Source organism: Saimiri boliviensis, chromosome 11 (assembly GCF_048565385.1).
Source record: "Saimiri boliviensis isolate mSaiBol1 chromosome 11, mSaiBol1.pri, whole genome shotgun sequence".
In the NCBI taxonomy this organism is placed as follows: Eukaryota; Metazoa; Chordata; class Mammalia; order Primates; family Cebidae; genus Saimiri; species Saimiri boliviensis.
The window spans coordinates 86,678,246-86,785,661 of record NC_133459.1 but is presented as its reverse complement, the minus strand read 5'-3'; the positions used below and the strand labels follow the sequence as shown (position 1 = coordinate 86,785,661).

Below are 107,416 nucleotides of genomic sequence, written 5' to 3'. Positions count from 1 at the left end.
CTCTCTTGCCTGCCACCATGTAAGATGTGCCTTTTTTCCTCCTTCACCTTCTGCCATGATTGTGAGGCCTCCCCACAATCAATTTTAATTATTTTAAAATAATTAAAATCAAAAGCATGGCTTCAAAACAATGTATAAGAATTCAGCACAAAGTAAATATGTAAAGAAATTTCCAAAATGAAGTAGAGAAAATGTGGTAATGACTCTAGTGCATAAAGATTACCAACAGATTGAGAGGCCCAGGCAGGCAGATCACCTGAGTTTGGGAGTTCGAGATCAGCCTGACCAACATGGAGAAACCCCATCTGTACTAAAAATACAAAAGTAGCTGGGCATGGTAGCACATTCCTGTAATCCCAGCTACTTGAGAGGCTGGAACAGGAGAATTGCTTGAACCCCGGAGGCAGAGGTTGCAGTGAGCTGAGATCGCACCATTGCACTGCAACCTGGGCAACAAGAGCAAAACTCTGTCTCAAAAAAAAAAAAAAAAAAATCACCAACAGAATAGAAAGTCCAAAAAATAGACTTTATAGGAATAAAACATGGTAAAGATAGACTTCTTAGTAGGTTGGGACTACTGGATGGCCATTTAAGAAAAGACCAAGTTGTCACCAGACCTCACACACAATACACTAAGATAAGAAAAAAGAACCATACCCAAATTGGAAAAAGATAAAATGTAAAAATATCAAAATGCATTTGAAGAAATCAAGGTTATGTTCTTCATAAACCTATAGAGGAGAGGGCCTTTCTAAATGTGACTCAAAACTCACTCGAAATATCTCCTGAGCCCCCTCGAGTCAGTTTCAGCACAATCTTTTGTTCCCTTTCAAAGTAATATTTTAGTAAGTTACACCCCATTCTCTCTGTTTTTTAAAAGTATTAAATGTGACACATACTGAAGAGTACAAAAAACATAAAATGTGTCATATTTAATATAAATAAATTACAAAATGAACACACAAGTAACAACCCAGGTACACACATTCAGCATTACTGAAACCCTAAAGGTGTATATGACAACTTCTGACAACCCTGCTAGAGCCAACTAATATCACAACTTACACAACTATTTTCTAGGATTTTATTATAAACGTGTTAGTTCCTAAGGTAATTTTGTTTGACCTGTTTTCAAACTTTATTTAAATGGAATTACATTGTATTCTTTTATGTCTTGCTTCATTTGTTAATAAAATCTTTATAAGATTCATCTAGTTCATTGTAGGTGGTTGTAAGCTATGTACAGGCTACTGTTTAAAGATAACAATTCATTCTACTATTAATACATATCTGGATTTTCAGGTTTACCTTATGAAATGTTATTAAGGACATTCTTTTTTTTTTTTTTTTTTTTTTTTGAGATGAAGTCTCACTCTGTTGCTCAAACTTTAAGAACAGAAGGATCAATTTCTATGTTTCTCAAAAAGAAAAAAAAAAAAAGCCTGTCTATGGGACTATTAGGTCAGTTTTAGTCCCCGCTTTCTATTGATCAATTCCTCAATCATGGGGAATCTGGTCACTGATCTTTCTGGCTGCTTCCTGCTGAGGAAGGGCATCATGGACAGCTCCCTCCTCAGGGTGACTACATGGCCACCCAAGAATCAAAGGTTAACTCAATACTATAATTTTCTTCTAAAACACATTTTTTCTCTCTCCAGTCCCCTACTTCCACCAAAGACAAATCACAGCAGGACCAACCTACTTGCAAAATAAATTTCAGACTCATATAGTTGGTCTGATTACCCACACAAAGTGCAGCAAGAATCATTGTCCACATAAGCTCTCCTAGATTGGCTTTGCTAAAACCTCTCACAAGGCCATTTCAGTCAAAGCCCTGGGAAAATAACCAGTTCCTCCAACTGTGTCCCATTATAAAACAGGTTCTTATTAAACATATATAATCAAACACATTGCCACAAATTAAGAAAATTCACAAACAGTTCAATACACATAAAGTATGTTTGAAGGCTATAAATAGTGGAAAAGAAAAAAGTTCTCCAGACTGAAAAACAGAAGACAAAGAATTAGCAATATTTCAAACAAAAAAGTCATAAGAATTACTTCAGTCCTTCAGTTATTCCATCCATGCAATCAACTCGCTCTGCTTCATATGGGGTTAGCAATTTGTTTGAACATATTAGCCTTTTAATTTGAGTCCAGCAAGTTTTCTCTCTAATCCAGTGGCACCATCTCGAAAGCTATCAGAAACTTGCATGAAGAGTCATTTTCATGAACTTCAAAGAAGTAAGCCCCAGACTGCAGCTGATTATAAGTCACTTTTTGAGAAGAATCAAAGCAAAACAAGTGTGGATTACAAAAGCCTTAGGACAACCATAGTGAAACACACAGTTGACAAGGAACTTTAGTTATTTCTGCGGTATATAATATCTAACATAATAATCAAAATTATTACTGACAATGTATGTTAATACATCAGAATTTCAGTAATGCCATATAATCTTGGAACACATATGTACAATACGTATACATCAGTATAACCCAAGTTAAATACCACTTCAAATTTGACAATGCTTCCTGTATAATTCTAACATAAAAAAAAAAAAAAAGAAACCTAATATGTCTCTCCTGGACTTCAGGAAACCTAATATCAAAAAAAAAAAAAAAAGTTAGTTTAAGGTAAAAAAGACAGATTTTGAACTTGAAATTTTGCTGTTGGAAAGTCTATCAAATATCAAACATTTAAGACCCTTGATATCACAAAATAGGATCACAAGCTAGCATAAACCAGTCATTCATTTTGCCAAAATACATGTGGTATTTGTTTTTCTATTCTTGCATCAGTTTGCTGAGAATGATGGTTTCCAGATTCATCCATGTCCCTACAAAGAACATGAACTCATTTTTTATGGCTGTACAGTAGTCCATGGTGTATATGTGCCATGTTTTCTTTGCCCAATCTATCATTGATGAGTATTTGGGTTGGTTTCTGTTAAAGAACAGATCAATGCTCCAGGAAAACCTTGTTATTTTGACACAAGGCCTAGATGCTGGCCTTGCATCAGTGTGCTTTTGATATTAATGTTTAACTTACAGAAAAACTCTGAACTCGTCTTATCCCTCAAAATCAGCCCTTACAATCTCATATGCCTACCTCTTCGGCAATAGTCCCTGAGCCTAGAGGGATTCAGTAGTTTTAATTTCTGGTCCTATGTCTCACGAAAGCAGTTCATTTTAATTGTCACCTTCTCCCAAGTCTGAAAATGAAGCTTCAACTGAGGTCAACACTCAAAATTTAACAGGAGTCAGTGCCTTTTTCAGACCCAGGAGTCAAAGCCCTATAACCTAACAGCACAAGAATTCGTTAATAGAATATTTATACTAAAGAAAGTTCTATCATTCTCTCTAACATATTACAAATTAAAACACTGTAATTTGGTGTCTAAGAGTTACTGCCTGTAGCACTTCAAACCACTGTGTTAAAGTAGTTAGGTCACTCACTTCATATGTCTAATTGCTAGCATTCTAGGAACATAACTATGACCCAAAAGCATCAGAAATGTGATAATGTCTATACCCAACTTATCAAAGAAAGACAACTAACTTTTCTCTCCATCATTTAAAAGAATGGTAATTTTAAAAAATCAGTTTTGGAAATTCAATATGAGGATGAATAAACAACTCTTTATATTTAAATATTATACAACAAAACAATAACAAAGTAAGGACAAGCATACAGTAATATCTCCTTCAGCTCTTTTAAAAGAGCCTCATCACATATTTCCATGATTGGTTTCTAGATACAGTACTGACAACTAATTAGGTAACTTTGACCACTAAAATCTTCAAATCAGTGGAACACTTGTATGTATTTTGTTTTCAAGTACACACATCAAAACCCATGATAAATGGCTTGAGATCAAAGATCACTAGAAAGTCTCACATTTTTTTTTTACTACTTCATCCAAGTGAATGTCACTTCATTTTGATAATGATAAACACAACTGAATTACTTTGAGAGAAATCCCAATCAATATAATTTCCTGCAGGACAAGGCAATCTTTCCTAACACTAACAATTTGCACCCATGTCACAGTTTTTCTTCATAACCTAAAGGAAAAGGTCTGAAACCAACTCAAATTATTGATTGAATTGAATTACCTTGAAAATAAATGCCATTTAAACATTTTTATTCTCAGCTACTTTTTCAAATAACAAATTTAATAAGGCACAATTACTGCTCAGAACTTATAAAATTAAGTATTTTATTCTTTTGCCAGGAGCATTAAAGCTCCTGCAGCTCTCTCGATCATTAGAGGTAAGCAAAACCTACCAAATTTTAAATGGCTGGTGTGCTTCATCAATTTCTGCGGGCTTGACAAAGGTGGCTTAGGAATTCTACATAGATAGAACAAATGATGACTTGTTAGAAATGTATAGGAAACAAAATGAATAGTCATAGAACCAAATAAAAAGCCTTCCATTAGAAGCCAAAAACATCAATGGTTTTATATATGTGTGTACATAAGTATATCAAACAGACACAATCACCAAAACACAATCCAACTGCTGCAATAGCAAACAAGGCCCGAGTGTCCCTAATGAAACAGTCAAGAGTGCATCCCTCTCCCAGGCAGTTGGACTTGTTCAACCTGCAAAAGGAAATCCCTTTAAAATTTTCCCAAAGTGAGAGGAGGAGATCCTGCCATCTGGGCCCTCAAAAGACACTCATCTATCTGGATGCAGGTGTCAAATTTCAGAGGAAGCTCCTTCTAGACATTTCTATGTGGTTGGGGATGGCTGTGGCAGGACCAGACAGAAACCAAAACTCACTTTCAGCCAGAATTGGGCAGGCAGATGCTTAGCAGGGTTTCTGAGACTCATAGCCTTCAGCAGTGGAGCCACGGGCAAGGTGTTTCTGTTACGGAAGCACCAGGTGTTCTATCTGTGCTCACCACACAGAAAGCCAATCACTGACACAACAAGGAACACTCTTCAAAAAAATAAAAATAAAAAAATAAAAAAAGATGTGATATAATACAGTCCTACTACAAAAAAAAAAAAAAGAAATAATCATCTGAGTGATTGGCTTTCTGTGCAGCAAGCAGCAAGACCTAGACCAAATCCCTGGTGTTTTGGTAACACTCCCAGGACAGTTCTGGGTTCCTCTTTCCTGACTCATCCTCCATATGTGCCCTCCCTATCAACCCTTCCCACTGGGTCAGCTCTTGCCTATTTGTCCTCTTCATGGGATATTATGCCCTGCACTTGCTTGTATCCATGAGAGCAGTGTCACTGTTTCTTTCCAAAGTCAGTCTTTAATCTTCATTTGGAATTCCACCCTCGCTGTCATCTTCGACAGCTGATTTCCAAAAAATCAAATAAAAATCATATAGTCATCTATCACTTAGTGTGTAAAAGTATATGTATTAGATGTTGGTAAGGGTTATGGAGAAAAATAAGCAGGAGACGGGGACATAGAGTGTTGGGGTTGCATTTGCATATAGGATGGTCAGGGAAGGTGTCTTTGAGAGATGCAATGGAGGGGTCAGTGACCTTGATGAGAATAGATTTCACGTATTCTTGGGAGCAGGAACCAATGGAGGCGTGACAGTGAGAGAATCAAGAGAGATAAAGAATGTAGTGCTCTCTCAATATAGAACAGAACCTGTCTTTACAGCACCTAGAGCAGGCATCCCCAAACTACGGCCGGCCTGTGGGCCGCATACAGCCCCCTGAGGCCATTTATCCAGCCCCCTGCCGCACTTCAGGAAGGGGCACCTCTTTTATTGGTTGTCAGTGAGAGGAGCACAGTATGTGGTGGCTGTCCAGAGGTCTGAGGGACAGTGAACTGGCCCCCTGTGTAAAAAGTTTGGGGACACCTGGCCTAGAGAGATATTTTTGTTCAGGAATTAATGTATCTAATGGGAAGAAATGTATATTGTGTTTAGGCTGGCAGAGAACAGAGCCAGTAGTGAGGGAGTATGATGGTCTATCCAGATGGCATGGAGTCCTACATCTGGGAAGCTCTACTTTGATTGTTTTCATCCCAATAGGTAGAGTGTTTCTTGATACCAAGAGACAGGTAACCTTCAAAAAGGTTTGCCTCTTCCTTTATTCTCTCTAAGATATGGTAAGCAACTTTCATGTGTTCTCAAACTGTTTCCAGCCTTCTGCCTAAGGTGGGTTGCTTTGTACAGTCATTCAGGCAGTCCTGGTGCCTGAATGGGAAGAGATCTCAGTAGGATCTTCCTACAAGTCAAAGCTGAGGTCTCTGGGAACATCTGGGCTTCTTCTACTTCACCAGAGGGAGGTGTGCTCACTACAGAGGGAGGTGTCATTGTTGTGAGTCTGTGTAATGCCTAAGTATAGCTCTGTATCACCTGGTGCAAGAGAATGGTAGTATGCATACCAACCCTTTTATCTCATTTGAAAAACTGAATAAAATATTTAACAGTCCCCAAGCATAACTTTTGGATAAAGAATGGCTCCCTACATAATTTTTCAGCATTATATTTTCTCTCCACATTTTGTTAGAATAGACAATATTGTCCATTTGTTTCTTATGAGAAACTAATTTTTTCATTACGTGCTTAATATTTCAGATAATTTTGTGCCTGTATATCTTATTTTTTGACATATACTCAGCTACCTACCCAAGGTGAAATACTAGACATTGCTCTTAATATGTCTTTCTCACTTTAATAATAAGAATAATTGTATATTACATTTTTCTCACTTTAAATACTCTCCTTGAAACATTTTTGCTTAGCTTCCTTCTGCTTATTTCTCTGTGCCACTTTAGGAACTTCTGTTGACTCATTCTTCCTTCAATCTGTATTAGTTCCTTAATCTTTTTATTTTGACACCATATTATGCATTTATCTATCATGGCACTTTTCCTTTTTATAATGCAATCAATGATTTATTGTCTTTTTTTGTCCAATACATTGTAAGTTTGCTACTGTGGAAAAAGCTGATATTGACCTTCCAATATCCATCTTTTTATTGTTCTATTGTGATGGAAAACCTGATTTTTACATTGGTATATGGCAATCCATTAGAGAAAAAAAAATGCTTCGGACTTCTTTGCATTAGGGCAGCCATCAGATGTAATTCTATGATCAGTATTCAGGAGATGCCCTTTTAAGGGAACTAGCCTCTTCCTTCCATTCTTCTGCTGGATGGAAGGTTCATGTGATGGCAAGCCATCTTGGACCATGAGGAGGCACGTTAAAGGACGGCTGAAGCAGGAAATAGAGGGAAATAGTATTCTAATAACTTTGTGAAACAGAACCCAGGACTCTTTATCTTAGTACTTATACAAGAAAGGGCAATAACTTTTAGCTTTTAAACCACCATTTGCTTAAGTTTTTCTATTACTCATAGATGAACTAAATCCAGCTGATACAGATTCTAAGGCATTTTGAAGGTCATAACTCTCTGTTATTAGTTCATATTGCCAACAGTGGGCATGGCATTGGGCTCATAAAATATATAATGATCTCTAGGGCAAGGGCAAAATAGCACCAGTCTCTTTTTAAAGCATACCAAGAGTGACCTTTAGCTTAGTTCCCAATAAGTTCCTCATCTCCATCCGAGACCATACAGCCTGGACTTTATTGTTGATATCATTATCAGTATTTTGGTCAAAACCATTCAGTAAAGCTCTAGGAAGTTCCAGACTTTCCCACATCTTCCTGTCTTCCTCGTCACCCTCCAAACTGTTCCATTCTCTGCCTGTTACCCAGTTGCAAAGTCACTTCCACATTTTCAGGTATAGCCATACCCCTGTCGGTACCAATTTTCTCTATCAGTCCATTCTCACACTGCTATAAAGAATTACTTGAGAATAGGTAATTTATGAAGAAAAGAGATTTAATGGACTCATAGTTCCACAGGCTTAACAGGAAGCATGGCTGGGAGGTCTCAGGAAACTTAAAATCACAGTGGAAGGCAAAGAAGAAGCAAGCGCCTTTTTCACATGGTGGCAGGAGAGAGGGCGAGAGGAAAGGGGGAAGTGCCACACACTTTTAAACCTTCAGATGTCATAATGACTCACTCACTGTCATGAGACAATGACTCACTGTCACGAGAATAGCAAGGGGAAATCTGTCCCATGATCCAACCACCCTCCGCCAGGCCCCTCCTCCAATTTGACATGAGATTTGGATGAGGACACAAATCCAAACCATATCACTTATTATATATGTAAAAGTGTTAATTTTAGGAAGTTGATTCTGACAGGTTGGTTTTTAGCAAGTAATACAGTGAGAAAAATAGATCACTATTCAATTCTTGCTTCAACCACTGACTATGAAATATGTAACCAATCATTTTGCCTATATCTTTACTGCCTTCATTTCATCTACTAGAACAGATGAAATACTTTATGTTTCTTTTAAGGATTAATGCATAATGTACATAAAGCCTCTGCACCAGGCATAGATAAATATTCATTAGCTAGAATATTATTTTGGAAAGAATGAGACTTTAAACATCAATTATACCCTATTATCATCATAAATTTTACCAACAGTAATGCACATAATGGAGAAAGAGCTTTGTAATCTGCCAGTGCAAGTCTACATACTTTTCCCTTGGAGGTTCATGCAGACTTCACAAGCAGGAAGCTGATATGCTCATGTCTTGACAAACATTAGAAATGACTTTGGACTCTTATATTCATTCCACTGAGATACTCTTCTGGATTTGCAGCTTACCATGGCACCTGAACTCATCACGATAACCCTTATTTGTTTAGTGGAAAACCAGAAAGAGCAGCTGATAGTGAATCTGAAACAGTAAAGATTATTTACAAGATATCTCAGCCTGTGGTGATGGTGATTATTGCAGGGCTACAATGCATAGGGAAATCCTACATGATGAATCATCTTGCAAGACAGAACTACGGTGAGTATGGTCTTGACCCAGAGACCATTAGTTTGGAATCATAATAATGCGCCTGATTACACCAACTCTATGGTCATCATAAGAAAGAGACAAACTCTTCCCTATAAAAAAATTTCGAATTCCTACAACTAGATTTACACCTGGGGCTGCCTGTCTTATCTGCTGTCACTGTTTTGTTGCTTTGTCCTCTTCCTTAGCAGGCTTCTGTGTGGGTTCTGCTATGAGGTCTGAAACCCAGGGTTCTGGATGTGGGGCTCTCTTCAAGCAGAACAACACTGGGGGTCTGGGTTATGCAGGACGGTTAAGGCAGAGTCATAAAGATCTTTAGTCTTTGATTCTCAACATTTAATTAACTACCTTGATTCAACTTATCTGATGTATTTCTGCAAAAACGAAAATATGGATCATGAAGAATGAGTTTAAGTTCTGTCTCCCTGAACTTTTCTCCTTGGTATGATCAAATACTTTGGAATATTAAAGGTAAGATCTTATTCTAACATTGGGGTGAACAATAGAATTGATAAATACTTATGGGCAGCTGAATTTCAAGGCTTTGTGCTAAGTACTACAGAAGGGCAGTAAACAAGGTAAAAGCCTAAAGCCTAGTTAGGGAGACCGCACATACACAATGTGATCAGTGCAGGGTGCCACAGATGCACAGAAGTAGGGATCTAGCTCAGCTGTACAGACCAAATAAACTTCTTGGAGGAAATAACATCTAGACCATAACTAGGGGAATCACTGGTAGCTATCAGTTAAAGGACATGGGAATGACTGATTTGGAAACATCAGCGTTGGAAATAGGGTTTCAGTAAAGTTATCCTTTAAATAACCTCCATAAAAGCTTCAGCTACATCAGGAACATCATAAAGGTCTTACTCCAAGTCTAAGGGCTTTGGAAATTAACTCTTCACTGACTTCTCTACATGAACTTAGCCTATGTAAAATAGTGTGAGATAATTTTAGATATTCTGTCTTCATAGTATTAAGGGCAATCTATGATTTTTCCTAATTTTACATTACTCTGAGTCTAAATCAAAATTAGCAAGAGATCTTTGACATCTATTGCAAACGAAAGAAGGAAAAAGAGGAAGAGAGAAAGGGAAAGACAGAAAAAAGAGAAAAGTGTTTTTCAGAAAAAAAAAACTTATGTTTAAGCCTATCTGTGTGGATAAGCAAATAATGCAGCCATGTAGTGCCATAGCCTCAGAAACATCAATACTTGATTTGAAATTATTGTACTGAATTTCTTGATGATTTTTAAAAATGATGAGCCTCACATTTTCATTTGAATGTTTTAGTTCACCTTTCTAGTATACTCTTTTATTTAATTTCAATGAAAACATGGTGTTCCTGGGCACTACTGAGTATATTGGCTTTGATCAGTAATTAAATAGTAATTTGAAGTGTTACAGAATCATTTTTAAAAGTGTGAACTGCCCCTTGTGGTTAGAACTCAGAGAAGTCGTTAAGTCCCCATCCTCCAAAACTTGATACCAGGTTTTTCAGTTACATGACACTAAAAAAGGCCTGGATTAAATCGTGTCAAGCATGTAGTAGCAAGTAGCTGCAAATAGTCATATAATGTGTTTTTAGCCTGTGGAGGCTGCTCCTTTAAAGCCAGAGTTCATTCCAAGTTGAATGTGGTGAGGCTCTATGGTCTTGAAGTTAGAACAAGTGGCGAAATTCTCTGTGGAGGGTGAAAGGCAGGGTTATTCAACTGGAACATTGCACAGATGGCATAGGCCTGGAGGCTTGTCTGATTTTACGTATTCTTACTGTGGTCTGAATGTTTGCACCTCCCCACCATCCCAAAGTATATGTTGACACCTAATCACCAATGTAGTAGTATTAGAAAGTGGGTCATTTAGGAGGTAAAAATAAACTTAGGTCATGAGAATGGAACTGGTGATACTAGTGCCCTTATAAAAGAGGTTCCAGGCGGCCGGGCGCGGTGGCTCAAGCCTGTAATCCCAGCACTTTGGGAGGCCGAGGCGGGTGGATCACGAGGTCGAGAGATCGAGACCATCCTGGTCAACATGGTGAAACCCCGTCTCTACTAAAAATACAAAAAATTAGCTGGGCATGGTGGCGCGTGCCTGTAATCCCAGCTACTCAGGAGGCTGAGGCAGGAGAATCGCCTGAACCCAGGAGGCGGAGGTTGCGGTGAGCCGAGATCGCGCCATTGCACTCCAGCCTGGGTAACAAGAGCGAAACTCCGTCTCAAAAAAAAAAAAAAAAAAAAAAAAAAAAAGAGGTTCCAGAAAGATGCCTTGCCCTTCACTGTGTGAGTACACATCAAAAGGCCACCAACTATGAACCAGAAATCATACCCTTATCAGACGCCCAGTCTGCCCATGCTTGTGTTTCTCAGCCTCCAGAAATGTGAGAAGTAAATTTCTGTAGTGTATAACTTATCCAGTTTGTTGTATGTTTTTGTAGAAGACCAAAGACACTTCTTCATGCTTTTCTAACCAATCACCTCTGTTAAACAACATTGATGTTATTACTTTTACCATCCTTTATACCGGTTGACAAGAATTTGGTGTTGACACAGAATAGAGTACCTCTTCTTAAGGAGATCATTCCAGATTAGGCCATTCATATGCTTATCACTATCTTCAGAATGTATATTGAAGTCAATTTGTGTACACACACACACACACACACACACACGACATTGACTATTCTGAACTGTATTGAAGTAAGTACACAAAGATAACATAATCACTTGCCCTGTATGACCAACTAATGTCATAACTTCCTGTCTCCTTGACTGAATCACTGGGATTAAAAGCATCTGCAACTCTATTATTTCCTCCAGTTTCCTTCCAAAATCAATGAGCCAGTAAAACACCCTCATTTCAAAAAACTTTTATTTGATATGTCTTGTAAATGAGTTAAAAGTTAAAACCACAAAATACAAAAACATATAGACATTGCACTTTACTTTTTCAAAAAATGTATAAATAAGAAGCTCAAAATCTGATATGGAAAATATTCAAAAAATCTTCAACTAAGATTCTTTTTATCAAAATAAAAGTTATTTCCTTCTTAACAGTATGTGTGTGCATATCTGTTATTATAAAAAAAGTCTTTGAAAATTCATATAATTCAGAAAGACATTTTTTAAAACTACCTGAGCTAGAATTCCTAATTTTAGGGAGGTAGTGGTTGGTGAATACTTCCAGACTTTTATCTGTGTAACATAGACATATTGCTATGTACATTTTCTATGTGCATGGACATATTGCTATGTGCAATCATTGCTATGTACACTTGTGAAGTAATAACTTTTTTTTGGTGGGGGGACAGTGTCTCACTCTGTTGCCCAGGTTGGAGTGCAGTGGCATCACCAGGGCTCATTGCAGCCTTGATCTCCTGGGCTCAGACTCCCATCTCAGACTCCCGGCTAACTAGGACTATTGTAACAGGCACATGCCTTCACACCCAGCTAATTTATTATTATTACTAATTGTAGAGACGTGGTTTCCCCATGTTTCCCGGGCTGGTTTCCAATTCCTGGACTCAAATGATCTGCCCGCCTTGACCTCTCAAAATGCTTGGATTGCAGGAGTGAGCTACCACACCCAGCCTAAATTTCTTCTTGATTAACATTTCCATAATTATCTGAAGTTAGTAACGTTGGATTATCTGGAAAGCGGTGCCACCGGTGAAATTCAGGGGTTTCAAACACATTTACCAGGATTCAATCATCCCTGTACTTTTTCTTTTCTTTTTTTTTTTAAGAGGCTTCCTAATATTAAAAAATAATTATAATAAATGGTCAGAGAAAAAAATCAGCTGATTTCGTATTACTGGTCCTATTTAAAACTAGATTTAGCTTTATTTTCACTTTCAATATTGCTTATAGGAAATAAATTTCAAATTTTGAATCAAAATCATCACCAGTAATTTTACCTGATTAAGTACCTAAAATTTTGGACTTAATAATTTGCAAATGTTTAATCAGATGGTATTAAACAAATAGGAAGATCTACGGGATAGGCACAAGTGGGGAATCATTATCCATTTATTCCAGATAGAAGATTTCCCAAATTCTGTTGACAAACTGCCTAGTCATTTCAGGAACCGAGTCCATTTTTCTACTAGCCTGGGTAAGACTCTTAATTATAAATTATGCTTTGTATGGTCCAATCATCCTGCTGTCCTTCACAAAAAGTCCAGTTTTGATTAAATGTTTGTGATTTGAAAGAGAAGTATTAGCTTGCCACCACTGCATCCGGGCAATAATATTAGGCGATACACAAATATCCATAGACACACACACACACACACACGCACTCATTTTATGGTTAACAAAAAAATAACTTTAAAAAGGGATGAGAAACAAAACCAGATGAGCATGTTAAAAAAAAAAATTAAAAGCAAACAAATAGTCAAACTTCTTCCCTGAGAAAATTATCCCTGAAAGACAGGGAGTAGATGAAACAGCATTCATGTCTGCCACTCTATATTCATTTTGGAGGCGAAAGGTACCCAAGCCAAGGGTGGAAGAGGGTCAAACCTGGGTTTTAGGAGCCTGGTATGGAGGTACCAGCACTTTCAAGCTCCTTTCATGTCTCGACAAAACAAGTAATAACTCAACGGATTAACTCCCCGCCAAACTCAAGTGCTTTCGATTTCGGTTCTCCTAAACCCTTATTTGGATGTCTGTAATCCCGGATATATATACTTTCGGCTTATAAAAACAGTCCGTTTCCCGAGGAGCCAGACGCAGGAGGACAGAGCAATGGACGAGCAAGGGCAACTCCACATTGCAGCGTCCGCGCCGCGTAAGTTCGCTCCTAAGCTTTACCTTCCAAGTATATTGGGTTAAAGAACAACCAACAACGAATTCCCAAGCGCAGACTCCACACGGGGAGGGTAGAGACTTCACACTGGCGGGCGACGAAGGCAGCGGGGGGACCTCTGGGGAAATCGGTTGCTGCTTGAACCCCTGAGTGCTTTGCTCGGGGTGGCGGGGTGGGGGGTGCTCAGCGTCTCCACGTGGTCCTCAGGCGTCTCCAGGATGCGCTGCTCCTCCTCGGGCTTCCTCCCAGAGCTGCGGCGAAGATCCCTGCTTGGGTCACGGAGGAATGGGGCATGAAGTCTTTGCTCCCCAAATCATGGGGTCGCTTCCTCCCTCTTCCGTTCTCCGGTGTTTCCCGGCTGCCCCCTGCGGGGACACTGGGGAAACACAAGATCCTTGCCACTGTCTATTTAAATCCTTAATAGTTAGGACTCTATTTTTGTATCAGCCACATTTAGCATTCCAGCGATGCTACAGAGCTGCATTGTGTGGAATTTCAGACTCACTCTCACTCATCAACTGTTTAAAATAAGTTTAAGGTTTAATCATGTTTGATTATTATGCTGTTTTTAACACGTAGCTCGTGCAAGAAGTACATCAGAATAACATGAGGTACTGCTTGAAACAGGGTCCCAGGCATTTTTAATCATCACTCCAGATAACTGTCCTGTATTTTGAGAGAGAGCTACATTCTTTATCTCTTGTTCCTTCTTTCATGATTGTTCCCCTATCCAATTTTACCAATTCACTAAATCTATCTTCATCAATATCTATCAATGATCAGTTTCATTGTGTCTTTTCGCAGGCCTTCCCCGGCTACCCTTAATATACATTCAAATCCCAAAACACCATATCCCTATTCCCTGCTCATTTTCTCCCGAGAAATACCATCATCTGGTATACATATACACATTTTTTTTGCTTGTTTGTTTTATTAATTTTCTGTCCCCCACTTCAATAGAGCTCAAAGAGGCAGGATGTTGTATCAATTGTTCCTTGCTTGATACTGAGAACTTAAAATGGTGTTTATTAGCACATGGTAGGTACTCAATACTATTTATTAAATTAATGAGAGAGCAAATTCTTGTGGAATGCCTGGAACCCTTTCTAACCACTCATCTCCTTTATGTAGCATCCTGCCCCTACTTATTCCAAGAGTTTACTTTTTACTTGGGGCTCTGTCATCAGTGCCTTGATTTTCCTATTCTATTTTACGCATCACCTTGACAGGACATTTTTAGCATTCTTGTAAGAATCATAATGTACATAAAGCATCTGTACTAGTCCTTGACATGCTAAACTAAATATTTTTCCATTAGAAACATACAAAATGTAGAAATTTGATATACCATCCCACAAGCAGAAAACTGATCTGTATGTGCCTTGGGTAGCCCTTACAGATGACTTCAAGATCTTGTATTTTACTGTTTTTTTTTGGGCTACAGGTTACCCAGAATCTGAATCCATCATGATGGCCCCCATTTGTCTAGTAGAAAACCAGAATGAGCAGCTGACAGTAAATTCAGAGGCATTACAGATTCTTGACAAGATTTCTCAGCCCGTGGTGGTGGTGGCCATCGTAGGGATGTACCGTACAGGAAAATCCTATCTCATGAATCGTCTTGCAGGAAAGAACCATGGTGAGTGTGGCCCTGGGACAGGAGCCATTTACTTGGAACCAGTGATAACATAGCTGATCACCTCCTCTAGGGTCATTCTAAAGAAGAGCATGACTTCTCTCAGTGAAGAAAACTTCTAATTCTCTCACCAGTAAATTTACAATCTCAACCATATGTGTGTGTGTGTGTGTGTGTGTGTGTGTGTGTGTGTGTGTGTATATATATATATATATATATATATATATATATATATATATCTCACTCTTTTGCTCAATAGTAAAGAACCATCTCAACCGTATCAAAAGATCTATTCTATGGGTCTTCTTGATCCCATCTATGCTCACCTCTTCGGGGGCTCAGCTCCAGCAATTATTCCCTTTCTTTCTTATTCATCACTTTTGTGTAGAGTACCTGGTCACTTTAAATAGCACACAAACATAGTTTAATAGACCTTGTTTTAAAAATAAATAAGAAGGACAGGCAGTATAATTCTTGCGTATCCTCTATTTAAATTGGGCTACCATCCAATTTCTTGCTTCATTTTGTAGCAAAACTTTGATAAATTATACTCCCTTCTATTTAGTCTTTCTAATATGTGAACTATGACACATAGAGAAAAGTATGTACAGCATACTTGTACAGTGAATTTAATAAAGTTAATACATGGGTAATCACTATTCAGATCAAGAAATAAAATATTCCTAAACATCCAAAAATCATACACTGTTATACCTTCTCTGGAGCTCACCAATATTTTTGTTTTCAGGGCACATTTATTTGACTCTTGGTTTTTAAAAATGTTTTTGCGTAATATGTATACATTCTGAAAAATAGTTTAGTTTGGTCTGCTTTTAAACTTTACAAAAAGGAATTTATATTGTGTGTATTCTTGGATGTCTTGTTCCTTTGCTCAATAAGAAGTACATAAGGTTTCTCCAGTGTACCCATTTTTATACCCTCAGACAGTATGACACTACCTAAGGACAATATATTTGTTTGTTGTTGAACATTGATATTTTTCCAGTTTTTATCTTTAAGACTGTCAGTAATACTCTATTATTTATATCCATTAATACTCTGTTACTTATGTTTATATACTGTTGAACATTGGCATTTTTCCAGTTTTTATCTTTAATGAATAAGGTTGTCCTTAATACTCTATTATTTATTTCCTCTATTGTTAATAATAATATATAATATATAGTATATATATTATTCTCTATTATTATATTATATATTATATATTATATATTAATAATATAAAATATATAGTATATATTATCTTTATTATTAATAATAGAGGATATAAAAATAGAGTTTTGATAACCTTATCATTGTCATTAATGATATTGATAGAATATTAATGAATATTAATTGTCATTAATGAATATATAAATAAGAGTATTATCAATACTCTATTATTTATATATTTATAAATTTATATTTATATATTAAAACTTCCCTTGTGTAATATGCTCAGAAGTGGAATTTCTGAATCAGAGAGTAGGTAAAATTTCTAGATAAAGTCAAATAGCTTTTCAAAAAAAAATTTTTTTTGGAGACAGAGTCTCACTGTGCCTGGCCAGGTTTTCAAAATTTAAATGCAATTTAGATGTTTATTGGCAGTGATTGAGAATTTTACATCCTGCAAGAAATTCAATAACATAAAGCCTTTTAACTTGTACTGACATGTTGAATGTATTGTTACATGTTGTTTATTTCGCATGTTATTTATTTCACTGTGAGTAAGTTTAAGCACCTTTTCACATATTCGTTGCAATTTTCATTTCTAATTTTTTGAAGGCTTTTAAAAAATTTTTTTGATACCAGATTTCTGTTTTGGTTCTTATTGACTTTTAACACAATCTGCCTATGATTCTGTTTTTAAAGACCAAGCAGCCATTTCTTCTCCCTAAAGACCTACTTCCTCTTTGGCTCAGCAGCTCAGCACCATTAGGTACTGAACCTCTGTCTACTAAACAAGTTTAAGAAAGAAAACAAGTTTGAGAAAATTCTTAATACATGTAAAGATTGGATTAGTTGTCCTGGCTGAGATGAAAACAGCCCTTTTCCCCTGCCAGCCACATAAACATTCCTACAAGTTTAACTAATGTAAGCTTGGGACATCCTGGTCTATCCACTGTTACTGTTTCTTATTTTTCCCCTTCCCTGCAGGCTTCCCTCTGGGCTCCACCGTGCAGTCTGAAACCAAGGGCATCTGGATGTGGTGTGTGCCCCACCCTTCCAAACCAAACCACACCCTGGTCCTTCTGGACACTGAGGGCCTGGGCGATGTAGAAAAGGTAAGGCAGAGAATCTTCACTGCTCATGGTTGTCCTCTCATCTTTTAATTTTTCAGCTCCATTCAACTTCTGTACATATTTCTGTAAACTCGAATCTAATTATGAATAATGAAGCTAAATTCTGTTTTCTAAAACTTCCTTATTAATTTCGAATACTGAGGCATATATAAGAATAGATCTTATTTAACACTGGGTTGAATGATATAATTTAAGAAATATGTATTGAAGAGATGAATTCTAGGGCTCTGTACTGAGTTCTAGAGACATGACAGTAAACAAGGTAAGGGCTAAGAGCCTAGTTGTGAAGACGAGAAATATGAGGTGTCATCAGTACAGAGTTTCAGATGCAAAAAGTGAGAAACTAGTTCAGTCATTCAACTAAGAGAAAGCTTTTTGGAGAAAGCTATAACCCATGGGACTGATGGGACCTACTATTTAAGACATGTGGGGTTGGAGGAGGGGACCATGTAAAAATAGGGTTTTACTGAAGGAGTCTATTTCAGTAATTTTCAGAAAAGCATTAATTTTATCATTAACATTTTGGTCCAACTCCCTGAACTTTGGAGATGAATTCTGCACGAACTTCTCTAATAGTTTGAATTAGACCCACAAAGAATATTGTAAGTGAGATAATTTTAGTTATTTTGTCTTAAAGTGTTAGGTGCAGTCTGTCAATTCTCCTTATTTGAATTAGTCTCAGTCTGAATTGAAAGTAGCAGCAGTAGATCTTTGGCTTCCATTATTTAAAAAAAGCATGGAAGTCAGGGGAAGGAAGCACAGACTTAGCAATATGAACTTTAAATTTCAATATTAAAAGTCTGAATTATTCTCTTAGTATAATACCAAAGTGAAACATTTATTCTTAATATACTGTAGTCTTCATAAACTTCTTTTCATCTAATTGCATTTTTCAAGAGATCAGAACATATCAAAATGTAAACTGATGGCAGCAGCAGAACTACTCGCTGACCTTAGAACTTGTGATGTGATTTGGGTACCATCGAACTGGTGGGAGTGTAAACCAGTTCAACCTTTGTGGAAGACGGTGTGGCGATTCCTTAAGGACCTAGAAATAGAAATACCATTTGACCCAACAATCCCATTACTGGGTATACAGCCAAAAGATTATAAATCGTTCTATTATAAAAACACATACACACGTATCTTTATTGTGGCACTGTTCACAATAGCAAAGACTTGGAACCAACCCAAATGCCCATCAATGATAGACTGGATAAAGAAAATGTGGCATATATACACCATGAAATACTATGCAGCCATAAAAAAGGACGAGTTCATGTCCTTTGCAAGGACATGATCATTCTCAGCAAACTGACACAAGAACAGAAAACCAAACACCACATGTTTGAGAACACATGGACACAGGGATGTGAACATCATATACTGGGGTCTGTTGGGGGGTGGGGAGCTAGGGGAGGAACAGCAGGGGGTGGGGATATAGGGGAGGGATAACATTAGGAGAAATACCTAATCTAGATGAGGGGGTGATGGGTTCAGCAAATCACCATGGCACCTGTATACCTATGCAACAAACTTGCACATTCTGCACATGTACCCCAGAACTTAAAAGTGTAATACAAAAAAGAAGTTCACACACACACACAAAACCCTTTCAGGTCTTACCACGAATCTTGTTTCCAGCCTTCTCTTCCACTCCAGCATGTATACTTACTGCTTTAAGCAAGAGAAATAACCATGTAATACCTTTTTATAACCATTCTCTGACAATTCTGACTTGGCTTCTATTGATCTTTCCATCTGCGTTATTCCTTCTTCTTCACAAGTCCACACTCTATCAACTCTTGAAGTGCAGCTATTTCCAAACTGCTGCAAGCATGTGCCTGTCACACATAATCACTTCTTGCTCCTGAATCCACAGAGTAACTATTCACATTTATGTGCCTCCTCCTCCTTTCTTTCTTCTTCTTTTTTTTTAATTGCGTTTTAGGTTTTGGGGTACATGTGAAGAACATGCAAGATTGTTGCATAGGTACACACATGGCAGTGTGGTTTGCTGCCTTCCGTCCCCTCATCTGTATCTGTCATTTCTCCCCTTTTCTTATACTTTATAAGTTTGGGGTTTACTCCCCCAGCAGCAATTATTATTCTGATTGAATTTGTATATTGACACGTTTATCTGTTGCTCCAGAAAGTCATCTTCTTGAGGGCAGGGACTGTCATGAACTTTATATCCACAAAACCAAATGCAGGGTCTGCATTTTGTCAGAAGCACGATGAATAGTTTTTTAACTTAACTGAATAGCATTTGAGACCTTACTATGCCACGAGTGAGAACAAAATTGCAATGGAATAATTGCATGCTGATTACTTGACACCTATTATATTCTAGGCACTTTATTGAATATTTTAATCACAATGTAATTCATTTCTGTTAGTAGCTAAATGAACTTACAGCCTGAGAAGGATTAATGTAAAATCTAAATATGAAGTTTGAATTTAACATTGCCTTCAAAATTTATTTATCCTAGTTTTCAACTATCATACAGCTGAAATAGCTAATGAACAACCAAATGAATGAATGGATGAACGATGAAGAGAATACTCCAAGTCCTTTGCTCTATATTCTTTCTAGGGTAATCCTAAGAATGACTCGTGGATCTTTGCCCTGGCTGTGCTTCTAAGCAGCTGCTTTGTCTACAACAGCATGAGCACCATCAACCACCAGGCTCTGGAGCAGCTGCAGTATCCTTCCGGGAAGTGAAGAGCCAGGTTTCATGGAGTGTAGGGTAATGGAAACTGATACTTTGTCTTCTTTGCTGTGACCCAGTTGTCCTGGTTGAGTAAGAAGAGAAACAGTGCAAAAGGGAATGCTTATAAAACTTGTTTCTAAGTGAGATGTTGAAATAATGGTGTAGGGTACTACTCCTTAGCTAAGATCCCAGCTACGTGACTGAACTAACAGAGCTAATCAGGGCAAAATCCTGTCCCAGGACTGATGAAGTTGAGGACTCCAGCGAGTTTGTGAGTTTCTTTCCAGACTTTATTTGGACTGTTCGAGATTTTACCCTGGAGCTGAAGTTAGATGGACACCCCATCACAGAAGATGAGTACCTGGAGAATGCCTTGAAGCTGATTCCAGGTATCAGAGCACGGCCTGGATGGGGGAAGGTTCAGCAGTGGGTGGGATCAACTAAGACCTGCCATTCAGCACCTGACACAAATGTTTATATTAGACTAGATTGAGGCCCATGCTCATGGTGGTTGGTGACTGACAAGTGATTATGATTCTTGTGGTTATTTTTACTTGAAATTTCCCAGAGGCTGAAGTTTCAATTCATTGAAGAAGTTTAAAGCTCAAAATTCTATCAAACAATTTTAGACCAATAAGTACCATGAAAAATATATTGAGGATTACAATTAATATTATCACATCCTAAGACTTATGTATTACTTATTCACTTCAAGTGTTCCTTCTATTCTATTTGGAGAAAATTAATAAATCGGAATTTGGTAAACACAGAATCACAAGAGGTCAAATGATCTAATTTTGGAAATACATTTCACGCTGTCTGTTTTATTAGCCTGGGTAGTTATATCCTTTAGAGAAAAAGGAGATTTATACAGTAAATGATTCCAAAAATTTAAAAAATACACTGACATATGCTTCCAGTAAGACTGTCAAATCCTTCATTTCACTGTTTTCATAACATCACCTACTTCATTCTACAGCCTCATACAATATATTGTCAATCTATTATAAATTTGTTAAACAGATGGTATTTAGCAGAGTGAACGCCAGTTGGCACCTACAATCAATATCCATCTTCGTTCACTTATTCATCCTTTCAACAAAAGTTTATTTTGAATAATCTATATATGCCCCAGAATCCCTCTGCAAGACAATGTCAGACCTAATATAATCTGACATTGAAAAGTGGCAAGGTCTCCAAGTTACATCTGGATTAACTTCAGATTTTTCAGATAAAGAAGTGTCTAAACATATCTATGGTGTTTATAATTTGGGGTTCTGCTTTTGAACTATTTTTTACTTTTATTACTGTCTTGGTGATCATTCACCTTCTTCATGATATTTTTCTTAGCAACACCTTATCCTTATTTCTTCAATTTAGGGCCCATGTTTTACTTCTGACATGGGAATATAATATCAATAAAATATTTCTGACAAATTTTTTATTTAGTTAATCATTCAAAAACATTTAATGAATAGTCTACCAGCTACCATACAAAGGCCAAGGAAACCAGTCATAAATGTCTTCATCTTGTGATAGATGTCTTCCCTTCCTCTCCAGTTCTTTCCTGACTCTCGGTCCTGTACAAAAATGGATTTTCCATGCCTTGGTTGGATTAGCACAAGGCTGTTTTGTATGATTGCATACTACAAAATTTACAAGGCAGAGGAGCTGCAGGGATGCAAAGATCCCTGGAAAAGTCCTAAGCTCCCTTGACTGCAGGCTGTCTCTTCAATGAGCATTCTTTTTCATAATTCCACAGGCAAGAATCCCGTGCTTCAAAAGTCTAACATGCCTAGAGAGTGTATCAGGCATTTCTTTCCAAAACGGAAGTGCTTTGTCTTTGACCGGCCTACAAATGACAAACAATATTTAATTCATATGGACGAACTGCCAGAAGAAAATCTAGAAAAGCTTTTCCTGAGGCAATCAGAAAACTTCTGTTCTTATGTCTTCACCGATGCAAAGCCCAAGACCCTGAGAGAGGGAATCATTGTCACTGGAAACCGTGAGTCTTCTTTGTTGCAAAGCATCTCTGTGGTCCAGGGTGTGTTGAAACTGTTGTGACTCTGCAAGTTTGTCAATAATATTGTTTACTTCTGTATAGGAATGCAGGCAGACCATGCCACACATAGAAATAAATGTTTCTTAATTAAAGTTTACTCAAATGAGAATTTCTTGAGGCCAAATATATCTCACAAAATTAATACACTAATGGCTAAACACAAACTTCTGAGGAGAGAAATCTACATGATGAGGAGAAGTCCTATAGGGTTAGTGTTTCTCAGTGAGGATATATAATATATTTTATAAATTTACATAGTCAAGAAATCAACATCAGGCCATGAGTTCCATGCAAGCTCATTGAGAGTTAGAGAAATAAATTTAAATGTTATATTAAGTATGGGGCTGGCTTCATGGCATGAAACCTGTGGAGTCATCCATTCCTCATGGTGAGATGGGTCCATGCTTGTTTCAATAGTCTATGTTGCTGTCTCCAAATAAAAATGCAAGTTCCCTTGCAAAGAATATCTGATGAAATGAGGGGACTTGCATTTTTATTTGGAAGTAGGACTCACAAATTATATAACTTAGTTTTCCTGCATAACAAACTCATTTATATGGCATTCAAATGGAAATGTACTTTTCCATAAAACACGAAGACATGTTGGTTGCAGTGAGTTATTTAATGTTGTAATGTGATATAAAACAGAAAATAGGAAAAATAGGGATATTATTATAAATTCCTCAAGGAACTCATAAAGATGAAAAAGGAGAGAAAGTATAAAGAATAAAGAAGAGGAGGAGGGAAGAAACGTCAAGATGATTAGAATTTTTGTAATTTTTATAATGCTTATACCTAAAACTTGTATAAATAATGAGTGAGAACTATAAATTTTCCTCAAATATATGTGATTCAGGTCTGGGGACTCTGGCAGTGACTTATGTAGATGCCATCAACAGTGGAGCAGTGCCTTGTCTGGAGAATGCAGTGACAACTCTGGCCCAGCGTGAGAACTCAGCAGCTGTGCAGAGGGCAGCCGACCACTACAGCCAGCAGATGGCCCAGCGAGTGAGGTTCCCCACAGACACGCTCCAGGAGCTGCTGGATGTGCACATGGCCTGTGAGAGGGAAGCCATTGCAGTCTTCATGGAGCACTCCTTCAAGGATGAAAACCAGAAATTCCAGCAGCAGCTCGTGGTACTTTTAGTATTTATCCTTCCTGATTTCAGCTCTTCCGAAATAATGCATAAAGTTCACCTTTTCCATCTCCTTACCATTGTGGAAAGAATATGGTTTCTTGTGAATAATAGGGCTCTATGGGCTAGAGGCCACACTTCTTCTAGAGGATGGTCACCTTTTTTTCTATTCCTGCAAAATAAATTATCATGAGTTTGGCAGCTTAAAACAACACACATTATTAGATCATAGTTCTGTAGGTCAGAAGTCCATGTCAGGGTGTCTGGGTACTCTGTTCAGTGTGCCACAGGCTGAACACAGTGTTAAATGGGCTTAGATTTCATATAGCGGCTCTGGGTAAGCTCATTCATCTTCAAGTCAGCAATGATGCATCAAATCCTTCTGTTTCTAATTTCCTGAATTCCTCTTCTCACACCAGCTAGAGAAAAACACTTTTAAGGGGATCATATGATTAAGTCATGCCCAACAGGGCATACTCCATTTCTTAAAGTCATCTTGTCCTACATAACATAATCAAATCACAGGGTTGGTATCTATCACATTCATAGGCCCAGGAACTATGCAGGTGTGGATACCAAGGAGTGAGAAATCTTATGGGACATCTTAAATCTATTTACCACAGGCATGTTTACTGAAAGTTTGTCTTTTGGTCTGTCTCAGACTAACCTAAAAGTAACAATAATCTCTTAATTCATAATGATAAAATCCAACTGGACTATAACTTACAAATACAAACAAAAGAAAATTCTGTTCCTGTATCCTCACATATTCAAACTCTTATTGAAGGGATACACAGATAGTTCATTGTTCTCATCAGAATATACTTAATTCATTACTGGGGAGTTGATTTTCCATGCCTATATTTTTATACATAGCAACCTATGTTTTCTGGGGAAATTTTACTTCCAGCCAAAATTCAACTTTTTACTGCTCATGGTTGAGAAGTTTGGTTCCTGTTAATCATACTATAACTAAAAGAACTGTAGAGTTTATGACTTTTAACTACACAAATTTGCAGATAGTGTGCCTGACCCCTGGGGAGTTAAAGGGCTTTCCTCAGGTCACACAGATAAATGATCAGATAGTTGGGAACAAAACAAATCTTCTGACTCTTGGTCTACACCATATTCCAGTTCACTCTGAGGCCTTCAGCCTACTCCTTCCAAGAGGATCACAGTTGGACCTTCCCTTCTAACACCTTCTTTCTACTGTTTTTCCCTACCTTTCTCTGGCAGGACTCCATAGAGAAAAAGAAGGAAGACTTTGTGCTGCAGAATGAAGAGGCATCTGTCAAATATTGCCAGGCTGAGCTTAAGCAGCTTTCAGAGCACCTGATGGAAAGCATTTTGAAAGGAATTTTCTCTGCTCCTGGAGGGCACAGTCTCTACTTAGAAGAAAAGAAACAGGTTGAGCAGAACTATAAGCTAGTGCCCTGCAAAGGAGTTAAGGTGAGGAATAACGGGAGTGGGGGTTGAATAACAGAGGATAGTCAGAGGGTCTTTGTTACCCCTTCTGAAAATCTAAGAACATAGCTCTGCATGTGGAGAGGAAGCAGAACATGATGCTATCTTGGCATTTTTAGTATTTAAATCCACAATTAGTTAGATACTTCTTCTCCAAGAGGATTTAACATCAGGAATCCAGATGAAACAACTCACTTATTATATTTATTAATTAGTGGGATAGGTTTTGTGCTAAGTACAGAGGATACCTTATGAAGCAAACAACTTTGTTTTCCAAAGCATATTGTCTTACCTGAGATGAACAAATTAATATTTGACTGGCTATGGTACCATTATGGTTATCATACTGGTATGTACTAATATGATGATGATGATGATGATGATGATCAATAGAATGGTTCACACACACTGAGCATTCACTTCCTATGTCAGAGGAAGTGATTTTGTTAGATTATCGGTTTGATTCTCAGAATAATGTAAATTAGGTACCACTGTCTTCCACAGAGCCAGTTGAGAAATGTAATGCACAGAGAGGTTAATCAGGTGCCTAAGACAATGCAGCCAGCAAGTGATGGAGCTGATAGGGCTGACCTATGTACTTGACAGCCATTGGAAATTTTGAGGAAATTTTTGTCCTGTGTTCCATGAGTACTATACCAACTTACGTTCCTACCAACAGTTTCTAAGAATTCCCTTTTCTCCATATCTTTGCCAACATTTGATATCTTTTGACTTTTGGATAATGATCATTCTAAAATGTGTGAGATAAAATGTCACTGTGGTTTTGATTTGCATTTCCCTAATGATTAGTGATGCTGACTATGCTTTCACATACTTATTGTCCAGGTCTTCTTTTCACAAATGTCTATTTAGGTTCCTTGCTCATTTTTAATAGGTTTATTGGTTTATTTTGCTATTTAGTTATATGACTTTTGTATTTTAGATATTAACCCTTATCAGATTTGCAAGTGTTTTCTTCCATTCTGTGTGGAAGAAAATTATTTTACATTTTATTGTTTTCTTTGCTCTGCAGAAATTTTTAGTTTGATGTAGTCCTACTTATTTTTGCACTTGTTGCCTGTGTTTTTGATGTCAAATTCAAAAAACTGCTGCCAAGGCCAATATCAAGAAGTATTTTCCCTCTGTTTTCTTCTTGGAGTTTTATGGTATCTGGTCTTATGGTCAAATCTTTAATCTATTTTTAGTTGATTTTTCTGTATAGTGTAAAATAAGGGTCCAGTTTTATTATTTTGAATATCCAGTTTTCCCTGCACCATTTGTCAAAGAGACTATCCTTTCTTTATGTGTACTCTTGTCACATTTGTTGAAAATTATTTGAACGTATATATGTAAATTTCCTCCCTGGCTGTCTATTCTGTTCTGTTGGTTTGTTTATCTGTTTTTATGCCAATGCTATGCTACTTGATTACTGTAGCTTTGTAGTAGATCATGAAATAAGGTAATTCAATAGCTCTAACTTTGTTTTTGTCACTCAAGATGGCTGTGACTATTCAGGATCTTTTTTATTTCTATATAAATTTTAGAATTGGTTTTCTTATTTCTTTGAAAAATTCACTGGAAATTTGATAGAGGTTGCATTAAATCTGTAGATAATTTGGGGTAGTATGGATGTCTTAACAATATTATTTCTTCCAATTAATGAACATGGGATATCTATTTACTTTATATTTTCTTTAACTTCTTCAACATTTTATAGTTTTCAATATACACATCTTTCACCTCCTTGGTTAAATTTATTTATAAGTATTTTATTTCTTATGCTGTTATAAATGTAATTTTCTATTTTTCATGTAATATTTCATTACTATATAGAAATGCAACTGATTTTGTATCTTAAATTTGTATCCTGCAACTTTAGTCAACTTAGTTTTAACAGCTTTTGGTGGACTTCTGGTATATTTTCAAAAGAAATAGAATCACAATCCTGAAGAGAGATTTGTATTCCTATTCATTCCAGGATTATTCATAGTAGCAAGATATAAAAACAACTTAATATATATATACATACATGTATGTGTGTGTGTATATATATATATATGTATGTGTGTATATATATATATATATATATATATATATAATTGCACTTTAGGTTCTGGGGTACACGTGCAGAACATGCAGGATTGTTACATAGGTACATTCAAGGCAATGTGGTTTGCTGCCTCCATCCCTCCGTCATCTATATCTGGCATTTCTCCCTGTGTTATCCCTCCCCAACTTCCCTACCCCTCATTTTCCCTCCCCTATTCCTCCATAAAAACAACTTTTGTTTATTCACAGATAAATACATGTAAAAATGTGACGTACACAAACATACATATGTATGTGTATACATACATATATAATAAAATGTTATTCAGCCTTAAAAAGAAGAAAATCCTGACACTTGTGGGAACATCAATGAACCTGCAGGAATTTAGATTTAGTGAAATAAGCCAGACTCAGAAAGACAAATATGGAGTGACTCATGTTTATGTGAATGAGAAAAAATGCTGAACTCATGTTAACAGAGAGCTGAATGGTGGTTATCAAGGTCAGAGAGGTGGGGGAAAAGAGGAAATAATGATTAAAAGTAACTAATATTCACTTATAATAAACACTTTCTGGATAACTAAGTACAGCATAGTGACTATAGCTAAAAAAAAGAATTATACTTGGAATTTGCTAAGAGAGTAGATCTCAAGTGTTCTCAACAAAAGAAAACTCTATGAGATGATAGATATGTTAGTTGGCTTGGCTGCAGTAATCATTTCACATATATCAAAACATCATGCTGTACAACTTAAATATACACAATTTCCATTCGTAAATCATTCCTCAATAAAATAAGAAACAAAACTCAGAATGCACCCTGAAAAAGCTTCCAGGAAGAGTGACTGGGAATGCTAGTTGATGTATCCATAAAGGTTATCCTAGTCATGAAAATGTAGCACAGCTTCCAAACAGAAGAAAAAGATCGTGCAATATTGCAAACATCTGAGAATGTGTGTTTGCAGAACTGCCCATTTATGGTGTCAGGTTGTCTGTATCCTGGGGTGGGTGGTGAGCAGCATCCCTGGGAAAGGAAGCTGGACAGGTAGGAGGGAGGCTGCTGCACATGGTTTTTATGTCTTGAGAAAGAGCTTGGACTTTTTGTTGTGGCTGTGGAAGAAAAGAAATAACTGCGGGATCTTAAGAATTATGCAAAGTTTACAAGGTTAGTTTTGTGACTTTATTGAACAATAATTTTGTCATCATAAGTTGAGATCTTTGTTGCCTGAACAGGTCTTTGTTCTTTCTTGGCTCCTCAGGCAGACGAGGTCCTCTGGGATTTCCTGCAGTCACAGGTGGTTGTGGAGGAATCCATCCTGCAGTCAGACATAGCCCTCACTGCTAAAGAGAAGGACATAGCAGGTACAGGGGCAGGGCTCTCAGGGGGGTTGGTAGTTTACTGTAGTGCCTTCTTGCTGATCACACCGAAAGATATTCCGGATACAAGGAGCTTCAAAAGTCGTAAACATTCAGTTAAAATATTAATAAGTTCTGCATACCAAATGTATAGCATAGCAACTATAGTTAAAAAATTATTGTATACTTGGAATTTGCCTTCTCTTACAATAGATGAGCTTCTTCCTACTATGGAAAATATACTCTGCTAAATCCCAAAATCTCAAGGGGATTGGGGTTGAATCTCCAGCCAGTGTCTTCACATCACATTATTCAACATTCTCTTCCAGACATGGCTAATGGGAGAATTCAGAGATTCCCAATTCCTCACTTTTGTGATTTTCTCTAAGTCAGTTTGATCTGAGCTCAGGAGGGTAAAACTCAGGCATAACTGTCATTTTCTTCCCTCTCTAAAACCTTTGTGGAATAGTGGAGCGGTCCATGAGGGAGGCAGCTGAGAAGGAACAGGACTTGCTAAAACAAAAACAGAAGGAGCAGCAGCAAATAATGGAGGCTCAAGAGAGAAGCTTCCGAGAAAATGTAGCCCAACTGGAGAAGAAAATGGAGAGTGAAAGGGAAAACCTCCTCAGAGAGCATGAAAGGACGCTGGAACACAAGCTGAAGGTGAGTCTCAATGAAGCATGGCAGTGCTTGAGGGATAATGCCCTGCTTCTTTAGGAAAGGAAGGACCAAAATTTTAGGCACAGTGACGATCCCAGGAGGAAACACAAAAGTTGTCTGTTTCACTAAAATCTCAAATACATCTGAATTGTACTGAAGCCTGAAAGTCTACAAGACTCCAGCATCTTCTTCATGTTAGACTTTGGAGAGTACACATGACATCCCCCAGGGTATCAGGCTGCTGTTTGTGGTGATTATAGGACGGTCACACTGTCCCCCAATTAATAGGACCTGAGTCCACCAATCCTTGGGATTTGGGGCACAACCATCAAATACAGGCGTCCCCAAACTACGGCCCGCGGGCTGCATGCGGCCCCCTGAGGCCATTTATCCAGCCCCCTGCCGCACTTCAGGAAGGGGCACCTCTTTCATTGGTGGTCAGTGAGAGGAGGACAGTATGTGGCGGCCCTCCAATGGTCTGAGGGACAGTGAACTGGCCCCCTGTGTAAAAAGTTTGGGGACGCCTGATCAAATACTTGAAATAGATCAATCTGGATGAAAATTTTAGATTTGGCTTGATAAGAAATGATATTGAAAGATCAGTAATTTCTCCATTTGTTTCTGTATCTGCCTGATTCATCCTATACAACTAGAGTAAAATACATTCCTTGTCCCAGCCTGGAGCTTGACAACCAATGTTTTATACAGGGTCAGCAGTCCCTATTATTTGCTAGATGAGCATGGCCATGCTACGTCAGCAGAAATTAGAATTAATTAGAATTAAAGCTGCATTCCCTCTCAAAGGGCATTCTTTGTGCTGGAACAAAATTTCTTCCCACCTCCAGTGAGATGTTGCTTAAGGAATCTCACAAAGGTATAAACCATGTATACTCCCACTATTCAGTTCCAACCATCTGGAAATGTTAGACAAACTCATCAAAGAGTTTTCTAAGATAATAGAGAAATAGACACATATGCTTAACTGTTGAATTTATTAAACACAAAACTCTCACTCCCTGCAGAGAATTGGGGATTTTCAAATGTGGACTATTCTCCTTTTATAGGAACAAGAAGAAATGCTTAAGGAAGGATTTGAAAAGAAATCTGAGGAGTTAAATAAAGAGATTAATCAACTGAAAGAAGAGATTGAAACAGCCAAAAAAGAACCCTCAGTGTTATCAAAGATCCTTGACACAGTTGGCAATATTATGATGCTAGGTCTACCTGGGCCTACTAAGCTATTTGGATTAGGGATGAAATATCTTGGCTCACAGGTTTAAGAGCCTGAATATTCCTGGTAAGGAAATATAAAATGAGGTTTATTTTATTTAAATAGCATAACACTGTTGATCATTTTGTAAGTATATGTGTTATAGAAGTTTCATGCAAGAAAAGTTTAAAATTAAAAAGTGATTATCAAACAATATCAGGGTCTGACATCCACAAAAAACAAACTTAATTTTGATTGAACTAGCAATTTATAAAACTGAGAAACAAGTCAGAAGTGGTGGCATTATTGCTAGAAAAGGTATAATTAAAGCAAAAAGGCAACCGGTAAGATTAAGAAGCCATTAATAATTTGCAATTTATGTTATAGTTACAGAAATAATTTCAGTTGTAATTAACTCTTGCAAATTAATGAGAAGGGAGCAACACCACAATTAAAAAATTATTTTTTACAGCTACTCAGGAGGCTGAGGCAGGAGAATTGCCTGAACCCAGGAGGCGGAGGTTGCAGTGAGCCGAGATTGCGCCATTGCACTCCAGTCTGGGTAACAAGAGCAAAACTCTGTCTAAAAAAAAAAAAAAATTTTTTTTAACTTTTAGATTCAGGGATATATGTATAAGTTTGTTACACAGGTAAACTGCATGTCATAGGGGTTTGGTGTGCAGATAATTTTAAAACACAGGTATTAAGCATAGTACCCAACAGGTTTTGTTTTTTTTTCTGCTTCTCTCTCTCCTCCCAACCTTCACCCTCATGTAGATACCAGTGTCTCTTGTTCTTCTCTTAGAATCCATGCATTCTCTTTGTTTGGCTTCCATTTAGAAGTGAGAACATGTGGTATTTGGGATTCTGTTACTGTGTTAGTTCGCTTATGATAATGACTTCCATTCGCACAAAGGGCATGATCTCATTTTTTATGTCTGCATAGTATTCAATGGTGTTTGTATATACCACATTTTTATTATCCAGCCTACTGTTAATGGCCATTTAGGTTGATTCCATATCTTTGCTATTGTGAATAGTGCTGCAATGAACATACATATGCATGTGTCTTTATGGTACAATGATTTATATTTCCTTGGGAATATACATTCCTATGGGAATAATGGGATTGCTGAGTCAAATGGTAATTCTAAGTTATTTGAGGAATCACCAAGCTGCTTTCCATAGTGGCTGAACTAATTTACACTCCCACCAACAGTGTGTATGTTCCATTTTCTCCTCAATCTTACCACCATCTGTTATTTTTTTGACTTTTTAACAATAGCCATTCTGACTGGTGTGAGATGGTATCACATTGTGGTTTCTGATTTGCATTTCTGTAGTGATTAGTGCTGCTGAGCATTTTTATATGCTTTTTTAAATGCATATATGTCTTATTTTGAAATCTGTCTGTTCATGTTCTTTGCCCACTTTCTTTTTAATGGGGTTTTTTGGTATTTTGCTTGTAAATTTGTTGAAGTTTCTTATAGACTCTGGATATTAGATCTTTGTTGGATGCACAGTTAGCAAATAGTTTCTCCCATTTTATAGATTGTCTGTTACTTTGTTGATAGTTTTGTTTTATTTTATTTTTGTCTTTTGAAATAGGGTCTCACTTTACCACCCAGGCTGGAGTACAGTGGCACAAACATGGCACATTGCAGTCTCAATCTCCCGGGCTCAAGCAGTTCTCTCAAAGGAATATTTCAAAGGAATATTCTACAGTCATTAAGATGAAAAAGGTCTATTTGTACTAGTATGAGAAAGTATCCAAGATATATCATTAGTTAAAAAAAATGCAGAAAGTATGCTATCACTTACTTTAGGAACTAATGAATATATGTGTACCTTCTTAGTTCCCTCTGAAAAAATAAAATATATACTAGTATCCTGGTCATACCAGGAATGAACCTGAATAGTTAAGGTGAGAAATGAGAGGATAACTCTACATTATATATTTCTTTAACTTTATATTTAATATAATTTCATATTTTTATATATATTTACATTTTATTAGAATTCTTCAGAACTGTCAACAGTTGGACAACATACAGGAATAAAACATGTGGAACACCAACATCCTTTAAACTTACACCACTTACATATTTACACATAAAGTTACTGTATATATAAAAAATATTTTCAAAGACTCATGGGCTTGGGCATATTCAAAAGACATTATTGCTACATTTCAATATTTACAAAAAAGCCACAAAATAATTTCAAACATTAAGCCACTGCAAAGAAACATCTGATGTAAAAAAAAATTATAAAAATATAAACTTTCAAAAATATCCAAGATGAATTTATGTAAATTCATCATGTATTCAAACATGGATTAATACAATTATAAAAATTGAAATAATAATACATGGATGGGAGAGGTCCCACAACAGGATGAAAGTAATTAATATTACTAGAAATAGCATAAATCTGCTCAACAGGAAACATCTTCTCATTGGAACAGAGAACTAGAAGCAAGACAAAGCAAGAAAAATATGAACTAGAACAAGACAAAGCAAGAAAAATATGAAACAACAACAGCAGAGATTTACTGAAAACAAAATACACTCCACGGCATGTGAGTGGGCCGAAGCATAGGGGCTCAAGGTTCTGTTACAGAATTTGAGGGGGTCAAATGCCCTGTAGAGGTTTCCATTGTTTACTTCGTGTAAGCCTTATATAATATAAAGATAATATTTCCTGTCATAGCTGAAATGTTAATTAGCCTCATGTTCCATTCCTCCAGATCATGTTTTCCTGCCTCATTTTCTCCCTGAGAGAAGTAATCCCCATAAATCTTTCTGGGAGGCGGAGGGACTGAGGATCTTTCTTCTATAACTGCTTCATGCTGGCTTGGGGTGTAGTCCCTACCTATTGGGGATCATGGAACTCTTGCCTTTCTCTGTCTAGTGGAGACAGGGTAGATGAACGGTGACTTTTACATTTCATTTAACCAGTTTGCACAGACAGAAAGAGGCTAGAGTCTGACTGGTAAGAAATTCTTGTCCTTTTGCCAGCATGTCAGGTTTCTGGGTTCTCTCTCCCTGAGCAGCCCTAGCAACCCTGTTCAACTGTATGCAGACAGACACATTGCTGTGAATTAAGAATATTCACAAATAGTTTACAAATTTTGGGGAAATTAGGCAGAGAGAGATAATATGACTCAAATTCTATTTATGAGAATATACCCAACACACTTCAAATATCAGGAAGCCTAAAATCCAAGAAGTTAGTTTGAGGTTAGAAGGCTGGTATGTTCCATCAATTCCTGTGGGCCCAACAGAGGTGGCCTAGGAATTCCAGATAAATGGAACAAATAATGACTTGCTAGAAATTCATAGGAAACACAATAACTATTCACAGAAACAAATAAGAAATTTAACTATACCTTCAAAAAATTACCAAACTGCCAATACATTTGTTTACAATACTTCTTACTTTAATTTAATCAAGGCTAAGAGCTTTAACTATGAAAATGTAAATTAGCCAAATGTCTACAATTCTCTATCAGGTTTTAAAGAATATTTTATTATTTAAACTTTTCCACATCTTTTTGCCCTACTTAGTGGTTCCTCACTACATTGTTTCATACATAACCTTTTTAAATCCATAATTTGAACTAACGTTTGGATAACTTCTGAATTAGACAAAATTATTTTTTTTTCTCACTAATAGCATAACCCTTTCTGGCACATTTTGTTTACAGAATTATGAGTTAACTAGAATTCTTTTCCTTAGTAACCTAAAACTTCAGTGAAATTCTAAAAAGCAAGAAATGCTGAACTATCAGATATGGGCATTTATAGGTAAGAACAATTCCACAATTTTAGAAACAGATTTCCCCATATCACAACCTTAATTGGAAATTACCCATATACTAAATGATCATCAAAAATAACTTTTAAGATTTTAATTTGCACAAAAAGTTTACCTAAAACATTTGTCCTATTCATTGTACTCAATTCTTTCACTTTTAACAAGTGAGACATGAGACATCAATCAACATATGTAAAATGAACATTGGTTCAGTCCAGAAAAGTGGGACAACTGAAAGTGGGGAGGAAGCTTAGGGGCTCCCAGGTCACAGGTAGGTAGAAGACAAAGAGTTTATTCTTTAGAGTTTCTGATTAGCCTTTCCAAAGAAAGCAATCAGATGTGCATTTATCTTAGTGAGCAGAGGGATGACTTTAAATAGAATGGGTGGAACGTTTGTCCCAGGCATTCACAGCATAAATTTTCCCTTCAGCTTGGTGATTTTGGGGGCCCATGATATTTTTCTTTCATAAATTACTCTCATTCATCAAAAGAAAGCATACAAACCAAGATCATCTTGCATTAGCTGTGTTTATAGTTTTATAACCTTCTATGCCAGACACTGACATCTCAAAATATCAAGCAAAGACAAACATAAAATCCAGAGAAAATGTATGCTGACAATTCTGAAGACATTTCTATTTTTATTCTACTAATAATTTTAAAGCCAGCTTGTTTAGTAAAGTTATACTTAAATCACATGAACTTGAAAATTGCTTAGACTTAATTTATTTGTGCTTTTTTACTCATAAGCCAATTTGTTAGACACAACATACAATAGTAAGTATACATACAAATAAACATCTAGACATGTATACACACACATAAATGAAGATCCAATAGTTGGGAACCTTAGCAATGAGATAGCAATACAAACTTGCTGGTTTTACTTTGTTTTCCCCAATAGATAATCCAACAAAGGCTGTTGTTAAATACACTGAGTTCTAAATTTCTCTTCAAAAATCAGTGTGTCCACATTTTCAGTTTCCCTGTTCTTTGTTCTTCATTTTAAAGTTTAACTTGCTTGTCTCCTTGCCCCTAGTTTCAATAAACAAACTTCCTGCCAGCTCTAATCAGTAGTTCACATCCGTTCCCCTGGTTACCTGCACCTATTCCTCTTGCCAAAACTGCACTTTCCCCTCACACATCCCCCTCCTAACCCACACATTCAGAGTTATCACTCATCCTAGTCACCTGCTCCATCCTGAGTCACCCCTGGTCATCTGACCTGACCTGAGTCACCTTTAGTCACCTGTTCCACAACCGTCTTTCCTGCTGAAACTGCTTACCCCAGGGGTACTCTAGCTCGTACCCTGCTCTCTTTTAAATAGACAATCGGAATTAGCTTATACTGTCTAGTCCAACCCTAGCCAATAGGGGAACAACATAGCAGTGCAGCTACCTGCATCAGAGATAAGAAACCTTTCCCCTCCTTTGTTCAGGTGTGCTCTCATCATTGCTTCATCCGTGAGATGCATCCTTCTATAGAAGTAAATTGTCTTGCTGAGAAAATTTATATTTGAGTGCTATTTCTTTTGAGCACCAACAGTTTATTTCTAACAGCTGTGAACCAAAATTTTGGGTACAGCAGTTTCCATGGCAGTTTGATTTTTAAAGGTCAAAGCTCCCTGGACTCCAAAGATCACTGGGGCCAAACAGCACCAAAAGAGAGTGTCACACGTTAATCAGATCCCCTGCTTAGAACAGCAGCACAAAGGTCTGGATACATTCAACATCATCTCACTTTCCCATTAAACAGTAAAATCCAGACTCCAAACACTATTGCAAATCCAAGAGAAAATTCTAAAGATGTCTTAGTACTAGACTTCAGAACCTCTGCAGAGTGTGTCCCCTTTGGAGAGGTTGAGGTCTGGGGTATCTCCAGGGTGTTCCCTGGTGTGGTCCAACCTTAGAGTGTTAGATGTCTCTGACCTTAGGCAGGCACCAATGCCATGTACATGTTTTCCCTCCAGATGCAGTGGCCTACTATGAGCTTTATAAGGATAGCCATAGTAATGATAGGAGTTAGAGGTTGGGTGGGCTTTTTTTTTTTTTTTTTTTTTTTTTTTTTTTTTTTTGTCCTTATCCAATAGAGTAGGGAAAGGGAAGAATTTAGCATAAGAAAAAAAGGTTTAAGTCACCTGAAACATGTATGCATTTCCTCCAGGCTGTGCCACCTGTAGGGATCAGGGATCACAAATGGAAAAGATTTGAAAAAAAAAAAGAGTCCTTCCTTCTTCCAGGCAAAGCAATTATCCCCATTGACTCCTTGGCCTTCAGGCAACAATGGGGAGTAACCCCCAGTCAGTTGCCCTCAAAGTCCAAGGAGCTGCTAGGAAGCGTCACCGAAAGACTGAAAAAGAAAGACAGGATAAAAAAACCGGAAGACACTGGTCCCTTAAGTGAACCCAGCAGTGGTGGTTAAGTGCTTCCATGTAGAAACTCCTTAGTTTCACTGGCCACAGCCAGAAACCTGCAGTTGCCTTTGTGTTTGGGTGCTGCCCACCAAACATCCTGAGTTGGAAAGGAAAAGACATGGAGAGAGAGAGAGAGAAAGAGAGAGAGAGAGAAGAGAGAGAGAGAGAGAGAGAGAGAGAGAGAGAGAGAGAGAGAGAGAGATTCCCTTGTATGGAGCAGGAAGAAAAAGGAGAAAATGAATCCCAAACTTTGATCTTACCTCCTCCTGGCTGTTACTGGTAGAGGGTGTCCAGATTATTGGCATCTCAAACAAAGAATTGGAAAAGCTGGAAAGCCCCATGACTTTGGAGAGGTAAAGTAAAAGTCCAAAGTTCCAGCAAGAAAAAACAGGGAGAAAGCAGTGCAGCCAAATTCAGAACTAAAGAGAAGAGAATAAAGACTCGTAACTTTCTCATTGAAGCTACCTCCTTCCCACCTCTAGAAGATCTCTACTCTGGGTAAGACTAGGACTTATAAAGATTTAAAGATTTATGAGCATTCATTCGTTTTCTCTAAGTTGACCATACCCAAGATAGGCTCCAGCTGAGCCAGCTGCAGGATACAAGTCCTGATGAAATCCTAGCCTTAGGTGGTTGCGTGTCATGTCCCTTTGTGCACTCTAATTCCTGCTGGGTTGAATTAGGCTTCAGTAGAGGTGGAACAGATATTCAGAGAAACTAATGTTCTAAGATCGTTATTTCTTTTCTGATACCATCTTAAATTACTGTTGTCTTTAAATATCTGCCTAATGACTCTGTCACTTTCTTTATTGCCAACTTTTATAGCTCTAGGTAAATGAAGGTAGGCAACTTGGGATCTGCAAAAAGAGACAACACATTATCGTAACTGAGGATCTTTGTGCCACCACATTATCTGGTTGATTTCTATTTTATGGTAGCATAGTGCATGCTACAGAATTGGACAGACCCTTCCTCCATTCTCACTCATCTTCCATAGATACTCGCTCTTTTCAGTTTCTAGTTTACCCTTCTTACTTGCCAGCAGATCCTGTGGGCCACTGCTCTAGGAGGAAATGGGTCACGATCACAGAAAAATAAAAGGTGTTTTTGCCATCTTCTGCTAAAGCAATGGGAAGCCAAATAATTCAATATAAGCCTCCAGTGGAACAAGTCAGAAGTAACCAACTCTATAGTGGAAGCATATATATAGAGTGGTTACTCTTTATCATAGGATAAGAATGAAAACTGCAGTATCTATTATATGCATTTACTTGTATCTTAGATTATATATTTTGTATCGTGATCACATAAGTTACAAGGATTTAGACATTCAACTTGAAAACACAAAATTAAGGCATTACTACAGGAAGGCTTTTCACTCCTTTTAACTTTGCAAAAATTATCAAAATACTCAAAGTATCAAGCTTTGGATAAAGATAGTATGATTACAATTGTGCATAGGCTACTCTCAATACAGCAGAGATCAGACAAAATACAAGCCATGGTTTTTCAAAGAATGTTTCCTGGTGTGACTTCATTGCATGGAATAATTGAAAACAATATGCAGGCTGATATACATGGAGGTAATGATGAATCAATCTTAAAATGCAGAGAGTTCAAAATCTGGTAATATAATTGAGTCAAAAATCAACAGAGTACATGTCAGGTGTGAGCTATCAGGCTTTCATGAATAACATGTGAATGCTGAGACACAGTGAGAAGAAGCCATTCATTGGGTAACCTGAGTCCCACAGTCTGACCAGACCCTGTCGACAGAGTGGCTTGGAAGAAATCAGGACCAAGAATGAGTTAGAATGGTATCTAGGTTCAAAGTATAGGGATGTGTATGACATAATATTCCCCAGGTGAAAATTACTATTACTGTATACATGAGCTCAGCAGGCTCAGCTTTGCTCAGTCCAAAGATCTAAATGTGAACATGAAAAGCTTCCAAAGAAAATTTTGTAATTAATTCAAAAGAGCGAGAGTGGGACACCTAGGAAAAATTCCATTTTCTGGAAAATGACATACAGGATGAACTGGTGGGAATGCAAACTTGTGCAACTTTCTGTAGAGGAAATTGGCAATATCTAAAAAATTATATACTCTCATCTTTTGACCAAGCAATCCCACTGGTAGGAATCTATCTTGAAATTACTCCTGTAACTATATAAAAATACACATGCACAAAGTTAGCAGAATTATTCATTACAGCGCTGTTTGTAATTGCAAAATATTTGAAACAATCTAAATGCTAATCCATTAAAGAGTGATTGAATAAACTGGGTTATAATCCACATAAAGGAGTAGATACACATTAAAAGGATTTTAAAAGTTTTCTATGAACAGATGTGGAGGGATTTCCAAATTTCTATACGATGTGATCTTCATGTTAGAAAATATGAATAAGAAAATATGTATATTCTCATTTGTGAAAAGAAAATCCAAGAGGGGTAAACCAGAAACTAACAAGACTGGGTATCTATGGAGGACAGGTGGGAATGTGGTAGAACGAACAGACCACTGCAATGGGAGTAGAGCGCTAAGATGCAGGAAAAGTGACACTTCTCTGACTATAACTTTTTGAAAACCTTTGAATTTCAGAACCATGATGTTTCACAAACTCAAAAAATAAATCATACTTAAAATCAACCGAGATACCAAGATATGAGGGAGGCCACAATGAAATACAAGCAGTAACAAATGTGACTGTCTTACAAATGAATAATTTAACCATACTGAAGAGGGTGGAGAAGTAAAAAAACTAACCCAAACAATTTTGGAATGCAGTGTTTTGAGCGTGTATATAAGGCTAAAGACAAAAAGAATGGTACACTAATAATTTTCTGTAGTAAGTAAATTTATTTTTCTACGGACTTATTACCAATTTTGAAACTACTATATGAAAATACTAGGATTCAGGAAGGAAGCAAATGTATTATGTATTAGGAGACCAAAGTCCAGCTTATTTAGAGAAAATAGCTTAAAAAGGAAAGCCAAAGGCTTGAATAAGCTCACAAGTGTTGGATTGGAATTAGAAATAACAACAGAATCTCAAGCTTTATTATAGAAATGTTCAGATAAAAAATAAATATAGATGTGTGTATATATCTATATATGTGTGTTAGCATTCATACATATATTTCTTAACTTTGCTCCTGAGTAGGTCTAGAAATAATGAGCACTCCTAGAGTGCTATCTTGGTGTTGAGGTACCATTATCCAATGAAAGAAACCAAAGATATTGGGAGAAATGGTGAATTTATTCTAGGGATAAAGCAGGAAAAACACAGATATTTTTCCTAGAATATGTCATGCAGCCAAAAAGGAAATAAGCACTGAAAATATGATGGAAGCATTAAAAAACAAAACAAAACAAAACAAAACAAAACAAAAAAACCTAGGATCCAGCTTGAAGAAGCTCTCAATGGTGAAATCTAGGACAAGTTGAGTAACAAAATAAATATTGATAGTAAAGTATTGAAACCCTCAGAATAAAACTAATATCTCTGAGTCTGCACTGATACAAATAAATGATTAAATCAGCAAATACAAAAATAAAGAAGTAACAGCCCTTGCTCATGGTACAACTGCAGTTGATAAATATAGAAATAATGACTATAGTAGAAAATCCTTTTTAGTCAAACACCACAAAAAGAATAATAAATAAAAACTAAAAGTAGTGGCGGAAAAAAAAGTATGATAAGATTATATCTGCAGTCTCCAAACTGTTTCTCAATGTGGAAACTTTTTCTGGTTTTTTTTTGGTTGTTGTTGTTGTTCTTTAAGCTCTGGGGTACACATGCACATCCCACAGGATTGCTGCATAGGTACACACATGCCATGGTGGTTTGCAGTCTCCATCCCCCCCAACCCAGTCGCCTACATCAGGCATTTCTCCCAGTGTTTTCCTTCCCCAGCCTCCCCACCCCCTGTTGTCCCTCTCCTATGCCCCAACTCCCCAACCAACCCCCGTGTATGATGTTTCCCTTTCTTTGCCCACCTGTTCACATTGTTCAACATCCACCTATGAGTGAGAATATGCAGTGTTTGGTTTTCTGTTTTTGTGTCAGTTTGCTGAGAATGATGGTTTCCAGATTTATCCATGTCCTACAAAGGACACAAACTCGTCATTTTTTATGGCTGCATAGTATTCCATGGTATATACGTGCCACATTTTCTTTGTCCAGTCTATCATTGATGGGCATTTGGGTTGGTCAGGTCTTTGCTATTGTAAACAGTGCTGCAGTGAACATACGTGTGCGTGTGTCTTTATAACAGAATGATTTATAATCCTTTGGGTATATGCCCAGTAATGGGATTGCTGGGTAAATGGAATTTCTTTTTCTAAATCCTTGAGGAATCACCACACTGTCTTCCACAATGGTAGAACTAATTTACACTCCCAACAACAGTGTAAAAGTGTTCCTATTTCTCCACATTCTCTCCAGCATCTGTCTCCAGATTTTTTAATGAGTGCCATTCTAATTGGCATAAGATGATATCTCATTGTGGTTGTGATTTGCATTTCTCGAATGAACAGTGATGATGAGCATTTTTTCATATGTTTGTTGGCCATATAAATGTCTTCTTTTGAAAAGTGTCTGTTCATATCCTTTGCCCACTTTTTGATGGGTTTGTTTGTTTTTTTCCTTGTAAATCTGCTTTAGTTCTTTTTAGATTCTGGATATTAGCCTTTTGTCAGATGGGTAGATTGCAAACTTTTTTTCCCATTCTGTTGGTTACTGGTTTACTCTAATGCTTGTTTCTTTTGCTGTACAGAAACATTTAAGTATAATTAGATGCTGTTTGTCTATTTTGCCTTTTGTTGCCATTGCTTTTGGTGTTTTAGTCATGAAGTCCTTGCCTATGTCCATGTCCTGAATGGTTTTGCCTAGGTTTTCTTCTGGGGTTTTTATGGTGTTAGGTCTTATGTTTAAGTCTTTAATCCATTTGGAGTTAATTTTAGTGTAAGGTATAGGGAAGGGGTCCAGCTTCAGCTTTCTGCACATGGCTAGCCAGTTTTCCCAGCACCATTTATTGAACAGAGAATCCTTTCCCTGTTGCTTGTTTTTGTCAGGTTTGTCAAAGATTAAATGATTATAGATGTGTGGCATTGCTTCTGAGACCTCTGTTCTGTTACATTGGTCTATACCTCTGTTTTGGTACCAATACCATGCTTTTTGATTACTACAGCCTTGTAGAATAATTTGAAGTCTGGTAGCGTGAGGCCTCCAGTTTTGTTCTCTTTGCTTAGAATTGTCTTGGCTATGCAGGCTCTCTTTTGGTTTCATATGAAGTTTAAAGTGGTTTTTTCCAGTTCTGTGAAGAAGGTCGATGGCAGCCTGATGGGGATAGCATTGAATCTGCAAATAACTTTGGGCAGTTTGGCCATTTTCACAATACTGATTCTTCCTAACCATGAGCATGGGATATTTTTCCATCTGTTTGTGCTCTCTCTTATTTCCTTGATCAGTGGTTTATAGTTCTCCTTGAAGAGGTCTTTTACATCCTTTCTTAGTTGCATTCCTAGGTATTTTATTCTCTTTGTAGCTACTGTGAATGAGAGTTTGCTTATTTTTTTATGGCTGCATAGTATTTCATGGTGTATATGTGCTCTGAATTTCAGAACCATGTTTGGCTCTCTGTCTGTTATTGTTGTATAGGAAAACTTGTGATTTCTGCACATTGATTTTGTATCCTGAGAGTTTGCTGAAGTTGCTTATCAGCTTAAAGAGGTTTTGGGCTGAGACGATGGAGTATTCTAAATATATAATCATGTCGTCTGCAAAATGGAAACTTTTTAGTGACAATGTGGCACATAACTCTTTATGGTGGAGAAGTCTGGCAGCAAGCACTTTACCGAGTGATCAAAGTTAAGGTCAAAACACCAGAAGAAGTCACGTCAACATCATGAATCTATTAATATAAGACACTGAAAATGGCAGAGCATCACTTCTGTGACATTTGCAAAAGAAAATGCATAATTTCAATCAATGAGAAAACATCAGAAAAACCCAAATTTAGGGATATTCCTCAAAAACCACAGGCCAGTACTCTTCTAAAATGTCGAAGACATGAAAGATAAAAAAAGAATAAGGAACTATCAAACATGCAAGGAAACCACAGAAACATAATGACTAAACACAATGAGGGATTCTGAATTGGATCGTGAACAGAAGAATGTTAGTAGGAAGCTGGTGAAATGTGAATTCGGTGTGTAGATAGTTATTACTGTATCAATGTTAAAATCCTGGTTTCAGCAATTGTTCTATGGTTATGTAAAATATTAAAATTAGGAGAAGCTAGGGAAATGGTTTAGGGAAACACTTCATACCTATTGTGCATCTTTTCCGTAAGTCTGTTTCAAAATGAAGTTATTTTAAAGGCAGCTAGTGGACCAGTCTATAGGACAGCCTTAAAGGGCCACAGGTCTTCTTAGAAATGCACAAGAAAGAATGTTCAAGAACTGAAAATAAAAATTTATGCCCTATTGTAGAATTCAGCTTAACTGACTGACGAGACATTACTTTCCATTTCATTTTTTCCTTGCAGACGAGGGATCGCTGTGAACATGGCATCAGAGATCCACATGCCAGGCCCAGTGTGCCTCATTGAGAACACTAAAGGGCATCTGATGGTGAATCCAGAAGCTCTGGAGAACCTGTCTGCCATTACACAGCCTGTAGTAGTGGTGGCAATTGTGGGCCTCTACCGCACAGGCAAGTCTTACCTGATGAACAGGCTGGCTGGGAAGAACAAAGGTGAGTGGCACCAGCAAAGCTTGGATGAGCCCCATCTGTCTAGTTACACAGTCAATGTCCAGTAAGAAGATGAGATGAGAGAAAGTTGGTGTTGGGGACAAATACTGAAAGCTAACTTTGAATTCATGAATGAACACTTTACATTCACTATGGAGGATTTAAGTCAACTGACTCTTCCCACTTTGTCTTTATTTTCACATTTCATATATAAATAAGGTATTAATAAAAATTAACTTAAATAATGCATTATTAAATATTGATTAATATATTCATGTAGTCATAGCAAGTTTCTACAGACCTTTAAGATAAAATGAATGTTTCAATCCATGTTGGATATTGTAATTTCTGTATTTCCATTTTTTGTAATTAAGGTCACTATTAGTCATAATTTCTCTTATCTCTTTTACATGAGACTGTTGTCCAGTGTCAGGCAATCAGTGTGGCTTATAAAGCACCAGGCTACCAGTCAGAAGGCTGATGTTAAAGTGTAGTCTGTATGTCTTTCCAACTAAGTCAATCAGTTACCATTTTTACTTTTTAGTTTCATCATTCAGGAAATGAGTGATTTGACTACCATACCTTGTGTTCTTCTGTCAACTCAAAATAACAACAAATAGTCACTCTCCAAAGAAGTGAATGTATTCAGGAATAAGCATGGAATTTATAAATTCTGGAAATGCCTGCTATAATAAATCATGGGCTCATCCGGAAAGGTTAAGGGAGTGAGAAACTTTCAAAGGCAAAAAGGAGAAGTATATGCCAGTTGATGTAAAATAAAAGTTCATTGGTTTACAGGATCATATTGCAGGTGGTGACATGCACATTGGATCTTGCTTGAGAGAGTTTTATGGGTATAACCCTAACTGAAGTTTTATGTGTATAAACCTAACTGATATAACCCTAACTAAAGTTTTATGGATATAACCCTGATTGCAGGAAGTAAGGCCACTTGCAAGGTTGTGGTTAAGACTGGCTATTACTGGAGGTACAGAAGTAGCCTCTGTTGTAAGGCTGTAGTTGGTAAATGTCCTTGATGGCAGTTCTCACTGCAGGGAATTATACATGAAACCCCTTCCTTCATGAACTCCTAACTCCATTTTGTTAGAGTTTGGCATAAGTGACTCCATTTTGCTTCTGACAGCCTTTGCATTTCTCCCTTTGATTGAGGTCTTTCTCTGAAATATCTCTGATCAATCATCCTGTAGTTATGTAGTATGTGTTCCTTAGTACTAGATGCACTTGATTTTATTGGTTTGGCCCCAATTCAGGGGAAAGTGATTGGTGACTGGGAGTCAGTTTCAAAACACTTTTAGCCACATTTGAGCAACAAGGAGGTTTGGAAGGAGTGGGTTTCAGGCTAATTCGACCTCGAATTCATTATTAAGTCAATTTTGTCAATTCCACATTTTTGGCGTATTCTTTCATTGCTGAGCCAGCATTATTCTGTTAGGGGTTTCATTTCTGCAGAAGTTTGACAGATAACAGGTACATAGCTTAAAGAAAATAATACAAAGCAAAACCAACTGGAGCATAAAAAATTCATTTTGGACAATGGTTCTGAACCAAGAGCCCAATTAAACAAATTAAAAGACCATGTGGAACTGGGTAAGATTTTTCAGAGACATTGAGTCTTTTAGGTAGTTTGGTTAGTGATTCTATTATTTAGTATCTCAATATAGGGTTAAATCAAAGCTGAGAATGCTAACTCTGTAAAAAGAGATCACTGGTACAATTTGAACAAAAAGTTGTGTCAGGAATATTGCCAAAGTTATTCACTACATGGAAGAATGCACCTCTTAGGTCATGTAAAGATTTGGGATTCATGCAGACCAAACAAAATATTAAACCAGGCATGCAGAAATAAACAAAAACAAAAGAGTACTCAGCAGAAGGACAATGATCTTATCTCATGAAGGGCTTGCCAGAAAAGACAGTCTTTTTTAGGCTAAGAAGGCATTCAACACCTTTTATTGAGGTGACCTTATCCAAATAAGATCCTGAACTAGACAAAAAGAAGGAATTTTAACCCAAGAGGAGACTTGACAGGGCAGAAAAGGTCAGCTGTGGAAACGAAGAGATCGAAAGGCTCAACACATGAGTACCACGCATGGTTTCAGGGGCTGCTGATCATTCTAAGATGAGCTCACTTTGGGTCCTACTTCTGATGTTAGATTATAACCAGCTAAAATACCAACAGAGAAAGTAGCTCTCCAAAGAGGTGAGTTTATTTAAGAATGAGCAGGGAACCATATACATACTGAATTCAGGTATGAATGCTATAATAAATAATAGGTGCATCCACGGTGCTTGAGACAGTGGGAAACTTTGAAGACAGAAAAGAGAAGTACATGCAGGTTGTTCTGAAACAAAAGTTTATTCATTTACAAGATCTTACTCACAGGAGTTAACATGTGTACTGGCTGTTGCTAAAGGAGCCAGTACAGTAGGGATCCTGATTGTGGGACCCTGATTGCAAGTTATACCACTTGCAACTTTACAGTTAGGATTGGCTGTTACTGGAAAGATGTCCTCATAACATAAGCCTTTGTTACAAGGTGGTGGATTGGCAACATCCTCAATGGCAGTTCCCATCACAGGAAAGTGTGCATGAGAGCGTTTCCTTCATGATCTGTTGACTTCATTAAAGTTTGGCATAAGTGACTCTGTTTTGATGCTGACAACTTTCACACCTTCTGCCTTTAAAATTCTAGAACTCTTTTACTAGTCCAAGGCATAACTTTTTGATTACTGCTGTATTCTAATGCCTCACGGATTTTCTTAAATTTTTGGCTGATTTTTGTCATTGTCCATCTGAAACACTTAAGTGAGTTCTGTTACTAAATCTGGTCTACTTGGCTACATATTCTGGGGTTCAAATCACAGACTCCTCAACTACATTTCAAGATGTTACTCTCACTACTCCACTCCTGGAAACCATTTCAAGAGACTGTACTAGAGTGAATGCTTTACAGTGTCCTTTGCATGTCAGACTCTCCTCCATATGGATGTCTTTCTGGTAATGTGACACCCATCTAAGGAAAAAGAGTCACTACATGAAGATGAACGCTTGTCTCAGCACCTGCAGCTCTTGTCTCAGCCCCCTCTCTAATTTCACTTATGCGTGCATGTTTTTTCTTCCTCTTCAGTGTCGCATAAAATATACACAGGTTTCTCAGTCTTTGTCTAACACTATGACAAAATAATTAGGGTAATTTATAAGTACGACAAACTTATTTCTCACAGATCTGGAGATTGGGAAGTCCAACATTAAGGCACAGGGAGATTCAATGTCTAGTAAGGGCTTGTTACTCACAGAGTTGGTTTCCCACTGTCCCCAAATGGCAGAAGGGACAGGAGGAACAGTGAAACTCCCTCAAGATCTTTGATAAGCATATTATTTTTTTAACTAAGGGCATGACCCTTTCCGATTTAACCGCTTTTGACTTCTTAATATCATCATTTTGGGATTAAGTTCTAACGTATGAATGGGGTATTGGAGAGACTAACAATCAGACCATAGCAGCAGGTTAGTAGAGTTTACATTAATTCTGCAATATTTGAGCTTATAGAGATATGCGGTGAATAGGGGACCCAAATACTTCTTGAGAAAGTCATCTGTATAAATAAAGATTGGATTCGTCATCTTTGCTAAAATGGAAGCAACCATTTCCCCTACCAGGCACTTACATTCCTATACATTTTACCAGTATAAACTTGGCCTGCCTGGATTCTCCTGTCACTATATGTCGTTTCTCCTCTTCCCTTGAAGGCTTCCCTCTGGGCTGCACAGTGAAGTCTAAAACCAAAGGCATCTGGATGTGGTGTTTGCCCCACCCCTCCAAGCCAAACCTCACCCTGGTTCTTCTGGACACTGAGGGCCTGGGTGATATTGAAAAGGTAAGACAGAGCCATAGAGGAATCTTCTTTACCTTTGATTCTCTGTTTATGTTTTTATGCATACCATAATTCCAACTTCCGTGGCCTATTTCTAAATCACAAATCTGACTACAGGAAACAAAGCTAAATTTCATTTCCTAGAACTTATTTTCTTTGTAAGCTCAAATATTTTGGACTATTGGTGATAGATCTTCCTATTTTTAACGCTTGGATGAATTATAAAATTTAATAAATACCTTCTGCATAACAGAAGTCTAGGGCTGTTTGCTAAATACATTGTCTTGAATTTCAAAGCTATGTGCTAATCAGTGAACCAGGTAAATGCTCAGAGCCTAGTGGCAAAGACAACATGGTGATCAGTTAGAGTGCTCAGGTGCTGGAAGTGAGGGCCTAATCCAATGATACGATTTAGGAGAAAGCTTCCTGGAAGAAGCTGTAACCTTCTTCCAGGGAGTGGGATCAATGGGTGGTACTAGTTAAGGTGTGTGGGGTTCATAGAATTGGAGGTAGAAATCAGGAAAATGGAGTTTCGCTGGAATAATAAATTTTGAAATGCATAGAAAAGTGCCAGCTAGCCAGGCATGGTGGCTTACAGCTCTAATCCCAGCACTTTGGGAGGCCGAGGCAGCTGGATCACCTCAGGTCAGGAGTTTGAGACCACCCTAGCCAACATGGTGAAACCCCATCTCTACTAAAAATGCAAAAATTAGTCAGGCATGGTGATGGGTGCCTGTAATCCCAGCTACTTGGAGGCTGAGACAGGAGAACTGCTTGAACCTGAGAGATGGAGGTTGCAGTGAGCCGAGATTGTGCTATTGCACTCCAACCTGGTGAAAAAGTGAGACTCTGTCAAAAAAAAAAAAAAAAAAAAAAAAAAAAACACCTACCAGAAAAAGAAAGGAAAAGAAAAGAAGAGTGCCAGATTATTGGACTTGGATATGTAGTCATCACTGACTTCCAGAACAGCGTGGGCTAGACCCATAAAAAATTTGTAAATTGGATAATTCTAGATAATTTTGCTTTATAGTATTAGGTGCAGTCTTTTCCTTTATTTATATTAGTCTCAGTAGAAATTGAAAATAGGGTTGGTCAGAAACGACAAGGGGGATGTTACCACTGACCCCACACAAATACAATATTTTGAAAACCTCCATGCACATCAACTAGAAAATCTACAAGAAATGGACAAATTTGTTGAAACATAGACTCTCAAGACTTAAACAGGAAGAAATTGAATCCCTGAACAGAAAAATAACGAGCTCTGAAATTGTGGAAGTAATAAATAGCCTACCAACAACAACAACAAAAATAGCCCAGAACCAGATAGATTAATAGCTGAATTTAACAGATGTAAAAAGAAGAGCTGATACCTACTGAAACTATTCCAAAAAATTGAAGAGGAGGAACTCCTCCCTAACTCATTCTGTGGGGCCAGCATCATCCTGATACCAGAAGCTGGAAGAGATACGACAGCAAAAGAAGAAAACTTCAGACCAATATCTTGGATAAATATCAATGCAAAAACCTTCAACAAAATACAGGCATACTAAATCCAGCAACACATCAAAAACTTATCCAACATGATCAAGTAGGCTTTATCCCTGCAATCCAAAAATGGGTCAAGATATGCAAATCAATAAATGTGATTCATCACATAAACAAAACTAAAGACAAAAACCACACCACTATCTCAATAGATGCAGAAAATGCTTTCAATAAAATTTAAAATCCACCCATGGTAAAAAACTCTCGATAAACTACATATTCAAGGAACACAGTTTAGAATGATAAGAGCCATATATGACAGACTCACAGCCAATATCATACAAAATTGGCAAAAGCTGGAAGCATTCCTCCTGAAAACAGGCACAAGACAAGGATGCCCTCTCTCACCATTCCTATTCAAAATGCTATTGGAAGTCTTGACTAGGGCAATCAGAAAAGAGAAAGAAATAAAGAGCATCCAGACAGGAAGAGGGGAAGTCAAACCTCTCTATTTGCAGACAACATGATTATATGTCTAGAAAACCCCATAGTCTCAGCCCAAAGCCTTCTTAAGCTGATTAAAGAAAAAAAAAAAAAACTTCAGTAAAATCTCAGGATACAAAATCAATATGCAAAAATCGCTAACATTCCTACACACCAACCACAGTCAAGCTGAGAGCCAAATCAGGAACAAACTCCTATTCACAATTGTTGCTTAGGAATACAGCTAACAAGGGAAGTAAAAGATCTCTCCAACGAGAACTAAAAACAACTTCTCAAATAAATCAGAGATGACACAAATAAATGGAAAAACATTCCTTCCTCATGGATAGAAAGAATCAATATTGTTAAAATGACCATACTGCCCAAAGCAATTTACAGATTCAATACTATTTCTATTAAACTACCATTGAGATTTTTCACAGAATTAGAAAAAAACCATTAAAAAAATTCATAGGGATCCAAAAAAGAGCTCAGGAAAAAAATAGCCAAGGCAATTCTAAGCAAAAAGAATAAAGCTGGAGGCATCATGCTACCCAATGTCAAACTACACCACAATGCTACAGTAACCAGAACATATGGAACTGGTACAAAAACAGGCACATAGACCAAAGGAACAGAACTGTTAACCCAGAATTTAAGACTGCACACCTGCAACTATCTGATCTTTGACAAACCTGAAAAACAAAAAGAAGCAATGGGGAAAGGATTCCCTATTCAATAAATGGTGCTGGGATAACAGGCTAGCCATATGCAGAAGATTGAAATTGGACCCCTTCCTTAGACCATATACAAAAATTAACTCAAGATGGATTTAAGACTTAAATGTGCAACACAAAACTATAAAAACCTTGGAAAACAGCCTTGGCCATACCATTCAGGACACAGGCACAAGCAAAGATGTTATGATGAAGATGTCAAAAAGCAATTGTAACAAAAGCAAAAATTGACAAATGGGATCTAACCAAACTAAAGAGCTTCTGGACAGCAAAAGAAACCATCAACAGAGTAAACAACAACCTACAAATGGGAGAAAATATTTGCAAACAATGCACCTGACAAAGATCTAATATCCAACATCTACAAGGAACTTAAACAAATCCACACACACACAAAAACGTTAAAAAGTGGCCAAAGGACATGAACATGAAACAGACACTTTTCAAAAGAAGACATGCATGCAACCAACAATCATATAAAAAAGCTCAACATCACTGACCAGTAAGAGAAATGTAAGTAAAAACCACAATACTATCGCGATCACACCAGTCATAATGGCTATTTATTAAAAACTCAGAAAATAACAGATGCTGTCTAGGTTGTAAAGAAATACGAATGCATATACATTGTTGGTGGGAGTGTAAATTAGTTTAACCATGGTGGAAGACAGTGTGGCAACTCCTCAAAGACCTAAAGACAGAACTACCATTCAACCAAGCAATCCCACTACTGGGTATGTACCCAAAGGACTGTAAATTGTTCTATTATAAAGACATATGCACACATATGTTCATTGTGACACAATAGCAAAGACATGCAATACACCATGGAATACTATGCAGCCTTAAAAGAAGAACAAGATCATTTGCAGGGCATGGATGGAGCTGGAGGCCATTATCCTTGGCAAATTAATGTAGGAACAGAAAACCAAATACCACATGCTCTCACTTATAAATGGGAGCTAAATGATGAGAACACATGGACACATAGAGGGGAACAACACTCACTGGAGCCTGTTGAAGGGTGGATGATGGGAGGAGGGAAAAGATCAGGAAAAATAGCTAATGGGGACTTGACTAAATACCTGGGTGATAAAATAATCTGTATAACAAATCCCTATGACACAAGTTTACCTATGTAACAAAGCCCTGTGTTGCAGTATGAAAGCCAAAACATGCTAATTATGTTTTCTTTTTTTTAACTTTTATTAACTTTCATGGTATTTCATTAAGTTCAGAGACACCACGGAACTTAAAATATTTCTTAACTTCTTTATTTTATTTTATTAAGTTCAGGAATAACCCTGAACTTAAAAGTTGAAAAATATATAATTAGTGTGTATAGGCTTTCATAACGCAAAAATCATAAATGTTGGGGGGGATCTCCTTTAGAAACAGTGAATTTAAAGATACAACACTAACGTTATCAATCATCATTTCAGTATACAACAAAGATGAAATATTGATTTAAAACAGATTGTAACTTGCATAAAATTTTTTATTTGCAAGAGAATAATTGTTCAAGGGACCAGAATATACAAATATATACGTGCTTGATGGAAGCAAAATTACTTGTTGGTCTTGGAATTTGTGGGTTTGGTTAAAATTTAATTCTATTTAAGGGATCCTCATGTCTTGCCCTAAGTATTATTCCCAGCCTTGTCTTCTCCACATACCTCCTCACTCACTCAGTTGAATTAAATAACTCTGTAATACCTTTATATGATCACACCCTAACAATTGTGACTTGGGTCCTGTTGGATCTTTCACCTTTTTAATCCTTTCATTTCCACAAGTCCTCATTTTATGTACTCCTTAACATCCAGCTCTTTTCACTTACTGCCATCTTATTCTAGTTAGACATAGTAACTTCTTGCTTTGAGCTTCGAGAGCATTTGTTCCTCTTTATTTTTCTTCCTTCCCACTTCCCATTTTTTGGATTTTTTTTTTAACGTTATGACTTTGATTCCACTCTTGGCAGAAATTATCATCTTGGTTGTATTTTTACATTGACAACCCTATCTGCCACTCCTGAAAGTCATCTTGTTGTCATTATGGAGCTTTGCATCCACAAAACCAAAGTCAGGGTTTGCATTTTGCACATAGTCAAACAATTTTTGGTAAATTTAATTGATTAACATTTGTATTCCTCACATAGCCATGATTAAGAAAATCTGCAAAGGGATTATTGTTCACTAGTTACTGCATACTTATTATGCTGTAGTCACTGTATTAAATATTTTACACCTTGACACTGTCAGTTGCTACTTTTAATATCTAAAGAAAGAGAAGCCCTGAGAAGATCAATAAGCGGCAAAAATACGGCTTGACATTAACACGATCTTCAAAATTCATATTATATGTCCTACTATTCAGTTTTATATCCTACAGATAAAATAGTGAATAAAAAACCAAATGAATGAATTAATAAGTGAATAAATTAAAAGGAGACTCCTAAGTCCTAACTGTAATGTGTTTTCTAATACAAAGAATAGTATCAGATCAAGTTGGGAAGAATTTAAGTTTGTCCCAAACAAAAAGTAGAGACTACCATTCAGGAGACTTCAAACCAAGATGCTCTCCTTATAATAGTTAAAGCACAATTTATAAAGCATAAGGGAAGAGAAGTTTTCACTTATCTTGTGATTGGCCATTATGCATTAACAATAATTTTAGGGCAAACAAAGATACTTAAACTGCTTTTTCTATACCTGATTTATTTAATGTGACTGAATCAAGGTGACAAGCATATAAAGCTTACATTTGTGCTTCCTTTAGACACAGCAATTTGGGAAAACTGAAATGACTTAAGTTTTAGCTTCATGGTTACTAGTAGTTGACCTTCAAATGTATCTAAACTGTCGCCTCCATTTTTATTTTTCTTTAACACTAGAGTGATCCCAAGAATGACTCGTGGATCTTTGCCCTGGCTGTGCTTCTAAGCAGCTGCTTTGTCTACAACAGCATGAACACCATCAACCACCAGGCTCTGGAGCAGCTGCAGTATCCTTCCCGGAAGTAAAGAGCCAGGTTTTATGGAGTTTAGGGGAATGGAAACTGATACTTTGTCTTCTTTGCTATGACCCAATTGTCCTGGTTGAGTAAGAAGAGAAACAGTGCAAAAGGGAATGCTTATAAAACTTGTTTCTAAGTGAGATGTTGAAGTAATGGTGTAGGGTACTACTCCTTAGCTAAGATCCCAGCTACGTGACTGAACTAACAGAGCTAATCAGGGCAAAATCCTGTCCCAGGACTGATGAAGTTGAGGACTCCAGCGAGTTTGTGAGTTTCTTTCCAGACTTTATTTGGACTGTTCGAGATTTTACCCTGGAGCTGAAGTTAGATGGACACCCCATCACAGAAGATGAGTACCTGGAGAATGCTTTGAAGCTGATTCCAGGTATCAGAGCACGGCCTGGATGGGGGAAGGTTCAGCAGTGGGTGGGATCAACCAAGACCTGCCATTCAGCACCTGACAGAAATGTTTATATTAGACTGGATTGAAGCCCATGCTTCATGGTGGTTGATGATTGACAAGTGATTATGATTCTTGTGGTTATTTTTACTTGAAATTTCCCAGAGGCTGAAGTTTCAATTCATTGAAGAAGTTTAAAGCTCAAAATTCTATCAAACAATTTTAGACCAATAACTACCATGAAAAATATATTGAGGATTACAATTAATGTTATCACATCCTAAGACTCATATATTTGTGCTACTTATTAACTTCAAGTGTTCCTTCTATTCTATTTGGAGAAAATTAACTAATAATTTGGAAGTTGGTAAACACAGAATCACAAGAAGTCAAATGATTTAATTTTGGAAATATATTTCACTCTCTCTATTTTATTGGCCTGGATGGTTATATATTTAGAGAAAAAGAGAAGATTTATACAGTAAATGATTCAGGCAATTAAAAAAATACACTGATATATGCTTCCAGTAAGACTGCCAAATCCTTTGTTTCACTGTTTTCATAATATTATGTACTTCATTCTACAGCCTCATACAATATATTGTTAATCTATTACACATTTGTTAAACGGATTGTATTTAGCAGAGTGGATACCTGTTGGTACCTACAATATCCATCTTTGTTCATTTATTCATGCTTTCAACAAAAGTTTGTTTTGAATAATCTATATATGCCCCAGAATCCCTCTGCAAGACAATGTCAGACCTAATATAATCTGACCTGGATATTTTCTGTCTCTATTCAGCATTTTCCCCAGCTGCACCTTGTCTTCCTTTTTAGCAATTACTTTTTTTAAGCCCAAGATTTCATTTCTGACATGGGGACAGTAAGATTGAGAAAGTGTGTCATGCTATGTAAAATTAGCCAAAAACAGGAAAAAAATACTACAGAACCTCATTTATATATGGATTCTATTTTAAAACGTGAAATACATAGAAACAGAGAGAGAACAGTGGTTACCAGGGCACGGTGAGGGAGGAAATGAGGACATGTGGGTGAAGGGTACAAACGTGAAGTTTTACAGGGTGGAAAAGTCTCAGGATCTAACGTATTGCAGGAGAACTATCATTAACAATATTGTATTTTGTGTTTAAAATTTACAGAGATTGGATTTTAGGTACTCTTACAAAAAAAAACGGGGAAGGAAAGTAAGTTTGGAAGGTGTTAGTTATACAATTTGCTTACTTAATAATAATTTCACTATGTACATGTATATTGAAACATCATATTATAACACTACAAATAAATACAATTTTTAAAGAAAGTACTTCTTATATTTTAGTTAATCACAATTCAGTAAACATTTAAAAAATTGTCAATCTATCAGATATCATACAGTGTCTGAAGAAACTAACCATAAATTCCTTCACTTAAGGTGGATGCCTTCCCTTCCTTTTGACTCTGCGCTGTGCAGAAATGGATTCTTGTACCTTAAGTAGATTAGCGTAAGTTTGGTTGCATGGGAGGATAGAGTAGATTCACAGACACAAGAGACTGTAGTGATTAATGCAAGGAACTCTGGAAATGAAAATCTCAAGCTTGCCTAAAAGCTGTTCTTCAGTAGTCACCTTTTCACTAATTCTGCAGGCAAGAATCCCCAAATCCAAAATTCTAACAAGCCCAGGGAGTGGATCAGGCATTTCTTTCCAAAACGGAAGTGCTTTGTCTTTGACCAGCCAGCAAATGACAAAAAGTTCTTACTCCATGTTGAAGAAGTACCGGAAGACCAACTGGATAGTGATTTCCAGGTGCAATCAGAAAACTTCTGTTCTTATATCCTCACGCATGCAAAGACCAAGACCCTGAGAGAGGGAATCCTTGTCACTGGAAACCGTGAGTCTATTTCTCCATATGGGTGTATCTCAAAAACTAGTAAACTAAGCTTATGAGCATAAAAACAACCAGTAAGGAGATAACATCTGTGTTATGAGACGTGGAATACGTGATGGATATTTTTCTCAGTGAAGATATAAATGATGTATTGTGAATTTAGACAAAACAAAAAATGAGTAGCATGTCATGAGTTTTTGCAAGCCTATTGAGATTTAGAGGTACAAAATTCAGTGTAATCTCGTAGAGAAAATCGACTTCATGATGAACATGTTACCTACGCAGTCTTTTAGTGCTCTGTGTAGAAAAGAGCTTCTCACAGGGTTTAATGTTCTGTCACTGTCTTATTAAGAGTCTTTATAAAGGCACCTGCATTTACATTCAGAACTATGATCCACAAATGATATAACTTACTTTGCTGAATACCTGCTTTTAAATTTTTACTTAAGCAGAAAAGTATTTCTTCAAGAAACGCTTGAACATATTGTTCGTGATTAGTAATTAACTTGTAATGTGACGAGTTGGAGAAAAAAGAGAAAGAATAAATAGGAACAGTAGTGATGTTATTATAAGAAAGTGGATTCATAAAAAGTAGTAGTAATAAGAGTAGAATTAAAAGAAGGAGAAGGAGGGAAAATTCATGTTAAGTGAAGTTTTTTGTGATTTTTAGAATGTTGATACATACTACTTGTAAAACAATGAGTGAAAATGTTCTATCCATTCCCTAAATTAGGGCTGGGGATGCTGGTGGAGACCTACCTGGATGCAATCAACGGTGGAGTGGTTCCTTGTTTGGAGAATGCAGTGACAACTCTGGCCCAGCGTGAGAACTCAGCAGCTGTGCAGAGGGCAGCCGACCACTACAGCCAGCAGATGACCCAGCGAGTGAGGTTCCCCACAGACACACTCCAGGAGCTGCTGGATTTGCACACGGCCTGTGAGAGGGAAGCCATTGCAGTCTTCATGGAGCACTCCTTCAAGGATGAAAACCAAGAATTCCAGAAGAAGCTTGTGGTAATATGTGTTTGTATTTTTTTTCTTGACTCCTGCCTGTCTGGAATGATACTTAGAGTCCAACATTTTAATGCCATGGTTCATCTCCTTCTTGTGGCAAAAGGAGCTTAGATTATTTTATGTGACTCAGTTTAATGGGCAACAGTTTTCTATTTTTCTAAAATATAGGAAATTTATTAATTTTCTATCATGCATAAGAAATTATGATTTTAGCCCATTTACAACACATTTATACAACATACTAACTACAGTTAATAACAATGGATTGCATTCTTGAAAATGACTAAGAGACGGCCGGGCGCGGTGACACAAGCCTGTAATCCCAGCACTTTGGGAGGCCGAGGCGGGTGAATCACGAGGTCGAGAGATCAAGACCATCCTGGTCAACATGGTGAAAACCCGTCTCTACTAAAAATACAAAAAATTAGCTGGGCATGGTGACACGTGCCTGTAATCCCAGCTACTCAGGAGGCTGAGGCAGGAGAATTGCCTGAACCCAGGAGGCGGAGGTTGCGGTGAGCCGAGATCGCGCCATTGCACTCCAGCCTGGGTAACAAGAGTGAAACTCCGTCTCAAAAAAAAAAAAAAAAAAAAAAAAAAATGACTAAGAGAATAGTATTTAAGCACTCTTGCCACAAAAGAAAATATTTGAGATAATATGTATGTTAATTAGCTTGATTTAGTAGTTTCATAATCTGCACAAGTTAAACAGAACTTTTAGCTTGTACAGACTATGTTACATTTCATGTTACATTTCCAAATAATATGATGCAAGCATTACACGTATACCATTTTTAGTATTTTATTTTGAAAAGGTAAAATAAAGAAACACTTGCCTGACTCTGAGTGTGAAAAGAATGCGTAAGCTCACAGCTCTGTAAGTCAGAAGTTCATTTCAGAACCTCTGGGTGCTCTGCTCAGTGTATCACAAGCTGAAAACAAGGCGCTGATTGAGCTTACTTCTCACCTGTATGCTCAGGGGACCCTCTCTCCATCTTCAGGTCAGCAATGATGCATCAAATGTTTCTCTTGTTTCTAATCTCTCTGGCTTCCTCTTCTGCCTCAAGGTAAATAAAAAAGCTCTGCTTTTGAAGAGCTCATGTGATTTGGTAATTCTTTTTTTCTTTTCTATGTCTGTGTTTTTTATCTTGGCCATTTGACTAGGTATGCAAGGTATGTAGTGATGCCTTATTGTTATTTTAATTTGCATTTCTTTCTTATTATTATACTTTAAGTTCTGGGATACATGTGCAGAATATGCAGGTTTGTTACATAATTATACACGTGCCATGGTAGTTTGCTGCACCCAACAACCCATTACCTACATTAGGTATTTCTCCTAATGCTATCCTTGCCCTAGACCCCCATCCCCTGTCAGGCCCTGGTGTGTGATGTTTCCCTCCCTGTGTCTATGTATTCTCATTGTTCAACTCCTACTTATGAGTGAGAACACGCAGTGTTTGGTTTTCTGTTCCTGTGTTAGTCTGCTGAGAATTATGGTTTCCAGCTTCATTCATGTCCCTGCAAAGGGCATGAACTCATCCTTTTTTATGGCTGCATAGTATTCCATGGGGCATATGTGTGACATTTTCTTTATCCAGTCTATCATTGATGAGCATTTGGGTTAGTTCCAAGTCTTTGCTACTGTGAACAGTGCCAGAATAAACATATGTGTGTGTGTGTGTATCTTTGCAGGAGAACGATTTATAATCTTTTGGGTATATACCCAGTAATGGGATTGCTGGGTCAAATGATGTTTCTGGTTCTAGATCCTTGAGGAATCACCACACTGTCTTCCACAATGTTTGAACTAATTTATACTCCCACTAACTTGTAAAAGTGATCCTATTTCTCCACATCCTCTCCAGCATCTGTTGTTTCCTGACTTTTTAATGATCACCACTCTAACTGGTGTGAGATGGTATCTCAGTGTGGTTTTGATTTGCATTTCTCTAATGACCAGTGATGATGAGCTTTTTTTCATATGTTTGTTGACCGTGTAAAGTCTTTGTGTCTGTTTATATCATTTGCTCTATTTTGGATGGTTTTTTTTTTTTGCTTGTAAATTTGCTTTAGTTCCTTATAGACTCTGGATGTTAGCCCTTTGTGGGATGGATAGATCGCAAGAATATTTTAGAATATTTTCCCATTCTGTAGATTGCCTGTTCACTCTGATGACAGTTTCTTTTGCTGTGCAGAAGCTCTTTAGTTTAATTAAATCCCATTTATCAATTTTGGCTTTTGTTACCATTACTTTTGGTATTTTAGTCATGAAGTCTTCACCCATGACTATGTCCTGAATGGTATTGCCTAGGTTTTCTTCTAAAGTTTTTATGGTTTTGAACATTACATTTAAGTCTTTAATCCATCTTGAGTTAATTTTTGTATAAAATATAAGGAAGGGGTCTAGTTTCAGTTTTCTGCATATGACTAGCCAGTTTTTCCAACACCATTTATTAAATAGGGAATTTTCCCCCATTGTTTGTTTTTGTCAGGTTTGTCAAAGATGGGATGGTTGTAGATGTGTGGCATTATTTCTGATGATGAGGTTTTCTAAACAGATAATTATGTCATCAGCAAACAGAGACAATTGGACTTCCTGTCTTCCTACTGGAATATCCTTTACTTCTTTCTCTTGCCTGATTGCCCTGCCCAAAACTTCCAATACTATTTTGAATACGAGTGGTAAGAGTGGGCATCCTTGTCTTGTGCTGGTTTTTAAAGAGAATGCTTCCAGCTTTTGCCCATTCAGTATGATATTGGATGTAGGTTTGTCATAAATAGCTCTTATTATTTTGAGATATGTTCCATCAATATCTAGTTTATTGAGTTTTTAGCATGAAGCCTTTGAATTTTATCAAAGGCTTTTTCTGCATCTATTGAGATAAATCATGTGGTTTTTGTTATTGGTTCTTTTTATGTGATGGATTATGTTTATTGATTTGCATATGTTGAACCAGCCTTGCATCCCAAGGATGAAGCTAACTTGATCGTGGTGGATAATCTTTTTGCCATGCTGCCAGATTTTGTTTGCCAGTATTTTATTGAGGATTTTCACATCGATGTTCATCAGGGCTATTGGCCTGAAATTTTCTCTTTTTTTTTTATACTGAGTATGCTCAGTACTACTTGACTACTCTCCATTTCTAAAAGTCAACAGATACCATATAATGCTACCTAAACACTGGAGTACACTCCATCATATTAATAAGTCCAGGGACTATGGAAACCTGGGGGGTGGGGAGGGGGAATCCTGGGGGACATCTTAAATCTGCTGTTGGCACTGTTAATGAATATTCTTCTTTCAGTCTGTCTTTTACCAGTCCACATGTGACAGAAATCTCTCTAGTACATATTGAGAAAACCCAGATGCAATCATAATTTACAAATGTAAGCAAAAAAATAATGTTCCCATATCTTCACATGTTAGAATCCTTTTTAGAAGAATTTCAAAAGAGTTACAACCTCTGTTCAGAGTAAAATCAAGTCATTACTGGGAAGTCATTATACCAGAAGGGTTGATTTTCTATGTACACATTTTATTCATAGCAATCTATGTTCTCTAAGGACACTACTACTGCCACAACTGAACTGTCCTTTGCTTATCATTCATAGTTAGATCACTGTTAATCATCCTTTTACTGAAGCAAAGATAGAGTTACACAGGTCACGCAGAGAATTGATCAGAACTGGAACTAAAACAAGTCTTCTGACTCTTGATCTACACCAAATTCCAGTCCAGTCTGAGGCCATCAGACTACTTCTTCCAAGAGGATCATAGTTGGACCTTCCCTTCTAACAGTTTCTTTTACTGTTTTTCCCTACCTTTCTCTGGCAGGACTCCACAGAGAAAAAAAAGGAAGACTTTGTGCTGCAGAATGAAGAGGCATCTGCCAAATATTGCCAAGCTGAGCTTAAGCGGCTTTCAGAACACTTGATGGAAAGCATTTCAAGAGGAACTTTCTTTGTTCCTGGAGGGCACAATCTCTACTTAGAAGCAAAGAAGAAGATTGAGCAGGACTATACACTAGTGCCCAGAAAAGGAGTTAAGGTGAGAAATAAGGGGAGAAGAGGATAAATGGCAGAGGATGCTCAGAGGGTCTTTGTTACCCGTTCTGAAAAATCTAAGAACACAGTACCATTTATGGACAAAAAGTGAGGCATGGTAATATCTTGATATTTTACATCTTAAAATCCATAATTAATTAGCTACTCTTACTAAAACAAAACTATTTTATTTTTAACCGAAGAAGATTTATAATCAGAAGTCCGGGTGGTCATTTAAAAGTGTGTGGCACCTTCCCCCACCACTCTCTCTCTCTCTTGCTCCTGCTGTTTTGGTCATGTGACAGGCAAGCTACCCCTTCACCTTCCACCAGGAGTAAAAGCTTCCTGAAACCTTATCAGAAGCCATGTTACTTGTAAAGCCTGCAGAACTGTGTGCCCGTTAAACCTCTTTGCTTTATAAATTACCCCTGAACTTAAAAGTTAAATTAAAAAAATTTTTTTAATGTAGGTTCTAACTCTATACCTAAATCATTATTGCTCACTCATGCTGAAACAGTAGTGTCCAAAAAATAATTTTAAATTCAGATCAGACAAAAATAAATTAGCTACTTGTAATCCTTCTTGGAAAGATACATATATCAAATCAGAATTTTTTTTTTTACTTCGTAAGTCCCTGCCAGTTAAAGAGAAAAAAGTGCTTAATTCTGAACTGCAAAATCTTTTGCATTCTCAAAACCAAGCCTAGTACTGGTCAGGTGATTACAATTATTCGGAGTTTCAATTTCCTCACAAAATGAAAAGAAAGTGACTGTCTAATATTTAAAAAGTCAAAATTCTGAGTGTTGACAAGAATATGAAGCAATTGGAATTCTCACACATTGCTAATGAGGTATAAATCAGTACATCAATTTGGAAAACTGTTCAGTTTTCATTGCTAAAGTTGAAAAACAAATACCCAGTGACTCAGCAAATCCATTTCTAGATGTATACGTTCACTTAAAGGACAGGGACAAAAATGTTCATAACAGCATCATTCACAATAGCACCAAACTGAAATTTTACCCTAATGTCCATCAACAGTAGGACAAATAAACAAACTAGTGTATTCACATAATGGAGTCCTATATCACAATGAAAATGAATAAGCGACAATCACATAATAAGAAAAGTAAATACATTACCCAGTCTTAGGTATTTGTAGCAATGCAAGAATGGCCTAACACACCCATGAATCTAAATTTTTTTTTTTTAAAGAAAGGATCAAGGAAAATAATCACCAAAAAATGCCTAGGTCCTTCCTTCATTGATGTGCCCCACCCACCCAAATTTCAGTCACTCATCACATATTGTCTAAGGTATTTATGCCTCTTTTTCCTTCCCATGTGTGACTATTAAGTCTATGCGATGTTGTATTTTCCTTGGTTGGTAATTTCCCATATTTGATAGCCATGTTACTCTCTTAAAGTTTCAAATTCTTATGGTTTCTCAGGCCAGGTACAGTGGCTCACACCTGTAATCCCAATGCTTTGGGAGGCCAAGGCAGGAGGATTGCTTAAGACCGGGAGATTGAAACCATCCTGAGCAACATCATAAGACTTCCGTCTCTACAAAAATTAAAAATAAAATTAGCCGGCTGTGGCAGCACACATCTGTGGTCCCAGCTACAAGGGAGTTTGAGGCAGGAGCACTGCTTCAGAGCAGGAGTTCAAGGTTGAAGTGATAGTACCACTGAACTTACACTTGGGTGACAGAGTGAGACTGTCTCAAAAAAGAAAAAAAGTTTCTCAACTGTTTAATTTTCAATTATATTCACCACTACTCTTGTAAATAGCCTAGTTACCTGTTCAGTCTTTCAGTTTTAACTTTTTAAATTAAACTTGAATACATTGTTTACTTTTAATGAACTATTATCAGCATTCTTAAAAGTTATCCAAAGTTTATAAATAAATAAATAAATAAATAGCCTAGAAAAGCTTCCAGCAAGGTAAGAGCTATTAATAGATGTTATCCTAATTTAAAAATTAAATTAAAATTAAATCCTAAATTAAAAAGGGTAGACAGGCATTCAGACAGAAGGAAAAGAAAGCAAACAATGCAGACTATAGAGGATGTGTGTTTGTAGAACTGCATAGAAATCTGGTTGTCTGCACCCTGGGGTGGGTGGTGAGCAGCATCCCTGGGAGAGGAGGCTGGACAGGCACAAGGGGGCTGCTGCGCAGTGTTTTCATGTCTCAGCAAAGAGCTTGGACTTTTTGTTGTGGCTGTGGGAGGAAAGAAACCACAGTGAAATCTTAAGAATAATGTGAAGTTTACAAGGTTAGGTTTGTGGCTTTATTGAACAATAATTTCCTCATCATAAGACAAGATTTCTGCTGCCTGACAGATCTTTGCTCATTCTTGGTTCCTCAGGCAAATGAGGTCCTCCAGAGCTTCCTGCAGTCACAGGTGGTTATAGAGGAATCCATCCTGCAGTCAGACAAAGCCCTCACTGCTGGAGAGAAGGCCATAGCAGGTACAGGGGCAGGGCTCCGCTCTCAGAGAAATGGGTAGGTTTTGGCAATACCCACCTGATGGTCAGAAAAAAACTGTTTTCCTTATATCAGGAGCTTTCTTCTCATAGAGTACACATGCTCTGCTAAAACTGAAAATAAGGGGAGTTGGGATTGAACATCAGCCACTCAGTTCCTTCCCACGACATTCTTAAACATCCTCTTGCTGACATGAATAGTAGAATTCAGAGATTCCCAGTTCCCCAGCTTTGTGCTTTTTTAAAAGTCAGTTTGGCCTCTGAACTCAGGAGAGTAGAACTCAGACCAGACTGCTACTTTCTTTTTCTTTTTCTTTTTCTTTCCAACTTTTATTTTAGGTCCAGAGGGTACATAAGTAGGTTTGCTGTATGGGTAAATTGTGTGTCATGGGGATTTGTTGTACAGATTATTTCATCACTCAGGTAATGAGCATAGTATTCAATAGGCAATTTTTCAGTCCTCACCCTCTTCCCATCCTCCACCCTCAAACAGGTCCTGGTGTCTATTAGTCCCTTTGTGTCCATGTGTACTCAACATTTAGTTCCCACTCATAAATGAGAATATGCAGGATTTGGTTTTCTATTCCTGCATTAATTTGCTTAGGGTACTGGCCTCCAGCTGTATCCACGGTGCTGCAAAGGACATGATTTCATTCATTTAATGTCTGTATAATATTCTAAGGCATATATGTACCACATTTTCATTATCCAGTCCACCACTGATAAACATTAGGTTGATTTCATGTCTTTGCTATTGTAAACAGTGAGCAATGAACAGGTGCATGCATATGTTTTTATGATATAATGATTTGTTTTCCTTTGGGTATATACCCGGTAATGGGATTGCTGGGTCAAATGGTGGTTCTGTTTTAAGTTATTTTAGAACTCCAAACTGCTTTCCATAGCAGCTGAACTAATTTACAATCCCAACAGCAGTGTATAAGAATTCCCCGGCCAGGCACGGTGGTTCATGCCTGTAATCCCAACACTTTGGGAGGCCAAGGTAGGCGAATCACGAGGTCAAGAGATTGAGACCATTCTGGCCAACATGGTGAAACCTCGTCTCTACTAAAAATAGAAAAATTGTGCTCGCTTCGGCAGCATATATACTAAAATTGGAACGATACAGAGAAGATTAGCATGGCCCCTTGCGCAAGGATGACATGCAAATTTGTGAAGCGTTCCATATTTTTAAATCTAGGCAAAACCATTCAGGACATAGGTGTAGGCAAGGACTTCATGACCAAAACGCCAAAAGCAATGGCAACAAAAGCCAAAATAGACAAATGGGACCTAATCAAACTCCACAGCTTCTGCATGGCAAAAGAAACAGTCACTAGAGTGAATCGGCAACCAACAGAATGGGAAAAAATTTTTGCAGTCTACCCATCTGACAAGGGGCTGATATCCAGAATTTACAAAGAACTAAAACAGATCTACAAGAAAAAAACAAACAAGCCCATTCAAAACTGGGCGAAGGATATGAACAGATACTTTACAAAAGAAGACATACAGGAGGCCAACAAACATATGAAAAAATGCTCATCATCACTGGTCATCAGAGAAATGCAAATCAAAACCACATTGAGATACCATCTCACACCAGTTAGAATGGCGATCATTGAAAAATCGGGAAACAACAGATGCTGGAGAGGATGTGGAGAAATAGGAACACTTTTACACTGTTGGTGGGAATGTAAATTAATTCAACCATTGTGGAAGACAGTGTGGTGATTCCTCAAGGACCTAAAAATAGAAATCCCATTTGATCCAGCAATCCCATTACTGGGTATATATCCAAAGGATTATAAATCATTCTACTACAAGGACATGTGCACACGAATGTTCATTGGAGCACTGTTTACAATAGCAAAGACCTGGAACCAACCCAAATGCCCAACGAAGATAGACTGGATAGGGAAAATGTGGTACATATACACCATGGAATATTACGCAGCCATCAAAAACGATGAGTTCACGTCCTTTGTAGGGACATGGATGAACCTGGAAACCATCATTCTCAGCAAACTGACACAAGAGCAGAAAATCAAACACCATATATTCTCACTCATAGGCGGGTGTTGAACAATGAGATCACATGGACACAGGGAGGGGAGCACTACACACTGGGGTCCGTTGGGGGGAAATGGGGGAGGGGCGGGGGGTGGGGAGGTGGGAAGAGATAGCACGGGGAGAAATGACACATACAGGTAAGGGGACGGAAGGCAGCAAACCACACTGCCATGTATGTACCTATGCAACAATCTTGCATGTTCTTCACATGTACCGCAAAACCTAAAATGCAATAAAAAAAAAATAGAAAAATTAGCTGGGTGTGGTGGTATGGGCCTGTAGTCCCAGCTACCCAGGAGGCTGAGGCAGAAAAATCACTTGAACCAGAAGGCAGAGATTGCAGTGAGCCTAGATGGCACCATTGCACTCTAGCCCGGGTGAGACTCTCTCTGTCTCGGAAAAAAAAAAAAAAAAAAAAAAGAATTCCCTTTTCTTGGCAATCTTGCCAGCATCTGTTATTTTTTGACTTTTTAATAACAGCCATTCTGACTGGTGTAAGATGGTATCTCACATGGTTTTCTAATTGCATTTTCCTAATGATTTGTGCTGCTCAGCGTTTTTTGATATGCTTGCTGGCCATATGTATGCCTTATTTTGATAAATGTCTGTTAATGTCCATTTCTCGTTTTTTTAATGGGAACATTGCTTTTTCTTAACTTCCTCATAGATTCTGGATATTAGACTTTTGTTGGATGCATAGTTTGCAGGTATTTTCTCCTATAATGTAGGTTGTCTGTTTACTCTGTTGATAGTTTCCTTTGCTGTGCATGAGCTCTTTAGCTGAATTAAGTTCCACTTGTTAACTTTTTGTTTGGTTGCAGTGGCTTTCAGAGTCTTCATCATGAAATCTTTGCTATTGCCTCTGTCAAGAATGGTATTTACTAGGTTTTCTTTTGGAGGTTTTATAGTTTTAAGTTTTAGCTTTACATCTTTAATTCATCTTCAGTTTATTTTTGTATATAGTGAAAAGAAGAGGTCCAGTTTAAATCTTCTGCACATGGCTACCCAGTTAACACAGCACCATTTATTGAATAGGCCATCCTTTCTTCATTGCTTATTTTTGTCAGCCTTACCAAAGACGAGATAGTTGTAGGTGTGTGGTATTATTTCTTCTCTCTCTAACCTTTTTCGTTGGTTTATGTGTCCGTTTTGTTTTGTTTTGCTTTTTGACCAGCACCATGCTATTTTGGTTATTGTAGTCTTGTAATATAGTTTGAAGTCAGGTCATATGATGTCTCTGCTTTGTTCTTTTTGCTTAGGAGTGCCTTGGCTACTTGGGTTCTTTTTTGGCTCCATATGGAAATTAGGGTAGCTTTTACTAATTCTATTTTTTAAAAAGTTATTGATAGTTTGATAGGAATAGCATTGAATATTTAAATTACTTTGGGCAGTATGGCTATTTTAATGACATTGATTCTTCCTATAAATATGCATGGAATGTTTTTCCATATGTTTGTATGGTCTCAGATTTCTTTCAGAATTGTTTTATAATTCTCGTTGTAGAAATGTTTCACTTCCCTGATTGGCTGTAAACCTAGGTATTTTATTCTTTTTGTGGCTATTGTGAATAGGATTGCGTTCTTGATTTGACTTTCAGCTTGGACATTATTGACGTGTAGAAATGCTACTGATTTTTGTATGTTGATTTTTTTTTTTAAATTCTGAAACTTTGCTGAAGTTTATCAGATGGAAGAGGCTTTGGGCAGAGACTATGGAGTTTTCTAAGTACAGAATTCTATTGTCTATGATGAGAGATAGTTTAACTTCCTTCCTATTGGATAGCTTTTCTTCCCCCTTGCCTGAGTTCTCTGGCTAAAACCCAGTACTATGCTGAATAGGAGTTGTGAATGTGGGCATCCTTGTCCCATTTTGGTTTGAGAGTGAAATGCTTCCAGCTTTTTCACATTCAATATGATGTTGGCTGTGGAGTTTTCATAAATACCTCTTATTATTTTGAGGTATATTCCTTTGATGCCCAGTTTGTTGAGATATTTTAACATGAAAGGTTGTTGAATTTTATCAAAGGCCTTTTCTGTGTCCATTGAGATGATCATGTGGTTTTTGTTCTGAGTCCCGTTTATGTGAGGGATCAATTTATTGATTAGCATATGCTGAATCAACTTGCATTCCAGGAATAAAGCCTAATTGACAGTGGTGGATTCACTTTTTAATGTGCTGCTGGGTTTGAGGGTGCTAGTATTTTGTTGAAGATTTTTTCATCCATGTTTATCAGGAATATTGTCCTGCAGTTTTGTTGTTATTATGTCTGTACTGGGTTTTTAAAATCAGAATGATGCTGGCCTCATAGAATGTATTAGGAAAGATTCCCTCCTCCTCAATTTTTTTTTTTTTTTTTTTTTTTTTTTGCAATAGTTAAGTAGAATTGGTACCAGCTCTTCTTTATATGTCTGGTGGAATTGGCTATGAATCTGACTGGTCCAGGGCTTTTTCTGCTTGGTAGGCTTTTTATTACTGACTCAGTTTCAGAACTCGTTATTAGTCTGTTTCAGGTTTCGATTTCTTCCTGGTTCACTTTTGGGAAGTTGTATGTTTCCAGAAATTTATCTATTTCTTCTAGGTTTTTAAGTTAGTGTGTATAGTGGTGTTCATAATAGTTTCTGAGGATTTTTTGTATTTCTGTGGAGTTCGTGGTAATGTTCCTTTTGTTGTTTTTTATTATGTTTAATTTGGATCTTCTCTTTTATTGTTCTTTTTTTTAGTCTAACTAGAAATATATCCATTTTATTTATTCTTCCAAAGAACCATTGGTTTCATTGATCTTTTGTATGGTTTTTCTTGTCTCCATTTTGTTCGGTTCAAGTCTGATTTTGGTTATTTCTTATCTTCTGCTACCTTTGTGCTTGGTTCACTCTTGTTTTTCTAGTTCCTTTAGGTGTGATGTTAGGTTGTTAATTTGAAATATTTCTGACTTTTTGCTGTAGTTGTTTAGTGCTATTAACATTCCTCTTAACACCACTCTAGCTGTGTCTCAGAGATTCTGGTATGTTGTATCTTTGTTTTTATTAATTTCAAATAATTTATTTCTGTCTTAAATTCACTGTTTACCCCAAAATCATTCAGGAGATTATTTAATTTCCATGGAATTGTGTGGTTTTGAGAGATATTCTTTGTATTGATTTCTGTTTTTATTGCACTGTGGTCTGAGAACCTTGGTATAATTTTGGGTTTTTTTAATTTGTTGAAAATTGCTTTATGATGGATCATGGGGTCAACTTTAGAATATGTGCCATGTGCAGATGAGATGAATTTATATTCTGTTATTACTGGGTTGAGTATTCTGTAGATTTCTTTAGGTCCATTTTATTCAAGTGTCAAGTTCAGTCCTGAATATCTTTGTTAGTTTTTTCACTCAGTTACCTGTCTAAAATTGTCAATGGGGTGTTGAAGACTCACACTATTATTGTGTGGTTACCTAAGTCTCATCATAGGTCTCTTTGAACTTGTTTTATGAATCTAGGGTTCTCTAGTATTGGAATATATATTTTGAATAGTTAAGTCTTCTCATTGAATTGAAACTTTATCATTCCATAATGCCTATCTTTATCCTTCTTAATTATTATAGGTTTGGAGTCTGTTTGGTCTGAAATAAGAATAGCAATCCTGTTCGTTTTGTTTTCCATTTGCTTGATAGATTTTTCTTCATCCCTTTACTTTGAACCTATTGGTGTAATTACATATGAGATTGGTCTCTTGAACACAGAAGACAGTTGGGTCTTATTTCTTTATGCAACTTGCCACTCTGTGCCTTTTAATTGGAGTGGTTAGCCCTTTTACATTCAAAGTTAATATTGATGTGTGTGGATCTGATCCACATATATCCTCATGACATGACACAACAACATGTCATCATGTTGACAGCTGATTGCTATGTTGACTTGATTGTGTTGTTAACTTTGTAGTGCCAATGATCCATGTACTGAAGTGTGCTTTTGTGGTGGCCCATAATGGTCTTTCATTTTCATGTTTAGCGCTCTTTTCAGCACCTTGTGTAAGGCAGGTCTGGTGGTAACAAATTGCCTTAGAATTTGCTTGTTTAAAAAGAATTTTTTTTTTCTTATGAAGCTTAGTTTGGCTGGATATGAAATTCTTGCTTGGAATTTCTTGTCTTTATGAATGCTGACTATGGGTCTCCAGTCTCTTTTGGCTTGCAGGGTTTCTTCTGAAAGTTCCATTGTTAGCTTGATGGGATTCCCTTTGCAGAAGACCTGCCCTTTTCTCAAGCTGCCTTTAATATTTTTTCTTTCACATTGACCTTGGAAAATCTCATAACCATCTCATATGTGTTGGGGATAGTCATCTTATATAGGATCTCACAGTGGTTCTCTGATTTCCTGAATTTGAATTTCAGCCTCTCTAGTGAGGTTGGGAAAATGTTCATGGGCACTATCCTCAAATATTCCAAGTTTCTTGCTATCTCTCCCTCTCTTTCACAGGAGCCAGTGAGTCATAGGTTTGGTCTCTTTACATAATCTGATATTTCTTTCAGATTTTGTTCATTCTTTTTTATTCTTTTTTTTATTTTTGTCTGATTAAGTTGGTTTTAAAAATGGGTTTTCAAGCTCTGAGATTGTTTCCTCATCTTGGTCTATTCTACAGTTATATTTTTTATTATATTATGAAACTCTTGTAGCGTGTTTTTCAGCTCTATCAAATCAGTTTGGCTCTTCTTTAAAATGGCGATTTCATCTTTTAGTTCTTGAGTCATTTTACGGCATTCCTTCAGTTCCTTGGATTATATCTCAACTGTCTCCTGTGTATTGATAATCTTCATTGCCATCCAGATTCTGAATTCCATGTCTACTATTTCAACCATTTCAGTTTAACCAAGAACAATTGCTGGGGAGCTAGTGGACTCATTTGGAGGTAAGGAGCCCTCTGGATTTTTGAGTTGCCAGAGTTCTTTCACTGGTTCTTTCTCAATAGTGTAGGCTGATATTCCTTTAGTCTTTGAAGTTGCTGTTTCTTTCATGAAGTCTTTGGTTTTTATATTATTTTATTCCCTTGAAGATTCAACTGGTATAAGTTGTGTTCAGTTGACCAGGTTTTTTTTCCGGATGATTTCAAGGGGCCAAGGCTCAGCTCAGCAACCCTGGGCTGTGGGCTTGAACCTTAGTAGGCTGGGACCAGGCTCAAGGCTTTGTTGTCTGGTCCTTCTAGGTTAAGCACCTGCTGTGCTGCAGGGGCCAACTTCTTCCTGGTTAATTGGCAACAGCACTCCAATGGGGGGTACTAGCAAAAGCACTTTCTCAGGACAGTGGCAGTGTGGTCCATGGTCATTGGTGAGTGGCAGCAGCAGGGCAGCAGTGCTGCAGGTTCTGTGCATGTGCATTGGTGGTTGCAGGTTGACAGAGTCTGCACACTTGTGTGTACCAGGGAAGTGGTGGTGAGAGGCTGCAAGCGAGTGTGTGCCAGCAAAACAGTGGGGAGAGGGTGCATTGAGTGCACACTGGTGTGAGCCCACCTGCTGAAGCTCTATGATGGTTACATAGGGTATGTCAGCAAAGAAGATATGGTGGTAGCTGCTGGGAAGTTCTTCAGTTTGGCAATTGAAGTTGTACTTGAAGTAGATGCAGCCAGGCAAGAACCATGAGAGAGGCTGACAGACTGGGAGGTGCTCAGATCATAATGGACCCATTCCACAGGCAAGATAGCCCAGTTCTATCCAGGACCAATAGTCAACAAAAGCCAAAGCCACATATTTGGGTATAGCAAGCCTTGGGGGGTGGGAATTCCTGGTTGTGCTCCACTGGAGCCATTCCTGTGCCAAATATCTAGGATCCACACTGGCCAGGGTCCTGTCCCTATCAATTCTCCAAGCGGTTCTCTTTGCCAGCTCAAACATCTATGGTAGTTGTGGGGTATTCTAAAGCTAGAATTCCAGAGGCCCATGGCGAGAGTGGGCCACTTTGCACCAATTTCCCTCACCACTTCCCCAGGAGCTGCTCAGGATTAGGACTGAGTCTTGGTACTTGGCAACCCTGTGCAAGGTTCCCAGTTTTCTTTCCCGTCAGTCTCAGGTCTGCATCCTTCTTTCATCTGCTCTCAATACCTTCCTTCTGAAGTCCTGCTTGGAGTGTATCAGTCTTCTTCATGGTCTGACCTCTCAATGGGAGAAGCTCTTCCTGACTGCATCTGCTTAGCCATCATAGTTCTTCTCTCACCTGACTGTAATTTTCTTCCCTCTGTGAAACCTCTGTGGAACAGCAAAGCAGGCTAAGAAGCAGGCAGCTGAGAAGGAACAGGAGCTGCTAAGACAAAAACAGAAGGAACAGCAGCAAATGATGGAGGCTCAAGAGAGAAGCTTCCAGGAAAACATGGCCCAACTCAAGAAGAAGATGGAGAGGGAAAGGGAAAACTATATGAGAGAGCTGAGAAAGATGCTGAGTCACAAGCTGAAGGTGAGTCTGAATGAAGCTTGGCAGTGCTTGAGGCACAATGCCAGTTCCTCAGTTAGGGAAGGGCCAAAATTTTAAGCCCAGTCAAGATTCCAGAAGGAAACACAAAAGGCATATATTTCACTTAAATTTAAAATACATATGAATTCTACCGAAGCCTGTAAGTCTACAAGACTTCGAGCACTTTCTGTCATGTTAGACTTTGGAGAGTACACATGACATCCCCCATGGTGCCAGGCTGCTGTTTGTGGTGATTATAGGATGGTTTCACTGTGCCCCAATTAATTAGGACCTGAGTTCACCAGTCCTTAGGATTCTCAGCACAACCATCAAAAGGACCCAAAATAGATCCATCTGGATGAAAGTATCAGATTTGGCTTGATATTAAATGATACTGAATGATCTCAAATTGCTCCATTTGTTCCTGTATCTGCCTGACTCATCCTATACAACCTGAGTAAAATGTATTCCTTGTCCCAACCTGGAGCTTGACAATCAGCATTTTATACAGAGTCAGTGGTCCCTATTTGCTGGATGAGCATGGCCATGCTACATCAGTGGAAAGGGGAATCCATTAGAATTAAACCTGCATTCCCTCTCAAAGGGGATTCATTGTGCTGGAACGAAATTCCTCCCCATCTCCAGTGAGATGGTGCTGAGAAAATGTCACAAAGGTATAAATCATGGATACTCCCACCATTCAGGTCCAGTTATCTGGAAATGTCAGACAAACTCATCAAAGAGTTTCTAAGATGTTAGAAACATGTAAATGTGTTTAACTGATGAAATTGTTAAATACAAAACTCTGACTCTTAAAAATTGGGGATTTTCAAAAGTAGGCTCCTTTACTTTCATAGGTCCGAGAAGAACCGTTTACTGGAGGATTTAAAGAGATATTTGAGTTGTTAAATGAAGAGATTAATCGACTGAAAGAAGAGATTGAAACAGCTGAAAATGAAGAGCCCTCAGTGTTTTCACAGATTCTTGATGTGGCTGGCAATATATTTATCGCAGTACTACCTGGGGCTGCTAAGCTAGTTGATTTAGGGATGGAAATTCTTAACTCATTTATGTAATAGGCTAAGAATTCCTGCTAAGAAAATTATAAAATAAGGTTTCTTTTGTTAAAATGGCATAACACTGTTGCTCATTGTAAAAGTATATGTGTTATTGCAGTTTCATTTAAGAAAAGTTTAAAATTAAAAAGCAAATTTCAAAGAATATGGCCTGAAGTCCATAAAAACAAACTGAAATTTGAGTGAATTAATAATTTATAGAACTGGGGGACAAGTTGGAAGATAAAATTATTCCTAGAAAAGATTTAAATATAGCAAAAAGACAAATGGTAAGACGAAGAAATCATTTTCAATTTGTATTATAGTCACAGAGATAATTTGTTATAATTAGCTCTTGTCAATCAGTGAGAAGAGAGTAACACCATATATCTTAAACAGGCAAAAATATGACATAACAATGTTTAATTTTACTGACAGTGAAAGTTGCGCAAAGAAAAACTATGAGGTTCTCGCTTCAATGTATGATGGGCAAGAAAGAACAGTTTGACAGGGCACTGAGCTGGCAAGGGTTTGGGGATAGCGTCAGTGTCTCATATTTGCTAGTGAGAGTGTGAATTGTTGGAATCATATATGAATTATTTAAGTTCACATACATTTGATCTAGCATTTCACATTTAGAAATCTATCAAATAGACTGATTTACTCAAACTGAAAATGGTGTATATAATAGTATATATGTTGCACCATTGTCTTAATGCCAAAAGACTGAAAAAAAACATTAAAGTCCCTCGTTCAGGTACTGATAAGGGAAATTCTTGGAATACTCTACAGCCACTAAAATGAAGGGAGAAGCTCTATTTGAAATAATGTAAAGTCTCCAAGATGTATTATAAGTAAAAAAAAAAAAAATGATGCAGGAAGCATATATAATTACTACCACTGAATTTAGAAAATAATGAATGTGTGCATATATTATTATCTCTTTTGGAAAAACAGAAAATAATCTAGTATACATTGTCACAGCAGGAATGAACTTGAATAGTTGAGGCAAGAAATAAGAAGATAACTAATTTCACATCATATATTCTTCTGTGCCTTTATTTTTTAATAAAAATTTATTGTATTAATGTTATATTTATTGTCTTTGTTGAGTGCTTTAGGTCAACAAATACAGATTTCATTTGGTTCTTACTATAACCTTGAAGGACAAATGTTATTATCTTCAGTTTGTGGATAATAAAAGGAAGATAGTGAAATTAATCTATTTGCCCAAGATCATTGGTTAGGTTACCAAGTTATTACCTCGGCTTGTATTTCATAACTCCAATTCCACTACATACACTTTAATATCAAGGAATGGAAGAATAACTCTTAAACTGAGTTGCCAGACATATCAAAAGCAAAACAAACATAAAATTGTCAAGATGAAGACAAATATAATATACCTAATTGAAAAAATAGGATCTATTAAACGATTTTATACTACTTATAAAGTCTTATTTTCTTGTATTCCAAATAGGGAGCCCTATTCAATTACAAAGAATGACTGCCACAGCATGGATTTGATCTTTGATCTAATTTTTTCAAGATTTTGTGAGACCAAGCAAACTCTTATGAAAATCTCTTCTTCTTTCCTCTTTCAAGGCATTATGAAAGCCAGAAAAAAAAGCTCCTCTAATTTGTGCACTCCAGAAGTCTTTCACTCTTTTGTCAATATAGTTTTGTCCCTCTCTCTTGAGTCTTTCTGTACATTTGTCCTCTTCATGCAGGCAGCATTAACTAGGGTGACTTTAGTACCATAATAAATTACATTCTATTGTAGCACCTCTACCAACACCACAGGCATGTAGCCTCCACCTCCATCCAGTCTCTCAGGGAGCCGAAAACACTTTTATATGCTAATCCACCAAAAAAAAAAAAAAAAAAAATCGTACTTTGTGATCTTCTGTGTCTTTAATATTTTACATGAACTTATTAATATGTCTTTAAATATGGATAAAACAGTGATTAAAATTAAAAAGGAAATAGTAATAAATGAATGGGAGAGGTCCCATGATAGGAAGAAAGTTATTTATACCACTAGAAATAGCATAAGTCAGCTCAACAGGAAAAGCAGGCGCATCAGAACAAGGAACTAAAAAGGGCACAAGGCATGCATCCTAATTTTGTTTTTATTACGACCTTTCAAAAAAGATTTTATTCCAAAGTGTATTTTCAGATACAAAGTCCCCTGGGCTGTTGCTTGGAGAGGTCTCTAAATGCTGTCTCACATTTATAAAGATGATGAAGTAGAAAGAAATTTTTTCCCCAAGTCAACATTTTAGGAATTTGTATTGGCTCTCTAGTGCCCAGTTCTTTAAGCACTTGAATGAACTCCTTGTAGTTCCATAAGCTGGGCCTATTCTTTTGACTGAGAGCCTTTGCACAAGGGACACAGACTTCTTAAAACCCTGTTTCCTCATCCTCTGTCTGTTCTCTCTCAACCCCTACTCATCCCTAAACTGTCCTACTTCCTGACTTTCCAAGGCTAAATGAGATGCCCTTCTCAGTGTTGCCATGGCACCATCTTGTCACTCCTACCATTGCAGATGTTATATAGATGTCATATTAAAAGTGCCTATTTACTTCTGTCTGCCACCTTTGATCTCAGATGCCAGGTCTTCTTCATCAACTTATCTTTAGTTCTCAGCACAAATCTCACCACATAAGCTGAGGCATGCGCTAAATACATAAGCTACCCTCCAATACATCCACAATTTACCATATGTTCACTGTATTCCCAATTTCTAGAGCTCTCAAAATAAAGGACACAATTTTAGAAACCAGTGCAGAAGGGAGCCACTGAATTAGAAAGAACATGCACACTTGTCTGGATCTACTCTGTTCTCTCTGAGGGACTGGACACCTCATGGCTCCTGTGTTCTTCAAGCTTCTCACATATGATAATCCCACCAGAATGAAGTTACTGCCTTTGGCTCACAGGGCAATTACAATGTTTAACATAGTGAAGGAAGTGCCAGAAACTTAGAAAAAATGGGATCTTTCAGCTAATAAGTATTCATCTGCATTTACTCTTTTTTTTATTATTATTTTACTTTAGGTGCATACTATATCTGGCATTTCTCCCCATGTTATCACTCCCCACCCGCCTCTCCCTCCCCATCCCCCTCATTTACTGTTAAACTATACATAATTCACAAAGATTCAGTTGTCCCTGGAGCTATTTTTTGACTCCCTGTTACAAAAGACAGATTTTATTGTTGAGAAGAAAAGAAGCAGCTGATTTCCTAGCATTGCTTCTATTTTGAAGTAACACTGCTCTACTTCCACTTTTCACATCCACATACACACACACAAACACACACACACACACACACACACACAATCTTACTCTCTTCTCTCATTGTTTATTTTTTTCTCTTTCTTTTACAGACAGCATGGAACAGAGATATAATGTGATATTACTTAAAATGATTTTTCAAGTTAGAATCTCACATAATGATTTGCTAGTTTGAAGTTGTTCAGTGGCTTTAGTTTGACAATAATCTCTTTGTCTTTTTCCTCCATAGACAAAGGGAATAACAAAGACTCCATATTTTGAGGCAGCGTTATGTTGTTTGAATAATATATGTAAATAATCTGGCTTAGAAAGCAATTGATAAATAAGAAACATTATTGTTGTTCACTCACCAAACGCAGAGGCATTTTAGTGAAGTGGTTGATAGCATGGGTTTTGGAACAAGACTTGGGTTCAAATATTACTTGGTAACTCTGTAATATTAACAAGTTGTTAAATTTCTTGGTGACACTGAAAGTTGGTGAAATTGTAGAATGCAACGGGGAATGGGTACAGTGGCTCAAACCTATAATCCCAGCACTTTAGGAGGACAAGGCAGGACAATCACTTGAGACCAGGAGTTGGAGACCGGCTTCACAACATACTGAGACTTCATATCTAACACACACACACACACACACACACACACACACACACACACACATGTTGGCATAATGCCTCATTTGTAGTTTCACCTACTCGGAGCCTGAGGCAAAAGAATCACTTAAGCCCAGAAGTTTGACGTTACAGTGAACTGTGATTACGCCATTGCATTCCAGCTTGGGCAACAGAGCAAGAACTTGTCTCTAAACAAAATAAAAATACAATGGTATGATCTACATAAAGATGTTATCACTGTGTCTGTATTAAGTGTGCAATAAATGAGAGTTACCTTCATCATTATTTATTATTTATTAAATGTTAAGCATCAGGACCTGGGTTAGGTGCTAATAATCCAAAAGTATGTAAGACATAGATAGATATTCCCTCAGGGCACTTACAGTGTTTGAGCTAATATTCAAGGTAATTGGACCTTAAAAAAATATTATATGAGGCTTTCTCATCCACATTCTTCTCAAACTGGCCCACAAACTTGAGATAAATAGCACTATTTTAAATGACCCCACGAAGGGATTTTTAAAAATTAATACGCAAGCAGTCTTTAAGATCTTTTCCAATAATGAAATGGCAACTTCCTCACTGAGAAATCATGACAAACCCTCTTACTAGCACAGCTGCCAGCAATTCCTTTTACAGCTAATGAGTCACTGCTTTAGTTAATACTTTCTGTTCCATATTAGTTCATTTCTTTGCAGAAGTTCCCTCTTTTTCTTGTCTTTCATCAGGTCTTTGAAGAAAATCTGGGAAGCCCCGGACATTGGAGGATCAAAGTAAAAACTCACAGTTACTGAGAGAAAAAAGACAGAGAGAGCAGTGCCGCCAAACTCAGAAAAAGAGAGGAGGATAAGAACCAGCTTTCACATTGAAACAACTTTCTCTCCAACTCTAAAGGATTTCTGATCTAGGTAAGTCTGGGGCAGGTTGGGAATCTATTTACCAGGGTTCATCAGTTTTATCCAAACTGACCATTCCCACCATAGGAATGGTCAGACTACTCATGGAGGTAATCGTCCCTCCATAGATGGGAATGTTTCCAAATTGTTATTTCTTTCTTGACACCGTCTTAAGTTAACTTTATCATTATCAGTATCTGCTTAATAAAGTTAGGACTCCATCACATTCACTTTGCCACTTTTATAACTCTAGGTAAATGAAGGTAGGCAACCTGGGATCTGCAAAGAGAGGGAACAAGTTTTTGTTTTTGTTTTTGTAGGAGACAGAGTAGATGTTAGTTTTATTCCTCTTAAATGGTTGAAAGAGCATAATGCATACAAAGCGCTGCATTTTCTACCAACCAGTTCATCAGCCCTTTCTTTCTTTTTTTTTTTTCATTGTATTTGGGATCTGGGGTACATGTGTACATACTGCACCCTGCAGGATTGTTGCATAAGTACACACATGCCATGGTGGTTTGCTGTCTCCATCCCCGACTCCCCCACTCATTGCCTACATCAGGCATTTCTCCCAGTATTATCCCTCCCCCTCCTCCTTGCCCCCTACCCCTGCTGTCCCCCCTCCCCTCCCCTCCCCTCCCCTCCCCTCCATCCCCGCCAGCTAGCCCTATGAGCGTTGTTCCTTTCCCTGTGTCCAAGTGTTCTCATTGTTCATCACCTGCCTATGAGTGAAAACACGTGGTGTTTGGTTTTCTGTTCGTGTGTCAGTTTGCTGAGAATTATGGTTTCCAGGTTCATCCATGTCTCTATAAAGGACATGAACTCATCGTTTTTTATGGCTGCATAGTATTCCACGGTGTATATGGGCCACATTTTTTTGTCCAGTCTATCATCGATGGGCATTTGGGTTGGTTCCAGGCCTTTGCTATCTTAAACAGTGCTGCAGTGAACATATGTGTGCATGTGTCTTTATAATAGAACGATTTAGAATCCTTTTGGTAGTAGTAATCCTAGTAATAGGATTGCTGGGTCAGATGGAATTTCTATTTTTAGATCCTTGAGGAATCACCACACTGTCTTCCACAATGGTTGAACTAATTTACACTCCTACCAACAGTGTAAAAGTGGGGAACAAGTTATCATAATTAGGGAACTTATACAGTCTTTGTGCAGCTACTTTTCTGAGTCAGTCATTGATCGAGTCCCATTTTAAGGTAGTATACATCATGCTATAAAATGAAACAGAAGTCTTTCCAGAAGTCTCTATGGGTCATTGCCGTGAGAGAAAATGGGTCCTAATCACAGAAAAATAAATGGCTTTTTTGCCATTGTCCCCTGAAGAGGTGGGAAGCAGATAATTAGATATAAGCCTTCAGCAGAGCAAGTCAGAAGTAATCAACTCTGCATTATAAACAAAGCACTCTCTATCATAGGATAAGAAGGAAAACTGTAATGCTTATAGTCTATGATTATATGTTAAAGAAATTAGGCATTTTATATCACAATCATTTTAAATTACAGGGATTGAGATATTCAAGGTAAAAACAAAAATTAAGATGTTACTACAGGAAGGCTTTTCACTCATTTTATTTTTATTTACTTGTTTAATTTTTATTTTCAACTTTTGTTTTTATTTTCTTCAGAATTAGATTTTCACATAATTTATAGAATCAAACACTTCTATGAGACTTATTCCAGAAAAAAACCCTCCTAGTAAACCCCCCACTTTTACCTCTTCTCTTTTTCAATAGCAACCACTTTTAATTATTTTAGCTGTTCCTTTGTTATTTACCTCCACATATAAAAATAACAACCTTGTATTTCCTACCTTTTGAATTTCCAATTTTAGGTATCATATAGGGAAAATAAGGATTTAAGTCTTACTCATCATCTCCAATTCCTTTATCACATACCCCCTACCACTATTACTACCACCCACATTCACACAAACTCTGTCCCATGATCCCCTCAATATAATTATATCATACTTCTATTTAGATTAATACTCAGTGTTTGCATTAGTATGACAATTTCAATGTTATTTACAGCATTGACACTATAGATGTGAATGATATAGATATACTTACTATCTTTACTTTTCCTTTCTTGAACAATTTTGTTTTTACTAAAGTAATGCTTTTCTCTTTTTTATTTAGTTTTCTACTTTTTTCTAATTCAGACTCTATTTTCCCCCTAGTAACTTCCATTCTTTTCTGGAATTCATATTATTCAAATGTAGAATCTATTAAGGGGGAAGTAACGTAATTATCTTGTATTTTGTCTCATTTATTTCATCTTCATTTTTAAGGGTTTTTTTTTTTTTTGCTTTAAGAAAGATTTTCTCAACTTTATCTTATGAGCTTTCTATTGAATTTTATTTATATACTATACTTTTAATTTTCAAAAGATATGTCATGGTTTGAATATTTTTGTCCCCTCCAAAACTCATGTTGAAAGTTAATTCCCAACAGTGTAACAGGGTTGAGAGATGGGGCCAAGTGGGCAGAGCACTCACAAATGGATTAATGACTATAAAAAGAGCTTCTGAGACTGAGTCACTCTGGAGGATGAAGGCTCCAAGACACCATCTTGGAAGTAGAGACCAGGCTCTCCTGAGACACCGAACCTGTTAGCACTTTGAGATTGGACTTCACACCCACCAGAACTATGAGAGAATATATTTCTATTCTTTAGTAAATTATGAAATTATCAAGGCCTGGTTAAACAGGATATGCCAACTATTGTGTATATACTGCTGTACATAAAGCAGAAGTCACACAAAAAACAAGCCCTGGTTCATCAGGGAATGTTTCCTGATGCTGCCTTCATTACCTGAAATAATTGAAAGCAATATGCAAACTGATGTACATGCAAGTAATAGAGAATCAATCATAAAGCACAGAAAGGTCAAACTCTGGTAACAAAATCTGTTGATTTTCTATATGTCAGATGCGAGATATCAAGCTTGAGTGAGTAACAGGTAAATGCTGATTCACAGCAAATATTCAGAACCAGTGCTGGGCTATGGTAATTCAAGGGGCTTCCTGCATAGTGAGAGGAAGAAGCCACTGGGTAACCTGAGTCCCACAGTCTGACCAGACCATGTCCACAGAATGGCTTGGAAGAAATCCAGACCAAGGCTAGGTGAGAATGGTATCTATGTTTCAAAGTATGGAGATATGTACAATACAAGATTCCTCAGGTGAAGGTTCCTATTACTGTATGCATGAGCTCAGCGAGCTCAGTCCAAAGATCTAAATGTGAATGTGAAAAGTTATGAAAGGAAATTTTTTAATTAAGTCAGAAAATGTGACATACTTAGAAAAAAATTCATTCTCTGAACAATAAGACACAAGGAGATCTGGTGGGAATTCAACCTGGTACATACTTCTGAAGAAGCACTTGGCAATATCTAACAATAAAACGCTCTTCCCTTTTGACCCAGCAATCTCACTTACAGGACACTATCCTAAAGTAATTTCTAGAGCAATGTAAAAATGCACCCTCACAAGGTTAGCAGAGGTTTTCACTGCAGCACTGTTTGTAATTGCTAAATATCTGAAACCATCTAAATGTCTATACATAAAAGAATGGTTGAATAAACTGTGGTACGTTCACATAAATGGAATAAATGCCTGTAAAAAGAACTGAAAAATCTTCCTATGAACTGGTATGGAGAGATTTCCATATTTCCACATGATGTGATTTTTATGTTAGAAAATGTGAATAAGAAAACATACATGTATATGCTCATTAATGAAAAGAATGTCCAAGAAAGGTAAACTATAAACTAACAAGATTGAATATCTGTGGAGGATGAGTGGGCACGAGGTGGAAAGAATAGAAAGACAGCTGGAATGGGAATGCAGTGCTTAGAGGAAGGAAAAGTGACACTTCTCTGACTACAGTTTGTTGTAAAGCTCTGACTTTCCTAACTGTGATATTTTGCATACCCAAAATAAATGCATACATACTTAAAATCAACCAACAAACAAATCTAACTATATTACAGATAAATGATTTAACTACACCAAAGAGAATAGAGAAGGAAAATGTAGTCTAAGCAACTTTGGAATACAGTATTTTGACTGCATGTGTAAGATCAAAGACAAAAAGAACTGTTAACTAATAGTGCACTCTAATTAGCAAACTTGTCTTACAAAGACTTATGAGTTAGTAACTTTAATTGCATGTAGTAGAATTGGTCAAATAATTTATTATATGTAATGACATACTTAGAGAAAAGGTTTTAAAAACAAGGCGGGAAAGTATGAATAAATTTTGTTTTGCTGACCTGGAATTAGAAGTATCAAAAGAAACTTAAGCTTATATATAGAAATGGACAGATAAGAAATAAATGTAGATGTTTGTATTCGTGTGCTAGTATAAAAACATAAATTCCTTAATTTTCCCTGTGAGAAAGTAATGACTAGAAGTAATGACTACACCTAGTGTGATATCTTGGCGTCTACATACCAGTATCCAATGAAAGCAACCAGAGCCTTTGGGAGAAATGGTCGATTCTGAGGCAGAAGCAGATATTAGATAAGCCTGCCATAAGGAAAGAAGCTGTGAAAATATGATGGAAGCATGTCCAAAGAACTTGGGCTCTAGCTTGAAGGAGCTCTCAGTGAACTAATCTGGGATGAGTTGAGCAATGAGATAAATAATGATAGTAAAGTGTTACCCACATGATAAGACAAATATCTGTAGGTCTACACTGGTACAACTAAATGATAAATGAATAAAATGAATAAAATGAATAAAATAAATGAAGGAGAAAGGGCAGTTCTTACTCACATTAAAACTCTAATACATGTAGAAGGAATGATGAGAATAGGAAATTACCTTCAGTCAAACACAATAGTAAGTTCTAAGCAAGAATTATCAATGGATGCTAAAAACAGTGACTGAAAAATTACGAAAGTATGATGAAACTTTATTTGCATGGTCTTCAAAGTGTCTCTCCAAATTTTGTGGTGGAGAAATCTGGCAGAGACCACCTTAACCAAATGATCAAATTAAGGTCACAGCATTAGAAAAAGATATGTGAACATCATGAATCCCTGAATAGGAGACACTGAAAATGGCAGAATATCACTTCAGTGACATTTGCAAAATAAAATGCATAACTTCAATCTAGTAATAAAGAAACATCAAAAAAATTGAGAGATGACTATTCTACAAAATCACAGGCCGGTCAACTTCTAAACTGTCAAAGACATGAAAGACAAAAAAAGAATGAGAAACTATCAAAGATGCAAAGAAAATACAGAAACATAATGACTAAATGCAACGAACAATCCTGGACTGATCATGGAGCAGAAGGACATTAGTTGGAAACTGGTGAAATGTGAATAAGGAGTGTAGGTTAATTATCATTGTATTAATGTTAAAATCCTTCTTCTATGGTTATGTAAAATTTTAGCATTAGAGGAAATGATATGTGGGAACTTTTCATACCCATTGTACATCTTTTCTGTAAGTCTATTTCAAAATAAAGTTATTTTTAAAGAAAACCAGTGAACCAATCTGTAGGACAGCCTTAAACAGAAATACAGCTTTAAAAATGTTTATGAAAAAAGTTCAAGCGTAGAAATCAAAAATGTAAGCCATACTGTAAAGCTCAGCATGGCTAGCTACCTAGAAATTGCTTTCCATTTCCTCTTTTTCCTTGCACAGAAGGGAACAACACCCTGGACATGGCTCCAGAGATTCACATGACAGGCCCAGTGAGCCTCATTGACAACACTAAAGGGCAAATGGTGACGAATCCAGAAGCTCTGAAGATCCTGTCTGCCATTACGCAGCCTGTGGTGGTGGTGGCGATCGTGGGCCTCTACCGCACAGGCAAATCCTACCTGATGAACAGGCTGGCTGGGAAGAATGAGGGTGAGTGACACCAGCAAAGCTCTGTCAAGTCCCTCCTGTCTGTACACACTGTGAGCATCCAGCCTTGGAATGTGAGAATAGAACGTTAGAGATGAGAATGAATGTTGAAAGCTAACTTTTAATCCATTAATGGGCTCTTTACATTGACTTTGGAGGATTACAGTCAGCTGACTCTTTCTTCCCACTTTACTTTTATTTTCCCATCTACGAGTATAAATGTGACTTTCTGGAAGGAATACATTAATAAATAAAGTTAACTTCCATAATAATACTTATAAAACATTTATTAAAATGTTTATGTAGTGACAGCAAGCTTTCAATGAACTTTAAGGAAAAATGAATGTTTCAGTGTGTATTACATACACAATTTTCCTATTTACTGGATTGTAATTAAGATTTATACCAGTTGTATTTTCTTTTCTCTCTTTTACCTTTGATTATGTTAACTCTTATCTCAATTTCAAGAAACACCTACTAGTTAATTTCTTCTCCCTTTTATCCTCTCCTCCTTTTGCAGGCTTCCCTCTGGGCTCCACAGTGAAATCTCACACCAAAGGAATCTGGATGTGGTGCGTGCCTCATCCCAAGAAGCCAGGACACACCCTAGTTCTGCTCGACACTGAGGGCCTTGGAGATATACAAAAGGTAAAAAGATAAATATTTTTAAAATTTCACTTAGGTAGATTAAAATCTACATAAACAAGGTCAGATCAATAACTTCTTTGCACTATCACTCCTACTCCTTGATTTAGGACTCTAGTTAATTATATTAATATATTCTTTTTTTTAATTGATGTGGTGTAAGCATTCAGAGTATACAGTAAGTTCAATTGATTAATTTTGGTGAACCTATAAAATCATGGCTAACAATGTTTTCAGTCATTTTTCTTTCATATTATAGTGAAATATGAAAGAGTTTTGGTAAGGCTGCTGAAGGTGCTTATAAACTTCAGTAGACATTACCCATAAATGTGGTAAAAATTTTCACATCTACAGCAGCACCAGTAGAAAGAGAAGCAAAGTGTAAAATCTAATGATAACGTCTTTGTTCATTAAGGAAAACATATTACTATTCTTATAAATCTTAGATATAGAAAGCTGTTATTGAAGAAGCCTATTTTAACTACTGTGTAAAAAAATTCTTACCATGATATGCCATGGAAATGGAATAGAGTCATAAACTAAGTTTAGGATACCAGTATGAATTATAGTAGCTGATCAAAATAGCTTCTAATACCAAGTGCTCATGTGTTTTCCACTAACACATACATTTATATATAATACCTTAAAATAAACATCATGATTATTATAAATTTGCTCTACAGATGGAAAAATACTGCATAAAGAAGTGAGTTACCTAAGTTTTCACAACTAGTAAGAGACAGAGTTGGAGTTCAGTCAGTCTTCAGCTATCTGAATTGATTGTTCATTCTGCTAGTCACTCTTCTGTGTGGCTTCTACAATAACTTACAGGGTGACAATGAGAATGACTCCTGGATCTTTGCCCTGGCCATCCTCCTGAGCAGCACCTTCGTGTACAATAGCATGGGAACCATCAACCAGCAGGCCATGGACCAATTGCAGTATCTTTTTTTTTTTTTTTTTTTTTTTTGTGGTCCAGAACAGCATTAAACCTAGAATATAACAGCTTCATTTTTTCACCAGGTACAGGGGCAAACAGGAACTGAAGAATTCGTAAGTCCCGACTTTAGTAAATCTCATCATGCTGAAAATCTCATTCTATCTCAATCTCTACCAGAAGTTCAAGTCTTCCTGGTTACATATATCCTTAGACACTCAGCCACCCAAGACTCTGTATATCATCTATCTGACTTAATCTCCTATCCCTGCCCAAACCTCAATGTCCTCAAGAACTCATGGTCTTACTTTTGCAATTCTCTATATTCTTATCATCTGCTCTAAGTTTTGCCTTCTAACTGATACCTAGCTATACACTATAGACACTATTTCTGCTACAGACCTCTCCAGTGGTCTTATGTGATCATTATTTTTTATACCATACCTTGCATATCATAAGTGTAAGAGATGATTTAGGTATCCTTCTTCCTCCATGTTAGAGTTATGGACACCTTCTCATTCCTTTACCATTAAAAAGAGAACCTTCTTTCATACATATACCCTTTGACTAAGCCACATTCTTTGTTGCAATTATCTAGCAACATTCCAGTAAATACACTCTTCATTTATTAAAGATTTTAGCAAATGAAGAATAGCAACCAATAGACAATTATCTAACACCCTGGTGTCTCAGTTCCATCACCTTATGGGAACTCTCCATCCTTACTGTTATACTCCACTCTCATCCAGTACCTAACCTAGCTCATTATCAATGACCTCACCATTTCCATTAGCTTAGTTTCGAGCATTACACTGAATTAGATTTCATCAAAGTCACCATCGTATTTGTAAATGTAATGCACAGTTCTCACCTCATTTGATCTTCCAGTCTTCCAGAAGCCTTTTTTTTTTTTTTTCTCTAGGAGCATTTGATAAATTTGATCCCCTCCACCTTTCTGAAATGCTTGTTTCATTTGGAATTGGTTCCTATTAGAATATCACAGTTTCCTAATTTTTCACCTTTCTTATTGGTAGACTTTTTCAGATTACTTTGCTGCATCTTCTCTCTATTTTTAGCCTCTAAATATTATAAATCTTAAGTTCTTGTGCCTCTTTTATGTTTCTGCTGCCGGTTCCCAGATGATCACATCCAGCCTCAAGGCTTTCAGTAGCACCAATATGTCAATCACCATCAAATTTATATTTCCAACTATGAACACATTCAAACTTTTATATCTAGCTCCATTCAGATGTGTAAGATACATCTTGAACCTAAAATGTACAGAACAAAACTTAATTTTCCTGTCCAAAATCATTCCTTCCCAGTCTTTTCAATCACAATAAATTGCCACATCATTCATAGAAGTGCTCAGATCAAAAACTTAGGAATCATCTTGGATGATTCCTTTCCTTATGTCCTGGAAATCATTAATCATCAAATTCTTTCAGCTCCACTATCAAAGTTATTTTCCTAGACTGGCCAATTCTCATTACTTCTTCTGTGATAAACCTAAGTTTTCATTGCCTCTCAATCTTGGTTATCTTTCCTACTACCTAATTGTTTTTTGTTTTTGTTTTGTTTTGCATATGCATTTGACTCACAGAGGCAATGCCAGACAGTATGATTTTTGTTAAAAAATATCATACTATGTCCTCTCTTCACATAAAACCCACCAATGACTTCCTATTAACTTTTTATTCAATTTCAAACTTCTTACTTTGGTTTACAGAGCTTACATATCCCTACCTCTATTTATTTTAAGGCTTCTGCCCTACCACACGGGGCTTCTTGGTATATGTTGGACACACTCAGTGATTTTCTATCTAGGGCTTGCAGGTTCTCTGTCTGCAATGCTCCTCCAGTGGATTTGTATATGACTGGCTCCTTCAGTTCATTCAGATCACTGCTCAACTACAATGTCAGAGATAATTTACCTGGAAAACTACATAAATCAGCACCAGATGCAGATACACACGGTTATTATCTGCTCTCCTTATTGGTAGATGTGGGAGATACCAGAGTGTTAGGTAACTATTGGTTGCTAGTTTCTAAAAATACACTAGGAGCTAGTTGCCCAGTTTATTTTTCTTTAAGACAATTGTTATCAATAACTGATCATTGATTATATTTTTATTTACTTGTTCATTGTTTGTTTCCATGATTAGAATGTAAGCTCTATAACGGTAGCATTGTCTCGTTCATTACAGTATTCTCAGTCCCTGGGACGGTGCTTGTTTCATGGTAGGTGCTCAACAAGTGTTTGTGAGTGAATGAATTCTGTAAATAAATGTTTGTGAATGAATGTGCTAATCAAAAGAAACTGAATTATTTTAGGTAAGCATTTGGATAAAATGTAGCATAAAAAGTGGCATTTTCTGTAATTTTCTTAACTTAGCTTCTCAGTTATGTGACAGAGCTGACAGATCGAATCAAGGCAAACTCCTCACCTGATAACAATTATGTAGAAGACTCAGCTGACTTTGTGAGCTTTTTTCCAGCATTTGTGTGGACTCTTAGAGACTTCTCCCTGGTGCTGGAAATAGATGGAGAACCCATCACTCCCGATGACTACCTGGAGCTTTCGCTGAAGCTAAGAAAAGGTTTCTGGGTCTAATGGTTGGTGGGTTAATATGTAAAGAGCAGATAATGTCAAAATGACCATTTCTGTGTAGTACTAAAAATTATAATTTTTAACTGTGTTTTTCTGACTTTTCTGCTAAAGGAAATGGAAATATTGCTTGACTATATCGGTTGGAACCAACTTTAAATTGCATTACCTACCTCTTCTTGGAGACTTTCATTTCTCTACCTTTTTGATTGTTTATTCTTCCTTCCTCATTAATTTCCTCCTTACATGGGCTTTGTGAAAATTATAAAATTGAAAGATTATACTCGAAGTAATTAATCTGAAGTTTTATCACCTCTAATTTTCACTCCCGTAGGTACTGATGAAAAAAGTAAACGCTTTAATGATCCTCGTTTGTGCATTCGAAAGTTCTTCCCCAAGAGGAAGTGCTTCATCTTCGAACAGCCTGCTCAGAGAACGCTCCTTGCCCGCTTGGAGCAGTTGAAGGAGGAAGATCTAAGCCGTTATTTCATAGAACAAGTTGCAGAATTTTGTTCCTACATCCTCAGCCATTCCAATGTCAAGACTCTCTCAGGTGGCATCACAGTCAATGGGCCTCGTGAGTCACTCTCTCTACCGGCTTTCTACCTGGACTTTCTCCTTTCACCTATTGTAAGGGATAAAATGGAATGCATAAGGGTCACCTCTGAGAAATTCATAGTCTATTGATGGCAAGGAAAACACAAAGGTCATATTATAAATTTTTCATGAAAACTAAAACTATAGTATCATCTCATATTCCTTGCAAGGAGAATAAAGAAAAGAATTAGAATCTAATTCTGCTGTGGTCGACTTCTCCAGCAGCTTCTCAGCTCCCTCTTAATAAAATAAACTCAGGATATATATACTGAGCAACAAAGAAAAAAAGCAAATACTATATGTAAGTTAGATTTTGCCGCTAACTGCAGTACAATTCTCTTGTTCAGCAATTCAGAAATATTTAGGGAATGCCTGTAATGTAATGTAACAACCACTGGGTATAATGACGGATAAAAGAAATGTGACTTTCATCCTCATTCCAGCATAATAGGAGCAAAAGATACTTTTGTAAAAAGTAAAACAAAAACTTATAATGATAAATAGTGATTAACATAATGCATAAAAATAGTAGGCTGCTATGAAACAGTAAAGGGAGGGAGATATAATTTAGACTGTGAGAGACTGCTTGTCTGTGAATGTCATATGTAAGATGAGAACTTAAAAATGATTGATGTGGCTGGGTGTGGTGGCTAATGCCTATAATCCCAGCACTTTGGGAGACTGAGGTGGGTGAATCACTTTGAGCTCAGGAATTTGAGACCAGCTGGGCAACATGGTGAAACCCTGTCTCTACTAAAAATACAAAAACTAACCTGGCATTGTGGCTCACACCTGTAATCCCAGCTACTCAGGAGGCTGAGTAGGAAGGATCACTTGAGCCTGGGAGACAGAAGTTGCAGTGAACCGAGACTACACCACTGCACTCCAGCCTGGGAGACAGAGTGAAACCCTGTCTCAAATACATACCCACAAATATAAATATATATAAAATAAATGATTAAGAGCTAACCAAAGCACATAGAGAAATAGTTTTACAGCAAAAATAATGTCATGTGGAAATGCCCAGGGCAGGAAAGAACTATGCAGCTTCAAGAAAATAGAAGACAGGGGCTTGGCATGATGATTCATGCCTGTAATCCCAGCAGTTTTGGAGGCCAAAGTGGGAGAATTCCTTGAGCTTTGGAGTTTAAAACCAGCCTGGCCAAAATAGCAAGACACCGTTATCATGAAAAAATAAAAAATCAGGCAAGTGCGTGGTGCATGCGTGGAGTCCTCGCTACTCAGGAGGCTGAGGCAGGAGAACCCAGCATGAGCCCAGGAATTCAAGACTATGGTGAGTTATGATTATGCCCTGCACTTCAGCTTGGGTGTCAGAGCAGAATTCCATTTCAGTTTGTTTAAATGAAATAGAACAAAGACAGGTGATTGGAACAAGAGTAGACTGGATAAGAGAGGTGTCATAATTGGAGAGTATAAAGGGGTCAGGTCTTGAAAGGACTGGCAAAGAACTTTGAAGAGATTAGTGTTTGTCTAAGTTCTAGGGAAGAGTTTTTGGCAGTTAGGTAAAGTTATCTAACTTATGTTTATACATATCTTTCTGACTATTTTGTAGATAATTTGTTGGAGTGGTGAACGGGAGAGAATGAGAGGGTGGATGCTATTTGCAGTGGCTGAGCAATAAATGGGCATTGGGTTAGTCTCAGATTATGGCAGTAAAAATGGTGAAAATGGACAAGCTCCAAACATATTTTGCATATTAAATCTAAAAGGCCTGTTGATGGAGGGAATATGGATTTATGAAAGGAATAAGAAGGAAATGCCAAGCCTATCTCCAGAGTTTTAAGTTTAGCAATTGCTTTAACAGCTGTGTTAGTTAATAAGATAGTAGTATCAGGAAGAGAAATAGTTTTTCAGAGTGGATGAAGTTTTGATATTTAGATTATTTAATATTGAGTTTCTTCTTATTTACACAGTAAGGAATATAAAATGTGCATTAAAAATAAGGTGGAAAACTTATTTTTAATCCAAAGCTCAAAAGAAATATCAAGGCAGGAAACAAAATATACCAGCCATCCATACAGATGGAACTTAAAACTACAGAGAGATGAGAAGGTCCAGGATTCAGTCAGAAATAATCACCTCTTGTTTGTGACCAACCACTCCAGTTCACCTGAGATGAGGTCTTCCTGGCATGTGAGACTTTCTGTGCTACACCCAGCAAAGCCCTGACAAACTCAATGAGTTTATACCCTGTATGTAGTTCTGATGAGAGAATATGTAAGGAGACATGTTTACCTAAGCCAGACACAGGACTAGTGGCTTGCACCACTAAAATTAATGAAAATTAAGAAGGCTAAGTTTTCTTATTGAACTTTTTTATAAATTAGGAGTTAAGAGAAAAAGGGAATAGAGGGAGAGATGAGAGAAAGGAAAGTTAAGAAAACACCTTGACCTAGTATCTTAGCCACAAAATATCCTATTCTATTCGTTTCAAAATCTTCTTTTTGGGTGAAGGAATTAGGAAAGAGTAACTTTAATTTCCTCCATAACTAGAGATTAACAAATAATTCCATTACTATACTTTATCCAAAAATTCTTTAAAACTATTCTTTGTGACACTCACTTGAAAAGCACACAAAATACTCTGTCCCACCAAGTGATAGTCACATTTTTTAAAATTTCCCTTTTGCAGGTCTAGAGAGCCTGGTGCTGACCTATGTCAGTGCCATCAGCAGCGGGGATCTGCCCTGCATGGAGAACGCAGTCTTGGCCTTGGCCCAGATAGAGAACTCAGCCGCAGTGGAAAAGGCTGTTGCCCACTATGACCAGCAGATGGGCCAGAAGGTGCAGCTGCCCACGGAAACCCTCCAGGAGCTGCTGGACCTGCACAGGGACAGTGAGAGAGAGGCCATCGAAGTCTTCATGAAGAACTCTTTCAAGGATGTGGACCACAAGTTCCAGAGGAAATTAGGGGTATATTTAGTGTTCTACGTCATGAGAGGCAGAAAAACTTGGGAGAATAATTCTTTTTAGACCCCAAAATAGTTGCACTCAGTTATGTGTACATATTTGAAATAATTATTAAAAGACTAGAATATGCATAGCCTTAGACCTTTAAAAATGGCACCTAAGTTTTACAGAAACTCAGTTTTGTTAGTTTTTCCTCTCTGGGTGCCATATTTTAAGAAAGTAAGTAGATTGTACAACAGCATTATTAAAGACTATGTTATTTTTTCCTTTTAAATTAAAAAAATACATTGTTTTTATGTTCCCTGGTAATTATCAGTGGGGACTATATTATTTTTAAATAACCCTAATAATGTGTTGTTTTTAAAATGCAAGCCAATGGTAAAAGATTCAGAAAGCCACAAAAGAGAAATTAATTATATAAGTTATTAGAGAATGTTTTTGACGTCTGCCTCTTTCCAAGTGAACCAAGTACTTCTGCATGAAGAATGACCACTTGACAAGTGAAAGTTCTCCCTCCAGCTAGGAAGGCGGGATCTTATAAGTGATACGTTGCTACATTCAGAGGTTCTGGTGAAGCTAGAGAGCTGATGTCAGCAATTGTCACCCTTCCAACCTATGGAGGAGAAAGAAAGTTTCTTAGTTATGCTATCTTAAGTGATTTAATGTAGATAAATATGCTATTTTATGAAACGTTCTAAATACTGACCATACCTATGGTACAATCTTCATTGCTTTTATTAGTCCTACGTTGAGAAAATATTATCATATTAAAGAATGGACTAAATAATCATGTACTCCTTACTGAGCACTTCTAAAAAAAAGTCCCTGGGCCAAGTACCTTACATCACCTCATGCTCCTCTGCTGTACAGACAACACAAGGAATCCTCAGTTCACAAAGGTTGTGTGTCACAAGCCACAGTGCAGCGGATCTTGGAACTCTAGGCAGGCTGCCTGACTCCAGTGTTTCTGCTCAGATCTATTCCTCAAATGAGATATTTGAAAAGATAAAAGTTTCATATGAAATAGTGTGTGCTTTGAGACTCATTCTCTGAAGCAGGAAAACTGGAAGAAAGGAGCCTTAGAAAATCACAAATGGAGAAATAGATAAATTTCTGCTTGTTTAGGGATATTCTGGGATCTAACAGCAAGGTGAGGAGCACGGCCCTATTTAGAGACCACAGTTTCTTCAAGGAGAAGCATTTCCCAGTCTCTATGTAATTAACATCCTCCTCATGGCTTTACTGAAACATCTGTGCTGTTTTGTCCCTTCACAGGCCCAGCTGGAAGCAAGGCGAGATGACTTTTGTAAGCAGAATTCGAAAGCATCATCAGATTGTTGTATGGCTTTACTTCAGGATATATTTGGCCCTTTAGAAGAAGATGTCAAGCAGGGAACATTTTCTAAACCAGGAGGTTACCGTCTTTTTATTCAGAAGCGGAAGGAGCTGAAGAATAAGTACTACCAAGTGCCAAGGAAGGGGATACAGGTAAACTACACAGTGGGTACCATTTCTTGGGACGTGTTGAGGGGATGCTTTCAAAGCCCACTGGCAAAAAAGTAAATGGCACTGCCTAAGGTCTCTGCCTTTCATTTTTCCATTTACTGATTCAATAAGAGAGCCCACCGTGAGACAGATAGCAGGTTCCTCCTCGGAAGCACAGATGTATCCCTCAAAAAAGGTTTATTGAATTGACTCATTTATTCATTAATCCAGTCATTCAACAATTGTTTGTTTTGGCCTAACTATATGCCAGGCACTTGTCAAGTTGCTGGGGATACAGCAGTTAAAAAAAAAAAAAAAGAAAAAGAAAAAAAAAGGACCAAGCTCTCTCAAAGTACACATAGGCAATTAGCAAATTATAGCTTATGAACAAATAGTAGTAACAGTTAACATTTATGTTGCACTTACTGTGTTCCAGGAACTGGGCTGAGAGCCTAGTTCATTAATACTAAGAGCAATTATATAAAATATGTGTTTACTAATACCCCAAATTTGTAGTTTTTTACTTTTTTGCTTTTGTGAGAGATACGTATATTTATGGAGTGCATGAGATGTTTTGGTACAAGTATGAAATGCATAGTAATCACGTCATGGAAAACGGGGTATTTGGTCACTCAGGCATTTATCCTTTGTGTTACAAACAATCCAATTATATATACTTTTTTAGTTATCCTAACATGTACAATTTAATTATTATTGACTATAGTAACCCTTCTGTGTTATCAAGTTTTATGCTATCAAGTATGTTGTGCTATTCTTGATTTTATTCATTCTTTCTACCCTGTCCTGGGAAGGTGGAGCTTTATTTATAAGTCCCTAAGGGGCTACTGCCTTGTTCCAGAGATGCCCTGCCCAGCAAGAAGGGAGTCTATTCACAGTCTGCCTACAGAGACCTTGCTGAACTGCCGCAGGCTCCGCCTAGCTGCTGTGTAAACTTCCCAGTGACTGTTTACACAGGCAACGTTAGACCGACCTCAGTAATGGTGGACACCCCTCCCCCTACCAAGCTCAACCAACCCAGGTCGAACTCAGATTGCTGTGCTGGCTGCAAGAATGTCAAGCCAGTGGGTCTTGGCTTGCTGGCCTTTGTGGGGGTGGGACCTGCCGAGCCAGATGACTTGGCTCCCTGCCTTTTGCCTCCCTTTTTTCAGGGCAATGAGCAGTTCTGTGTCACTGGCGTTTCAGACACCAGCTAAAATGGCCGCCCAGTTTTGTGCTGGAAACCAGGGCATTGGTGTTGTAGGCACCAGCAATAATCTCCTGGTCTGCAGGTTGTGCAAGACCATGGGAAAAGTGCAGTATCTGAGCCAGTGTGCCAGAGTGTCCAAAAAAGTCCCTAATGGCTTCCCTTGGCTAGGAGGGGGAGTTCTCCAGCCCCTTGCAGTGCCCTGTCCTGCTTTGGTTTGCCCTCCTTGGGCTATGCCCACTGTCTAACCAGCCCCATTGAGATTAACCTGGTACCTCAGTTGGAAATGCAGAGATCGCTCACCTTCTGCATTGCTTTCGCTGGAAACTGCACTTCAAAACTGTTCCTATTCAGCCATCTTGGCGGAAGTCCCCAGATCTTGGTTTTTTAAATCCATTCAGCCAGTCTGTGTCTTTTGATTAGAGAGTTTAGTCTATTTACATTTAACTTCACTGTTTATAAGTAAGGACTTACTTTTGTCGTTTTGTTATTTGTTTTCTGGCTGTTTTGTTATCTGTTTTCTGGCTTCTGTTGTTTTTTTTCCTTCCTGTCTTCCTTTTAGTGAAATTAACTTTCTCTGCTGATATGATTTAGTTTCTTGTTTTTATTTTTTGTGTATCTGTTGAATGTGTTTCAGTTTGAGGTCACAGTGAGGCTTGCAAATACCATCGTATAGCCCATGATTTTAAGTTGATAACAAGTTAACACTATTTGCATAAACAAGCAAAAAAATGAATAAAAATTCTACACCTTAATTTCATCCCCCCACTTTTTAACTTTGTTGTTTCTATTTATATTTTATTGTACTGTGCATGTTTTAAAATGTGTTTTAATTATTATTTTTGATTGGTTTATCACTTAGTCTTTTTACTTAGGACAAAAGGAGTTTACATACCACAGTTACAGTATAATATTCTGTTTTTCTGTGTCCATACTATTACCAGTGAGTCTTGACATTCAAGTTTTTTCTTGTTGCTCATTAATGTCCTTTCCTTATGACTGAAGTACTCTCTTTAGCATTTCTTGTAGGACAGGACTAGTGTCAACGTAATCACTCAGCTTTTGTTTCTATAGAAAATCCTTTATTTCTCCTTCATGCGTGAAGGATATTTTCACCTGCTATACTATTCTAAGGTAAAAGGATTTTTCCTTCAGCACTTGAAATATGTCAGGCCACTCTGTCCTGGCCTACAAATTTTCCACTGTAAAGCCTGTTGCCAGACATATTAGGGCTCCATTGCATGTTATTTCTGCTTTTAGGATCTTTTCTTTATCCTTGACCTTTGGGTGTTTTATTATTAAATGCCTTGAGGTTAATCCTTTCTTTGGGTTAAATCTTCTTTGTGTTCTATATTCTACTTGTACTTGGATATTGATATCTTTCTCTGTTATTATTTCTTTTAATAACTATCTACTTTATCTCTTTCTCTACCTTATCTTCAAGGCCGATAACTTAGATTAGCCCTTTTGAGGCTATTTTCTAGATCCTATAGGTGTACTTCATCATTTTTTATTATGTTTCTTTTGTCTCCTTTGTGTATTTTAAATAGCCTGTCTTCAAGTTCCCAAATTCTTTCTACTGCTTGATGAATTCTGCTATTAAATGACTGATGCATTCTTCACCGTGCCAACTGCATTTTTCAGCTCTAGAATTTCGGCTTGATTCTTTTAAACTATTTTAATCTCTTTGTTAAATTTATCTGATAATCTAAATTCCTTCTCTGCATTATTTTGAATTTCTTTTAGTTTTCTCAAAACAATTGATATGGTTTGGCTGTGTCCCCACCCAAATCTCATCTTGAATTGTAGCTTCCATATTCCCATGTGTTGTGGGAGGGAACTGGTGGGAGATAATTGAATCGTGGTGGCAGTTTCCCCCATACTGTTCTTGTGGTAGGGAATAAGTCTCACAAGATCTGATAGTTTTATAAGGAAACACCCTTTCACTTGGCTCTCATTCTCCCTTGTCTGCCACCATGTAAGAAGTGCCTTTCACCTTCTGGCATGATTGTGAGGCCTCCCCAGCCATGTGGAACTGTGAGTCCATTAAGCTTCTTTTCATTTATAAATTACTCAGTCTTAGGTATGTCTTTATAAGCAGTATGAAAACAGACTAATACAGTAAATTGGTACCAGTAGAGTGGGGCACTGTTGTAAAGATACCCAAAAATGCAGAAGCAACTTTGGAACTGGGTAACAGGAAGAGGTTGGAACAGTTTGGAAAGCTCAGAAGAAGACAGGAATATGTGGGAAAGTTTGGAACTTCTTAGAGACTTGTTAAATGGCTTTGACCAAAATGCTGACAATGAAACCAGACTGAGGCAGTCTCAGATTGAAATGAGCAACTTGTTGGAAACTGGAGCAAAAGTGACTCTCGTTATGCTTTAGCAAAGAGACTGGTGGCATTTTGCCCCTGCCCTAGAGATTTGCGGAACTTTGAGAACTTGAGAGAAATGATTTGGAGTATCTGATGGAAGAAATTTCTAAGCAGCAAAGCATTCAAAAGGTGACTTGGGTGCTGTTAAAAGTGCATAAAAGTTCAGAAAATTTTCAGCCTGACAATGTAATAGAAAAGAAAAATCCATTTTCTGAGAAGAAATTCAAGCCAGCTGCAGAAATTTGCGTAAGCAACTAGGAGCCCAATGTTAATCACCAAAGTAGTGAAGGAAATGTCTCCAGGGCATGCCTGAGGTCTTCATGGCAGCCCCTCCCATCTCAGGCCCAGAGACCTAGGAGGAGAAAATGGTTTTGTGGACCAGGCCCATGGCCTCTCTGCTATGTGCAGTCTAGGGACTTGATACCCTGCATCCCAGACATTCCAGCCATGGCTAAAAGGTTCCAAGGTACAGCTCCAGTCATGGCTTCAGAGGGTGCAAGTCCCAAGCCCTGGCAGCTTCTATGTGGTGTTGAGCCTGCAAGTGCACAGAAATCAAGAATCAAGGTTTGGGAACTTCCACCTTGATTTCAAAGGAATTGTGGAAATGGTTGGATGTCTGGAAAAAAAATTCCTGCTGGGATGGGGCCCACATAGAGCACCTTCTAGTACAGTGCAGAAGGGAAATGTGGGGTTGAAGCCCCCACACAGAGGCCCCACTGGGACACTGCCTAGTGGAGCTGTGAAGAGAGGGTCACCATCATCCAGATCCCAGAATGGTAGATGCACCAACAGCTTGCACTGTGTACCTGGAAAAACTGCACACACTCAATGCCAGCCCATTAAATCAGGCAAGAGGGGGCTATGCCCCACAAAGCCACAGAGACAGAGCTGCCCAAGACCATGGGAATCTGCCACTTGCATTAGTGTGACCTGGATGTAAGACGTGGAATCAAAGGAGATCATTTTGGAACTTTAAAATTTGGCTGCCCTGCTGGATTTTGGACTTGCAGGGGCCTTTTGGTCCTTCATTTTGGCCAATTTCTGCCATTTGGAATGGGCATATTTATCCAGTGCGTGTACCCCCATTGTATCTAAGAAGTAGCTAACTCGCTTGCAATTTTACAGGCTCATAGGGAAAAGGGATTTGCCTTGTCTTAGATGAGACTTTGGACTGTGGACTTTTGAGTTAATGCTGAAATGAGTTATGACTTCGGGGACTGTTGGGAAGGCATGATTGGCTTTGAAATGTGAGGATATGAGATTTGGAAGGGGCCAGTGGCAAAATGATATGGTTTGGCTGTGTCCCCACCCAAATCTCATCTTGAATTGTAGCTCTCATAATTCCCATGTGTTGTGGGAGGGATCTGGTGGGAGATAATTAAATCATGGGGGCAGTTTTCCCCATACTGTTCTTGTGGTAATTAATGAGTCTCACTAGACTCAATGGTTTCATAAGGGAAAGCTCCTTTCACTTGGCTCTCATTCTCCTTTGTCTGCCCCCATGGAGGCATGCTTTTCACCTTTTGGCATGATTGTGAGACTTCCCCAGCCACATGGAACTGTGGGTCCATTAATCCTCTTTTCCTTTCTAAATTACCTATGTCTTGTGAAAATGGACTAATGCAGTGTGATAATGGACCAATACAACAACTATTTTGAATTTTCTGCCTGAAAGGTGGCATATCTCTGTTTCTACAGAATGTGTCCCTGATGCTTTATGTAGTTCATTTGGTGAGGTCATGTTCCTGGTGGTCTTGATACTTGTAGATGTTCATCTGTGTCTGGTCATTGAAGAGTTAGGTATTTATTGTAATCTTTGCGATCTGTTTTGTTTGTAACTGTCCTTTTGGGAAAGCTTTCCAGATATTCAAAAGGACTTGGATATCATGATCTAAGCTGTGTCTGCTTTGGGGGCACCTCAAGTCCATTAACACTGTGATTCTTACAGACTCATTGAGGTATTACCTTGGTGGTCTTGGACAAGATCTAGAATTCTCTGGAGTACCAGGCAGAGTATCTTGTTCTCTTCCCTTACTTTCTCCCAAACAAATGAAGTCTCTCTCTCTGTTCTGAGCCAGCTGAAGCTTGGTGTAAAGTGACACAGGCACCTCTGTGGCCACCACCACTACCACTGTGCCAGATCAGACCGGAAGCCAGCTAGCACTGAGTCCTTCCTGAGGCCTGCTATAATAACTCCCTGACTACCTCTTGTGTTCACTCAAGGCCGTGGGGCTCTACAGTCAGCAGGTGGCAAAACCAGCCTGGCCTGTGTCCTTCACTTCAGGGAAGGGAGTTTCCTCAGGCCCCTCACATGTCCAGAGATGTCAACCAGGAGCCAAGGACTATAGTCAAAAAACCTTAGAAATCTACCTGGTGTTCTATTGTACTGCAGCTAAGCTGGCACTCAGATCATAAGATGCAGTCTTTGCCGCTCTTCCCTCTCCTTTCCAAAGGCAGAGAAGCTTCATCCCATGGCCACAGCCACCATAGGCCCATGGGGAGTACTTCCAGACTACCACCAATATTCTCTTAAGACCCAAGGGCTCTTTTGTCAGCTTGTGGTGAACACTGCCTAGCCTGGAACTCTCCTTTCAGGACAAAGGGCTGCTCGCTGGCTCAGAGAAGGTCCAGAAATGCCATCTAAGATCAAAGTCCTGGAATCAGGTACCCTAAGAGCCTGCCTGGTGCTCTACCTGCCTGTGGATGAGCTGGTACCTAAAGTGCAAGACAACGTTCCCAGTACTTTTCCCTCCACTTGTCTCAGGCAGAAGGAGTCTCGCCCCGTAGCCACTACAGCTGGGAATGTGCTTCAGTCTCACCTGAAGCAGCAAGTCTCAGAGTCTCACCCAAGGCCCTCAGCTTATTACCTGGATATTGCTCCTGGTTATTCAGGGTACAAAGGCTCTTCAATTAGCAGATGGTGGATTCTGCCAGGACTGGGTCCTTCTCTTCCAGGTAGCAGATTCCTCTTGGCCCAGGGTGTGTCTAGAAATGTCATCCAGGAGGGTCTGGAACAGGGGCCTTATGACTCTGACTGATACCCTAACCTGCTATGGCTGAGCTGGTATGCAAGGTGCAAGACAAAGTCTTTCCCACACTTCTCTTTCCTCTCTTCAAGCAAAAGGAAAGGGTCTCTTTTGGAGCCACGAGCCTTGCAGCCTGGGGTTAAGGCAGTAATAATGCCAGAACTCTCTTAGCCACCCTGACTGCTGTTTTAGTAGCTTATGTGCCCCTTTGTTCACTGACTCTGGGCCCAGTTCAGCACGAAGTCTCACCTAGGAGTTACAGTTCTTGTGGCCTAAACTGCCCTTCAAGTTTATTGAGCACCCCAACCACTTCGCCGTGCTGCAGTGAGGTTTGTAGGAATTCAGATTCCAACCACTGGATCAGCATTTCTACTCTGGCTAGGTCTGATTTAAATGGCCCCTTCATGAACAGGTGTCAGCTGAGTTTGAACGTATTTTGCTTTCGGTTTTAACGGAGCAGTATTGCGGTCAATGCCTCACAGTTGTTGTGCACTCCCTCTCCCTAGACAGAGAATCACTCTCCACACCACACTGCCTCTGCCAGGGGGTAGCAGAGGGATGGCATCAGAGATTCATGACTGTTTTTTCTACCTCTTCAGTGCCTCTTTCAGTGATATTAAGACAAAACCAGTTACTGTCAGTGTGCCCCTCATTTTTTGTTCTCATAAATGTGCTTTTTCTATGTTTAGATAGTTGTTAAATTGGTGTCCTTACTGGGGGGGTGATCAGTGAAGACTTATATTTTGCCATCTTGCTTTGCCCTCTCAACAACCCAGTTTTATATAAAAAAAATTGAGGTGCAGGGAAGTGCAAGGGCTTACCAATATCACGCAAGTAATGAATGACACGGCTTGAATGCAAATGCAAGTAGCAGAATCTATGCTCTTAGCAAGTCTTCTATGCTAGTATACTGAGGTTACATCAGTTACAATTAGGTTTGGCTATATATTATTTAAAATGAAAAACAACTGTGGCTTTAAAAGGTAGAAGTTTCTTTCTTTCTTGTATGTATGTAAGAAATCAGGAAGAGGGAGCCAAACGCTGCTATGATGATGTCACATTCACTTTGATCTCAGGCGCTCCCTTGTTCTGCTTCAGCCCCTTAGTGCATGGCTTCGATCTTCCATGTCAACTTATGCTCTAAGATGGTTCATAGAATTTCAGCCTTTGGTTCCACAGTATAGGCAAGGGGATAAAAGGAAAAACAAAATGTAAAAGGGCTGTGAGTCAACTTCCTTTAAAGAGATTTTCAAGATGTACTATATAACACTTCTGAGTATAGGTTATTGGCCAGAGTTTAATCATATGGGCACCTCAGCTATAAGGGAGGTTGAAAAGAAGAGACATTATTGGCTGGGCATGGTGGCTCATGCCTATAATCCCAGCACTTTGGGGGACCAAGCTGGATAGATCACCTGAAGTCAGGAGTTCAATACCAGCCTGGCCAACATGGTAAAATCCTGTCTCTACCAAAAAAAAAACAAACAAACAAAAACAAAAATTAGCCAGGCATGGTGGCAGGTGTCTGTAATCCCAGCTACTTGGGAAGCTGAGGCAGGAGAATCGGTTGAACCCGGAAGGCAGAGGTTACAGTGAGCTGAGATCATGCCATTGCACTCCAGCCCAGGTGACAGAGTCAGAAAAATAAAAAAGGAAGAAAGGAAGAAAAAGAAAAGAAGACAATATTTTACCATGACCTGCCATGTGCCCAGCATGGAAAAAAAAATCACAGTTCTGTTACAAAAAACACAGAGAAGAATAGAGATTTAGAATGCCTCTAGAAGTCCCTGTCACAGTGACCAAAAGCACTCTGAAGAATAAGAAAGCAGGATCCGGGTATAGAAGAGGAAGGAAATGTGCAGCAATTTTATGTGTATGTTCTTACAGAAGGCCTCTCAGATGAGGTCAAGTTTCAGCAGAATCTTCAAAGAAGTTAAAAAGTGAGCCAAATGGACTCTAGGAAAAGAAAACTTCAAATAACAGAAATGATCCTGATACATAAATTGGCTTGTGTCCTAGGAATAGCAAGAAAGTGAATATGCTGGCAGGTGGTGAATCAAGGAGTGATTGGTGAGAGATACGTTCAGAGGACTGGTCAGAGACCAGAGGCTAGAGAGGGGAGTATGTTGAAATCCAGTGAAAGAAGTTTGATTTTTTTTTTTTTTTTGATGAACTAGAAAGTCAATAGAGGGCTTTGAGTATGAGTGGTATGATTTTTCTTTAAATAATATAGTGAAACTCTGGCTGCTCTGAGGAGAATGGACTGTAGGGAAAAAAGAGTGGAAAGGGACCAATTCTGAAGCATTAACAATGATCCAGCCTAGAGGTGATGCTGTCTTGGACCAGGGTGTTTGGATGAAGTAGGTGACAAGGGGTGGGTTCTGACTGTATTTTGAAGTGAAAGCTAACACAATTTGCAGATGATTGCTTACTGGGTTGTGAGAAAACAAAGATAACCAAGATATAGTTAGATGAACAGAGTTATTAATTACTAAAAGTGGGGTGATTGGGAAGGAACAGGTTTGAAGGGAGATCCAGAGTTGCATTTCAGACCTACTAAATTTTAAATACTATTTGAATTATAAAGTGAATTGTTACATGAGTGGTAAAATTAAATTGAATTAGCAGATGTACTGCAGGGTTTTTCACTAACCCATAATCACTCTTTCTTCATTCTACCTTCCTCTGTATAACCAGGCTGAAGAGGTGCTGAAAAACTACTTGGAGTCCAAGGAGGATGTGGCTGATGCACTTCTACAAACTGATCAGTCACTCTCAGAAAAGGAAAAAGCGCTTGAAGGTGAGAATAGCTGAAAACACTATAGATGGTTGGAAAGTCCTCAAACTGTTAGTTAGCAATTTTGGTCCACCTAGAATTATTATTGTAGAGAAAGAATGGCAAGTATCATTCACAGTTCTGTGAGAGTTTTCTTAACTAGTGTGTATGATCAGTGATTTTCTGGTTTCCCAGGGCAAAATTGCAAGAAGTTTTTTCAGTAATGTGAGAATAAAAAAACGAAAAAGAGTGAAAGGAAAAGGGTACACCTGTAATTGAATATACATATTTTTTTTCTCCTTGTTTTTCTTCCCCAGTGGAACGTGTAAAGGCTGAATCTGCCGAAGCTGCAAAGAAAATGTTGGAGGAAATACAAAAGAAGAACCAGCAGATGATGGAACAGAAAGAGAAGAGTTATCAGGAACATGTGAAACAATTGACTGAGAAGATGGAGAGTGATAGGGCCCAATTAATAGCGGAGCAAGAGAAGACCATCGATGTTAAACTTAAGGTATTCAATTGCATCATCTCAATTTTCTTTTCCAGTGCCCCCAAATCGAAAACAAAGTGTAAGGGTGAGAACATAATGCTTCCCAAAAAACTTTCTAGCCCAGACACCACTACATTTTTCATTCCCTGTTTTTATGCTAGTCATCTCTAGTTAGTAAAGATTGTTTACTTTCAGAATAATATCACAGGAAATACTTTATTATGCTGTCACTAATAAACATTACTAGGCACTGCACATGTGTTTTAGATTATGTGACCAAATTTTCCTCTAATGGCAGAGGAACTATTATGTTCTCATTTGCTAAATGAAGAAAATATAATTTCATGAGCAACAAGTAACTTTTCTGCATTGGACTACCTGGAGAAATACCTAGTCAGTCTTTCCTACTAAGAGAGATCCATAGCGATTTTGTTTCTGTCATGCCTGCTGTAACTTTATGTCTAGAAGCACTGTTATGAGTAGAAAGATTCCCTAACTGGGCTGGGCATGATGGCTCACACCTGTAATCCCAGCACTTTGGGACACCGGGGGAGGCGGGGGCGGATCACCTGAGGTCGGGAGTTCAAGACCAGCCTGACCAACATGGAGAAAACGCGTCTCTACTAAAAATATAAAATTAGCTGGGTGTGGTGGTGCATGCCTGTAATCCCAGCTACTCAGGAGGCTAAGGCAGGAGAATCGCTTGAACCTGGGAGGCGGAGTTTTCAGTGAGCCAAGATCACATCATTGCATTCCAGCCTGGGCAACAAAAGCAAAACGACATCTAAATAAAAAAGAAAGAAAAGAAAAAAGAAAGAAAGATTTTCTAACCATCTTCCCACTTACACACACTAGTTAAATGCCCATGGTGCCAATACTTTCTTGTTCTCCGGGCTCTTTTCCACATTTATGTTTGCTCAGAAATACGCTATGGGCCACTGTAGGCTCTGATCTCCTCAGTTTATTTTTGTTACCTCTGAATTTTGGAGACTCGTACTAAATTCTCCAATCAAATACTTACCCTAGTCTTGAGTTATAAGTAACCTATCAATTGATAATCACCTATCTTTCATATCTTCCTAGATATACATTTGAGTCCATACGATACAGATCAGAAATGAACAAAAAGAAAAGAACAAGAGTGTTTCCAGGAAGACTGTGTTGCATGTGTGTGAAGGGTAAAGGGACTGAAGAATAAAATGTTGGGTCACTAATATTTTAGAACCTGTAGGACAACAACATTTTTGAAGCTAAAAAAATCATAGAAAAATTATTGGCAGGTACTAGAGACACAGAAGAGAGAGTGATAGAATGGAAAGTAAGGGAAGAAAGTATTTCAAAAACAAGTGTCAAAAATTCTTGAAGGATCAATATAAGTACCAAAAGGGGAACTAATTTGGTGAAAGTATGTTAAACTGGATGGGTTTAGTCTCTACTTTCCCTTTTAGGAACAGGAACGCCTTCTCAAAGAGGGATTCGAGCTTGAGAGCAAGAGACTTCAAAAAGAGATACAAGATATCAAGAAAAGACGCAGATCATCATGTAACATACTCTAAAAGTCCAAGGAGCAAAATTTGCCTCTCCAGCTCCCTCTCCCCAAGGAACAAGGTGAATGAGCAACTCCAATGTGTCGAACAACTGCCGTTAAACTTAACTCAAAATCATGATGCGAGCATTTTTGTTGAACCATAAAGTTTGCAAAGTGAAGGTTAAATATGACTTTTATTTATTTTTTACCAACAGAGCAATTCAATTCATGTTTATTTATAGACTAACTTTTAATATGATCTTTAACTAAATCCTATATTTGAAATCATGCACAAGGACTCAAGAGAGATATTGACAACTGGAATGCATTTTACAATGAGATATCATGCAGTTTCTGTTCAGGGTAGATTTTTTCTCTCATATGCATCACCCTTCTGTATATTCAGTCCCGTGCTCTTATTCAGGGATTTACTATGATCCTAAGATAGGGCTGGAGTGTTGTGACTATGATGAAAATCTGATGAGACCAAACAAACCATGGGGCACAGGTGAGCATCACTCCCGCCAAGTTGCCTTTGTATGGCACCCTGGCTGCAAATGAAGGAGATCTGGGACACTTAACCGGCTTTAAAGTACAGACAGTGCACACTTCTCATTGGGGTGAAGGCTGCATGATCTATGGACACTGGCAGAGAAAGTGGTTGCCTCTGTGCAGAATGCATATATGAGTAGAGGCTCCACATTCTCTGTCCATATAAACCCTCTAGGTAATTACTGCCCTATTCCCAGGCCACCTAGATTTCTCTCCTCTAATCTCCCTTTCTTAGTCTTCTCCATGTCCTGAATTTTAGAGAATGACTTCTACAACCACAGAAAGGAAAGCTTTAACTCAAACTGAAATTACTTTCCATTTTTCTGAGGACCATGACTATAATTCTGTAAAGTCTAAAACTTGACTGTGTTTTTCTCTCTGCCCCTCTGCTATATGATGTGATATACTCAAAGCTACTCAGAATAAATGCCTTGCTAGGGCAAAAACAGATGACAGATTAAAAAATATCAAGAATAATCCATTAATACAAAGCATCCTACTCCAATTGTTTCAGGGTATGTATTATTCAGAGTTCTTCATGGCAAATAACAATCTGCTCAGCAATTTAAGTAAAAAGTAATTTAATTTTTAAGACCATTAATGTGCACACAGATAGTCCAGAATTGTGAGGGAGTCATACTCTACAGCTATTCTACCCAGTATAATACTACCATTGTAAAGGCATCTCATGGGAAAACGACACACCTACCCTGACCCGGCACCACGATCTCTAGAGGAAATGCTAGAAGCTTCTCCAGTGTCACCTGTGAGTAAATGCATGCCACCACTTTCACATTTGCAGTAAACAAACACACCCCTATCCCAGGAAAAGTTGCATCTTGAGTTGCTTACACCTCCAGCTAAGCCTCACAAAAGTCAATGTGCAGGGAAGAATCTAAATCATTTGCCTACCCCAGGGAAATCTGAAAATTGGAATTTTTTGCCTTCTACTTTTGAAGGTAGAAGCAATAACGTGGGAAATTTTCCTCTAGGTTTAAGTCAACCAGTTTTTCCAGGTAGATGTCGGGAGATACATCTTACAGCAGGAATAAAATAAGACTTGGGTTCGTATTTTTGTGTACATCAGATACAATACTCTTCTCATTTTTTTCCTCTTTGTCATGATTGTTCAATGTTTTTTTTTATTTTTTTCACTGTTGTTTTATGTCATGCATTTTTGTTAACATTCTTTAAGTTATTCTTAGCTTTTAACAATGATGCTTAAGAAAGCCTTAATAGGACTATAGAACAGGTACTCCCTACTCCTCAACCCTCCCAAAACAGTATAACACATTAATTCATTTGTATTTCAGATTTATCTTGTTTATGCCTTAATTTAGGTATCGTTCCTACTTTTTAAACAGCTAATATTTTGTATCTAGTTCTGTGCAAGCAAAAAGCAACTTTATTCTTTCTTATCATTCCCCTTTTACTTAATCAGAACATTTGTTCCTGTTTGTTCATTAGTCACTCTCAGATAAATGAATAGCCTCTCTTTCTAAGTAAAAACAAAATACCATTTGACCTAAATTTGTAGATGTCTCTTTGAGTTTTGATTTAAAGTTTCTCTCGTTATATCCTGCATCCCCTCAGGTCCCACTCATTCACACAGCCCAAGCCTGATTCAGCTTTACAGGCATACAGTGAGAAAAGAGTATGGCTTTTTTTTTTTTTTTTCATTTCCAGCTCTACCTGCCACGGGGTACACTAGCTCATGTTTATGATACTTTCAAGTTGTAACACTAGAGTGCAGGGAATTAAGGAAAAGAAACCTTACATGATACATAACTGATCTGGTGTTGTCACCTTCTGGTGGTGGCTTAAGTCTTTAAGGATGATTTGAGTTCTTTGCTGATTCCCCCTGCCTGGACCTCCCAATAGCACATCCCTATAGTAGTCCACACTGATTCCTTTCCTCAAATTTTCTCTTCTAAGGATCCACTTATTCCATATAGGCTTGATGTTGAGATCAATGAACCTTGACATGTTGACATCTGGTGCAAGATTCCTTCAAGGTGACCCAAGTCCAGAACACCCCAGTGATTCTACCCAGGAGAAAGGCTCATGAGCGCCCACCTGCCACACACTGCAGGGACAGGAAGTCCCCAATTCTTTTTACTTTCCTGCTTGGCCACAAACCATTCCACCCAAGACTATCACTTTTCAATGTTTTTAGGCATGAGTCAGGCACCAGGACTACTGTCCCCAAACCCCAAAGAGCACATATCAGCTTTTCAAGAGAATTTTTAAGTGCCCATTGCTACTTTGTTTGTAAAGGTGGTAAGAAAGCAGTGCCTCTCATTGCCCTATGAGGAAAATGAGCAAAGATAAAAAGAGGGTGGGGATGAATGCACACCAAAAGCTCTCTCAAAAGAATTGTCTACTGCTAATCTATTCTGATCAGTGTCTTCACCTCATTTATATTCCCTGGATGCAACTTGGTGTAAGACCTATACAATCTCTCAGTACTATTCTTTTAGAAAATAAACAATCAAACTTTCAGATTTGGAGGGGAAAGGTAGAGCTAAATAGTGCCAGATTGTTCTAGTCCACTTTCATTTCTAGTCTACTTTCAGGAATAAGGAGCAGTGATTAAATATAATTTAAGCATTTTTTTTAACAAACTGAGTTATTTGAACCAAGTGCCAGAACCTTGAGGCATTGTCAACTGGCATGAAATGTAGTTTAAAATCTTTGTAGTATATTTGCTGTAAAATGAGGATGATAATACTTGCATCACAATCTGGTACTGATGAATAAATTAAATTTAATAAATAATGTCTATAAAGAAAAGACAATGCCTGCAACATAATAGGCATTAAATATAATATGCTGCTTTTTTTTTTTTTTGAGACAGAGTCTTGCTGTCTCACTCTTATCATCCAGGCTGGAATGGAGTGGAGTGGTGCTACCTCAGCTCCCTGCAACCTCTGCCTCCCTGGTTGAAGTGATTCTCCTTCCTCAGCCTCCCAAGTGGCTGGGATTACAGGCACACACCACCAGGCCTAACTAATTTTTGTAATGTTAGTAGAGATGGAGTTTTACCATGTTGGCCAGCCTGGTCCGGAACTCCTGACCTCAAGTGACCCGCCTGCCTTGACCTCCTGAAGCACTGGGATTACAGGCATGAGCCACTGTGCCCAGTTGAATGCAATATACTTTTTATTATAACACTACCCCAGGCTTCAATGCTGCAAATATATTTCATCTCAGTAATATTTAAAGACTTCTTATTAAAACGGTATGCCATTTTCCACTTCTCAATTTAGTTAATATTAAAAAGCC

General features: G+C 37.7%; 3 protein-coding genes and 1 non-coding gene across 5 annotated transcripts; all 4 read left to right on the top strand.

Annotated features, from left to right (window-relative positions):
- The first annotated feature begins 13,561 nt into the window (after positions 1 to 13,561).
- On the top strand, positions 13,562 to 32,355 carry LOC101030406 (guanylate-binding protein 4). The gene is made up of 12 exons (XM_010331118.3): positions 13,562 to 13,667; positions 15,130 to 15,324; positions 17,479 to 17,606; positions 20,221 to 20,330; positions 20,531 to 20,727; positions 22,101 to 22,346; positions 23,260 to 23,540; positions 24,776 to 24,988; positions 28,312 to 28,414; positions 28,878 to 29,071; positions 30,133 to 30,365; positions 31,887 to 32,355. Exons 1-11 carry the CDS (start codon positions 13,625 to 13,627, stop codon positions 30,346 to 30,348), a joined length of 1,926 nt encoding a protein of 641 aa, XP_010329420.2. The 5' UTR covers positions 13,562 to 13,624; the 3' UTR covers positions 30,349 to 30,365; positions 31,887 to 32,355.
- Positions 32,356 to 36,164: 3,809 nt separating this feature from the next.
- On the top strand, positions 36,165 to 77,005 carry LOC101030717 (guanylate-binding protein 7). 2 transcript variants are annotated; one of them, XM_039474475.2, is made up of 11 exons: positions 36,165 to 37,009; positions 43,066 to 43,274; positions 47,044 to 47,171; positions 52,770 to 52,879; positions 53,080 to 53,276; positions 54,939 to 55,184; positions 55,915 to 56,195; positions 60,034 to 60,246; positions 62,613 to 62,715; positions 71,029 to 71,222; positions 72,077 to 73,368. In XM_039474475.2, exons 2-11 carry the CDS (start codon positions 43,085 to 43,087, stop codon positions 72,293 to 72,295), a joined length of 1,881 nt encoding a protein of 626 aa, XP_039330409.1. In that variant the 5' UTR covers positions 36,165 to 37,009; positions 43,066 to 43,084; the 3' UTR covers positions 72,296 to 73,368. The 2 variants fall into 2 exon arrangements, with proteins under 2 accessions (XP_039330409.1, XP_074237251.1); XM_074381150.1 differs by lacking the exon at positions 72,077 to 73,368 and adding an exon at positions 76,919 to 77,005 and having other exon boundaries at positions 36,166 to 37,009.
- On the top strand, positions 63,816 to 63,923 carry LOC120366126 (U6 spliceosomal RNA). Its single transcript, XR_005580876.1, has one exon. It is a non-coding gene; the product is annotated as a U6 spliceosomal RNA (small nuclear RNA).
- Positions 77,006 to 77,008: 3 nt separating the features above from the next.
- On the top strand, positions 77,009 to 105,661 carry GBP2 (guanylate binding protein 2). The gene is made up of 11 exons (XM_010331119.3): positions 77,009 to 77,098; positions 82,769 to 82,978; positions 83,496 to 83,623; positions 84,452 to 84,561; positions 86,961 to 87,157; positions 87,500 to 87,742; positions 90,416 to 90,696; positions 91,969 to 92,181; positions 101,483 to 101,585; positions 101,879 to 102,072; positions 103,500 to 105,661. The coding sequence occupies exons 2-11, from the start codon at positions 82,789 to 82,791 to the stop codon at positions 103,605 to 103,607; spliced, it is 1,767 nt and encodes a 588-aa protein (XP_010329421.3). The 5' UTR covers positions 77,009 to 77,098; positions 82,769 to 82,788; the 3' UTR covers positions 103,608 to 105,661.
- The last annotated feature ends 1,755 nt before the right edge of the window (positions 105,662 to 107,416 follow it).

Coding starts and splice junctions, on each gene's coding strand:
- LOC101030406 (XM_010331118.3), top strand. CDS start 13,625: ATGGACGAGCAAGGGCAACTCCACATTGCAGCGTCCGCGCCGC. Junction 20,331..20,530: donor CAGGCTCTGGAGCAGCTGCA/GTATCCTTCCGG, acceptor CTAAGATCCCAG/CTACGTGACTGAACTAACAG. Junction 24,989..28,311: donor TGCCCTGCAAAGGAGTTAAG/GTGAGGAATAAC, acceptor TTGGCTCCTCAG/GCAGACGAGGTCCTCTGGGA.
- LOC101030717 (XM_039474475.2), top strand. CDS start 43,085: ATGGCATCAGAGATCCACATGCCAGGCCCAGTGTGCCTCATTGAGAAC. Junction 52,880..53,079: donor CAGGCTCTGGAGCAGCTGCA/GTATCCTTCCCG, acceptor CTAAGATCCCAG/CTACGTGACTGAACTAACAG. Junction 60,247..62,612: donor TGCCCAGAAAAGGAGTTAAG/GTGAGAAATAAG, acceptor TTGGTTCCTCAG/GCAAATGAGGTCCTCCAGAG.
- GBP2 (XM_010331119.3), top strand. CDS start 82,789: ATGGCTCCAGAGATTCACATGACAGGCCCAGTGAGCCTCATTGACAAC. Junction 101,586..101,878: donor AAAGGAAAAAGCGCTTGAAG/GTGAGAATAGCT, acceptor TTTCTTCCCCAG/TGGAACGTGTAAAGGCTGAA. Junction 102,073..103,499: donor CCATCGATGTTAAACTTAAG/GTATTCAATTGC, acceptor TTTCCCTTTTAG/GAACAGGAACGCCTTCTCAA.